The sequence below is a fragment of the Leucopleurus acutus genome (assembly GCF_964270905.1).
Source record: "Leucopleurus acutus genome assembly, chromosome: 15".
NCBI classification, from domain to species: domain Eukaryota; kingdom Metazoa; phylum Chordata; class Mammalia; order Artiodactyla; family Delphinidae; genus Leucopleurus; species Leucopleurus acutus.
The window spans coordinates 77,410,581-77,554,759 of NC_139157.1; the positions used below are offsets into that span (position 1 = coordinate 77,410,581).

The 144,179-nt window shown below is 36.0% G+C and overlaps 1 protein-coding gene across 5 annotated transcripts; it reads right to left on the reverse strand.

Moving 5' to 3' along the window:
• Positions 1–13,809: 13,809 nt before the first annotated feature.
• SENP6 (SUMO specific peptidase 6) lies at positions 13,810–116,528 on the reverse strand. Of its 5 annotated transcripts, none has more exons than XM_082855309.1 (24): positions 115,847–116,445; positions 98,766–98,859; positions 96,356–96,416; positions 87,154–87,296; positions 86,064–86,159; positions 81,305–81,325; positions 71,548–71,618; positions 56,410–56,558; positions 52,024–52,408; positions 47,568–47,800; positions 44,056–44,226; positions 43,062–43,095; positions 42,458–42,652; positions 40,926–41,152; positions 39,475–39,581; positions 39,241–39,357; positions 33,219–33,341; positions 32,129–32,221; positions 28,333–28,763; positions 23,012–23,115; positions 21,120–21,208; positions 19,358–19,426; positions 19,105–19,255; positions 13,810–15,451 (listed from the first exon to the last, which is right to left on the reverse strand). In XM_082855309.1, exons 1-24 carry the CDS (start codon positions 115,896–115,898, stop codon positions 15,245–15,247), a joined length of 3,423 nt encoding a protein of 1,140 aa, XP_082711435.1. In that variant the 5' UTR covers positions 115,899–116,445; the 3' UTR covers positions 13,810–15,244. The 5 variants fall into 5 exon arrangements, with proteins under 5 accessions (XP_082711435.1, XP_082711439.1, XP_082711438.1 ...); XM_082855312.1 differs by lacking the exon at positions 115,847–116,445 and adding an exon at positions 116,464–116,528 and having other exon boundaries at positions 13,811–15,451; XM_082855310.1 differs by having other exon boundaries at positions 13,811–15,451; positions 81,305–81,322.
• Positions 116,529–144,179: the final 27,651 nt, after the last annotated feature.

A 144,179-nucleotide genomic window follows, 5' to 3' on the forward strand; every position in this document is an offset into this window, starting at 1 on the left:
CATGTGGGATCCTCCCAGACCAGGGCTCGAACCCGTGTCCCCTGCATTGGCTGGCCGATTCTCTTCACTGAGCCACTAGGGAAGCCCACAATGTTTGTTAAACAAATGAAAAGATTGGTAGTGGCTGGTTTTCTTGCCTTAAAAATAGTAGTATCTTGAAACAGATCAAAGAAGTATCAAGTAATCTCTGACCAGGAAGTATCTAATTAAATATGTGTCAGAGTTAAATATTATCCTACAGTTAATAATAAACGTACGTTTGAAGTGAACACAGCCTTAAATGGATTCACAGAGTAATAACCTGTGTTCATTCACTTATGCTTTTTTGAGTTTAACAAATGATTATTATATCAGTCAGCCTTTGCTGTGTAACCAATAAAATCCTAATGGCATATAACAAAAAGCATTCATTTTTCTCTCTGGCAAGTATGTAGGTCCCCTGGGACAATTCTAATTCAGGCTGCTAGTATATTCAGGTCTGTTCTATGTGTCTCACTCTGGGGGTCAAGATGAAAGGACAGTGGCTACCTGGAGGGACGTTCTCCTTGTGTCAGAAGTCAGAAACCTGCTATATTTCCTAAAGCCTAGGTTCAGAATTGGCACACTGCTACTTCTGCCCCCGTTCCATTAGATGAAGAAGATCAGATGGCCAAGTCTAGCATCAGTGGGGTAGGATGAATGGTCTTAACATGGATGTGTAGGTAGTGAATGTTTGCTGAACAATAATCTAATAATCTAAATAACCTAATCTATTGTACTTATTAGTTATTCAAAATGATACATTAAAAAGGGTTGGTAGTTTAAGAAGAGGCGTGTGGAATGCTTCTGCGATGCTGGTAATGTTCTGTTTTTTACCTGGGTGGGTGGTGGTTGCACAGGTGGGTTCACTGGGTGATAATTCTTTGAGTTATACATTCATTCATTCATTCATTCATGATCTGTGTACTTTTTCTGTCAGTTTGTAATATTTAAAATAGAGCTTATATCTTTTAAAAAAGAAAAAATACTCTGAGACATTTTCAGTATTATTTTAGTTTTCTGAATTTTTACTTTCTCTTAGAAGAGTCAGATTGAAACAAATGGCATGATTCTTGAATAGGAGTCTTTTTTAAAAAATTGCTGTGAGAAAACTTATGTCTTTCCAAAGAAATAATATGTATTCCTGAGATGAAATATATATTATATTTGCATATTTATTAATAATGTGAAGATAACCAGGCTAAGTTAATTAACTCAAGCAAATTCATGAAAAATGTCTAAGGTCGTTTCTGGGTACAATCAAAATTTTAAATTTTGCTTTCAGATATTTTAAAATAAACGTCTGTACCTTGTGTATCCCTCTGCAATCACAACTTCCACTTTCCCCCCGAGAGGCTTCTACTAACCTGGATTTCTAGTTTAGTGTTTTCTGACTTCTGTGATTTTTTATGTTTTCATATGGATGCATCCCTACACAATATAATTTTTAGCTTGAATGTTCTTGAACATGAACTCAATAGTATCTTACACTATAAATTCTTCTGATACTTGTTTTCAGCTCACAATATTGTTTTCAAGATTCACCCATGTTGTTACATGTGGATGGAATTCATTTTCACTGTTGTGTAAAATAACTTTGTATGAATGAACCATAATTTATTTATCCATTCCACTCTCAATGGACATTTGGGCTTTTCCCTGTCTATGCTATTATGAATATTGCTGTTACAAATATTGTTTACATGTTTCCAAGTCCATTTTTATATAAAATTTTTTCTAGAGTGTAAATCTGGGAGCAGAATTGCTGCTTCCTAGATTACATAAATATTCAGGTTTCCTAGAAAATGCAAAATTGTTTACCCAAGTGGTTGTTTTAATATATACTCATACAAGAAAGACATAAGGATTCCTTTTTTCTGTATTACTGCCAGAAATATGTCAGACTGATCTGCCAATACCATTGTGGTTTAAATTTGTATTCTCTGATTACTAATAAGGTTGAAAATCTTTTCATGTTTGTCATTCACATTTTTTTTAAAGATTCATTCATTTATTTGTTTGTTTATTTATTTTGGCTGCGTTGGGTTTTCCTTGCTGCACGCGGGCTTTCTCTAGTTGTGGTGAGCGGGGGCTACTCTTCATTGCAGTGTGAGGACTTCTCACTGCAGTGGCTTCTCTTGTTGTGGAGCACGGGCTCTAGGCACATGGGCTTCAGTAGTTGCAGCACACGGGCTCAGTAGTTGTGGCGCACAGGCTTAGTTGCTCTGCGGCATGTGGGATCAAACCCGTGTCCCCTGCATTGACAGGCGGACTCCTAACCACTGCACCACCAGAGAAGTCCCTGTCATTCACATTTTATTAAGTTCCTTGCATATTTTGCCCATTCAAAAAATAAAAAGTCTGTAGAGAAATGTATTGGTCAGACCAAAATAATATGATCATGACAATAACAATTATAATAAAAAGAATTAGAAAACAGTCTGCCTCAATATATACCCCCCAAATTCCAAAGTTCAATTTCATCTTCAAATAAGTGATACATTTATTAAACTAATATTTGAGAATTTAAAATTAGTTTTCATAAATTATGCAACGAGCATATATCTAGTTGTCACTAGACAAAATTTTACTCTTGTGTATTTAAATCTTTTGAAGCACATAAGGTTAAAACCTTGGTGTTATTCAAACTGTTGATGATAATATCAATGTAGTGGCTTTTAAGGAGCCTTTTTTAAAAGAATAAAACAGGGCTTCCCTGGTGGCACAGTGGTTGAGAGTCCGCCTGCTGATGCAGGGGACACGGGTTCGTGCCCCGGTCCGGGAGGATCCCACATGCCGCAGAGCGGCTGGGTCCTTGAGCCATGGCCGCTGAGCCTGCGCGTCCAGAGCCTGTGCTCCGCAACGGGAGAGGCCCGCGTACTGCAAAAAAAAAAAAAAAAAGAATAAAACAGAAAATATCAGAATGCATCTCTTTACAAAGTATAAGAATTGTTTCTAGGACTTTCCTGGTGGCGCAGTGGTTAAGAATCCGCCTGCCAATGCAGGGCACACGGGTTTGATCCCTGGTCCGGGAAGATCCCACATGCCGCGGAGCAACTAAGCCCGTGCGCCACAACTGCTGAGCCTTCTCTCTAGAGCCTGCGAGCCACAGCTACTGAGCCCACGTGCCTAGAGCCTGTGCTCCATAATAAGGGAAGCCACCGCAATGAGAAGCCCGTGCACCACAACTAGAGAAAGCCCGCGCATAGCAACGAAGACCCAACGCAGCCAAAAATAAATAAATAAATAAATAAATAAATAAATAAATAAATAAAAAGAAAGAATGATTTCCTCCTGAAACTTTTCAGTTGTGTATGTGTGAGAAAGGCAGGTGGCAGGCAAAGGGGAGAGCAGAGGGAGTGTATACGGAACTGGGCAAAATCTAGAATACATTTATCAGTGATGTCACTGCACTGTCAAAAAGCCTGGCAAAGAAAGGAAAAGTCTGACAGCCGTTGCCTGTCGCATAAGGGATGGAGTCTCTAGTTCATGAATCTAGTCTTACCCTGGGCTTTGTAGGTTACTTGGCAACTGGAAGAAATCATGAGTAGTGCTGTGTCTAGAGAACAATTTCTCCCAGGAGTCCTGTGGTTATCCTATTTATAGACAAGCCTCTATTCATTTAAGGGTAAAAACAACTAAAGGACTGTTATTATAATATGCTAATTAGCACTTCAAACACTGCTGATGACAGCAGCAGGCCACAACCTAAATGAACAGCAGGTGGAGGGGTGACAGCAATGAACAATTGGATGACTGGCTCACTTCAGTACTTGCAACGTTCTTTTCACCCTTCGTGTATTGTTGGTGTTTCTCTCTTCTTTTTTTTTTTTTTTTAACATTGTGTAAGTTTAAAGTGTACAAGGCGATGATTTGAAACACATATATGTATTTTTAAAATTTTTATTGGAGTATAGTTGATTTACAACGTTGTGTTACTTTCAGGTGGGTACAGCAAAGTGAATCAGTTATATTACATATACATAGGTCCACCTTCTCTTTAGATTCTTTGCCCATATAGACCATTACAGAGTATGGAGTAGAGTTCCCTGTGCTGTACAGTAGGCCCTTATTACTTACTTATTTTATATATTGCAGTGTGTATATGTCAATCCCAATCTCCCAATTTGTCCCTTCCCTCTTTCCCCACTGGTAACCATAAGTTTGTTTCCTATATCTGTGAGCCTATTTCTGTTTTACAGGTAAGTTCATTTGTACCCTTATTTTAGATTCTACATATAAGCAATATCATAAGATATTTGTCTTTCTCTGTCTGACTTACTTCACTCAGTATGACAATCTGTTTTGCAGGTAGTCTCTTCTGTCTTCCTCTGCTTCAGTCTGTTTCTCTGAACACAACTCATTTTATTCTATCTTCCTCCCCAGATTCCATGTTAAATTTTTTTATAGTGATATTGTCATACATTCTGAAACCTCTTTTCCTGGCTTCTCTCAGGCATTTTTCTTTTTATATAAGCTTTGAGATTTTAAGTCTAAAACAACACTACTGGTATTATATAAAATTGAATTATAGTTATACACTATTAGGAGAGAACTGACTTTTTTACGGTATTATGCCTTCCCGTCTGAGAACATGATTATCTGTGTTTTCCATTCCTGCAGCTCTTATTCGATGGCCATTGATGGAATTGTGTAGTTTTCTCATTCAGGTCATATGCTTTTCTTCTTAAATTTATTCCTAAGTATTTTATAGTTCTTGGTCATAACTGTGAATAATTTCCCCCCAAATTTCTTTTCTAGGTTCTCATTGTGTATTTATCCAGGCAAGGTACCAGATTTTCTTTTTTTAAATAGGTTTCCTAAATTTCCCAGTTATATAATCACCTACTCAACAAAAAATATTCGTCTCTTATCTCCAAGATTTATACCGTTTATTTCATTTTCTTGTCTTCGTATATCTGTTTTAAGTGCAAAAATAACATTGAAAAGTATAAGAGCCTATCTAGGTCTCAATATCAATTTAATTGGTTTTAAGTGTTTCACCATTTAATATATCATTTGTTACTAGGAATTTATAGCCTATATTTTAACAGATTTCTCCATTCTCATGTAAAGATTGTGTTACGAATGACTGAATTTTTAATATAATCATATAAATTTCCCCCTTTAATCTTTGACATAACAATTAAGTTGGGGCTTCCCTGGTGGCGCAGGGGTTGGGAGTCCGCCTGCCGATGCAGGGGACACGGGTTCGTGCCTCGGTCCGGGAGGATCCCACATGTCGCGGAGCGGCTGGGCCCATGAGCCATGGCCGCTGAGCCTGCACATCCGGAGCCTGTGCTCCGCAATGGGAGAGGCCACAGCAGTGAGAGGCCCGCGTACCGAAAAAAAAAAAAAGATATATTTTCTAATATTGAACATCCTTGAACTTGGTCACAGGGCATCGTTTGTTATTAATGGATTCTGATGACCAATATTTTATTCAGATTTTGTCAGCCTTGAACCACAAATTACATACTTCCTTAGTTTTCCTTTTTAACACTATCTTCACTAGAATTTTTTATTAAAGGTATGCTGGCTTCATAAATGAGTTGGGAGATTTTCACCCATTGTAATGGCCTGGAATAGTTTAAATAACCCAGGTTTACTGTTTAAATGTTCAAATCCAAGAATTGGTAAGGTATTTTGCATTATAACGGTAGCTCTGTAATGCCTTGCCGATGTCTTCTATGTGTACATAATATAATCAAGTTGTCTATTTCTTTCTTTCTTTCTTTTTTTTTTTTACGGTACGCGGGCCTCTCACTGTTGTGGCCTCTCCTGTTGCGGAGCACAGGCTCCAGACGCGCAGGCTCAGCGGCCATGACTTACGGGCCCAGCCGCTCTGCGGCACGTGAGATCCTCCCGGACCGGGGCACGAACCCGCGTCCCCTGCATCAGCAGGTGGACTCTCAACCACTGCGCCACCAGGGAAGCCCCAAGTTGTCTATTTCTTGAACCCGTTCTGATATCTTCTAACTCTTCAAGATTTCACCCGTTTCCTTCAAGCTTTCAAATTGTGGTCATAGAATTACACGTTAAAGTCTCTTTCTGTATCTGCGACATGGCTCCTTTTTCCTTTTTATTTTTCCTTTTTTCATTTTCTCCTTTTACCTTGATCAGGCTCAGAGTTTACCTAATTTATTATCTTTTCAAAAAACCCAGATCCGTGTGCCAGGGTACAGTAGTGTGATGGAGGAAGTTCTAGTTCATTAATTTTCATTTTCCTTAATTTCCTCTTCCTTAGTTTTTTGAAAAAATGTTATTTTATTGTTCGGTTCCTAATTTCTAACATGTTTTAATATCCTTATTTTTCATTGTTTGTTTCATAATGAAAGTGTTTAAGTCTATAAACTTTCTTTGGGTACAGCTTTCACTGTGTCTTATAGTTATTAGGTATTAATGAAGTAATGAGACCACTTAAAGAATTGAAATTTCAGAAATAAATATTAGTGTTATAGCAATTTAATATATGACAAAGATGGAAATTCATTTTAATGCCAAAAAAGATTAATAAATGATGTTGGCACAAATGGCTATTTTGAAGAATATGAATTTAAGAATATAACATTCATATCTTTTGCCATACACAGAAATAAGTTTCACAGTTTCATTACTTAAATTTTCAAAAAATCTTGCGAGAAACATGTGACTGTATGTACTATCATGAGTCGAGAAGGAGCTTCTTAACCAAGATTGAAAACTCAGAAAATACATACAAATGTTGATATGAAAAATATGTAAGCAAGGTCTACAAATAATAGATTATGAAAAGATACACTTATAACACAGATGACAATGTAATATGCAGAAGGTTTAAACATTAATAGAAAAAAGACAACTACTAATCCAATGGAAAAATGGACAAATGATAATAAGCACAGCTTTCATGAAAATAAATGCTCACATTTAAACTAGAGCTCAGGGAAATGCAAATCAAAGTAATAATGAAAGCAGATTTATATGCACAAGACTTGCAAAATTAAAAAGAGCGATAATACCTATTGCTGCTGGGGATGCAGGAAAAAAATTGTATTTTAATAAATTGCTGGAGGAAATATAAATTCTTACATTCTTTTAGGAAATAAGTAGATAATATTTATAAAAATACCTGGGCTCTTTGATCCAGCAATCCCTGGGAATCTATTCCAAAGAGCTAAAACTACCAGTGTATTAAAAAGAAAAACAGGGAAATATATTACATGCTCATGGTTGCATGCTCATGGAAACAAAGGGAATGCCCATTAGTAGTGTGGTAGTCACATAAGCTGCTAAAAATATTCCTTTCTAGAAATATGGTTAAGAGTGAACTTTGTTCCTATTGAAACTAGAAGTGTCACCTAGCTAGTCTGAGCCAGGGCAGTGTGAGTGGAAGTGATGTGCCCCTTCTTGGTGGAAGTTTTGGGTCCACGTGCTGCTCACCAGGCTTCCTTCCTACCCTGTAGCGCCTGTGGAAGTTTGTATCAACCTAGAGCTTTATCAGTCTGGCCAGCTGAGTAACTGGGGAACAGAACTCACTTGCCCTCCTCTTTTGGACATGTAGCATAACCAAAGAAAGAAAACTTTTGGAGAGGGTAAGCCACTGAGATTTTGTAACTGTTACTACAGCATAACCAAGCCTGTCAGGACTCCTAGAGTAAGGCGATGGCTAAATTATGGTCCATCATATAATTAACCTTGATTCTACCAGGTGACTTGGGTTGATTTTCACAAGATATTGCTGAAAGACAAAAGAAAGATGCTTAGAAACATTTATATTATCCCAGTTTTTATAAGAAAAACGATTAATACATCTTTATACATATATTACTATATAGAGAGATTATATGAATACGGAGAATAATATGAAGAAATACAAAGTTGTTCAACGAGGCTATAAAGGAAAGATAAATCTAGACTGTAACAGTTTAAAAAAAGCGCTAAGATGTGTGGTGTGATCACATGCCTCAGTTATTCATATTTAATTGTAAGTACAAATAAAGTATTATTGAGCTGGTATCATCAAATAATTTCATACAGTATTTCATTGAATCTAGGATGCTTTATGCTTGGTGCTCTCTTGGTCTTACCTGCATCAGGTTTTCACGTACCTGGCTGGAAATGCTACTAAGAAATACATCAGGGCTTCTCAAGGTGTGCTCTTGCCTGCGTTGTTAGAAATGAAAATTTGCAGGCCCCACTGAAGACAATCCAGCATCAGGAATTGGGAGTGGGGCCCAGTAATATGTGTCTTGTCAACCCTTGCACGTGATTCCAATGCAAACTCGTTCTTAATAAGATGTAGCCTTAATTTAGAGGTCAAAATGTGATTTAAAAAAAGTCCGCCTTAGAAATAAGGTAACTTTTTAGACTGTCATTTTAACACACGGTTCTCTGTGCTACTTTCGATTTGCAAATTTTTTCTTACTTACAATATAAATTCCCAATGACTGGATTTGATTGGCTTTATTTTGTTTGTTTTTTATCTGCTAGGTCACATCACTACAAATAAACATCCTTGAGATCAGGTGTTGACCCTAAATCCAATTAGCTGTGACCGAAGTGAGACTGGGATAAGAGAGCAAGTGGTACAAAACGTAACTAGCTGTTACAGGTGCTTTGGGCAGTTTTCCAACGAAGTGTGTTTGGAAATGTCAGGCAATTGACCTACTATAATTGTTTTAATTTTATGTTGATAAAGTATTTCTCCTGTGAAGACCATGGAATGTTGATATTTTATGCTAACTTTATACTTTGTTTTTATTATGTTTATATTTTTAAAATACAACACTTTAAAAAATTTTTAATGCTTTTCCTTTGGTAGTTTCACATGCTTTATAAATAATTCTTTTTAAAATCAATTTTCTGTCAACAATATCTTCAGTTAATCATCTTCTGTTCGTTTTTCAGCTGTATGTTTCATTTATATTTAAGTATCTTTTTTTTTGCGGTACGCGGGCCTCTCACTGCTGTGGCCTCTCCCGTTGCGGAGCACAGGCTCCGGATGCGCAGGCTCAGCGGCCATGGCTCACGGGCCCAGCCGCTCCGCGGCATGTAGGGATCTTCCCGGACAGGGGCACGAACCCACGTCTCCTGAATCGGCAGGCGGACTCTCAACCACTGCGCCACCAGGGAAGTCCTACATTTAAGTATCTTTGATAACCATTTGTTCGTAGAGAAAAAAGCAAAGCTCTGACTGGGACAAAGGAACTCTCTTTCCTCCTGTTTTTGTTACCTGTTTCTAAGAAGGACACTTCAAATGAAATATGCAAATTATGTCTTATTATTTTGGCATTCCTGTGATCACAGGTATAACTGTATGCTTTACCCTAGCTATGGTAATTCATCATTAGTTACTTATAGCACAGGCTTGCACTCATTCTTGCCCCCCTCTAATGCTTTCATTACTGCCATCGTGATCTTTTCAACATTCCTAGTGCATCATGTTCTTCCTCTGTTTGAAATGCTTCAGTAACGTTTTAGGATAATGACCAAAATCTTGAACATAGCTTCAAGGCCCTGCATGATCAGGTCCCAGCCTACCTTTCCATCTTACTCTGAGCTCCAGTTACACAGGCCTACTATAATTTTGTATTTTAAATTATGAAAATGTTTAAACATACTAAAACATAACATAGTTCAAAAAAACCCCTATACAACCAGTTTCCATGATAACCAAGACTTAGCCACATTGCATCTCTAAAAAAATATGGACATTGATTAATTTTCGTCTTCTTTTTTCTAGCCAGGTTGACCTAGCTTATAGGGTAAGACGGTGCCCAGCTTTGCTGGGGAAACTATTTCTTTGGACCTCAGTTCTATAAATTGGGAGTACATATCTCATAAAGTCATTATAAATAAATGAATTCATACATTTTAGAATTTTAGAACATGTTTGGCATATAGTACACAGTTAATAAATGAGGCCATTACCATTTAGGACAGGTTACACATCCCCCTACCACAGGGCCTTTGCACAGTCTACAAGCACTATTCTTCTTTTGCCCTCTCAGACTTTATGTCTACCAATAGTTCAAATGTCACATCTTTAGGGAAGATGTCCCCAACCTCCCTAGATTAGCCTATATTTTCTTCATACATTTTATGCTTTTCCTGCATGGTACTTATTTAAAATTATTAATCTGTGAGGCTGTAACAGTTGTCTTTCCATTATAAGGAAGCTCCATGAGCGGAGAAGATGGTATGTTTGGCTCCCTGTTTTAAATCCCTAATACCTAGCACAAAGTAGGTACTCAGAACATCTATTCAATATTTAAGGATCAATTTCTTTTCAACTAATTTGTTTTGGATCAAATCCTCTGCTGTCAACATGTATAAAGCTAATTATAATAAATGTAGTAAGTCTTATAACAGGCTTAAACAACGAATTTTCAGTTATTTGAGGGATTAAACATATTGAAAGCATATTAAGTTAATAAAGAGTACTTCTTTGCACAGGAGGAAAAAAATGCTTCTAGGTATAAAGTTTGTGTGTGTCAACTGAACTCTAAAGTAAAAGGCTGATGGAGTGGAAGTCAGGGGAGGTTTAAGCTAGCAGTTAAGTGGTTCAGATATAAACAGAAGGAAGAGCCTCTAGATAATCTTTCAGCTGCCTTTCATATTTATACACAATTTCTACCTGTGTATGAGTTTAGGGCATTTGATTACCTTACAAATATTAGTATCATCAAATCTGTTTTCCTCCTAGAAGAATCCACTTGTATATAAGAATTAGGTTTGTAATTTTTTCATTACAATAATTATAAAAGAATGATTCTCATGAAACTTCATTTCCCCAAGACACTAGTCATTTATTTTCAAGTTTCCAAATCATATACCCAACTATTAATAAAAAAAAATGTAAAAAAATAACTGACCTCAGGTAAGTTTCAAAAGCACCTTCTCATAAAGTTCAGTTCACAAACACCCCAAATAGTTGACTCTGTCCTCTGATGGCTAGTATTTATAAGGTAGTTTAGAGAATCAGTGCAGGAGAGGAGAAGGATATGGCCAAATTCTGTATTTAGGATACTGTGTTCTGTATTTTCCTCTTGTTTAATCATTCTGCATATTAGTTCTAAATTTGTTCTAAATTTTCCCCAACTTATTTGACACAGAACTTATAACTATCTCGCAAAACTAGAGTTAGCAAACATACTTTGAGAACTGCTAGTCTGGCTGCACTCTACAGATTGACAGGTTCAGAATCCTAGTGAAAATATAAAACCACCTTGGTTATAGTGATCCCATAACTCCTGGTGACCATTAAGAGTTCACAAATCATCCATTTATTAATCCATTTTAGAATCTCATCAAGAGTTGATGTTCTATCTTACAATTTGCAGAATCTACTTTTTGCCTTTTGATTAACAAGGTATCTGCCAGTCTCTAACCTTTGAGTACCTTAATAATTTCTTTATAATTCTGCAAGGCTTAGTAACAGCAATTTATTAAGTTTACCCATCAAGTTCTTAATGAGAATTTGGGAGTTGGGGGTAAAGGGCTATCTTACAGCATTTGAGAGAAGAAAATGCAGACAAGCCTCATTACCTTTGGGACCAGCAACTTGAAAGTTGTCAGGGACAAATATTGATCCTTTTACATCAGTGGGAGGTGCATAATAGAATTACTTGAGGAATTATTTGAAAATTCATGGCATCACTGGGGTTAAGACCCTAGGTATGCATGCATATTCTGAAAAGCTCCCCAGGTGATTCTGATAAACATTTCTAGAAAATCCTTGTTTTGGATAATATGTTCCTCACTGTAATCTTTTACAATAAGCACAACGTAACTGTTATTTGTGATAAAGACAGTGAAGACCTCCAAGCTTTTTAGCTGTTTTCATTCTGTTTCAGGCCATAGGTCTGTGGTATCTTCCTCTGCGTACACTGCACTCTGATTTCCTGAATAGCACTTTAGGGCTCTCTACCATTATTCCTCGATCTGGCTTATCAGAATTAAGATGGGAGGCCTATTTCCCCCCAAGGTACACATTTCTTCCACTTGATCAACCAATACTTCCTCTGTGGTTAAATTTAAGTTTCAAAGAGCAGTTCTCTTAACTTTTTTTCTTCTTCTCGGGACTAGGGAAACAACAAATGCACCAGAAAGTCTTGCTGGAGTATTTTAGGACATTCTTCAGTAGATTACATTTCCTAATAGGGTCTGGTGTTGGCCTCTGTGAGTTCGGTTGCCTTATTGGTTGCCTTAAACTATCCATTGATAGTCCCCTGGCTAGACAGGCTGTAGTATCCTCCCCCAAATATCTCTCCCTTCTCCTTCTGTCCTCAGAGCAATCTACTACAGAGCCACCTCGTTGTCTGTACCTCTTCTAGATATGCAGCACTACACTACCTCATCTCTTACAGATTTTGTTTCTTCTAACTATATTATCCTTTCTGTCACTATATCCCAGTAGCTTTTTTCCCACCAACTCTTGATCATATATATTAAAATACATTCTTTATTATTCCTCTTCAGTGAATTTTCTGAGACTTTAAGTATAATTTTTAATCTCTGGGAAATTAAAAGTGTTATTTTGTTTTTGTTTCTTGCGGTACGCGGGCCTCTCACTGTTGTGGCCTCTCCCGTTGCGGAGCACAGGCTCTGGACGCGCAGGCTCAGCGGCCATGGCTCACGGGCCCAGCCGCTCCGCGGCACGCGGGATCTTCCCGGACCGGGGCACGACCCCGCGTCTCCTGCATCGGCAGGCGGACTCTCAACCACTGCGCCACCAGGGAAGCCCTGTTATTCTTTTTATATCTTACAGTTTTCGGAGATCATAGTTTTTTAAAGAAAAAAATACAGAATTCATTTTGGTGACTTAAAGCAAGATATAATTTAGATAATTATTTTATCCTTTCAAATAAGACCTCCTACATTTAATTGACTAATAGTTTAAGCACAGGTTACTATGCTTAACTTATTTAGGTTTATGTGAATCTGAAATAATACCATTAAGTTTTCAGCTGTCTTAGCAACATCAAAGGAAAAGGACTAGTTAAATGCCACCTTTGCTCCTAAACTACCAAGAGCTAAGACACATACAAATTTTATGGCAAGTAATCTAAAACTCTTCTAAAAATGATTAACTGTTATTCTATCCAACAAGAAAACAAATACAACAAATCTAATTAGTTAAGACACCAGATACTCGCCATGCAGTTTCAGCATCTAGTAACAAACCTCTAAGCTTTAAAACTGTTTCACAACTTCTAAGCACTAATAATACATTTTAAAAGGTTGATACCCACTTTAAACCACATATAGAAGTACCAGAGTACACAATTAACAAGTAAATGCGCATAAACAACGAAGAAAGAGTCTCAAGTCTAATTCTGGAGCTCAACCTGGCAGTCTCCAAAGATTTATCTCCAAAGCAAAGCCATTAGCATAACTTTTAAAAAATAGAATTTTTCATGTGTCAAAACGTGATTGACTGAATTGGCCCAAGGAACAGGTTATCTTTTTATCTTTTCAAAAATAAGAGTGCAAAATGTAACCATTAGAAATTGAAACAAAAACAAGCATTTCAGAATAGTTCTTTCAGTACCTTCAAATTCTGACAAAATACAGGACAGTAAAAAAATTAAATATGGCAATTTTGCTTACTGCTATCAGGTTTTAAAAAATTTCCATTTTTTGGTCCATATTCAGTAAATAATAAAATTAAACTTTTCATATCTGAGTTAAGAGCTCTAGGGTATTCCTTAAAAAGAAATAATATAATAATAAATAAAAATGTTAAGACAGTTCAAAGTAACAAATCCATAATCAATACCACTAATGGTGATGTTCCTTAAACTTACATTTTAATGTTTCCCTTAATGAGTGTGTCTAAATATAAATATATACATATTTTTTGGTTGTTGTTAACAATACTCACAATCCGCCCCAAACACATCCATGGACTTTATTAAATCCAAGTAAGTAGCCTAAAATGTTGGTTTCAATGCCAGAAATGGCCAGATTAAAAATAAAGTGATTGCTGATGAAAAACGGTCTTCCTTTTATTCTCAACTATGTTTGTTATATGTGCTTTTTAAATTATTTAACAAGAAAATGACCTTTAAAATATATAATTTCACATCTCAAAGTTAATTCAAAAGAACTGTGTAACATTTCATTTGAAAATAACAGTTTCAGCAGATATATGCAAGATTCCTACATGAGTTGTAAATCTGTCACCAAAACCATCACATTTTAGTATTTTTAAAGGGGAATTCAATATAGGAGATTTTTTCTGCATTATGCAACTGATTAAAGACAGCACTTTTACATGTAAAAATAATTTACACTAAAAAACTCAGGTGCAAAAAGTCTGATACTCTGTTTATCAAAATAACAAGAACAAAATGAGCAATGATAAAATAGCAAAAGTCATTACAAAAAATAGTAAATTCCTATTTAAATTCCTGTGTTCACAGGTTAAAAATGTTTATCAATTAACTATATCACAGATCGTAGATACTTTAAGCTATAATATAGAAAGGTAACATGAGATATTTGAAATTCAAGTTGTACTTACCAAAATAGTTTTAACCTGAGTCTCTGACATCTTCAGAAATGTACTTGACAATAATGTATGATAAAGTATAGTTAATATTTAGTAGTATAATTCAAAGTTATTTTTCTTTGACGTGCTCTAAATACTGCTTCTTCTTAAATGTTTGAGTAAAACTATAAATATTTATTACACTTTTGGGGCCAAGTTCTCTAAACACAAGGGAGTGTCTGAATTAAAAGCTGTTACTTTTTCCTGCTATACAAACATATGAGGATGTCTTTCATGTTCAAAATGCCTTTGATTTAATCTTATTTTCACATTTCAAGTTATTTTAAAACAAATGCAAAGGTCAAAAGATTATCACAGATACACACCCACTGAAGAATTTAATACAATCTCACTAAAGGATATCAACTTAATCATCTCCTCCTATAAATATTTTCTTTTTATTTATTTTGTGTTTAGAAGTTGCAGTTTTAAGTACTATTAACAGAAAATACATAACAACAGCTTCCTAACAAGTGAAAAAAAATAATTATAAATGCTGGAAAAATTGGCCTCATTGACATATTTACAGACTTTTATTTCATACAGACTCCATTGGAAATTATATGACATTTATTATACAAGCATTAACATTTCCAAATCACTGCATAGTGAGCACTTCAGTTCTTTATTGTCTATACCCTTGAAAGTCACTCAGTTGCTGAAGGCAATACTGACAAGCATCAAAAATGGTCAAACTGAGATGCTACTGATATATCGTTCTGCTCCTTTGCCTAAAGATGTTTCTGTCGTGTCCTTATGCTTTTTTTTCTCCTTGCTCCTCTGATCCTCCTGCAACTTCAGAATGATGTTTCGGATTTCTTCTCTTTTTGTTCTCATTCTTGGGGGAGGAAACCAGTTTTCCAAATTCATAGGCAGTTCAAAATTGAGAATTGGATTCTGAAAATAAAAACATTAAATGCACCTTAGAAAACTATAATAAAAAGTATCTTGGTTTCAATCACAAAAGCATTCCAGAGAAGAAATGAAAAAAATCAGTACTTACTCATTATCTATTCCATGCAGGCACTGTGCTGGGCACTGGAGATGTAAGACAAGACAGTTTCTGCCTACAGATCTTATAGTCTAGATCAAGGGTCAGCAAACTACAGCTAGTGGGCCACATTCTGCCTATTGCCTGTTCTTGTAAATAAAGCCTTATTGGAACACACCCACAGTAACTCATCTACATGCTCCCTGTGGATGCTTTCTTTCATGCCGCAATAGCAGAACCGAGTGTAGAGACCGTATGGCCGCAGAGCCTGAAATATTTCCTACCTGACTACCTGGTGCCCTATGAAAGTGATTGCTAACTCCAGTCGAGATAGATAACTCAACAATTAAAACAATGAATATGACAAGTATTAAGGCAGGAGAAGCAGAGAGTCCTATGCGAATACATATCTAAGGGCTTAGCACAATTTCAAGAAGTGATGTTTATGCTAAGACCTGAAGAATGAGTAGGAGTTAGCCAAATAAGGAATGACGGAAGCAACAGGGAAGAGTATTCCAGGTAATGAAATATGTACCAACGCCTGGAGGCAAGAGACAATATGACACAACACGAGAGGCTGAATGACATCCAGGGGGATGGTGTGTAGAATGCTGGAGTGAGAATGGTAGAAATGAGGCTAGAAGCTTGAACAGGAGTTGGATGATGCAGGCCACTGAAGGATTCTGGTCTTTAACTCAAGAATAACAGGAAGCCATTATAAGATTTAAAGCAGAAAAGCAACACAATTAGATTTGGGTTTTGGGAAAACAACTGTGAAAAATACAAGGCAAGAGGCCACGTCAGAGGTTGGTGCAGCAGTTTGGAATAGTGAGGCTAATGAAATGGACTTAGTGGTAGCAGGGGTAAATAACTGAACATAAGTGACACTAAGTGACAGAATTCACAGGGCTTATGGCACCATGGGTGGTGGATGAAGAAGAGGAAGAAGTCAAGATAACTGTAAAGAATATCCAAGAGAGCCCAGAGATAAACCCACACACATATGGTTACCTTATTTTTGATAAAGGAGGCAAAAATATATAATGGAGAAAAGACAGCCTCTTCAATAAGTGGTGCTGGGAAAACTGGACAGCTACATGTAAAAGTATGAGATTAGAACACTCTCTAACACCATACACAAAAATAAACTCAAAATGGATTAAAGACCTAAATGTGGGCTTCCCTGGTGGCGCAGTGGTTGAGAGTCCACCTGCTGATGCAGGGGACACGGGTTCGTGCCCCGATCCAGGAAGATCCCACATGCCGCGGAGCGGCTGGGTCCGTAAGCCATGGCCGCTGAGCCGGCGCGTCCAGAGCCTGTGCTCTGCAACGGGAGAGGCCACGCCACAACAGTGAGAGGCCCGCGTACCGCAACAACAACAACAAAAAAGACCTAAATGTAAGGCCAGGCACTATCAAACTCTTAGAGGAAAACATAGTAAGAACACTCTTTGACATAAATCACAGCAAGATCTTTTTTGACCCACCTCCTAGAGTAATGGAAATAAAAACAAAAATAAACAAATGGGCTTAAAAGCTTTTGCACAGCAAAGGAAACCATAAACAAGACGAAAAGACAACCCTCAGAAGGGGAGAAAATATTTGCAAATGAAGCAACTGACAAAGGATTAATCTCCAAAATTTACAAGCAGCTCAATATCAAAAAAACAAACCCAATCCAAAAATGGGCAGGAGACCTAAATAGACATTTCTCCAAAGAAGATATACAGATTGCCAACAAACACATGAAAGGACACGCTCAACATCACTAATCATCAGAGAAATGCAAATCAAAACTACAATGAGGTATCACCTCACACCAGTTAGAATGGGCATCATCAGAAAATCTACAAACAATAAATGCTGGAGGGCTTCCCTGGTGGTGCAGTGGTTAAGAATCCGCCTGCCAATACAGGGGACACGGGTTCGAACCCTGGTCTGGGAAGATCCCACATGCCGCGGAGCAACTAAGCCTGTGCGCCACAACTACTGAGCCTGCGCTCTAGAGCCCGCGAGCCACAGCTACTGAGCCTACGTGCTACAAACTACTGAAGCCCGCGTGCCTAGAGCCTGTGCTCCACACAAGAGAAGTCACTGCAATGAGAAGCCCGCACACCACAATGAAGAATAGCCCCTGCTCGCTGCAACCAGGGAAAGTCCGTACGCAGCAACGAAGACCCAATGCAGCCAAAAATAAATAAATTAAATAAATAAATTAAAAAAAAATGCTGGAGAGGGTGTGGAGAATAGGGAACCCTCTTGCACTGTTGGTGGTAATGTAAATTGATACAGCCACTATGGAGAAGAGTACGGAGGTTCCTTAAAAAACTAAAAATAGAACTGCCATATGACCCAGCAATCCCACTGCTGGGCATATACCCTGAGAAAACTATGATTCAAAAAGTCATGTACCACAATGTTCACTGTAGCTCTATTTACAATAGCCAGGACATGGAAGCAATCTAAGTGTCCATCGACAGATGAATGGATAAAGAAGATGTGGCACATATATACAATGGAATATTACTCAGCCATAAAAAGAAATGAAATTGAGTTATTTGTAGTGAGGTGGATGGACCTAGCGTCTGTCATACAGAGTGAAGTAAGTTAGAAAGAGAAAAAAAAATACTGTATGTTAACACATATATATGGAATCTAAAAAAAAAAGGTTCTGCAGAACCTAGGGGCAAGGACAGGAATAAAGACGCAGATGCAGAGAATGGACTTGAGGACACAAGGAGGGGGAAGGGTAAGCTGGGACGAAGTGAGAGAGTGGCATGGACATATATACACTACCAAACGTAAAACAGATAGCTAGTGGGAAGCAGCCGCATAGCACAGGGAGATCAGCTCAGTGCTTTGTGACCACTTAGAGGGGTGGGATAGGGAGGGTGGGAGGGAAATGCAAGAGGGAGGAGATATGGGGATATATGTATATGTATAGCTGATTCACCTTGTTATTAAGCAGAAACTAACACAACAATGTAAAGCAATTATACTCCAATAAAGATGTTAAAAAAAAAAAGAATATCCAAGGGAGGTGTGCATGGTATTGTACCTCTGAAGTCAAAGGAAGAACGTGTTATGTGGAAGGAATATAACAGTGGCAAATGGTGCTGCGAGGTCAGGAACAATTTCAATATAAGGGTGAGGGTCAAGCCGGATTATAGAGATTTGAGAAGCAAATAGGATTCGTGGAAATGAAGACAATGAATATAAACACTTGTCCAGAAATATATCTGTGAAGGGGAGAAAAGAAGGTAAAAGATATAGCCCGAATCATGGGAGAGATTTCTTAAGGCAGAAAGAGCCAGTGGAGAGGAACTGATTAGTGATGAGTAATGAGGTCAACAAGCCTTGGATTTGATGGAGTACGGTCATTTTTATTTTATGCCTTAAAAATTCTCCAATTTAAGAGTCTTTGCTCTTTGGAATAATTTTTGAAACAACAGTTTTCAATCTCTTCAAAATATTTGCTTACTGTGTTTTTTACACTAACATGAGATCAAACACACCATTTTATTATTTATTAAATCAGATCCAACAAACTGAAACCCACCTCAAAAAAGCTCTCTACATACTGCAATACGTATACACCACAATCACTGAAGTTGTTTTGCTGGGGTACTTTTGGATTAGAGCCTTTCATAACATCTTTGGAAAAACTTCTTTTGCATCCTTTTTTAACTTCCCACTCCACTTCTAAATACCTGCAATGATGTGTATATAGTAAGAATATATACATACATATAAATATACATAGTTCCTCATTCCCACCAGAATACAAAGTACAGGTAGAGTTTTGAACTTACTCTCTTAGAATTTTTACAACGTTTGACCGAGAAGGCCCTCTGAGTGAGTCCATCAGTAGGATACAAGGTCTATACGGTAGAAATGACCAAATATTAATACTTTATAATGTTTAAAAGGCATAAAAAGATGTACATTAACAATAAAATTTCAAACCTTAAAAATTCACTTTGTATGACTCAGTAAAACTTGCTGGGGGGGGCGGATAACACCCTAATAATACTTAACTATCCATGGTTATATTAAATACTGAATTAAAGAGTAATAATTTAATCATATCTAAGTTATGAATATAGTTCACCAAAGTTCCTAAAAACCACTTAAAAATTTAGTAGAAAGTCAAAACAATTCTGAAAATTTGAACATCTGCATATTCCAAATTACCAAAAGTGAGACCATGCAAAAGTAGAAGAAAAATAATCCCATTTTTAACTAAAATCTATTTTAGATAAAAAAAGCAGGTAATCTTCACATAAAAGAATTAGTTTAGAATCCAGTGTTTTGGGCGAGGTTCCACTTCAGAACACTCAGTATAAATAATACTCAACTTTTAAAATTTTGTTGTTAAACCCAAGTAAGTGAGGAAGTCTAATGTAGTGCAAAAAGTCCTGAAATGATTAAAGATCTAGGTTCTTCCTGGCTAACATTTTATGGGATTTGGAAAAAATCTCTCAACTGCTCTAGGTCTCTATGTTTTCCTTTATAAATGAAGTTTGCTTTTCAAATGCTATTAATGGAGTTTCAGACAAGATTTCCTACAAAAAGTCAAAAGAGATGAAGTCTAGAAATAGGTACTACTTCATCGCCTAAGAAGTCTGCAGACCCTGGCAAGATCTCAGAACATGTACTTCTGAGAACCAAAATAGACTCACTCTCAATTTGGGGTTTCCATCTGTTTCTTTTTTTGTTTTTTTTTTGCTGCACCACGGCTTGCGGGATCTTAGTTCCCCAACCAGGGATTGAACCCACGCCCTCAGCAGTGAGAGCACAGAATCCTAACCACTGGACTGCCAGGGAATTCCCTGGGTTTCCCACCTGGAACATGTCCCTTAGGACTGCCTTAAGTCACTCCACAGCCTTCACACAGTAGCTATGGAACCAGTGTAAACTCCAATTCCCATGTTACTGATGTGAATTTGAATGACATTCTTTGTCCTTTCCTGCTCCAAATCACTATATATCCAAAAGGAGTAGTGGTTTTCTATGCACATGCACAGACATGGAAAATGGGCAAATGGAGAACTGAAATAATTTCCATTCTCCTCAACTCAAACCTTGGACATTGGGCAAGACCTAGTTTTCCTCACTGACTCTGAAAGCTTCTGTGATTTTTGCTTAAATACCTGTTTTAATTAAAACAGTATGGTTAATGTTTTATTCTAACAGGGTACGTGAATAAAAATTATCATTTAGGGTCTTCCCTGGTGGCGCGGTGGTTTAAGAATCTGCCTGCCAATGCAGGGGACATGGGTTTAAGCCCTGGTCTGGGAAGATCCCACATGCCACGGGGCAACTAAGCCCGTGCGCCACAACTACTGAGCCCACACGTCTAGAGCCTGTGCTCCGCAACAAGAGAAGCCACTGCAATGAGAAGCCTGCGAACCGCAACGAAGAGCAGCCCCCGCTCTCCGCAACTAAAGAAAGCACACGCACAGCAATGAAGACCCAATGCAGCCAAAAATAAGTAAAATTAAAAAAAAAAAAAGAGTAACAGTTAAAAAAAAAACTATCATGTAGTTTGCAAGATGTACGGTTAATGCTTACTGTTTACAGATAGTAGGCTTTAAATGCCACTGTCCTATTTCAGAATTGCAGTTGTCATCGGCAAGGAATCCATCATCACTGCTGTCATCCTGTAAAAGAGAGCCTACTGTTAGTATTGAAAATATACAATCTAAATGACTAATAATGTAACAAAATAGCACTATTGAGGATAAAAATCCTTGTAGCAAATATGTAAAAAAATATTTTTCTGTTTAGGTGATCAGACATTAGAAAATGTGTTACGTCACTCGATTCCAATGATGTAACACTACAACACAGGCATCTTAATGAAAGAAACCATCAATCAGAGGTCTAAGAAAACTTGTTACATCTATTTACTCAATCTAAATTTTTAAAGACGAAGTATACCATGACTGATTCTTCTCTAGTCAAACATTATGGCTCTGATTTTAGGTATTTTTACAAAAATTTAATTTGTTGGCTAAAACAACTGTTTTCACAATAGGACATGAATGACTGATATTTATCATCTTTTCACACAAAAATTTTTTTCATATCAGAAACATTTAAAGGGTTTTTGGAAACACTGTTTTACTTGACAAAACCCTTTACCCACTTCACGTGAGAGAAGACAGCTTTATGATAGTGTGTCTTATTCTACTTATTACCTTGAATGTAAAACAAACAAAGCTTTTTTTGTCCTGTGGGAAAGCTTCTGGCAACCTTTTGAATGAAACAGTCAACAGTAGGAATGATAACAGTAGTAATATACAGTTAGATTAACTAGTTCACGTAACTGCTATGACCAAAAAGGAGCATATGAAGTGCTCATTATAAACCTTGAATGTAATCCAGATATGTGTCTGTGTATATTAGAAAGAAAAACTGTATCTCATAGCCACGCACTGTAGACCAAGGGACATCACAAAAATGTTTTTTGTTCACAAGAGGATTGAGCAAAAAGGAAAAATGGTGCACTACAAAGTTATCTTTACTACTAGATAAACTCAAAGTTTGTCTTAACAACTAAGGAAGAGGCAGAAAAAGGAAATGGAATAAGCTTTTCTCTCAGTAGAAAATGCCTGTTTAACTGAAGTTATAAAATATTTTCAAAAATATACTTTATTCTTGGTGTTAATAAAGCTTATTAGGGCAAACAAGACTCTAAGGAAATATGTTAATTTTAACTAAATATGATCTGCTCCTGCCATGATGCATATACAGCAGATTAGATGAAAGAAAAAATCATTAGACAGGTGGTAAAAATAGTGTAATTCTGCTGTGTTCGTGCACCACACACCACATAATCGAAAATGTGAACACTTGCCTCCTGAGTGTTAAGTAAGACCGAAGGTTAAGCACGGCGCACAAATGCTTTAAAAGAGCAACGGAAAGGGGTGCGGTAGGGGTGGTGGGCGGTCGCTGGGTCGCGGCGGGAGGATCCATTTCACATGGAAACTTTCCACGGTGGGTGATATTAGTTTAGTCCTCAATGGCAAACTAAACAAACAAACAAAAACCCCAAAACAAAAAATGAAACAACGTTCATACATCTATCCCGGCAACTTCTGAACTGAAAACCAAATTTGTGTTGTGAGATGAGATCCAAGTACAGAAGGCATGAGTTAACCGTTTGAAGTAATCGCCTATAAAAATGTAAAGAAAAATTTTTTTTTTTTTTTCCTGTACGCGGGCCTCTCACTGTTGTGGCCTCTCCCGTTGTGGAGCACAGGCTCCGGACGCGCAGGTTCAGCAGCCATGGCTCACGGGCCCAGCCGCTCCGCGGCATGTGGGATCTTCCCAGACCAGGGCACGAACCTGCGTCCCCTGCATCGGTAGGCAGACTCTCAACCACTGCGCCACCAGGGAAGCCCAGAGAAACTTTTAATTATATAAAATACTAGAACTTTTTGCCAAGCATTAGGTTTCACCTGGTTATCCTGATCTTCTGAGAAGTCGATGAGTTCATCTTCGAGCATTTTACTACCTTCAGCTGATTCATCGCTGTAGTTTAGTCTGATTTTGCTTAAGCCATCTGTATCAATAAGAAACATAACATAATTTTTAAAAAGAACACACACATAACTTATAGTACATGATGTTAAAATTAATGCTAGTAATTAATTGCATAGTAATTACGAATACAAAATCTGTCTTAGCATGTAAATATCACAAGTATAAAATAAGTTACTTTTAAGTAAAAAACCTGGATTATGTCATCTACAGAGTTGTTTCTACTACTCAGACCCTAAAATTTATTAAACTTTAAACACTAGGTATCAATTATGTTATTAAATATTTATGTATATTTAAATACATGTATATATATATATATAAAGATTTTGTGCTAGGTATGCTAGGTATCTTTAATAACAGAAGCTACAATAGTTTGAAAACAACTCAATTGTTCAATAACAGGAATGGTTAGCAAACGTAGAACATAAAATGAAATACTGTGTACACTAGAGAAATTAAAATTGTGAAAATATGGAAAATTATACAAGTTAAAAAAACATGATTAAAACAAAGTAAAACAGGCTTGCTTTTGCACAAATAATTTAAAAAAATACAAAAATGAAAATAATTATGCTAGGATAGTAGTTATGGATGAGTTCCTCAACTCTGTATATTTTTCCTTCATGTTTGGTTATATTCATAGACTTTTCAACAAAATAAAATGACACAAGCCAACGTAGGTGCTGGGCAGTATGAAAATAAATGACTCATAGGTAGAAATATTTGAAATGAATTCTTTTAAAGGTCTGTTTCAAGAATCTAAATCCTTAAAAATCAATGATTTTCTTAAAGAGACAGAAGATTTACCAGAAAATAATGAAAACTGAGCAGGAACTTTGATGCCAAATATACAAATATTGTTTATTATAGAGCATACCATTTCCAAGTTTTTAAAAGCATGACTTCAAGGTATTTTAAACAGGATTTAACTTATTTTGGTACAAGTTATTAAAAGGGCAAAAGAATACTAATATAAGCAAGATAGGATGGGAAAACAGCAAGATAAAAGTGCTCCTGGAAAAATACATTTAACATATATAAAAGTCCAAACGTTGTGATCGAAAACATACTATTTGAAATAATAAGGCATGCAAAGAATAACCTTTACAATTTATCTTTCAAAAGTCTGTATTTTTATGCTTTCTTGAAGCAAAAACACCTATATTTAAATAAAACTTGTCCAAATCCTCAGGCAGTTAAGAGCTAGTCACTACAATCAAGTTATTTTTGCAGCGAAGTATTCCTGTCTATACCTATCTATTACACAGAAATTGTGTCATATAAACATGAACCTTATACAAATGAAATACGTGTGCACTGCAAAAAAGGAGAAAAGTAATTTAAATAGTGTAGTCAATTTCTTCAACTATTTCGTTCAGTAAACAAATGCCCTAGTATAAATTGAGAGACAATGACTCAATCAGCTGTTCTCCCAATCAGTCCCATTTCCTGAGCTTTTCTCACATAGTGAGATCACCTGAAGATGCCAAACCAAGCGTGATTCTAGAGTTTAAAAATACGCATTTTTCATGTACCATACAGAGCAAGACAACTACTTCAAATGGTGCCCAACTGAAAAAACACCAAATCAAAGTAGTGATAACAGACATTATTCTCCTACAGTTGACCTTAAAAACCTAATCCCCGTGGCAAGATACAACTCCACTTATTTACTGCAGCATGTCAACCGGCATCAGTCAACACTCTGTACATGTTCAACGGTTAAAATTATGTTAAATGTTTTACTTAAGTCCTGTCAACGATACTCCCAGACCAAAGAGAAGCACATCACTAAGATACTAATCATAATCACAAAAATTTTTACAAGCTCTCCTTATCCTCATTTCTGATACGTCATCATTTTATCTAGGATAGATGGCTTAGCCATCCTCTCCAAGGCAGTAAAGGCTCCTCTAGAGAGCACTCTAATTCAATGTACTTTTGGGTGAGTGATGCCTTGGAAGCATCTGATGAAAGATATGAGAGCTCGTTCCTGAAAAATACAGACCCATTCTAGAGAACCATTTTTCAAACTGTGGGACACTATGGTCATTGGATTAAGATAAGCATTGAAAAAGAATAGAAAAATGCCAGTGGATCACACACAATAAAGGTAAATTAATTTCCTTTAAGGAAGATATAGTCGATAAAGTTACACACATACTAAAAACAAAACAAAACAAATGCACAAACTATAATTTTTAATAGAAGAATAAACAGATATTATAAAAGGGCAAACTACATACAACAGATATTCTTTACTTTGGTCTCCATTAGGATTTATGGGTATATTTACTCAAATTTAACAGGTTATTTCTCAACTAGAACATTAACTTGTAGAGAGAGCCACCAGGAATTTCTGGGGTTTGTGTATATGAAGGAAGTCCTAAGGCTTTGTTTGTCCCATTGCTCTAAGACATGCACTTTAATTCATTTTTTAAACTTGAATTCACATTAAACTGTATGAAATTATTGATCAAAAAGGAACTTAAAAAATGTTCTGTGGAGATATAATTCACATACAATTCACCCATTTAAAGTGTACATGTAAGTAGTTTTTGGTATATTTACAAATACTACGTGCAACCATCCCTGGAGTCAACTTTAAAACATTTTCAAAATGTTTTAAATCTCAAAAAACCCCACAAAAAACAAACAAACAAACAAAAACTCTGTACACTTCAGCTATCACTCCCTTCTCCCCATACTCCTGTCCCATACCCGCAACCAGCCCTAAGCAGCCATTAACCCACTCTACAGATTTTCCTGGGAGATTTCATACAAATGGAATCACATAATATGAGGTCTTCTATGACTACTTAGCATGCTTTCAAGTTTCATCTATGTAGCATGTATCACTCCTTCATTTCTTTTTATGGTCTAATAATATTCCATTGGATGGATGTATCATGTTTTGATTATCCATTTGTCAGCAGATGAATATCTGGATTGTGTCTACCATTTGGCTATTATGAATAATGCTGCTATAAATGTTCATGCCCAAGTTTTTGTGCGGACATGTTTTTATTTCTCTTGGGTAATTATCTAGGCGTGGAACTGCTGGATCACATGATAACTCTATGTTTAACGTTTTGAGGAACTGTCAAAACTGTCTCCCAAAGCAAGCTGTACCATTTTACATTCCCACTAATGATATATGAAGGCCTCAATTTCCGCACATCCTCACCAACACCTGTTAGTATCTGACTTTCTGATTCTAGCCATGCTGTCACGGCTATGAAGAGGCATCTCTTTGTGGTTTTGACTTACATTTCCTTCATGACTAATGATGTCCAGCATCTTCTCATGTACTAACTGGCAGGATTTTGTTGTTTTCTTTTTTTATTTTTAATGGGGTATAATTGATTTACAATGTTGTGTTAGTTTCAGGTTTACAGCAAAGTGAATCTGTTATATAAATACATATATCCACTCTTTATTAGATTCTTTTCCCATATAGGCCATAACAGAGTATTGTGTAGAGTTCCCTGTGCTGTACAGTAGGTCCTTATTAGTTACCTATTTTATATATAGTAGTGTGTATGTGTCCCAAATAAATCCCAATTTATCCCACCTCCAGGACTTTGTTTTAAAGGCAATGAGAAACAGTGCACACTGCCTTGAAGGCTTAATCTTCAGAGTGCCCATCTACACAATGCTTTCTGTTTAGCAAAATGGTAATTAATCTCTAACGTGGCTATTCACTGCCTTTTTTTTTTCTATTCAAGTATTAAAATACTAAAACTGAAAAAATTAGTCAGAACTTGGTGATTACGTACTTCGCTTAATCTTCATTCCATTTCCTGCCTGCTGAAACAGACTTGAAAGTCAGCTAGAAAAGGAAGCGCAGTTGACCCTTGAACAACACAGGTTTGAACTGCACTGGCCCACCCACACGTGGATTTCTTTTCAATAAATACGTAGTACAGTACTACACAATCTGAGGTTGGTTGAATCCAGGGATGCGAATCTGTGGATGTGAAACTGTGGTATGACACGAATGGCTGACTATAAAGTTAGAGGTGGATTTTTGATTGTCAGAGGGTCAGCAACCCTAAACCCCATGTTGTTCAAGCGTCAACTGTATTTATCTGCTTGGCTTTTGATATACTTTTTTGCTTTATCTGCTAAATTTCCCCCTTCTGCCTTTTATCTTATACCCCCTAAAGGGCACAAAGACCAACACATATGGCTAATGTCAGCTTTATGCAGCTGAGTATGTCAGACAAAAAATATTTTTGTAAGAGCGTAGCCAACACCTTTCTGACTTCCTAAAATAATACAGGCTGGTAGAAGTACAGAGTATGTTGAGCATTCACAACTTTTTCTTGAACTTTTGAGTTCAACTTTTCAAAGTTGGGACTCAACTTTCTTACTGAGTTCACATAATTTCTTCTATGCCTCATACTGAGTTTTTTCCTCCCAAGAAAATGTGTTAGATATACTCATAGTTTAATAAGTTTGCTATCCTATATACATAGCATATTATGGGTTTATGAAGTAGACTTTGGGGTTGAAGTGGAAATTATGCAGTTGACTTGATATATAATTTAAGTATTTGAAGAGAAACCTTAGATTTCTATAACAAGTGCTAGAAATATGGACCTGATTCAAGGAATAAAACAATTTATTAGAAGTGAAGGGAAATAAAAAAGCAGAGGTTGGACCAGTGCCCTTTCTCCCACTGAAAATCATACAGGAGAGAGAGTGAGGAACAGAAACTAGCTTTTAATTTGAATGTCAACAGCTATTTGGAGGAGAAAGCTTTAATTTCTGCCTCTTGCCCCTTGATCTCAATTGCCCATCTGTAAACTGAGAAGATTGAACTAATTTGCCTTAACAGATCTAAAACTGTGCAACTACTGTTTATGCTGAATAATTTCCTACAAAATAAATATAAGTCCAAGTTCCTATAAATGGAAAATGCAGGCCTTGTACTATAATTTTAAAACTTCATTCTCTGTAAGGGTGAGGGGAGGAGACTCACTATAAAGGGGGCACAAGGGAATTTTTCTGAGTAACGGAAAGGTTCTAAATCTTGATTGTTGTAGTGACTACATGACTATACATTTATCAAAGCTCACTGAGCTATACTTATGAGTGAACGTTACTGTAAGTAAATTATACCTCAATAAACCTGACTTAAAAAAAAAGTGTGCCCTGAAATCTTAATCCTATTTCTAAAAATTCCAACTTATTCTAATTCTTTGATTTTTTAAAACATTTAGAAACATACCTGTATGGTGCATAGAACTTAAATATTCATTCTGTAGGTCACTCTCACTTTTAGTCCTATCAACAACTTTCTGGCATGCAGATTCTCCTTTATTCGATTCTTCATTTTCACTTGCAGTATGATTTATTTTTTTCAGACTACACTTCACACTGCTAAGGTTTCTCCGATAACGAGGGTCACTTTCTTCCTGTTCATTATTTGAATCAATTACAGCTACGCAATGCTTTCTGTTTAGCATCTTCTTAATTACAGGCTTGGCAGCAGAGTTTTGAGAATAACTGTCCATTTCACTGGCTGAAGCTGAAGAAATACAACTGTCCTCTACAGTTGAACATTTTTGCGTGACTGTATTTTCATGGTAATGAGGATTAGGTTCATACTTTGGTTTTTCCAAACCAGGGAAACAAACAACAGCCAAAAACCAGTGTGCACTGTAAAAAACAAATGAAACTACTGAATATATTATTAGAAAAATTTATTATATTTGGCAATAAATATTAAATCTTTTTTCTAAAGGTTTTATAAACAAATTTATTAAGAATGCCCAATTTTTTCAATTCTCAAATTAATCCACTTGTTTATAGGATCATTGATTCATTAACAGAATACAATGTCTATTCAAAAATAACATAATTTTTGTAATAACATAATTTTTGTCAGAATTACATAGCCTGCGTTCACTTTTGCAAACAATCCTTTGAACATTTTCTTGCTTTTGGAATGAAAACTTCATTGTTTTCCAGGCAATTTAACAAAATGTAAATTACATCACTGCAATTCATCATTCCCATTTACCTTTCCTTTGCCCTATTTATGCCAAGGACAAATACTATCTAGCCTCAAGATTAAAATGTCTTCAGAAGTCTAATTAGACTTTACAATTTTGAACATTTTCTAAATATTGTAAGTAATAGCTTTTAAAAAATTTTATGTCTGTGTCTTTCTTATTAATGAGGTAGGAACTTCTTAATATTGAAAACATTAAATAATTCTTGTCTCATGCTATACTAAAATAAAATACACTAAATTGAGATAATACATCTAATCTAATCATCATCACAGAATTCCAAGTATTAGTAGAATTCCAGCTATCAAGTGGGTACTCATGATAGAGCTGAATTCAGGTAATACAGGTTCCAGCAGTAGGATATAAGCCATGAGTAAGATGCTGTACAGCTAAAAGTGGGTAATATTCATTAATCTAATTAATTTTATTAAGGGCTTACAATTAGCTAGGCACAGTGTTATATGCTGAGATACAATGAACAGGCTATAGATGTCAGATAATTTATTAGCTGAGCTCAATATATGTCACAGAGTAGGGTGTTCAGTAGATATTTGCTGAATGAAAAATGAATGTTGACATAGATAAAAGTTATTCTATATTCTGTTTCTGTAAAATATTAAATTCCCCCAAGGTACTACTAAGCAACAGCACTGTCTGTCTCTTCATCAGACAGTATGAGTAGAAAAGGTCACAGATGCTGGATTCATTCTCAGTATTGAAAAGGTCAGATAGAGGAATGCCTCTCTCCTCTTCTTAATTATTAATCTTCAGGATCCCAAGGACTTAGGTCAGGTGAGGCTAGGAGAAGAGCAGCACACCATCTTTCTCACTTCATCAGTTCTAAGACACAGCTGATTGTAAGTCACATCTCAACTTCATAAAGGTTATAATGTGAAAATATGTGTTTTGAAAATTGATTAAATATGGTATAATACAGTGACTCTCAACCTATAGCTGAAACCTACATCTATCACAGTTTTAAACATTTTTCAGCTATGACAATATGGATAAGCCATAGTTTTTCTGTTACCTCGCCTAAAAACTTGGAAAAAAATCTTCCTTCACCTAGCTGAAAAGAGAAAGCTGAATCAGATACATCTGAGGTCACTTTCAACCTCTAAGAGCCAGGGTTTTGCTTTTATGATCCCTTTTAATATCAGCTACCTTGACCTTAAGCCATCAGTGGGAGAAGAGGCTAAAACAGGTAATTTCACTTATCTTAAGATGAATTAGATCCAAACATCTAATTTCTGCTCCTTGTCAATTGCTACAATTTTGAACAAACAGCTTATAAACTTTTAGCTTAAAGAAATTACCGCCACAAGGAAAATTAAAAATAAAATAGATGACAAATATATAGCAGCCTAACTAATCTAATTAGCTTTATCGCTTAAAAAAAAACCCCCATGATCTGGAAGCTATTCTTTCACCTACAAACAGCACAGTTCTCTTGGTGAACACTTTACTAATTCTGTACCTTTGTTCATCCTCTACTTTTCACCAAGACGACTAAAAGCACTGAACGTAGCTTCTATCCACATCAGATGCTGTGACTAAGAGGGATATACCTCTATTGCTAAATTGTGTGTACCTAAAATTATACTTTTATTTTAAATTTTTATAATTAATTTCTGACAAATGGCTTCCTATGTATATCTTCCCTTTGGCCTAGTGGGCAGCTCACTTGCTACTTTATATGACAAATTAATGTCAAAAAACTTTACTTTGAGGAAAATGAAGAAATTAAAGATTAGTTTTAAACTTAGTTTTAAATTTTTTTATGATACTATGTTTGACTCAAATATATATCTTTGAAGAAGGTGGGCTTTACAGCTATAACCAATGTTTTAACCTAGCCTACCTATCTTTGGCCGGGCTAATTAGAGGGCACAGGTTTTATGATTAAAGCATGATTATAAATAAATAGGATTTGATTATACTATAGAGTGAATTTGTTTTTTATAGTGGGGAAAAAAGAGCACATTCAGAAAATAGCTTGGCACAAACAGGCTTATTAGAAATAAACAATCTTACAGAATACCAACCTCAGATAAAGTTACTCTGCAACCATGATAAAATGAGACAAAGTAAGGCCATTTCATAATTTGTCTCAGCAGAGACAAATATAAGATCACAATGCAACCCCTCAAAATACCAAATATACTTTTTTTTGCTAAATGAGCGAATGCAACTTCTTTATCCAAACAAACCACTGCTTCCTTAGACCTTCCACCAAACCAAAGCCCAAATTCTTTTACTGCCTCTTTCAAACACACTTTTACTGAGAGGATCCATAGTCGCCCATGTTGTGTGTTCTCCCTTGAGGCAAGTACTAAACCCAAGTTGTCCAACTACAGGGGTATTCCTGGAGGTCTTTGGCTGGAGGACACAGGAAAATTAAAAAATGAAATACAAAAACTCTCAAGTTTAAGTTGTATAATAAGACTATCCTATACATCTATGCCTCTCTAGTCACTGGGGGAGAATAGACTATCCTATACATCTATGCCTCTCTAGTCACTGGGGGAGAAAAACACAAAATGTTTACCACCCCCATTTACTTAGAAAATAGCTTTAAGTGGTAAACATGGTTCTCAGTGAGCAAATGACATAAATCCAGCCACCTTTTCTTCTTTTCGATTAAGAGCCAAAGTGTATCTTAAACTAAAGATTCAAATTATTCTATGTGACCTAATCACCATTCTGTACATAGCAGTCTTTTCTATATAGGATGTCTGCTAGACCACAAGCACCATTTTTAAAAGATGACATTATTCTACACTGATGAATAAAATGAAATTAGAAAGATCTCTTATCTAGTGTCTGTAAAATTCAGTATCTTATATGATTCACTGGAAAAGTATATTAATTTCCATAAAGTAAAGAATATAAGTGTCAATATATACAACAAATTTCAGAAAGAAGTTAAAAAATGGATGAATTATTCACCTCAAAAACACATCTGCTAAAAACTGCCATCATATTAACATAAAGGAAATTGTTACTCACGCTTCATTAAGGGGTACAAAAATAAAATCCTTTTCAAAAATATCTACATGCCGGGTCCATGTTTTTACTCTTCCATGTCGCTTCTGCTGTATTCTGTAAGACAAGAGAGAAACTATCAAGCTTTTGAAGTGTTTCTAGTGTTTCTGCCTCTATGCAGCAATTTATACACTACGAAGATTGAGATGTTAATAGATCAGTTGTATGATTTAACAAGTTGTGAGAAGAAAGCAGAACATCTGAGATGGAGCTGGGAAGATGGGAAACTGTCCGTCCCTGAATCTGGAAGAAAGAGATTATTTAATTCATCCTACTACTTACTAGGGTGGATCAGAGCTACTATTTTTATTGTTGCAGAACTGGTTTTAGCAATGATATCGAGAAGCATATCAGACCATGACGTATAAGAACTGAGGAGAAGAGAGCAGGAAAAGTGAGCACTATCTTACAGCTGGTGAAACAGGACAGAACCAGCACTGGTCAAAACCAACCACTACCATCAACTCTAAGAAGCAAAATCAGGGATCACTGGAATAGTAGAAATATTATTAATATTATGCACAGCAGCCATCAATTCAAGACATTTAACAGTACTTATGACAAAAAATGTTCCAACTCTTTGTGTGTATCTTGTGACCAATTGCCAGCAAGTATTAGAGCTGGATGCAGTCACTATATGGAGAGGCATTATAAATAACTCAGGCCTCATATGTAGAATGTTGTTTCCTTAACTTGTCTGAGAAGAATTATCCAAAGAACTTATTAAAATTACAGATTCACAGGTTCCTCTGTTAGCTATTATGGATGGAACATCTAGGGTAAAACAGAGCAATCGGTATTTAATAAGTATTCAAGTAATTTTTCTTTTTTAAACTATCAGATATATTTGGGAAATACTGATGTAGATATCAGACCTAAAACCTTTATGAATTCCAGGTATTCTTGGAGTTTTAGAACATTATAAATTATATTAATTTTGCTAATTGAGAATGGAAGTAAAAAATGTTGCTTTAATACAAATAAGCGATTTTTTCTAAGTTAAACTTAAGTGACTTACTACATCTGTTAAATATTTTCAAAAAGCTTGACTTACGACAGATTAGTTGTTTCATGAAGATTTCTCCTCTCTCTCTGATTAAGGCGTTTATAGAAGAAAGAACTGAATACATGAATTCGGTCAGCTTCTTCTTTCTTCAATTTTTCAAGCACCAAATACCTGTTTTATAAAAAGTAATTCCAAATAGAATGAATTTAACAGTGTATACTAAAAACGGTGATCAAATATCTATTTAGCCACCATCAATCTCTATTCCTTTAAACTGAAAAACTCATAAACAAAATTTATTTCATATTCTAGACAATGATTACTATCAGATTATATGTAGGTAATAAGTGGCGTTTGAGAGTAAAACTAGGATTTGAAAGATCTAATCTTCTAAAACAAGGGCACATTTATGAACATTCATAGAAACATTATTTATCATACCCTAAAACTAGAAATGACAGAAATGCTCATCACCGATGAATGGAAAATGTGATATATCCATACAATGGAATATTATTTGGCAATAAAAAGAAATGAAGGACTTCCCTGGTGGCGCAGTGGTTAAGAATCCGCCTGCCAATGCAGGGGACACGGGTTTGAGCCCTGGTCTGGGAAGATCCCACACGCCACGGAGCAACTAAGCCCACGTGCCACAACTACTGAGCCTTTGCTTTAGAGCCTGCAAGCCACAGCTACTGAGCCCGCGTGCCACAATTACTGAGCCCACATGCCGCAACTACTGAAGCCCGTGCACCTAGAGCTTGTGCTCTGCAACAAGAGAAGCCACTGCAATGAGAAGCCCGTGCACCGCGAGGAGTGGCCCCCGTTCGCCGCAACTAGAGAAAGCCCACGTGCAGCAACGAAGACCCAATGCAGCAAAAAATATATTAAAAAAAATGAAGTTCTGATACATGCTGTAACATAGAAGAACCGTGAAAACGTTATGCTAAGTGAAAGAAGCTAGTCACAAAAGTCCACATATTGTATGATTCCATGTATATGAAATGTTCAGAGTATGCAAATCCAGAGATAGCAAGGAGACTGGTGGTTGCTTAGAGCTGGGGTGGGCTGGGGAAATGGGGAGCCACTGCTAATGGGTATTGAGGGTCTGTAGGGGGTGAAAATGTTCTAATATCGATGATGGTTGCACAACTGTCTGAACACACTAAAAACCACTGAATTATACACTTTAAATGGGTGAATTGTATGGTATGTGCTCTGTACGTCAATAAAGCTGCTATTTTTATGTTTTATGTTTATTTTGTTTTCAACAGTTAATAAACCATGACTAGCCATAAACTGCTTTTTATAAAAACAGAAAGAATCTGTACAGTGGTGAGGTTATAACAATGACTCTTTAAAGTAATCTTACATCAGTTCTAATTTTTCCTTGCCTTAGTTGTTTTTTTCTATAGGTCTATATCAAGACAAATAGAAATGGTTTATATTACAAAGAGAAATTATGATATATTAAATTTAATTATTTATGCTCCAAACTCCCTCAAAGGAGCTATGCAAATTCAAGCTTATGAGCATATTCATCTTATTAAAATGAGGAGAGTATGAAAGCCTTGTGAAACCTTACACAGACAGAGCCAAGTACCCAGAAGGCACATCTTTGAGACCTGTCACTTCTGTCATAATATTTGATAATTCTAAAGCTCAAGTTCTGATGAAAAGGACCTAACTTACAGATTGCTTGCTTTAGGGCAACTCAGTGTGCCCCGACAAAAGATATAAGACGGTGAATCACCTCATGACACAGTTTAAATGAATCGATGAATTCTACATCTATATTCAAAACAGAGAATGTAGTGAACTGGACTTGAATTTAGGGACTACACCATAATGGGTGAACCATGCTGCTTTTACCATTACAAACTACAATAGCTATTTTGTAAACTGAATTGAATAAAAAAAGGGATAGTTCAACTTAAAAATGAAAATGGGCTCTACTTCATATATAAACAAATCCATGCTTTATTTTTGTAAATGAAAGAAATAAATTTATTTGAAGATGAAAGGATTTTCATACAGAAAACTTAAAAAGATCTACAGACATACTAGAAATAAAAGAGTTTTAGCAAGATGTCTGGCTATACGGGCAAAATATATTTCTTGTTGAAATCCTCAAAAATGTTACGTATCAGTTGTCTCCAAATTGCATAAATTTCGCGGAGGGTTCCTCAAGCTGGCGCCGCTGACATTTTAAGCCAGATAATGCTTTGCTGTGGGGGGGGGTGTCCTGTGCAGCATAGGGTGCTTGGCCTTACCTCTGGCCTCTACCCACAGATGGTATCAGCACGCATCCCTTCCTTTTGTGAGGACCAAAATGCCCAAAGTGCCCCCAGTGCAGAATCACTGATCCTGTGCAATTACAATCAAAATCTCAAAAGGACTTTAAAAATGGAATCTGGGACTTCCCTGGTGGCGCAGTGGTTGAGAGTCCGCCTGCCGATGCAGGGTTCGTGCCCTGGTCCGGGAAGATCCCACAATGACGCAGAGTGGCTGGGCCCATGGGCCATGGCCGCTGAGCCTGTGCGTCCGGAGCCTGTGCTCCGCAACGGGAGAGGCCACAGCAGTGAGAGGGCTGCGTACCACAAAAAAAAAAAAAAAAAAGGAGTCTGATGGGCTGATTCCAAAGTTTATCTGAAAGAATCAAAAGGTCAAGCATATCCAAAACATTTGTGAAGAAGAATATGGCGGAGAGCTTGCCTTTCTATTACAGATAACAAGAATAAAGTAACACTAATCATGGCAGTGTGGTACTGATGCAGGGATAGGTGCACGGCCAACGGAACAAACTATACAGCCCCGAAAACAGACCTGTGCAACTATGTTATCTTAGCGTAACAAATCCTAGAGGAATTAAGGACTTAAAAGTGAAAAAACAAAACTTCAAAAAGCCTTTTAATTTAAAAAAACTAGTTTTGTCTTTCTAATATAGATCCATAAGCATTTCTGTGACTATATATAGTTCTGGGTCTTTTTATGTACATCTACTAGAATTATTAATTTTAATTAAAACAACTAAGTCTCTTATTTTAGAATTAAAGGGGAAATCCAAGTTTATTACAAAAAAACTTTTGGGAATTTCTTTCATTTTGGGATTTCTTTCCATTTCTTTCATTTGTTTTTTTCTTTCTGTATAAATCATTTAAATATTGGATGTCATGGTGAAGCTGTTCACCTGCTATTTTATAAAGCAGACAATCTAACAATTCAATCATGACATTTAGTTACAGGATGAAGTTAAAAGATGATTTTAAGGTTTTGAAAATAATTTTTATTAAAATTATTCTTTTTCCCTGCATTTTATTAACATTCCCTAGATGCAATGCCTTTCTACTTTTTATAATTCTGGCAAACTGTTTAAAGGTTTGTTTCTAACTTGTAGAGTTAGAAATAGAAAAGAATGAGCAGCTCTGGTAGCAACTGAATTACTTATTTTTAATAGTGAAGTTTTAAAAAGTTTCCTCTTTTCGGGACTTCCCTGGTGGCCCAGTGGTAAAGAATCTGCCTTACAATGCAGGGGACACGGGTTCGATCCCTGGTCAGGGAACTAAGATCCCACATGCCGCAGGGCAACTAAGACTGTGTGCCACAACTACTGAGCTTGTGCACCTCAACTAGAGAGCCCGTGTGCCGCAAACTACAGAGCCCACGTGCTCTGGAGCCTGCATGTCACAACTAGAGAGAGAAAACCCACGAGCCACAACTAGAGAGAAACCCGTGAGCCGCAATGAAAAGCCTGCATGCTGTAACAAAAGATCCTGCATGCCTTGATGAAGATCCCATGTGCCGCAACTAAGACCTGACACAACCAAAAATAAATAATAAATCTTTAAAAAGAAGTTTCCTCTTTTTAATTCACTTCTAAGGAATGTCATGAGATGAATATAAACAAAGATTTTTTAAAAATCATGGATTTTGGGCTTCCCTGGTGGCGCAGTGGTTGAGAGTCCGCCTGCCGATGCAGGGGACATGGGTTCGTGCCCCGGTCCGGGAAGATCCCACATACCGCGGAGCGGCTGGGCCCGTGAGCCACGGCCGCTGAGCCTGCGCGTCCGGAGCCTGTGCTCCGCAACGGGAGACACCACAGCCGTGAGAGGCCAGCGAGCCGCAAAATAAAAAAAAAAAAAAAAAAATCATGGATTTTGTTAGATTTTCTATCTTATTTGGAATAGATCTGCATCAGAAAGGCAGAACCTGTAGATAATGTAAGTTTACTGTATAAAATTTGCTCTAAAGTTTAACTATGATGTCAAGGGGCCTCCTGAAAATATATAAAGAATTTCAAAAGAATAAAAAAAGACTATAAAATCTCTATTGTAATGTAAAAAATACAGATTTAAGTATGAAATAGAATAAACTAAAATATAAACAAAACACAGGAGTTCAATTTATTTTTTAGATCCAACTATGTGCTTTCAAAAACAAAAAGACATTTTAAACATAAAGACTTAAACAGGTTAAAAGTAAAAGGGTGAAGAAACATACATCATGCATCAGCAAACACAAACCAAAAGAAAGCTGGAGTAGCTATATTAATTTTGAACAAAGTAGGATTAAAAACAAGGAGATTATCAAGAATAAACAGGAACATTATGTAATGATAAAGGGGTTGATTCTCCAAGAAGACATAAACATGTATGTACCTAACAAGAGAGCTTCAAAATACATAAGGAGAAATAGACAAATCAATAACTGTAGTTGGAGATCAACGACTTTCTCAATAATTACAGAACAAAGTAGGTGGAACATCAGTAAGGACAAAGACCATTTGAATAGCACTAGCACAACATGACCTAGCTGACATTCACAGAACACCACTTTATCCAATAACAGCAGCACTGTTCTACACAATCACTTAAGATTTTTCAGTAGCTTGGTTTGTTAAGGTAGTATACATTAGGATTAAGAGAACACATCTTTTTTTAATTAATTAATTTTTGGCTGCATTGGGTCTTCGTTGCTGCACGTGGGCTTTCTCTAGTTACGGTGCGAGGGCTTCTCGTTGCGGTGGCTTCTCTTGCTGTGGAGCACAGGCTCTAGGCACCCGGGCTTCAGTAGTTGTGGCACACAGGCTCAGTAGCTGTGGTTCGTGGGCTCTAGACCACAGGCTCAGTAGTTGTGGTGCATGCGCTTAGTTGCTCCATGCCATGTGGGATCTTCCCGGACCAGGGCTTGAACCCGTGTCCCCTGCATTGGCAGGTGGATTCTTAACCACTGCGCCACCAGGGGAGTCCCTCCAGCAGCTTTTAACAACCAGTTTTTTAAAAAAAATATTGTCTTCTGATATACATTTGAATAAACTAGAAAATACTGGAGAGCACTAAACACACTGATAGTTAAGTTCTGTTTTGTTTCATACACACATCCATCTTATATCACAAAGCAGTAAACACATACAAATTTATACATGTATAAACACATTACACATACATGTATTCATGTATATGTATATGTTATGTGTATTCTGGGTCATGACATAAGCCCTTCTAGGAGAGCTTCTTGATTCCTCATATTTCCCAACCCCCAGAGAGAATGAAGCTTTCTTTTTCTGCTATGTTTGTACCATGTTAATGCTTCTGCCAATACTTTAATCCCACATTCGTGTTCCCTATAAAATCATAAACTTTTAACACAGTACCTGCCACAAAGTTGGCACTTGGTGAACATTTATTGAAGGAAACGAGTGAAATCATACTTTTGTCCTTGCTCAACAAATTATTACCTAACCTAGGGTAGTAACAATTTTAGACGCTTTAAATACTACAACACTGATAATATAATAAGCTATCATTTATGATCACTTTGCATGTACCAGGTATTTTTCCTAGCACTTGAAATGTATATCTTATTTAATTCTCATGATCCTTTTAGATATTATTTTTCCCATTTTTAAAATGAAGAAACATTCACAGAGACATTAAATAACTTTTCAGATGTCATACAGTAAGTGGCAGTGATGGAATTCAAAATCCAAACAATTCTGACTCTAGAAAATACATGTATACATTATAAAATGTTAAAAATTTGCTAAAGGTCTAGGAGAAAATTAACTTACTTCAAATAAAAGTCTATAATAACATCATTTAAAAATTCTCCTTCACTTAGACAATGCAGGTCCTCATTAGTAACGGAGATGCCTCCCTTAGCTGGAGGTGGTGGATATACTATCAATCTGTAACAAAATTTTAAAAAATAAGCCAACAAATAAAAATAGGTATGCATATAACCAAAATGTAATAAAACAGAGAAGAAACTTAAGAGTGTTGCAAATGTAAAGGAATCCTCTCACTTTTCTACAGGGCCCATGAAGATGGTGTGGCTCTCTCCAGTTTCCTCATCATCAAAAAACTGGAATTCATGTTTGTTTTTAAGTTGTATTTTAGATTCAAGGGACACCTGGTAAAGAAAATTAAATTATCAATTCACAAAATCAATTTGAAACATTTTCAATAAAAAAAGTACAAGGCAAGAATGCTTTTCAATTTAAAAAGATTAAAAATAAGAAACAGGCAAAACTAGGGTCAACTTTCTTTTTATCTGTAGCTTCCAGAACAGTGATACTCTTCCAATTTTTGTAACTGGTTTTCCAGTATCCTAAGATCTCAACCATCCATATTAAATTAGATTATGTTAGTAAAATCCAAAGAACAGATAGTGTTTTTTTCTTCTAGGAGTGTAGGCCTACCTAAGCTCAGGCAATCCATGGAATATGGGAGCAGAGGCTCAGGGAACAGAGTCTACTGAGCTTCAGTTCTCCAGAATCAAGGAATCCTTAAAGAAAGAGCCTTCCATTGAAATATGAGTCCATCACAGCTGCCTTAGGGCTCCAGCTGCTCTTTTCTTCCTCTGGCATTATCTCCTGTAGCCAATTCTGCAAAAGAAGGGGAATGGTTCCCCTTCCTCCCTCTATTCTTTTCTTCAACCCACTAACTGTGTGAATAGCTCTTTTCTGGTGAAGCCTTGCTCAACTTCACCAATAATATGCCTTGGATAGCCAGCCCTATTTCCAAATTTGTAGGCAGATGAAAGATTTAATATTTCTAATAAATTGTCAGCATTTCTAATAAATTGTCAGCAAACTTCAGTTGCTGTGATAGGTAAGTCATATTGATTAACATTATGTGTTATAGTAGTACTTCGGCCTTCGATTCAGGTAGCTTCAGAGTCACCTACTACATAATCCGTTATTCTAGAATTAGTTGAGAGTCAGAATCAAACGGTATACATTCTTCCTTTCCAAGTTTTCAACCATGTAGGCACACGTTACACATAAATGGACAATACATCAGGGACCAAAATTCCTTTATTTGTACTGAAGCCAATGTCACCACTGGGAACCAACAGCAAATTTAAGAAACAGAGTAACAATCGATTTGAATGTAGCACTGTACGTATATGTATGTTGAGAGTGAGGGAAAAAGAAAACAGGATGAGAGAAAAAAAGGAGACAAAAAGTAAAGATAAGAACAGAATGTGGAAAGGAACTAAAATAAAAATGCTCCTGAGACTTGTACCGATAAAATGCTCCTGAGACTTGTACCAATTACAATTTGTGTCACAAATAATCCACCACCATTAATATTTCGACACAAGGTAGTTTACAAATCACATATAAAAGCAAATAATTCTGAAATGGAATTAAAAGGATCTAACTCCAAATGAGCAATATGATAATGAACCACATTTCCCTTTAAAGGTACCATTTAAAATTACATTAAAAACATTAAAAAATGTAATTACATTTTTAATTTTGTTTTCTTTCTGCACACAACTTCCTTTGCTGCTCTCTTCACACGTTCTTGTACAGGCAACAAGTCTGCTATTGGCTTCATCAAAGGGAATTTTCGCAAAAAAATTTGACACATTATTCTTTATACCAATGTCAGTAATGATATTTTCAAATACCATATTTGTCTGAGGATCAAGGCCATTTTGAAAAATTAGAATTATGTATTGTTCTTCCAAATCTGAAAAGAAATCAATATAACTGTAAGTATAAAGGAAAAAAAATAAGTAAACAGATACCAGAAAAAAAGTAACAACTAGTTATTTCCAAGAGTATCACCAGAAATCCTGGTATAAATGTTCAAAACACTGTTTGGCATACAGTGGATATACAATACTAGAATAAAGACCAATGACAGTGTCACCTAACAATGTCACCTAAGTTACTAAAAGAAAGGAACCAGAACACATTACTCTAGCAGCAGCTCAAGAACAAATCTATCCATAGATGTAACTAATTTATTTCATCTAATAGAATCCAAATATATTAGTTTTAAATATATAATCAGTTAATATTTTTGTCAAACACAAATAAGAAATTGCCAAGTGAATTGGTATCTCTAGATTTAACTGTAAAAACTGCTATTCAGGGCTTCCCTGGTGGCGCAGTGGTTGAGAATCTGCCTGCCAATGCAGGGGACACAGGTTTGAGCCCTGGTCTGGGAAGATCCCACATGCCGCGGAGCAACTAGTCCCGTGAGCCACAATTACTGAGCCTGCGAGTCTGGAGCCTGTGCTCCGCAACAAGAGAGGCCACGATAGTGAGAGGTCGGTGCACCGCGATGAAGAGTGGCCCCCGCTTGCCGCAACTAGAGAAAGCCCTCGCACAGAAACGAAGAACCAACATGGCCATAAATAAATAAATAAATAAATAAAATTAAAAAAAAAAAACAAAACTGCTATTCACTAATGTGCCAACTCTTGCAACTTTAATAGTAGCTATCACTTACTCATCATTAAGCTGAAGCAGCAATTACTGAGGAAAAATATTTTACAACTAATCATGCTATAACCACAAACGTTAGAGGGGAAGGGAAACAAAATGGAGAACCACACTGATTTATTGTAGAGGATTGAAGACCTGTTCGATGAACGTTCAAACTTCCTAATCAGGCTAAGTTTCAAGGTTTCCAGATTGATCGCTGATTTACTGTTAGAACTCCCATCAGTACATTTAAACAAAACAAAACAAACAAACAAAAAACTCATTTTATTCAGATCATACAGTGTTAAAATAAAGAGTATATATCTTTTGAATTTTAACCCATTTTGAAAACTTTCTACATGGGTAAACCCGGGTTTTATCTTCAGAACTTCCACTTTCTGTGGACTTTTCCTCACCTATAAAATGAGAGAAGTAATATCTATCTTACAAGGTCACTGTAAGGATTGTAATTAAGATACATCTAAGGTATCTATCAAAGTCGACTCACGTTCTGCTAAACAATGTATTGTATGTATTACTATATTTGCTCTACATAACTTACTTGTTAACTTATTTATTCCTTTACAGTCATTCCGAACTTTATCCTCCATGTTCATCTGCAGTTGCATGCTCAGTTTCTGATAAACTGCTGCAGTCGTCTGAAGAAACACTACTGGTAATTTTCGGACATTACACCACTCACATTTTGTTAGATCAGAGGTATTTAAAGTAATCCCTACAGGTTCCTTTTCTGGTTCTGGAGAAAAACAAATGGAAATGGAAAATAAATCAATTCTTAAGAGGGCAAAATCATGAATGGAGGAAACTGTAAGGAAGTACAATTTTAAAGTTAAGTACATATTTATTATACTCTGTAAACAGTAACTCTAGTGGGAAATGAAGGAAAATCTTTGATCTTAAAGAAGATCTACATTTTTTCCCAGATGGAAAGAGGATTCTAATGAAGCATACTTAAAAAATTAAACATAGCTTTTGTGATGTTACAGTATGAAATTACACCATTAAGGTATAATGCCTTTTGTTAAGATGTATGTAATAACTAACCATCTTAATGAATTCTAAGAATATCATTTAATTTTTTATTCCATTGAAGTGTTTTAGTGTAAACAAAGCTTTAGTGAGCAGTAGGATATAAAATAGCTTACCTTCTAGCTGTATCTTGATAAAATCTAAACAAAACTAAAAAAATAAGATACGTTAGTAACAATCATAGATTTCTGAAGATTTTGCTACAAACACCCTAAATGACATGTTATTTGGGACTTAGCCCACATAAGGCAGAAAAACTGATCCATGTACTGCATTCCTCTATCTGGCCTTTACAATACTGAGAATGAAGTCAGCCTTTGTTGAAAACATAGTTGGAAATAGATAGTTAGGGACACCAAGTTAAGACATTTAAAATAAAGGCTTTTACAAAATAAGTACAGTGCTGTAGGAAGATTAACCTACCAACAATGTATAGGATACATTAGAAAGAAGAAAAATTATGACTTAGAAGGCAGGTTAAGGAGATTATGTTAAAATTTTAATAGAAAATATACATTTGAATTGGATTGGTGGTAGTAGAGTAATAAGGAGACAGGTATGACAGGTAAGATAAAGGGACTATAGAAAGTCCTTTGGGCTTTATGGACACTGAACTAGTTCAAAACCACAATGCCTCTTGAGTGGCCACTGTAGTCCACTAATCTATTTCTAGGAGTTGCTATGTTACAAGACATTTTTCTGCAGACCACAAAGCTTTTGGATTCTTCTTTCTCTCATACAGTTCTTTAAAATACTCTTTTCATGCATCGAGCTAGCATGAGAATAAAATGATAACACACTGGAGGGTAATTCTAACTCAGTGAGAACAAGCATCTTCCTATGATGAATACGTACTACCTTGAATATTACATCATGATTAAAAAAAATTTTTTATTGGAGTATATATAATAAATTTTTTACCCAGTAATTTTTATGGTGAGTAGCAATTTACAATTGTTTATATATTCCTAAGCAATTTGAAATCTTGAAATAATTTTAATATTCTATTAAATATTTTAACTTATAAATTTTAAAATATTACATATTAGCCTCAGCCATGAAATTTTGAATCTTATAATTGGTACAGTAAAGAGCTTAGAAGGTACTTACAATTACAGGCTCTATTAATAGTCGGCAGAGTGTTCCTACTCGTATACTTCGACAGTTTAAAATTACGCTATCAAAGGAACTTTGGCAGCTTAAAGATACAGGATCAACTAAAGTTTCTTGAGAAATCACTTTGCGACGTTTTAGAGGTATGTTGATAATAGAATTACCAAACTGAAAAAGGAAAAAAATTTTTCACTTAATAAGTTACTAAAACAAAGCTGCAAACTAAGTAGACATATGCAAAGAAGACCCAACATAAGAAATATAATTATTGGGACTTCCCTGGTGGCACAGTGGTTAAGAATCCTCCTGCCAATGCAGGGAACATGGGTTCAAACCCTGGTCCGGGAATATCCCACATGCTGCAGAGCAACTAAGCCAATGCGTCAAAAGTACTGAGCCTGCGCTCTAGAGCCCACGAGGCACAACTACTGAGCCCGTGTGCTGCAACTACTGAAGCCTGTGCGCCTAGAGCCCATGCTCCACAACAAGAGAAGCCAGTGCAATGAGACGCCCACACACTCTAACAAAGGGTAGCCCACACTCGCTGCAACTAGAGAAAGCCCACGCACAGCAACAAAGACCCAACACAGCCAAAAATAAACAAATAAATATATTTTTAAAAAGAAATATAATTATCAAGACATAAGACTGATTTTATTTCAACAGTGTTAGATGAAGTAAATATTTATTGATTCTATAACAATAACAGTAAACCCTTCTATTTTATCTTGCTATATTTTATCTGGCTATTAATTGAAATGCCAGTAATAGCACAGCAGTGAGAAATGGTACTCTAGGAATCAGACAGCCTGGGTTCAAAGCACAACTATGCTACCTTTTAATGATCTGATCTTGTAAAACGTAATAACTCCTACTAAAGTTTTGGTTTCCTAAGCTAAAATGTAAGAGTATTTACTCGAATTAATGCATATAAGCAGCTTAGCACTGTGCTTCATGCACAGTAAAATGCTGGATAAAAGTTAGCTAGTAATAGTGGTAGTGGTTGTAGTATTTGGATTAAATTAGCAGCTCTTTAGAAAACATATAATTTAGGAAAATGGTTATTTATTATAAAATGATGCTTCTTTATATATTAAAAAGTGTTAAATGACTTGATCTGTTAAGATTTCACAGTCACTCTCAAATGCAAATTAATCATAATATAAAAATGTATTTTATATAAATATACTTTAAATTAAATGTAATTGAACGTAAAGTTATTATGTTAAAAACCTTATTATCATCACAAGAATAAAACATGATCTTGATTAAAAACCAAGAGGAAAAAAAAATGTCCACTGCACAAAATAGTCACTACTCCCATTATCCCTCTAGAGACATTTCTGTGATCTATGTCACAGGAAAAAATATGTATTAAAACAAAATGTGATACACACACACATATTTATTTCTGTAAATTGCTTTCTCAGGCTTATTAACAGATTTATCATGAATATTTTCCCAGGTTATTAACAGAAACCTATTAGAGCAGTTTAAAAACTTTTTTTAGCTTTAGAATTATTTCTTCAAATGAGACGTTATTTAGCTCAATAATAAGTTAGATAATTTAAGAGCTGCTCCAGCTGAATCCATAGTGGAGAGACTGAGTCTAGAACTTGGGCGGTCCACATCCTCCCAAGGGGCCTGTAAACTGGCACAGAGGAACCCGTACTATTCAGTGTGTCAGTGTAAAAACTGCTCACAAATTCGTGGATATCCACGTTTATTTAACTGAGCCCTCCTATGCTGGACATCTGAGTTCTTTCTGACCTTTCCCCATGACACAATATTCTCTGGCAAGCATTTTTGCAGCTAAATCCTCGAATATACAATTATCACCAAATTGCACACCAGCATAATTATACCAATTTACACAGCCAATATTCCATTCCTCCAAACACTAGCCAAGAAGAAATACTACTATAGTTTAAATTTTTTAGCCATCTAACACTTAAAATATATTTTACTTTAATTTATTTTTTAGTACTTTACTTAAAAAAAAACACCTCTATTCATACCCTTTACTCATTTTTCTATGGTTTGCTTCTATTTCTTGATTTTTAAGAAATTAAAAAATATATAAAGGACCAACTCATACTTTGTCACATACTTCACTATTTTTTCTCATTTGCATTACCTATCAAATTCTGTGGATGGTGTTTTGGTTCACTGTTCTGTATCTTCCATTTAATCAAATATATTCATTTCTTCATTTATTATTCTTGCTTGTACTGAAATGTTTGGAAAGGTATTCCCCAAGATTATATTAAAAATATCAATCTATATTTTTTCTATAATTTTAACTATATTTTATTATAGCTATTTTGTTTTTCATTTCTTACAGTTCCTATCTTCATCAAACATGTATGGTTCCATATTTTTATCTATAACTTCTAGAATTCCTGACATATGTACATACACATATAACTTTTTAACATACAAGTTTTTTAAAGTTCTTTTTACAAAAATAAGAAAATATGCATATTTCTGCATCTTGGTATTCTCACTACGCAGGGCCATGTAGAAATCCTAAAAGTCATTGATATAGCTCTGATTTTTATTGTCAGTGGCTGCATAACAGTCCATGGTATAGATATAGTTTCTTCAGCCATTTCTATATTAATGGGCAATGATTATGTTTGCTAATAATCATATTTATACATACAGTCTAAGCACTGGAGATAGAGGATTCCTTTGAGATTGAGTCTAGGGAATGAATTACTTGGTCATTCAGTATACCTTTTAAATATTTTAGTAGATGTTTTACATTGCTTTCCCAAAAGGCCATAACAACTTAATTTTTTTTTCATCAGCATATAAGAAAAGTACCCTTTGCCTTGGATTGTTGCCAGTAGTACATATTAATCGATTTTGCATTAATTTTGAAAGTCTGTTAAGTACATGGTTATATTTCATTTTCTTTAATATGTACTTTTTCTATAAAAGTTTATTACCTGAATTTTCTCTTCTTATCTATTCCTATCTTCTTTTATTTTTTTTCCTCTAATTTTTAAAAGAGGACTAAATTCTGTCCCTTGGTCTATTATAGATATTAGTGTATGTTATCTGCATTATTACAAATATCCCTTTCTAGATCTATTGTCTATAGACATAATTTCTGTTATCCTTTGCCATCTGAGTATTTTAAAAATTTTATACAGTAAAATATAAAATATAGTAAAACCACAATATTATGGTAAAATACACCCAAGTTAAAATGACCTTTTCCTGCCCACTAGATTATACAAGTATATTTACACTTACATTTCACTTACTATAAGGTTATTGTTGTTTCTTGCTGAACTTTTTACACTTTAAGCCTTTAATTTAAATTTATTTTTGTATGTGTTTTAATGTTCTTTCAAATAATCTTCCAAGTGTTATTTTAAGTCCTACTTCATGACTAATTCATTCTTCTCCTAAGATACTGCCAAATTGTCCTCCCCCCCAAATATTTACATACCAAAGGAGACTTAATCTGAATAAATGTCAATAAATATGAAAAGTACCTGGTCTTTCATTCTTGCTTTTCTTGGCAAGGTAACTGTATTTAATTCTGAATCTGCTGGAATGCTTCTTAGTTCATGCTCTACTCTACAGGTGTTTTCATTTAGTGCTGCTTCTACTTTTCCCGTGGATGGTGCTGGGGATGAACATGCTGAATCAGCAGGTTGAGGAGAGATGCTTTCTCTTCTGTTAGTCCTATCACTGTCATCATCATCATCATCACTGGACAAAATGACTACAAAGAAAATGTTAAATACTTCAGATATTTCATTCCTGTCAGTTAAAAATGTAAACACATGAACAAAGTGGGAAATATATTTGCTTTCAATCTCCTCCAGATCTGAGATTAATAAAAATTAAGATATAATTCATTCTATCTGATGCAAAGTTAAATTTGGAGAACAATTAGAACTGACATTTTTTTAAACATACAAATGTAAAATTGATTCTACAGTCCACCACAATCACCCACACAGAAACATACACAAGTTACAGCAAAAATTAAATGTTTATCAGTAGGTTTATTTCAGAGTTCCAGAAAGTCTTAGGTATGAAGATAATCTGCATATCAATTATTCACAAAACAGCACGCATTTTAAATGTGTGTAAAATTGCATGTGACCAAATAATTTTATCTCACACAAGGAATCACTAACATCACAACTGGTCTTTGGGAGAACTTGGACCAGTGCTTAATGCTTAATAAATCTTGTTTAGTAAATGAACGTGGGCAAGACATTATATTAAGGTAATTTGCTCTTCTACCACGTACTCATTATTGAATCTTATCAAACTCATCTCTATATTGTAATTGCACAGAGCCAGCATACTGCACTTGAGTCAAATACTAACTCCTTACCCTGGTTCATAAATTTACGTAATCTGGCCCCACTCTACTTTCTCATACTACTCCATTTTTCCCTCTTTATGTTCCAGGTATACCAGCTTTTTTCTGTTCCTCAAACACCACCACCAGGTATACCGGCATTTTTTCCAGGTATACTGGCATTTTTTCTGTTCCTGTCTGACTGTAATTCCCCTAACACTTTTTTGCATTTTGGTCATCAAATATTAGCTTAAATACCACTTTTTGATTGACCACCCAATCTAAAGTAGCACACAGGTACTTATTCACATCAACTAATTTAAATTTCTGTTGTCTTTTGTTGTGGATGTTTACTTGCTCATTTGTCTCTCCCCACTAATATAAACTGTAAAAGAGCAAAAATACTGCCTTGCTTACTGCTATGTTCCCAGCATCTAAAACTGCTTGGCAAAGAAAGTCATGTATTGAACAATGTATAAACTTGTACGAGCAATTTTCTTTTTCCGTATCATACACATAAATGCTTAGTTAATATTTTTTGAGTCAGATACAAGTCCCAGAGAGGCATCACCCCTAGCATCACACCATTCATCTTTTTTATTTTGCTATCCAGTCTCAGGAGCAAATGCTAAAGTTGATCTTTTTCAGAACTGGTATTTTATTAACACAAAATCTAACAGGCCAGATTAGAAGGTCCAAGCTGATTTACACACACTTGAAAATTAGGGTCTTGCCACTTACTAGCTATTTGCCTCAGTTCTCCTCTGGATACTGGGGACAATAAAGTCCTATTTCAAAGGACTGTCTTAAGAACAAATGAGTTAATATGTAAAAGGTTTATAGCATAGTGTCTGTCATACGTAAGCTTTAAAAAAGTCCATGAACTGCTTATATTGTTTATGAAAAGCTAAGCAGAAATACATATTAAATGGTAAGCCTAGTGTTCAACCTACCGTAATTTTTATTGTGCTTCAGAAACATTAAAACTTCTATAGCTACTCTATCAAAAACTTATTTTAACTAGAGCATGGACTTGAGGATATGGGGAGGGAGAGGGGTAAGCTGTGACAAAGTGAGAGAGTGGCATGGACATATATACACTACCAAATGTAAAACAGAGAGCTAGTGGGAAGCAGTCGCATAGCACAGGGAGATGAGCTCAGTGCTTTGTGACCACCGAGAGGGGTGGGATAGGGAGGGTGGGAGGGAGGGAGATGCAGAGGGAGGAGATGTGGGGATATATGTATACGAATAGCTGATTCACTTTGTTATAAAGCAGAAACTAACACACCACTGTAAAGCAATTATACGCCAATAAAGATGTTAAATAAAAAAAAAAACTTATTTTAAAGCCCCAATACTGCAACAGATAGAATTGTACTACACAGCTCTTGTTTTATTAACTTAAAATAGAGGTTGTGCTCAATGGCACCATAACTGTAAAGTAAATGGGGAGAGAGTATGCAAAGATGACGACAGTTAAAGAGCTGTTTTCATAGCTGCTTTGATTCTATATAAAACATGGAATATATTCTATATGAATATACGTAAGATTCTGTATCAGGGTCTGCTATGGACTAAATTCTGTCCCTTCAAAATTCATATGTTGAAGCCCTAATGCCCAATGCAACTACATTTGGAGACAGGGCCTATAAAGAGGTAATAAAGGTTAAATGAGGTCATAAAGGTGAGGCCTTAATTTGAAAGGACTGGTGAAATAGGAAAAAGAGATGACAGAAATCTCCCTCTCCCTCTCTGTGCAAGCACAAAAGAAAGGCCATGTAAATACACAGAAAGAAGGTGGCTATCTGCAAGCCTGGAAGAGAGGCCTCACCTGATGGCACCTTAATCTTGGAGTTGCAGCATCCAGAACTGTGAGACAATAATCTCTGTTGTTTAAGCCCACTCAGTCTATAGTATTCTGTTATGGCAACCCAAGCTGACTAATATATGGTCTTTGCATTTACATTACAAACTTGTTCCATAGAAATCAGCCTATCTTCCTCCTCACTTCATTCTAGGCAATGTTCAAAAGTTACTCTATCAAGTAACTTTTTCACCTACCTATCTCAAATTCCACCACTTATCTAAAATTGCAAGCTTCTTCACTGTGACACTTGTCACTCTCTATTTCCTGGACCTGCTTCACTTTTCCACATAGAGTTTATCACTACTTGAGACATTGTACATTTTATTATTTGACCACCAAGGACAGAATAAAAGCTTCATAATAATAAAATATTTTAATAGGAATACAAATTTAAGAATGATAAAGTATATAGAGACTTTGCAACTAGAAAAATCTGTTTTTTTAAAATCTACACTTTGGGGCTTCCCTGGTGGCCCAGTGGTTGAGAGTCCGCCTGCCGATGCAGGGGACACGGGTTCGTGCCCCGGTCCAGGAAGATCCCACATGCCGCGGAGCGGCTGGGCCCGTGAGCCATGGCCGCTGGGCCTGCGCGTCCGGAGCCTGTGCTCCACAACGGGAGAGACCACAGCAGTGAGAGGCCCGCGTACCGCAAAAAAAAAAAAAAAAAAACCAATAGTAATATTATTAATAATAATGTTACTGAATACAGTCAGGATGTCTTTGGAGTTCTGTTTGAACATCAGGGATGTATAGCCACAATATTAATTTAATGTAAATTAATTTGAAATAATTCTGTGTGTTCAAGACACCAACTAGATATATAAGTTCACTGGTTTCATTTTGTTTTTGATTTTATTGTTGTTTTAAATCTCCGAGTTAATTTTGTTTTATAACCATGTAAAACATTTACATGGTTCCAAAGTCAAATCTATAAAACAAGGTATATTTGGAGAAATCTAGCATCTATCCCTAACTCCTACACTGTTTCCTACACTTCCAACTAACTTCTTTTTAAAATTAGCTTTTGATATATCTTTTCATTAAAAAAAAAAAACCTATATCCTCCCACCCTTCATAAATAAAGAGTAGCATACTATAAGCTCTGATCTGCACCTTGCTTTATTTACTTGATTACAGATCTTGGAAATCACTCTACACAATATTAAATAAGATCTTTCTTCCCCCCTGTACAGCTACGTACACTATAGTTGATTCAACCAGTTCATGACTGTTTCCAATCTTGTGCCATTTGTTACAAAAAGGACTGCATTTCATATACATGCATATATGTACATGTGACTAAAGATAGGAAAAAAGATTTAGGAGATGAACAAAAGTAGTACGGGAACGAATTTTCAGCTCTACTGAGCTATGCTAGGCACTTCATGTTATTTTTAAATTTACTCCCTCAAGAACCCTATCAGGAAGGAAATATATCCACTTATAGATCAGAGAGATTAAATTAACCGGGTCAAAGTTACAAAATGGGGCATAACTGGCACTTGACCTAAGACTAGGGCCAAGGTCTGTGCCTTTCTTTTTTTTTTAACTATTTAAGATGGATGGAACAAGAACAAAGTCAGTCATATTTTCCAACTACATGGACAGTTTTAATAATCTACCTCAAAACCATGTCACATAATTGACACAAGAAGATACCTTTTAAAATTACAGTTCTGAAATATGCTCATGCTCACATTAAAAATATATGTGAAAAATAACGGATTGATATCAGCAATACTAAAGGGAGTAAAATACTTACTTGGATCATTTAGGTCTGACAGGCTTGTTTTCCTCTCTTTCAGGCTTGTGATTTTGGCTACTTTTGCCCTAGGTAAAATGACTTTCCCATTAGTCTGTAAATTATTCTGTCCACTATCATCACAACTCACAATAATATCAACTGGAACCTTTCCCACACTGTTGCCATAAAACTTCTTGGCTGGTACTGTTGTGTTTTGTGACTTCTGTCCTCCAGAATTCTGATGAATTGATGTTCTTAATAATCCAGTAGATTCATTCAAAGTTACAGCTTGTCTGCAATTTCTTTGCAAATCCTTAGGAAAAGGAATACCACAACTTTGGCATTTGGTCTGGTTTTCTTTTTCTTTTCCACATTTTGGACAATATCCACACTGTTTAGAAACCTTAAATTCCAAAAAATAAAAAATAAGGAAAGAAACAAAAGACTTTGGCATTTTATTTCAACATCATGGAACAACAACAACCGTAATCTCAAAATTAAATCTCCTACTTCCCATCATCATCACTATGGCTACCACAAAACCCTGAATGTTATTTGAGATTTAGCATCAGAATGCTGGAAGGAATGTTCAAACCATCTAGTCCAGCAGTCTTCAAATTGGACTATGTATATTCCTCAAGGGTTACATAAAGATTTTCTAAGGCATACAGGACATATATAATCTCAAGGGAATCAACATCTAGATCCTCAATTCACACATGTAACCTTTCCAAAAACTGAGTTGATTATGCTTCTCATGTCAAAGCACCACCTGCCACAATTGTTCTTCTCATACTTAAAAGCAAAAAAAAAAAAAAAGAACACTAAACCCATCTTCCATTTGAAATATTACAAGGGTGCACTGCCTTGCAGTATAAAAATCACCAAACCAAGCAGGATAATTTTAAATGTTGGAAAAATGAAATCAATTCTAAGTTCTGATTAACAAAAACTTTTACAAGATATTTATTTCTAAGACAGTACTTCAAAAATATTTTAAGGAAGGCCTAATCTAGGCCTCTTACAATTGTTATATCATTAAAAAATGTTTTTTGACAGTAGAGTGTCATGTAATTTTGAAGCATATAACATAGAAGGAGTTCAAGGTACTTGGTGATATTACTGTAATAAAACTCTTTCCATACTCATGTACCTATTTATGTGAACAAGGTTCTGTAGCACTTATGTCTATAAGAAGGAAAATAAATATACAAATAATGCAAATGGTTGACCATGTCCTACTGTACCAGAAAGGGAAACCCATAAACAACAGAGCAGTCCCTATCTACATACTACACTCTAATCCTCTAAAAAATTATCTAAACCCCATTATTTTCATGATGAGCATAGACATATTTCCACCTCTAGCTAGGTTTAAAAAATATCATGGTATACTCAAAAAAGTTTAAATACGTTCATTTATGTGGGAGCTAGACCCCCATTTGCCACAGTGGGGATCAGCTATGTATGAGCTAACTCTGCCTTTTAAGAATCGAGGATATGATCAAGCTGGGTTCAGCCTGTCTCCAATACTTTATTGTCTATAATAAAGGACATATTTCAGTAAAAAGAACCCCATGGAAAAGCAATACTTTCACATATTTTCTTTTATAAAATTGATACAGAAACAGAAAAAACACTTCTCTACTATTAAAATTTTTAATATTAAAATATAGAAGGAAATATATCATGAGCTATTATCATATGCCTTCCATCAGCTAAGAAACATGTATCTTAGAACTGTTTGCAACAATTAGGAGTAAAATGCAGATCAGCTGAACCAAACATGATATTAAATTTTTCATGATAAAAACTAGAGATTAAGAATTTTATCAACCTAGTGACCTAAAAACTAGAATCTCAATAATGCTCAATTACTTTTAGTAAAGTAGTAAATTTTCCTAACAATTGTATGTTAAGTATAATTTCTTTTGGGAAACAAAGATTAATTAAAGTGTCATTTCCTCCCTTTTGGTCAGTGGAAGACTTACAAAATAAAATAAATCCAAATTACATATCACATAGTTATCTGCCAGTCTCTACACAATAATAACCAACTATACTTAATAAGAAAGAGCCTGCCTTTGATGAGACACCACTGAGATAATGTCATACTGTGTAAATATTCTGAACTTTTTATAGTCTCATTAAATACCAAAGACCTTGTTTTCTTACAAGCAGTACATAGTGTGAAATTTCACAGACTACACATGGAAAGAAAAACCACTAATCTTATTCAAGAATTTAAAGTTACGTACAGGATGGCACCAATCTATTCTTTATCTCCACTAAGAAAAGCATAAGTAGCATGGGAGTAAACATAAAAAGGAAGAAAATATATATTAGATGTTAAAAAAAAAATTCTGAGGTTTTTAGCTTGCATGCCTAATGGAGAAAGGATGATGTGTCTGGGAAGGAGCTTTCTTCCTCTCTCCTCCTTTCCCTGGGTCAAGCAGTGGGCCAAGCACTGTGGGGAAGGCCAGTATGTCCCAAGCCGACCTTAGGCTGGCATGTCAGAGGACTGGGCACGTAAAAAGCACCAGAGCAGATAAGTAAATACACTGGAGACGATGGGAGACAGGTTTCTCACTGTCAGAGAAGGCAGTTACAAACATGCAACATACAAAAGGCTAAAGTAAACACTGTGGTGTTAGACTAGAAATGGAATTGTCAATGTAAACTCGTAGATTTTAATAAGTACTGAATATTAACACATACGCACACAAATATTTCCTAGTTCAGTCGCTGAGAGGGCCTATAAATGTGACACCCAGTAGCAATGAGCACAACTATTGCCCAAATATCTTCCCTCCACTTATAGAAACAATGGCTCCTTGGGAGAAATGCATGACTAGGGCTGATGCAGAGAAAATACAAAGAAGTCTAGACCATCTGGTTATACCATAAAGTAAGTACTCAAATAATGATGGCAATATGTCAAAAAGAAACAGTAGCCAGCTTGAAGAACTTTCCATGGGCCAAGTCTGGGACAGTTTGAGCATCAAAACGAACAATGATAGTTATGGAGTATAACCGTTTTGTGTAAAATAAGAATCTATGTGTCTAAGCTGATAAAAACAGAAAAATATATAAGTAAACGTGGGATAAGAAAAAACTCTTATTAATAAATGAGTATAGGGACTTTCCTGGTGGCGCAGTGGTTAAGAATCTGCCTGCCAATGCAGGAGACCCAGGTTCAAGCTCTGGTCTGGGAAGATCCCACATGCCGTGGAGCAACTAAGCCCGTGTGCCACAACTACTGAACCCATGATCTAGAGCTGGCAAGCCACAACTACTGAGCCTGTGCTGCAACTACTGAAGCCCACATGCTGCAACTACTGAAGCCCGTTGTGCCTAGAGCCCGTGCTCCACAACAGGAGAAGCCACGGCAATGAGAAGCCCACTCGCCACAACTAGAGAAAGCCCATCCACAGCAACAAAGTCCCAACGCAGCCAGAAATAAATAAGTAAAATAAATAAATGAGTATAGAAATATCTATTAAAAATACCTACTAAAATACCGGGAAAAATCTAGAAGAGTACATCTTAAAAGTGAGTAATGTGAAAATCAACATTATATACTTCCCGATATGATGCAATAAGATCATAGCATCACTTCTGAGGATTCTTGAAAAATGTATAAATCATGATGAACCATTAGACAAACCCAACTTGAGGTACAAAGTAAGAGGCCTATATTCCTTACAAATATCAAGGTTATTAACGAGAAGGGAATATCAAGGAATTATTCCAGATTAAAGAAGACTGAAGATCATGACAACTAAATGTACATGATCCTGAACTGGATCCTGTTCCCATAAAGGACACTGGTTAGGGAAAATCTGAGTGAAGTTTGTGGATTAGATGATAATTTTGGATCCATGTTAATTAAAAATATTTGACAGTTGTACTCTGGTTATATAGGAGAATTTTTTTTTTTTTTAAGGAAACACACACTAAAGTATTATATAGTAAATGGGCATTCTGCCTTACTTATACTCAAATGGTACAGAAAAATACACACACACACACACACACAAAGGAAGGCAGAGTGAGGGAGAACAATAAAGCAAATGTGGAAAACTGGGGAATTAAATGGAATAATATGTGGATACTTATCATTTTTTCTATAAATTTAAACTTATTTCTAAAAACTTCTGATTGAGAGCAATCATTTGAAGTATGCTGCAGGGAGGTACTTACAAATTCTTTTCAGAAAGATATACATTCTGGATTTTTGATAATTGAAAAATGATCTAGTGAAGGCAGAAAAGTTTGCCTAAATAACTTTTCTAGTTCTCTTCCAGTCCTATTCAAAAGGTCACCTAGAATTTAATAAATACTAAAAATAATATTAATAAAAATACCAATTGATTAGCAACAAAGAATAATTTCTCTACCCACCTCTAAATCAGTTAAACATTTTTTGGAAGCAGGAGACAGAGAATGTGGGGTAGACTGACATGTACTACTGTGACGTTTCTGTGCAACTTTCCTTTTAATTTCAGAATCCAGGTGTGATTCAGACTCTTCTGTTTTTTTCATTATACGATCTAAAGGAAGGGGGAAAAAAAAGTACTGCAATTAAACTTTATAAATTCCTCATGATCTTTTGCTATGAAAAAATACTAACTTATATTATCAAATTATGTTTTAGTTAAAATAAACTAATGTTTAAATATGTACAATAAAGAAAAACAGAACTTTAGGTCAGAGCCAGTGGCCATCTCCTGGTTGCTCCTGCCTTTTCTTTACCAGGATCTCTCTGCCAGCCCCCAAACTGTGGACCATTTTCATCAAGTGTACCAATATTCTCTTCAGCTTATTCTGTGTAACTAAGGCAGAAGAGCACTTCCTGCACTGAATCTCTCTCTCTCTCTCTCACACACACATACACACACATTTTTTTCTCCCCTAAGTTGGTTACTCTTCTTAGATTGGTAATGAGAAAAATTTGAATTCAAACATTGGGTACAACTGTTTAGATAAAGGAAACTAAACTAATTCTCGATTTAATGGTTTTTTAAATTTAAGACACACACAAGAGAATTTTCTTCATTATTTTTCAATGTAAATTCAATCATTTTCATTTCTAATTAATTCATAATTCGAATTTTTAAATGATTTAACGAACGCCAAACAGAACAATTTAAACTTTATTACAATCTGACTTCATCAGCAAAGAAAACTGAACACGTTTCTAAAACAAAAGTTAATGAATCTACAAACTAAAATACTCTACCTGCAAAATTCCAAGTTTGTTAAATACTTCCGTTTTCCTATCTTTTACATCCTCTTATCTTCTGATTTTTTTTAAATAAGGAGATCATCTACACATAAAAATTAGCATTATCTTTCTGAGCTTGGTATACAATACTGTCTTAAGAAACCCATGCAATTACTCTGGTTTAGTGCAATCACAGAGTCCCACTGAGTGACTCCACCTTCCCATCCATCGTCCAGTCTGAACACCTTTATTTTCCTGGACACCAAAGCTAGAAATCTGAGTAAGCGTTGACTTGTCCTTGTGTCTCCTTTCTCACAGTCAAGTGAATTCTACTAACAGCTCTTGAACTCATTCCTTCCTCTCCAACTCCACTGCCACTATATTTCAGATGCTTAACTCCTACCTAAAATGATCTCCCTCACTCCAATTTTGCTTGCTTCAAATCCTTCTCCCCTACTGCCAAGGTCATCTTTCAAATATGATTCTACCATTCTAATGCTTAAAATCTTTCAATGATTCCATTAGCTAAGGAAAAAAGTCTAAACCCCGTATCCTGCCAAGCAGAAGGCTGCACTGATGTTCCAGTCTTAATTCCAAAAATACTATACCTCAAATACGTGCATTTCTCCAGGATGTTTTCTTTCACCCTCTTATATATATGCTGTTCTCTTCACAAGCAAAGCCCTCCCTACTTATCTAGTAAATTCAAACTATTCTTTGTTACGAAGCTACCTCTATCCCACATGAAGCATGATGAAGCAAATAACTCAGAGCTTCCACAGCACTTTACCCATACTTCTGTTAGTACTCATTTTATTTTAAGCTAATTATTTGCACTGATCTGTTTCCTCTCATTATACTGTCAGCTCTGGAAGAGCAGAAATCATGTTTTAGTCACCTGTTTTCTCAGAGTTTAGAAACTGTACAAGGCAGGGGCTGAAAAAGTGTTTACTGGATTAATGAATCACATCAGAAAAGACTATATGACACATTCAAAAAAGATGAAATCACATGGTTGAAAGGAAGGGATGTTAGTACTATGTCACCTCGGAAAATGTCTTAACTCTGTCACACAGAGAAACTGATACAGTCGCAGATCTAGAAACATAAGGATTCAGCTAGGGAGAGGAAAGGAAAGCTGCTCCCAAGAATACCTGAGGTTACAGACCAGCTGCTCCAGTCAAAGCACCTAGCTGTTAGCTATATTCCTATGAAGGCTAACTTACTTTGTTAGATGGACTGGATATAAAAAGCAGTTTCCATACAAATGAGTATTAAAGAACTAGAATGTGGCACTAAGTAAAAAAGGAGGCAGACAAGATTTGGAATTCAGAAAATACACATTGGTTGTGTGTGGAATACACAACCAATTATTGGCATAATTTAATTTACAGAGACAGCTGTCTTAAAACATGGGTTTTTTTTTTTTCTCCTCCAACTTTTCTTGGTCTTGCTAATTAAATTTTTGTACGTACACAAGAGAGCTTTTTCCTTTTAAACGTATTTTAGGAATCTTTGTAATCCCCACAATATCACTGCAAATCATTTTGCTCAAGTATGTCTCTATATCATTTTCCTGCCAGGCCCTACTCAGAGACTGACATTTTAAAAACTATTATCATTTCAATCCTGATCATATACTCACACTCTTCTCTCCACTACAGCTATCTCATCATGTCTATGTCACATTTCTCTCTATCTCTTAACACAATTAACAAGGCGGGAAACAAGGGGTCCAAGCCCTGAGAGAAACTGAAAATTTTTATTGATAATAGAGAAAAAATATGTACCACATCTTCTTTATCTATTCCTCTCTCAATGGACATTTAGGTTGCTTCCACGTCCTGGCTATTGTAAATAGCGCTGCAATGAACATTAGGGTACACGTATCTTTTCGAATTGTGGTTTTCTGAGGGTATATGCCCAGGAGTGGGATTGCTGGATCACGTGGTAGCTCTATTTTTAGTTTTTTAAGGAATCTCCATACTGTTCTCCACAGTGGCTATACTAATTTACATTCCCACCAACAGTGTAGAAAGGTTTCTTTTTCTTCACACCCTCTCCAGCATTTATTGTTCGTAGATTTTTTTTGATGATGGCCACCTCATTGTACTTCTCTAATAATTAGTGATGTTAGCATCTTTTCATGTGCTTTTTGGCCATCTGTATGTTTTGGTCTTCTTTGGAGAAATGTCTATTTAGATATTCTGCCCATTTTCTGATTGGGTTGTTTGTTTTTTTGTTACTGAGCTTCATGAGCTGTTTGTATATTTTGGAGATTAATCCCTTGTCGGTCGCTTCATTGGCAAATATTTTCTCCCATTCTGTGGGTTGTTTTTTCGTTTTGTTTATTGTTTCCTTTGCTGTGCAAAAGCTTTTAAGTTTAATTAAGTCCCATTTGTTTTTGTTTTTGTTTTCATTACTTTAGGAGGTGGATCGAAAAAGATCTTGCTGCGATTTATGTCAAAGAATGTTCTCCCTATGTTTTCCTCAAAGAGTCTTATAGTACCGAGCCTTACATTTAGGTCTTTAATGCATTTTGAGTTTATTTTTGTGTATGGTGTTAAAGAATGTTCCAATTTCATTTTTTTACATGTAGCTGTCCAGTTTTCCTAGCACCATTTATTGAAAGAGACTTGTCTTTCCTCCATTGTATAGTCTTGCCTCCTTCGTTGTAGATTAGTTGACTGTAGGTGTGTGGGTTTATCTCTGGGCTTTCTATCCTGTTCCATTGATCTATATATCTGTTTTTGTGCCAGTACGATACTGCTTTGATGACTGCAGCTTTGTAGTATAGTCTGAAGTCAAGGAGCCTGATTCCTCCAGCTCCATTTTTCTTTCTCAAGATTGCTTTGACCATTCAGGGTCTTTTGTGTTTCCATACAAATTTTAAGATTTTTTTGTTCTAGTTTTGTGAAAAATGCCACTGGTAATTTGACAGGGATTGCATGAATCTGTAGTTTGCCTTGGGTAGTATAGTCTTTTTTTTTTTTTTTTGCGGTATGTGGGCCTCTCACTGTTGTGGCCTCTCCTGTTGCGGAGAACAGGCTCCGGACGCACAGGCTCAGCGGCCATGGCTCACGGGCCTAGCCGCTCCGTGGCATGTGGGACCTTCCCAGACCGGGGCGCGAACCCGTGTCCCCTGCATCGGGCAGGTGGACTCTCAACGACTGCGCCACCAGGGAAGCCCATGTATAGTCATTTTTGACAACAATGATTCTTCCAATCCAAGAACATGGTATATCTTTCCATCTGTTTGTGTCATCTTCGATTTCTTTCATCAACGTCTTATAGTTTTTGGAGTACAGGCCTTTTGTCTCCTTAGGCAGGTTTATTCCTAGGTGTTTTATTCTTTTTGTTGCAATGGTAAATGAGATTGTTTCTTTACTTTCTCTTTCTTATATTTCATTGTTAGTGTACAGAAATGCAACAGATTTCTGTGTGTTAATTTTGTATCCTGCAACTTAACCAAATTCATTAATGAGCTCTAGTAGTTTTTTGTAGCATCTTTAGGATTTTCTATGTATAGATACATGCACTTCAATGTGGATAGCAGCACTATTTACAATAGCCAAGACATGGAAGCAACCTAAGTGTCTACTGACAGATGAACGGATAAAGGAGATGTGGTACATATATACAATGGAATATTACTCAGACATAAAAAGGAATGAAATAATGTTATTTGCAGCAACACGGATGGACCTAGAGATTGTCATATTGAATGAAGTAAGTCAGACACAGAAAGACAAATATCATATGATAACGCTTATATGTGGAATCTAAAAAGATGGTACAGATGAAATTATTTACAAAACAGAAATAGAGTCACAGATATAGAAAACAATCTTATGGTTACTAGAGGGGCAGGGGGAGGGTTAAATTGGGAGATTGGGACTGACAAATATACCCTACTATACACAAAATAGATAACAAAAAACAAACAAAAAACCAAAAAAACCACAGAACCAATATATAAAGTACCCAAAGAGCTAATGTTAAATAAGCTAATGCTATGAATTGGCTCACTAATTACTTCGAGAAAATTAATTTTGGAGAAATTAATTTTGAGAAATCAGGTAAAAAGGAAATTGCTTTCCCAACTTAAAGGTTTATACCCCCTAAGATGGCATTTTAAATATTGCCTTCAACGTTGTACTTAATCCTCATTTATGGCCTAAAAATCCCAACCCTGTAATCATTTCGTGGGCTCAATTAAATAATGTTCTAGCAATCAGTAATCTCAGATTTCTGCACCTGCACCTCACCTGAAAATATAAAATGTTCATACTGAACACCTAATGTTCATATGTTCCCCCAAAGCTTATTTTACAACAGTTTATATATACCAGTATACCCTTCTTCATTGAATTTACATCTGTAATATGGAAGCTCTTCTGTATCACTGTGTTATTACAAAATGATTTTAAGAGGTTTTTAGATTTTTAAGAAAATAAATTTTGGCACCAAAAACGGGAAAAAAAAAAAAGATAATAGAGAAAAACGATTTTAAAATCTTGACCTCCTAAATCAAGATTATCTATAAGGAACTAAAGGAAAGAGACAAAAAATGCAAAGAATATTATAAGCATGCACAGAGTGAGTAAACAGGAGGTCAATCTGTAGAGAGGAGAGGATAACCAAAGAGAAACAAAAGATTTTTCTCCTGTATGGACTCTCTGATGAATGAGAAGATGTGAATGCTGACTGAAGCCCTTCCCACACTGTTCACATTTATAGGGTTTCTCTGCAGTATGTACTCTTTGGTGAGTGTGAAGTTTGGAACTCTTGCTGAAGCCCTTCCCACATTCATGACAAGTATAGGGCTCCCCCCTCCGCCCCCGTATGGACCCTCTGATGAATGCGAAGATCTGAGCTGTGACTAAAGTCCTTCCCACAGTCGTCACATTTGTAAGGCTTCTCTCCTGTGTGCACCCTCTAACGGATTTGAAGATTTGAGTGCTGGGTAAAGCCCTTACCACAGTCATCACATTTATAGGACTTTTCTTCCGTGTGGACTAACTGATGAATTCGAAGATCTGAACTCTGACTGAAGCCCTTACCACACTCATCACACTTACATGGTTCTTCTCCTGTGTGGACTCTCTGATGAACGTTAAGTACTGAACTCCGACTAAAACTCTTACCACGCTGATCACACTTAAAAGGCTTCCCTCCTATATGAAGCCTCTGGTGAATGTGAAGTAATGAATTTCTACTGAGGTCCTTATCAAAAAAAGAAAATGCAAAGAATGACATTAATTAGACGTTTTAAGATGAAACTTCTGAAACCAACGTGATGTGGAAGTATGGCAAATGACTGACAGTGTATGGGAAACTAGAGTAGATCTACAAAGAGACAATAAGCATAAATAAGTTAATGTCAATGTCAGGATTAAGAAATTCCTTTGGGATTCTATCTTCCATGGAAAGAGAAAAACACCTGAGAAGATTATGACAATTCATGTGAAAATTAACTAGCTTCAAATTATAGCCAGAAACATAATATGGCAAAAGATTTAAAACCTGACTGGTCCAGGAATGGCAAATGCCTAACAACAAGAGGCTCATGGAAGTTTTAGCAGCTAACTGATCATGGAAGTCATTTTTGCTAAACTGTGCCAAACCCTCAACAAAGTACTCCAGGGAGGTACTTGAGATGAAACCTATGTGACACTCTTGCTTTCACTGAATGCCCCTTTCTGGGGATGAGAAGGTGAATACTGAGTGTTTACCCAAGACCACACAAAACAAACACCAAGATTAACACGAGACACCATAAAGCTCCTGGCAGAGAACACAGGCAAAGCATTCTCCGACATAAATAGTACCAATGTTTTCTTAGGTCAGTCTCCCAAGGCAATAGAAGTAAAAGCAAAAAGAAACAAATGGGACCTAATCAAACTTAGAAGCTTTTGCACAGCAAAGGAAACCATCAACAAAATAAAAAGACAACCTATGGACGGGGAGAAAATATTTTCAAATGATGCAACCAACAAGGGCTTAATTTCCAAAATATACAAACAGCACATATGACTCAATAACGAAAAAAACCAAACAATCCAATCAAAAACCAGGCAGAGGACAAAGACATTTCTCCAAAGAAGTTATACAGATGGCCAATAGGCACATGAAAAGATGCTCAACATCACGAATTATCAGAGAAATGCAAATCAAAACTACAATGAGGAATCACTGTTCACCAGTCAGAATGGCCATCATTAAGAAGTCCACAAACAAGAAATGATGGAGAGGGTGTGGAGAAAAGGGAACCCTCCTTCACTGTTGGTGGAAATATAAATTGGTGCAGCCACTATGGAGAACAGTATGGAGGTTCCTTAAAAAACTAAAAATAGAATTACCATATGACCCAGCAATCCCATTCCTGGGCATATATCCAGAGGAAACTCTCATTCAAAAAGATACATGCACCCCAATGTTCACAGCACCACTATTTACAACAGCCAAGACACGGAAGCAACCTAAATGTCCATCAACAGATGAATGTATAAAGAAGATTGATATGTGTGTATACACACACACACACACACACACACACACACACTGGAATACTACTTCCCCATAAAAAAAGAATGAAATAACCTCATTTGCAGTAACATGGATGGACCTAGAGATTATCATACTAAGACAAAACAAATATCATATGATATCACTTATATATGTGGAATCTAAAATATAATACAAATGCACTTATTAAAAAAACAAAACAAAAAACAGAAACAGATTCACAGACAGAGAAAACAGATTTATGGTTACCAAAGAGGAAAGTGGGGAAGGGATAAATTAGGAGTTTGGGATTAGCAGATACAAAGTACTATATATAAAATAGATAAACAACAAGACAAGGCCCTATTACAGGGCACAGAGAACTATATTCAATATCTTATAATAACTTATAATGGAAAAAATATGAAAAAGAATATATATTTATAACTGAATCACTTTGCTGTACACCAGACACTAACACAACAGTTGTAAATCAACTATATACGTCAATGAAAAAAAAAAAAAGATTGGGATATTTCCTGCTGGATTTTCTAGCTCAATGTCTTTTTAATATACCACACTATTTCCAGATACGCAGCAAAGGTAAGAATATGGAAGATATTATGAGACAAGTAAAAGTGATTAATAGGTTGGATCTTTAGAATAAATTTTAAAACCTAAACTTAAAAAAAAATGTCCTCCATAAAAAGAACATTTATAGTAGCTTTACTCATAATCTTAAAACAAACAAACAAACAAAAAACCCCTGGATGGGCTTCCCTGGTGGCGCAGCGGTTGAGAGTCCGCCTGCCGATGCAGGGGACATGGGTTTGTGTCCCGGTCCGGGAAGACCCCACATGCCGCGGAGCAGCTGGGCCCGTGAGCCATGGCCGCTGAGCCTGCGCGTCCGGAGCCTGTGCTCCGCAACGGGAGAGGCCACAGCAGTGAGAGGCCCCCGTACTGCAAAAACAAAAAAACCCTGGAAACAACTCAGGTGTCCATCATCAGGAGAATGATAAGCAAACTGATACAGCCATACAATGGAACACTAAAGTAACAAATTACTAATGCATGCAACAACATGGGTGAATCTCAAAAAAACTATCCAGAGTGAAAAGACTTACAACAAAGAGTACACATTGTATTATTCCACTTATATGAAAATAGTTACCTTTGAAGGGGCAGGGATGAGGAGTAACTGAAAGGAACATGAGGGAACTTTCTGTAGTGATGATATCATTTGTACTATGTCTTCCCAGGGCTTTGGGTTAGTAAGGTATGTGTACTTGTCAAAATGTACTTAACTGTACACTTATGACTTGTGCATTTCATTGTATGTAAATTTTATTTCAAAAGAGAAAAAGAAAACTAAAACATATATTGAACTCTAGATAATGATATGCCTGCTGAAGTGTTTAGGAGTAAACTGTACTGGTGTCTGTAACTTACTTAAAATACATTGGAAAAAAATAAGATGTTTATATATAAATGGATGATTAGATACACGGATATGTGATAAAGTTAAGTATAGAAAAGTGTTAACTGTAGAATCTATGTAGTAGATATATGTGTATTCACTGTGAAAGTCTTTCAACTTTTTGGTATCTTTGAAAATTTTCATAATAGAAGTCGGAGGTGGGGTGGGGCAAGGACAGCCCTTAACTTTTTTGTTTGAAAATTTAGTCGTGATATTACTAATCTGCCGGAAACTATATACCTCAAGGATAGTTAGAACACAAACAACTATCTTTATTATGGTTATTTATTTGCTTTTAAGTTATTTCTATCATCTGTCAAAAGAGAAAGACTAATTAGAAAAACAGCTGGTTTTCTCCATCGTGTAGCTGTTACTATGACTGGTTTTCAGTATAGAATAAAATGGCAGTCATATATCACATTCTCATTACAACCTCCTTAAAAATCACTTTTGTCTATGCGAAATATGTGATAAACAGGCAAAGGAGACAACAGGCAGACATGAATAAAAGAAGAAATCCAAATGGCCACTGAACACATAAAATGCTTCGTCAGTAATGAGGAAATTTTTAAAAAACCAAATACTACCTCCCTGTCAGCCTGGCAAAGCCTGAAGGATAGTAATATCTACTGTCACTGAAGAGCATGTGAGAAAACAGGCATACTCAGATCCTGCTTGCTGGGAGCTGACACCCTTTACAGAAAGCATTTTGGCAGTAATATATCAGAAGTCTTTAAAATGTGCATAAACTTTGTCCTTATAATTTTATTTCTAGGGATTTGACCTAAGTAAATAATAGATAAAATACATAATATGAGCTAAATTATTAATAATATATATAATATCAAAACATTAAAAACCTAAATTATGGTACAGAAATATAGTGGGTCACTATGCATTCATGAAAAAAATGACCACAGAGACTTGGCTATATTAACTTGTCAAGTCCACTATATATAAATTCATCTATTTGATTCTTAAACTTCCCTTAATTGTGTTTTTCATTCTGGTTTTCTTCTGATATTCCAATATCTTTTAATGAGAGTATAGAAACCGGATAATAATGTAACAAAGTAAGAAGCAAGTTACAGAACAGTAAACATAGTATAAACGCATTTAAAAAAAAAAAAAGGGTATATATGCATAGAAGTCTAGCAAGTTATATGTTAAAGTACCAGGAGAAGATACCCTGACTGGTTAAGAGTGAGCGGATATTTTTCTTCTGCACGAGTTAAATAGTGCTAAGTCAGGTGATTTAGGTTGAAATCATAATGTAATTACATTAAGAATATAATTAAATGTTCACTCAGAGACAGTATATAACGTCTATTAATTCTCTGACAAGAACACAAAGAACAGACTGGAAAACAAAAAGGAAGTTTAAGAAATGAATGAATAGAGAAAAAAATAAGAGATCTTAATTTATAGTTATATGTTGTTATTTTACATACTTAGAAAAAATATAAAAAGAACACCAAACAAAAAAGCAATAGGATATCTGATCTATCCAAAAATTATACTTAATAGTTTACAAGCTTTAATTTAATCCTAGAGAACTGCTTATCAATGCTCGTTAGCTTAGTGCTAATAAATGGCTATAATTCATATTAAGCGCCTCTTAAATGCAAAATAAAGGAGAAAAACAATAATAAAGGAAGTTACTTTAAGTGTTAAGAACTATAAAAAGACAGTGATTTCTTTTTAGGAGAAAATTATTCCAGGTGCTATGCCAGTAACTATTGATCCTGGGGTTTGAAATCTCACCATTTTAAAAACTAACTCTGGGCTTCCCTGGTGGTGCAGTGGTTGAGAATCTGCCTGCCGATGCAGGGGACACGGGTTTGAGCCCTGGTCTGGGAAGATCCCACATGCCGCGGAGCAACTGGGCCCGTGAGCCACAGCTACTGAGCCCGAGCGTCTGGAGCTTGTGCTCCGCAGCAAGAGAGGCCGCCACAGTGAGAGGCCCGCGCACCGCGATTAACAGTGGCCCCCGCTCGCCACAACTAGAGAAAGCCCTCGCACAGAAACGAAGACCCAACACAGCCAAAAATAAATAACTATCTCCAAAGGAAATCCTAAAATAAAATGCAATCTTTATGCAACAATATATGCAATATTGTTATAGCACTGTCATTCATACTATACCCAAGTATACGTGTACCTACCTAACACAAAGCAGCTGTAGTTTACAAGCTAAATATACCAATATCCCTTTCCCAAAGTTTACAAATATTACCTGTCCACATGATTGTGTGTGTGTGTATATATATTTTGGGTTGGCCAAAAAGTTCATTCGTTTTTTCCATAGGATGCCTCTAGTAGCTTAGTTGTCTTTAAATTCATTTGAAACAATATTGTTAGACTGTGTTGTGACAGCTGTCATATCAGTGTGCGTTTAAAAAAAACATCAAAATTGGTGAATTTTTGTGTGGCCATTTTAATATTGAAGATGGAAGAAAAATGCAACATTTTTGGCACATTATGCTTTATTATTTCAAGAAAGGTTAAAAACGCAAATGAAACGAAAAAAAGATTTGTGCAATGTATGGGGAAGGTGCTGCGATTGAGCGAATGTGTCAAAAGTGGTTTGTGAAGTTTCGTGCTGGAGATTTCTTGCTGGACGATGCTCCACAGTCAGGTAGACCACTTGAGGTTGATAGCAATCAAATCGAGACATTAATTGAGATCAATCAACATTATACCATGCGAGAGATAGCCAACATACTCAAAATATCCAAATCAAGAGTTGAAAATCATTGGCACCAGCCTGGTTATGTTAATTGCTTTGATGTTTGGGATCCACAGAAGTTAAGCGGAAGAAACCTTGAGCGTATTTCTCCATATGATTCTTGTAACGAAAACGTTCCATTTTTAAAACAAATCGTGACGGGCTATGAAAAGTGGGTACTGTACACTAATGTGGAATGGAAGAGATCATGGGGCAAGTGAAATGACGCACCACCAACCACACCAAAGGCAAGTCTTCATCCAAAGAAGGTGATGTTCTGTATATGGCGGGATTGGAAGGGAGTCCCCTATTATGGGCTCCTTCTGGAAAACCAAACGATTAATTCTAACAAGTACTGCTCCCAATTAGACCAACTGAAAGCAGCACTCAACGACAAGCATCCGGAATTAGTCAACAGAAAACGCATGATCTTCCATCAGGATAACGCAAGACCGCATGTTCCTCTGATGACCAGGCAAAAGCTGTTACAGCTTGGCTGGAAAGTTCTGATTCATCCGCCACATTCACCAGACATTGCACCTTTGTATTTACATTTATTTTGGCCTTTACAAAATTCTCTTAATGGAAAAAATTTCCATTCTCCGGAAGACTGTAAAAGGCAACTGGTACAGTTCTTTGTTCGAAAAGATAAAAAGTTTTGGGAACATGGAATTATGAAGTTGCCTGAAAAATGGCAGAAGGTAGTGGAACAAAAGGGTGAATACATTGTTCAATAAAGTTCTTGGTGAAAATGAAAAATGTGTCTTTTATTTTTGCTTAAAAACCAAAGAAACTTTTTGGCCAACCCTATATATATATATAGATATAGATAGATAGATAGATACACATATATACACACACACACACATATATATAACATATATATGTTATATGTATATGTATATGTGTGTATATATATGTATGTGTATATATATATATGTATGTAAGTATGTATTTACACACACACTTTATTATGAGTCCACAGGCATAAACTGAATAGGTAAGTAAAGGAGACGGTACAGCTCTTTCCTACAAAAGAATTTCAATTAATAAATGTAAAAGAAATGAAGAAAACAGAAAATTACCATTAGATAAACACCAAGTAATAATTGTTGCCAGCAAGATCCACCAATAGATGCAAAATCAGTGGGTGCAATTTTGAGGAAAAAGAGGGTATCTGCATAGTGTCAGAGTATCTCTCCCAAGATCTTTATTAAGTACAAAGGGAAAAAAAATAATTCTACAGTGGAGAAACCCAGCAGAAACCACCTAACCAAGGTATCATGTTTAACATCACCAGCAGTAAGACAAATCAACATCATACAACCCCTGATATAATGTGTAGAAAAAGACACAACATCACTTTCATGAAAGTCTTGCCAAAAATGCATAGCCTCAATCTAATCATAAGATAACATCATATAAACTTCCAAACAGAAAGGCATTCTATGAAGTAACTGTCCATTACTCTTCAAAATTGTCAAGGAAACTTAGGAGATGTGACAAACAAATGCAATGTAAGATCCCAAACTAGATCTTAGAACAGAAAAAAGTTACCAGTGAAAAACTGGTGAAATGAGACCAAGGTCTGTTGCTTAGTTAAGAATGTTATACCAATGCCAATTTCTTAGTTTTGTAAATGTACCATGATTGTAACATGTTAACATTAGGAGCAGCTGGGTAAAGGGTAAATGAGTCCTATTTTAATAACTTTTCAGTAGTCTAAAATGATTTTAAAATAAAAAGTTTTTCTTAAAAAAAGGTTATTCTTATCTACTTAATGAATATTATTGAATAAACAAAAAATTTTTCAAAAAAGTCTGGGGCTGATTGGTATCTAAAACCATATAATGGGCCAAATCACTTAACTTACTGAAATGCATCTGTGTAAAGGGAATGATAATAGTACTTATTGTGCAGTTCTTCCCTGAGGATTAGGAGTAAGTTTCTTTCTGATCTAAGGAGAAAACAGTAAAGCACAGTGGTTAAGAGAATGCATGGCCTTTAGCATTAAACAGACCTGGATTCCAATACTAGTCTGTGTCCTTGAGCAAGTTGTGTAATCCCTCCGAGCCTCAATTTCCTCCTCTGTACAAAATGTAGGTAAAGTTGAATTTAGCTTATTGAGATCTTGGGTAGGGAGCCACGATAAAAACAAATAATGAATGTAAAGCAACTGACTCAGCATCTAGGGCAGATTAAGAATTCAATAAAGGTTTAAGGTATGAATGTTAAAGAGGCTAATCATTATTACTACACTTAATAAACTTAGTGAACAGAACTATGCATTGTGAAGTATAATAATTCACATTCATAACTGCAAAGTTGTTAAGAAAGGATGAAGCTAAGCTTGGAATATACTCTTTATAAAATAGGATATGTTCAATATATGCATAAAAGATTTTCACCCAAACTAAAAGAAAACTATAGGTGCTTCAAAAAAAAAAAAAAAAAACAGAAACAACAAACTGCTGGCAGTCAGGAAAACCTAGCTGCTATCTATCTATTTATGCTGCGCCGGGTCTTAGTTGCAGCATGCAGGATCTTTAGTTGTGGCATGCAGACTTCTTAGTTGCGGCACGTGGACTCTTAGTTGCGGCATGTGAGCTCTTTAGTTGTGGCATGCATGCGGGATCTAGTTCCCCAACCAGGGATTGAACCTGGGCCCCTGCACTGGGAGCACGGAGTCTTACCCACTGGAGCTGCTTAAAATCACTAGACTTTGGATAATAAGAGCCCCTAGTGCTATTTAAATAAGCAAAGTCCTATGGGATTAAGAGATACAAACTACTATTCGTAAAATATACAAGCAACAAGGATATATTCCATAGCACAGGGAATTACAGCCATTATCTTGTAATAACTTAATAAAGAATAACCTGTAAAAATACTGAATCACAATGCTGTACATCTGAAACTAATATAATATTGTAAATCAACTATAATATTTTTAAAAAGTCAAAAAATAAATAAATAAACAAGCAAAGGTCTGGGACAAACAAGATGGACACACAGATTAAGAATCTGTATTCTAGATAATGAACATCAATTTGATGGTGAAACATTTTTCATAAATGCTGTCTGCTCTTATTTTTGCTTAATATATCACTGTATTAAAAATTATTTCAATGCAAATATAAACTTCTACTTACAATAATTTTCCAACATCTACTATTAGCACAGTTTTATCAGGTATGGGCTCTTTTTAATTCAATGCCTAATGTATTCTAAATTTTAGGATCAAAACCATTTTAATCAAGAAAATCACATAATGTAAGATTATAACAAAGAGCAACAAAACACAATTTTGAAGCTATAACCCATCTAGAGTTAATATTTGGATCCTGAGTTTAACAACAATGCTAATATAATCAAAAAAATTTCCAACTATAATCACCTGAATGTGCACTCCTTGAATCATTCCCCAATGATTTCAGGTCACAATTATAATAAATAAATTCTCAAATCAATTATAAAAAAATGGGTCTATATATTCCTATTATACCTGGTAATATTCTAAAACTGGTACCATATTCCTATTCTACCTTCCTTACAACTACTCAAAACCCTTCACAGGTGTAACAAAAAAAACTGCACACTTACCAACACCTTGGGGCCGACTTAACCTTACAGGATTACTTTCAAATTTTTGGACATGAGGTGGATATTCTTTCCTAGAAAAGGAAATTTATATAGTTTCAGTCTAAAAGAAAAATATATTTTTAAAATGAAAAAGTAGAGGGAATACTTAAAAAATGTTTACCAAAAGCAAATCATAGCTTGTCATATAAAAAGTGGTACTATAAAATAGTAACACTATATTACCCAAATATAGTAAACCTTAATGCACTATAAGATCCTTAAGGGCAGTGACTATATTTTATTTAAACTGTCAATCTATGAAAGCTGACAGCAGGCAGTCTTTCAAACAAATATTTAATAAATAAATACAAGTATTTTGTCCTTTCAAAGTACTCACTTTGGAAAGTTATATATTTATTCCCCCAATACACAAAACTTTAGAATTTTTCTTTTGGAACTGCCTTCATAATCTGTTTAAAAAAACTTAAAAAAAAACTCCTAATATTTCATTGTCACATGCATTTTTGGAATAAAAAAAGTTAGTCAGCTTATAATAAATACTCAACTTGCCCAATTTTGCTGTAAATGTTTCTAGTTTAAAGATCAATGAATAAAGAATAAAGAGTGAATAAGATCTTGTCCTTGAGGATAATTCCAAAAGCAGTACAAAAAATGTTGTGTACAAAACTAGAAATCATGAAATAAATATTTTAGTCTTATAATATGACTACATTATGGGGGTATAATTATACTTTAAAAAATATATTACATTGTCAGACTTCACACCTAACCAATTTTCAGAATTCTGAACAGGAATCCTTAGTAAATAAGGATCCTAAAATAGTATAGAAGTCCAAATATACAATAGTTTGGGAGAAAAGCAAGAATCCTATAGCTAATTGTGGGATAAAAGCATTAAAGGAGGAGGTTTGCAAAAAATGCAATAAACCAGGGAGCTACAATAGCTACCTTCCCATCCTAAACAAAAGCTTCTAAAAATATTTCCATTTTATTTAACGGGGGAATTAAAGGAGGTTATTCTGTTATTTGTAAATGCATTCACCCGAGTGATCAATACTTATCACAGGGCAATATAATTAATTAATTAAACAAAAATCCTAAAGGAATTTTCCTGTAAGGATTTCATATTCTTATATTGTAAAAGTCAGAGCACCTAAATTGAAAACAAAATATGAAAATGACACAAGAAGAAAATAATAAGAGTAGTGATAGTAGTGTATATGTGACAGTAGTTAGCAAATAGTGAGCATCATGTGCCAGGTACTGTTCTAAGTGCTTTGTATCTAATAATTACTTTAATCTTCACAATAACCTTATAAAGTATATACTATTGTTAGTACTTTACAGATGAGGAAACTGAGGCACAATGAGGTTAATTAACTTGCCCATGGTCACACAACTATTAAATACCAACATCAGAATCTGAATCTTGGCAAACTGCACCAATATTGATGAGTAATGGTGTTTTCACCATTTCAATTATTATTACTGAGCAGCATTTGGTACAACTGGGTAATTTCCACACTGTCAAAATTTTAAGATTCGTGAGGATACGAGTTGTGAAGATGAGAATTTGCCTTAGAGATAGTGGTACTAGTGTTATTAAAAATAAGGTAGGTTTTCAGCTCCTAACTACATTTAGCTTTGAATAAAATGCATGTTTTTATATACTACACATGCTCACACTAAAAATGATATGAGTCTTATCTTTAAAACAAACAATTTTTTAATCTCTAATTTTTATAACTCTACACTGGAAAAGTAAAGATACCAACTATAAAAGGCAACCGAGTCAATAAATCTGAAGCAAAATACGATGATACAATTATATTAAACTACAAAACCTCTATGCATTATATATTTTTAAAACAGTGGACAACAGAAACAGTAGGTATTCTTAAATACTAAGGATTATCAACAAGCAAAATAATTTGACAGAGTGGTCACAAAATCTGAAATACATGTTTTGGATTTTTGTCTGCTTAATTACTTATTCTGGGGTATGCTATAAACACAGGTTTATTCAGTAATAACTGGCATAAATCACTGGAGGCAACATATCATAGATGTGCAGGGATTTCTGAAAATGCTGCACTAATTCACACTGCTCTTTGCTGTTTGACACAGTGCACTGAACCATGCACTGCTGATGAGGAACAAACAATGCACTGAATATATCATGTAACATCCATGACCTATCATTATCGTAATGTAATGCTAAAAATTATGCATATCTGCCAACATTTCCAAACCTTATGGCCATTCTGTATCTAATATTTACTACATCTTTCCCTATACAGACAGAGCAGATTGTTTTAAAAAATGTATTATAATGAGTAAATTACAGAAATAAAAGCATACCTTAAGTTTAATACAAGAATACAAGAATTTCAGAATAAAAGTAGTATTTGTTTAATAAGGGAATTAAAAGAACTTTCTAGCTATAATCTTGTGTTCTTTAAAACTTAGTTTTTAAAAGAAACTTTGTTAGGTAATCAAAAATGAAATTTCATGTTAATTTCTTAATTTGAGAGTTCCATCACTCTACAGACACTAAAATTTCAAACTCCAAACTACTATGATGCTTAAGGCTAGAATTTAATTTCCTGGTGGATTTTCTTTCCTACCTCAAACCAAGCAGAAACAGAGAAGTGTCCCTATCTTCTGTCTTCTACCAAGCGGGAGCATTTTTTTTGCTTCTGAGGGCTTGTGTTCTGCATAGAAGTTTTAGAGAAAACCTCACTTCATGGACCCAGCGTTTTTACAAGCTGCATAAAGTGAACTGGAGAGTTTTTTCCTTCTGTGCAGAACTCTTTAAATAACATGAGACTCCTTATTAAAGGTTAGACAGGCTTCAGACCTTTTTTTTTAAATAAACTTTATTTTAGAATAATTTGATTTGCTGAAGACTTGAAAAGACAATTCAGAATTCTCTTATATCCCTTATCCAGTTTTTCTTAACGTTAACACCTTCATTACCCTCATACATATGTCAAAAAAAGAAATCAACATTTGTACACTGCTATTAACTAAATGCCAGGCTTTATTTGAACTTCGCCAGCTATTCCACTAATATCCTTTGTTTGTTCCAGAATCCAATCTAGGATCCACCGCATTTAGTCATCATGTCTCCTTAGTCTCTTTTTTGTTTCCCAGACTGTTTTGTTTCCCACTGTTTTTCATGACCTTGACACTTTGGAAGAGACTGGTTAGTTATTTTGTAGAATGCCCCACAATGTGGGTTTGTCTGATGTTTTTCTCATGATTATACTGAAGTTGTAGGTTTGGTGGACAGTGCCCATCTCATCACATCATATCAGGGGTTACATGGTATCGATGATTTACATCACTAGTGAGGTTATCCTTGATCATCTGGCTAAAGTAGTGTTTGCCAGGTTTCTCCACTCCAAAGTTATTTTCCCTTTCAACATTCTATTTGGAAGCAAGTCCAATCAGTCCAGCCCACAAAAGGGGCAGGGGTAGTTAAATTCTACTTCCTGAAGAGGAAACTATCTACACATATTATTTGGAATTCTTCTGTATAAACACCTGTTTCCCCCAATTCATTTTATGCAGCTTATAAAAACCCCAGGATAGTTCAATAAATAAATCACTTATTCAATCATTTATACCAGTATGACTCATGAATATTTATTTTATACTTTAGGTTATAATCCAATTGTTTCAGTTTTGGCCCTTGGGAGCTCTTTCAGTTGGCTCCTGTGTTCCTTTCATGTGACCTCATTCTTTTTTTTTTTTTAATTCTGATAAAACATACATAAAATTTACAGAAATATGGAATGCTTTGCCAATCTGCATGTCGTCCTCATACAAGGGCCATGAAAATCTCTGTATCGTTCCAATTTTAGTATATGTGCTGCTGAAGCAAGTACCCCTTTGTTTTTTGAATGCCTGTTTGGATTCTGATACTACAAGATACTCTATGATCATTTTGTGTTTTCCCTAACCCATCCCTAGAATCAGCCGTTTCTCCATGTTCCTTTTATTAGAGTGGTATTAGAAACCAGGATCTGAGTGCTGCTTTTTTTTTTTAAGTTGGTTTTGAAACTCATTTTATAAATCGTTCCATTGCTCGAACTGATCTCAAAAGATGTAAATTCCTATAAAATAAATTAAATGTGTTCATTTTTCATGAAAATGCATTATCCAAATTCATGTTTAAACTGTAACCTAATTTTTGAAGAGATGTATTAAAATCTCCCGAAGTAGTACTCTAACCAAGAACGCCTTGCATTTTAGATATTTTAGGGGAGCTTTACACAGCTCGTTGTTACTTACACTCTCACGAGTGTCTCCATTATAAAATGTGCTCCGTTATACTATTTAGTGCTTCTAATCCTTAATTCTATTTCATTTTTTGCTAAAATTCTACTCATGCTTTCCTTTTGTTCGCATTTCTTTTGAGTCTAAGACTCAAGAGACCCCTTTACTTACAAATTGTTATTTTATAAGTATCTGATTCTGGTAAACAACATGATATAGCTGGGTTTAATTCAACCAGTTTTCTCTTATTAAATATATTCGACCTGCTCACAATCATTATTGCATCTGATAAACTTCATGTTTTCCTTTCATCTTACTGTATTAGTTGTTTCTTATATTTGTTTATTGTCACTCTTTTCCCCTATTTTTACTGATTTGCACAATTACCTTTCATTTGTTTTTCCTCCCCTGGTTAATTTAACAAATAGTTACCTTCCCTCTCTCAACCCTTATTTCAACTGCATATTTTGTTCATCAACATGTTCTCAAGATTCCAACTATTTCCTCAAACAAGATATTCTACTGCATCATCTCTAAGGGGATAAGATCTTTAAAATCCTTTTACTTCCCCATCCTACCCCATTCAGTCCCCCTTCCAAAAAAAAAAAGGCCTTAAGATACCTTTTACTTCTGCCCTTCTACCTCTCCAATTCCTAGATTTTGCTGAGATGGTTTTGAATAGTCAAAGATTATTACTGATTTTCTTTTGTAGCATATCTCTATTTGGTAAGTAAATCACGCTTAGCCTTAACTGAATGCCACTGACTTAAGTTTTTAATTGTGCCAAATTATAAATCATATACAAAAGATTATTTTTTTAAATCTCAAAGATTTATCAGGTAATAATAACACTTCCCTACCTAAAATGACCTGAAAGCTTCTAGTGAGTGCACCACATAAAACCCAAACTCTTCAGATCATCTTACAGAAAGCCTTTTATGATCTAGGGGCCCTAGCTGACCTTAACCAAACCCACCCCGCAGTCCTTCTTTCTGTTCTTTGAACATGCCAAACTCACTCCAGCATTAATATCTTAGCACCACCTCTTCCCTATGTGGAAAAGCCATCTCTATGATCACTGTATGGCTGACTGCTGCTCATTCAGTCCTTGCTTAAATGTTAGCTTCATAGTTGAGTGTCTCTCTGAACATCTAAAGAAACCATACTGTCACTCTATACCACATCATCCAATTATACTTTTTTACACAGAACTTATTTTTTGGTGTTTTACTTGTTCATTATCAGTTTTTGCCCATCAAAATGTAAACTACACGAGAGCAGAGATCTTGCTTTGTTCATCACTGTATCCTTATACCTATAACACAGCAGGCACTTGATAAATATTTGGAAGTAATAAATGTGTATAACTAAGAGGCAGTACGTAAGTAGAAGTGTATTTACCAGGTCAAATAATTGTACAATCATGCTGAACAAGGGTGGTAATGTCAAAACTGAACCACTGGCCACCATGCAGAGCCACCATAAAGTAATTCAAAATATTAGCCTATGTGCAAATACCATAATTCAGGCACTGTAAACTAAACATTTATTGATTAGACAGGGTAGCTGGAAATTGAATATACTTGGAATCTCTAGTCTGTTTACTGCTCTACTTTCTAGGCTTTTTTCCAATGTTTCCATATCCAATCACTGTTTTCTTCACAGTATGCTTTATTATGTGGTAAGGCATGTCATTCTTCTCTTCCCCCACTCATTCTTCTTTTTATAAAGTAAGTCTCATCTCTTACTCTTCTCAAATATTTACTCTCCTAAATAAACTTTAGAATCAATTGGCCAAATTTCCTAAAATAACAAAGTCAGCAAGATTTCTGACTAAAATTGCATTAAGTTTATTTTAAGGAGCACTGATATCAAACAACCAACCAGGAACCTAATATATGCCTCAGATCAGGTTCTTTAGATATATTTATAAAGGATCTACACATCATTAATTTTATTACTGAATATTTAATTTTAGTTGCTACTGTGAAGGAAATTTTGGTCTTTCCAATATATACCACAATTGATCAGAGTGAATAAAAAATTATTAACATTATTAGTCTTGTACTCTATCATCTTGCTATACTCTTATTATATCTAAGGTTTCAGTTGACTCTCATAATTCTAAGGGAGGCAGTACCATCTGAATATAATTTTATTTTCAGGTACCTTGAGACACCAATTTATAATGCTAATATAAATTGGTACGACCTGTCTGCAAAACAATTTCGCAATACCTATCAAGAGCATTAAAAACATCTGTAACCTAGCCCAAAGAATCCTTTCCCAGAGATTTATCTTAGGAGATGCACTTAGAGATTTACATGCAAAGTTGTTCATCAATGTGTCATATACCAGGGGTCCCCAAGCCCCGGGCCTCGGCTGGTCCGCGGCCTGTTAGGAACCGGGCCGCACAGCAGGAGGGGAGAGGTGGGTGAGAGAGCGAGGCTTCGTCTGCCGCTGCCCATCGTGCTCGCATTACTGCCTGAACCATCCGCTGCCCCCGCTTCCATGGAAAAATTGTCTTCCATGAAACCGGTCCCTGGTACCAAAAAGGTTGGGGACCGCTGTCATATACAACAGTGAAAAACAACAAGAAATGGACTAATGGGTAAATAAATTATGTATATCTGCCGGACAAGCTATTACGTAATCATTACAAATCATTTTTAGAAGCCAACTTAACAGGGAAAAAGGCTAGGACATACTGTTAGGTGAAAACTCAAAATATGCAGCTGTACTTTTATTATGACTGCATGTATTAGGTATATTTAAAAGTACACAGGAAAAAGAAAATTGGAAAGAAATGCATGAAGATACTAATGTAATTTTCGATGAGCTTTTTAAAAATTATAAAATCTTTCATTGTAATACTTGTCTTTTCAATACCCCCTTTTAAGTTAAATTTCTAGTGTTTCATATATGTCTTTTATTGTATTCTTTTCCCTTTGTATCTTTTTGTTTCAAAATTCTCTACGATACGCACATATTTATAATAAAAATATTAAAAAAATTTTTTAATTTGAAAATTACTATGTGCTTCAGTTTCATAATAGTTCAACTGTCTTTATCTAAGGAGAAAAAAAAAAGTTCTAATACCAGATTAAATATTCTAGGTTGCTGGTGCTACCACGTACACGATATTCACAAGCCAACTGTCCAAGAGTCAGAAAAGAATTCAAGTCATTCAAGTTGTCAAAGTCACCCACAACAAAGAAAAATGGCAGCAAATTTTTTAAGTTTGCAAGCTCTGGACCTTAATATCGTTGTTTAATTTTTATTCCAGCTTGGTTTTAAACCTAAAATATACCTCATTGTGCCCAGTATACAGTACAAAGGGAAAAAACCTGGAAAAGATTAACCTTCCACAACTACCTAACTTTTGTTTATTAGATAAACCATCCTCTTTTAAAGAAATCATTTAGTTCAGAGATTTACAGTCCTTCATGTGTTAAGGGATAAAGATAAAAGATTTTCTATTACTTTTCAAAGGTCAGAAAAAAAGATGTGGCTTTGTTCATAAGGGAGGAAAAATGGCTTACGTAAAAAAATTTACAAAGTAAAATCTACTGACACAAAAGTTCTTCTCAGTTTATCTCTGACAAAGATAAAATAATTTTAGGTGAGATTCCAAAGGATTAATGGGCTAAATTGAACCTAAGCTGAATAAAGCACTCCAGTGTATTCATCATAACATATATTATAAATAGATGCTGCTTCACGCCTAGCCCCTGGCGGTAATGTTGGTACAAAAAGACAAAGAATTTCAGCACCTTTTATTACAGAAATTTCAAACTTTACAGTGTATATGTCAGTTTCAAATAATTATCTCATAACAGAACAAATCTCTGTTCTTCACAAATCTCCTTTAAAACTGGACAAATATCATTATTCCCATTTTAGAGTAAGTTATGTGCCTACTGGTAATGCTGGTTACTTAATTCTACATCTCTGACTTCTATTCCAGTATTATTCCAACAGGAATATAAGCTCCAAGAGAGTAGGGATTTTTGTCTGCTCCTAGAAGAGTGCCTGGCACATAGAGTCATTGAAATATTTGCTGAATGTATCAATGAATAAATTTCCACAACAGAAATATGCATAAGAAGCCAAAACAGTAGAAAAAAATCAGTATAAACCCACCAAGGCTATTATAAGAGAATATTCTAAGATCTTTATACTATTCTGATAAATATAATAGTACCTATATTTTATCTACTATAACATAAAGGAAAGAATTTGTTTATTTCTATAAAACAACAGTCTGGTTCATGTGTGACTGTATAGTTACTTAAAAACATCTTATTAATGATCTTCTCCCCAAAATATAGTCACTTATGAATTAAAAATTCGAAAGATATAAAATGACTCATCTATGTCTGACAAGAAATAATAATTTACTCAGAGAGAAAAACAGACACAATAGAAAAATAATTTTTCTTTCCCAGGAGGAAGGTAGTAAAATACTTGCACAACGCATTCATTTAAACCATGTAAGAACTGTGAAGTATTTCAGAATTATAAAATATGCCTAAATCTTTTGCTGACAGGATCATCCTTAGTTCAGAAACCTGGTGTTCATGAAGTAAGATGGAATATATAGCATTCTATAAAATATTGCAGGTTGTCCTCTTTGCCTCCTCTATACCTTTAAACAAAATTATAGAGTCAAAGTTACATAATTAAATAAAATTATAGAATGTCCCTTCTTTTGACCATCACCAATGATATTAAAGTATTGGTTTAAAACAAGGGCTGTTTACCTGTTTTGGGAGGGGAGAATTCATAAAAGGTTCTTGAAACTCATGGAAGCAAGAAAAAAAGATACACACATGCACAAAAATTTCCACATACATACATTGAGGAGAGGAGCTATTATTACGGGCATTTGATTTAGAAAACTACAATCATTTCACTATTCTAAGAAATGTGTGTTCTTAAAAACTTGTTTCCATGTTATTTACATTATTCAACATTTCTGCTAAAGGATGATGTGTTTGCCAGTGTTATTACAAAGGGAACAAAGAGTGATCATAAAATTCTGTCACAAATTTTTGATGTTTAGAGTTTTAACTCCAAGCTTAAGGTATTCTACTTCTATTTTTCCCCTCACTCTACTAAAGTATAAACCAAAAATATTACCACTGAAATACAAGAAATATTTAAATTAAGTAACTGAAAACAATTTTACTACTAAGATCCTGAAATATTCTATTTTTAAAACAAAAGTAGCTACATATCAGTGTAAATATATAATAATCATTCATGGAAAATATATATATATAGAGAGAATTATGGTGAAATATTACCCACATAAGTCAAATATCATGTTGTGCTATTAGTTTCCTTTTTATTAAAATAATTAATAAACTTAATGATGAACTCTAATTCAATGGACATTTTTCAAAGCATATAAATAATCTGGTATTTTACTGCTGTATCCATGCTCTAATTTCATCAATATTGAGCTTACCTTTCCTTTTGGTCCAGACTGCTTAAAACATGAAAAAGAAAAAAAATGTAAGAGGCAAGACCTCATTTTTGATATATCATTGTAGTTTTAGTAACTGCAGTCAATAAGGCAAAACTCTGTGATTAATTTGTTTTAAACACATTATATATATGTTATATACTAGTGTTTTGAATCTTGTCAGATATGTAAATTGGCTTTCAATTTTTGTCAGTACAGAAAATAATTTATATCTAAACATATTTAAAGAATAAAAAAGTATGTACAAAGATTGAAAAATTCTTGAAAGAGCTTTATTTAACCATCCAACACTTGAGGATATACGTTATTTTAGAGTGGTTAAAGAAATTGTCTTCAAGGAACAATACAACTTCCTAAAAGTTATAAAATTTTTAGAGGTCCCAATCCCACTATCAAGCGTGATTAAAGTCATCCCTCTGTTATCTGCACAGGATTGGTTCTAGGACCCAAGGCAGATAACAAAATAGTGGGTGCTCAAGTCCCTTATATAAAAGGGTATAGTATTTGCATATAACCTAAGCACATCCTCCCATATACTGCAAATCATCTCTAGACTACTTATAATACCTAATGCAATGTAAATGCTATGTAAACAGTTGTTGAGTACCAGAAAATGCAAGTTTTGCTTTGTGGAACTTTCTGGAATTTTTCCCTTGGATTTTTTTTTTTTTTTATCTGTGCTTGGTTGAATCCACAGATGTGGAACCCCCAGATACAGAAGTCCAACTGTATTTGTTTCTGAGTAAGAAAAAAAAATTTTTTTAAGGCTGAAACTTTTGCACAAAAGCCTTAGATTAAATACAAATACAGTACACGGTTTGGGACACAAGAAAAGTCCTGGGACTTAAAATCATGGCCTCTAACCAAAAGTCCAATGTATAAAATGTCCACCCTTCTCCACAATTCATGGAAAATCTAAAAAGCTATCAATATCAAGTACTCAAGGGTAAAATTATAAAACCCTCAATTTAGAATAAGATTCACATCCTAGAATTATTCCTATTACAAAAGAAACTAAATATTCAGAACTGTAAGCAAAACATAGTTCACAAAAATCCCTGAGTCCCCATATTAACTCTTATATTCCCATCATGTGAAGCACACAGTAAAATATCAATTTAATCCTAGCAAATTAAGAAAAAATAATAAGGGTAAGTTGGTTTTACATAAACAACATTGAAAAGAAACACATTTTAAAAAAAAGTTTTAATAGTAAGGAAAAGAATTATTATAAACTTACACAAATACCACATTTGAACTTTTACTTCTGCTATTTAGAAAATGGGATAATCTGTATAAAATAAATTTATGTTGGACAAATGACAGAAAAATGAAGGAAAATTATCATGCCCCTATTAAAGTGAAACAAAATACAAACATAAAAGTTTAAATATAGTCTGTCTACTCTTATATACTTATTTCTTATGGTGTAATATTTCCAGGAAAAGTAAAATAAAAACGAAAAGTTAGACGTTAATACCTAATCTAGCCATTTCCAACCCTACACTGTTGTGCTCAAGAAGTGAGAAGAGTTTAGTACTCTCTTGCTTTTATTCTTTAAACTCACCTGTTGAGAGTAAAAGAGGTAGAAGACAGAGTAAAAGTAGAAGAAACAGGTTTGGTTCTTTCCAATAAACCAAGGGAGTTAGGAAGAAAACAAAACCAAAAAATATATACACCATCCTCATTTCTCTTATCCTTGAGAAAAATGCACTTACTGTATCTAATTTATACATTATGGTAATTCTCCAAAACTCCTCAATATGTGTTTATTACCAAAGCCCTGCCCTAGAAGAGTTTATATATATTAAAAAAAAAAAAAAGAAGAAGAAGAAAGAAAAAAGCTTTTAAAAAATGAGACGGGAAGCCATTATCAGTAACATAGGGCTTTGTAAAAATGTCGACGTACATTCTTTTTGGACTATTTCTGCTCTTAAAATTTAAAAAAAGGAAAGAAAAAAGACAGACTGACTGATTCTGGTATCCATGACCTGATTTTGGACTTCAAAAATTCTTTCAAAGTGGTGCTTTTCATTAATAATTAAATCTTGCTTATTCCAGGAGCCCATTTTCCCATTTATGGATTATATATGCTTTTGTAGACATTCATTTCCCCCTATGGTCCTTTTTAAGGCTTTCTACCTATCCTTAATAAAAAACAAAACAAAACAGTGAAAATGTAAATAAAACATAAACCAGTAAATGTGCTCTTTTTCCAAGTGTGGTTAAAGTTAGGAGTGGAGATGGTATAGTTATAAAGATTTTTAATTTTCTGCATTTCATTTCTTCCATACTAATACTATCCTCCTCCATCACTGCTAGTATATAAACAATCTATCTTTTAAATATGAATTAAATTAACATTTGGAATAGCAGTAAGAAAACTGACTGCAATCATAATATTCTCCAAATAGCAGCTTATCTGATCTGATACTTTAACAATCTTCATTCATTTCTTTTAGACTAAAAACGTGTGCTATACCTGTTCCCATATCTTACAAATTATTCAAAATGCAGGTCTGATTTACTTAAAAGACAAGTTATACCACTCACCCCAGGAGTAATGGATTATGTGTGTGAATTACCAACTGATGGCATTTCCTTTAATAATTTCAAATTAAGAGTTGAGAAAATAAGAAAAGTTAGGAGAAACTGTAAAAGCCAGTGTGCTCATCCTCATCTGAGGCCTGACAATTGTGCCAACACTACACTAATTACAACCAAAAGTTTGGTAGCAATCGTTTCAGGTGAAGGCTTTTTTTCATGCCTTTGAAGATGTGGTTCCTAATGCATGGAGTGTTCTCTTTTAGCTAAAACACTCAAAAGCTTCTTTAATACTTCCTTTGTGAACTCCTCACTGCTCCCTTCTCTGTAAACAGTACTACACATACTTTGTATATCTCTACACTGCACTCACCAGGTAATCATCTGTTTACTTGTCTTTCTGTCCTTTACCCTAACCACACTTGAGCTTCAAGGCAAATACTGTCATATTCATCTTTGACTACTTTGTACCTATACCTGGTATGTAGCATAAAATCACTCAATATTTTTGAAGGAAGAAAACTGGAAAAACTCTCCATGACTGGTATTTGAACTTCAAAATCTTTTTAACAACAGTCACACTGCAGTAGGACTAAGAAATGTTTATTTTATGAGACAAACATAAGTAGAATCTGTTTTCCTTAATGGATTGTTTCTTTAAATACAAATTAAATTAGGGGTGTGTGTGTGTGTGTGTGTGTGTGTGTGTGTGTGTGTGTGTGTGTGTGTAAGAAACAGTATTTTACTAGTAAATACCACTTCCTATTAACAGAATCTAATCTTTTATACAGATGAGCAATGATACACATGGCAAGGTATAAGATGTGCCAGGACCTAGAATAAAACAAAACACATACCAATTCCCAAACTGGAATCAATTTTTTAACATTACCAATGAAGAAAGGAGGGATGGGGAGAATAAGGCATAGTGTAAATAATTCTAAACTGGTAGATAACTTCTAAACCAATAATAATTTTGGTTGTAGAATATATCACTTGATTATAAATCAGTACTTCAACTTAGACCACATTTCAGAATAGCAAGTAGACAGATCTTTCTTAGCGATGAATTCTATCAATGTGATCAGTGTGTGAGAAACAGTGTGTCTATCCTTCTTCCCTCCCGCTAATTACTCTCTTTTTATTGTTTGTTCTCATATTTGTGCCACATGTAGGCCAGAAAGCTTGATTTGTAAGGCAAGCCAATTTTGTGGTATGTATAGTAATTTCTCCATCTTTTTAGTTGATTTTCTGAAATATCTTATGTCAAAACTACGAAAAATAATATATTTAAGCAAAGGAAAGGTTTTCTTATTGTCCTAAAGTATGAGAATGATATAAGGTATTTAAGTTGAAAATCTCTGTTATAGCAAATCTACATAAATAGCAAATACAGCAAGGGTAAGAGTCAGGACACATTTTCTGAATGAGTAGCAGTCTAGATCAACATTTTAAAAAATGAAGAACAACATCTAGCATATATTAAAAAAATCTTTAAATTTTACTAGTTATAAAAATTTTATGCAACTATTCAAAATGCAAGAAATAAAGAGATAAATTATTTTTCTAATTGTTGGAGCCTAAGAATTTCTTGGTCAACTGAAACTGACGAAGAACTGAAATTCAACTGAAATTTCATAACCATCCAAAAATGGTTATGAAAAACCTCAAAAGCATTTAAAAACACCAAGCATTACACTGTTACGTTCATTATTTCAAGATTCAAGTAATACTTTCATGATCAATGAGAACGCTCAAATTTATGAAAACACAAAAATTTCTCAAACATTTAAAACTAATAATGTGATTTACTTTGATGCTATGAAATCTCATAAACCTTACAAAGAAAGGTAATAACTGTAGTTTTACTCATCAGAACTAAACTACCAGCTGAAGATTTCTCTGTCAAATGTTGTAAAAATCAGCTTAATTTAACAGAAACATAATGCAATAGAATAGCTTTTACTTAAAATGTCTCTATTTACAGAATATGATTTACTCAAAAGCAGATATAAAATAAAAAAATTCTAGGACATGAATTATTTCAGAAACATGAATATCTCTTTAGAGACAATGGAAACATAATAAAGTTCCACAAATTAAGGAAAAAAAAGGTTTAAAAAAAAAAAGGCAGTGAAAAACTCCTATTAAAGAGGATGGTGTATATATACTAAACAAAGGCAATCAGAATCCTTACCTTTGGGCTGCTGTTTTTACTATTGCTATCTGTGCATTAGTATGAGGAAAACGTCTTACAGTTCCAGAACATAATGATGCATTTTGTGTATTTGCACTGCGGAGTCAAGAAACAAAGAATAATTTAAACAGGGAAAAATTATGCACTTATGCAAAATAAACCCTTTAAAATCTAAGCATACACACACACAAACCTGTAACACTTAAAGAAAATTTTTTATACATAAACCCATTGACCATGTTAAACTGTCCATTAGTTTTCTACTTTCTGAATTTGTCTCTGAAATGTTTCCAATCCAGTTCATGAAAGAAGATAAAGAGTAGAACACTAGAACAGAAATCAGGAATCCTAAATGAATGTTTCATACTGTAAGAATTCCTGTAAATTAATCCCGATATATTTCTTCTTATTATTCTCTATTTAAGACTATCTATGTACTATGAGTATACGAACTATGTACTATGAGTATACAAAAGTTTTCTTATATGCCAAAATAATACTAAATGTTAATTATAAAAAAAAATTAAAAGTGCTAAATTCTACTTTCGATTCTACCACTGACTTGAAAATTATTTAGCCTTTATGTACCTCAATTGTCTATAAACTGACAAAGTAGAAATAAAATAGTGACTTCAACCCTATTTCTGGGATATGTAACAGTCCAATTGTATCAGTAATAGTGGTTCACTATGACAACCACTAGGAAAGATGAGTTATATCTAGAAGAGAAGGGGAATTAAGAAATCTTAAAAAAAAAAGAGTCCCTCATTGAGATAATCCTGGTAAGTATCCCCTAAAGGAGACGTGACCTACCTCTAATATTATAACCAAGATTTTGCTAACTTCATAAAAGCAAGCTCATCTTATGGAATATTAGTCTACTGAAATTTTTCTTTCAATATTTTAACTCCAAACCAAGAAATCACTGCAATCAAGCCTATTCCCAAGATTCAAAGCAAAGATGCCCAGTGTGTAGGATTAGACCTACTGACAAAGTGAAAAGAAAAGGTGTTAAGTTGGAGTAGCCAATTAGTTTTTGGTGTCAAACTCTTTATCTTTTCTGTAGGAATGTGTGGTGAAGTGCCTATACCTCAATTTCTTAGTGCTGCTCAACATGTTAAGTCCAAGTGGGTTGCCTTTCAAAGGTTTTAAGCTTTCAGTCCTGTTTCGTTTTGTACATGTCTTCCAGGGATCACCAGAACTAGTAGCAACAATTTCAGATTGACGATTTAACTGTAAAAACCATAAATGTTAAAGTCAATAAACAACATAATAAGATAACTTATCAACAATTATTTGAAAACCCATTTATTAAAAAAGCAATAAAAATGTACCAGATATTGGGGATGGGGGAGAAGGATGGCAGCGGCACAGATCTAAGAGTAATTCAACTGTAATACTTTTTTTTTTCCCTTAAGGACAACATAAATATGTAGGAACATGGGAGTTTATCATATTATTTCCTTTTCATTTCAATATCACCCAAGATATTTGAGAAAATTAAAAGAGAAAAACAGAAGGGATAAGGTAGAGGATCTTAAGATAGCTCTTTCCCGAAAGCGAAAAATAAACATTTCCCCTGCTTAACAGGCCTTGATGCTACCCATAGGACAGTACAACCAAATATGGCAGTAAATTGTCATTGTACAAGTACTTGGGCTTTAGCATCAAAATTTCTATATAAACACAGAAACCGAGATAATGTCTTCATATTTTCATACTTGAAAATAATAATACAAACATATCAATAACAATCACTTTGCAGAGATTACAGTATGACAACAGGATGGCTCATTCCTTGGGAAGCTCTTCTCAACAAAGAAACCTAGCTTTATTACATTCTTTGCACAAGACATTTAAAAGCTGTTTTCAGACTCTTTAAGACAAAAGTCCTCAGTTCTTAGTGGTAATTTACCCAAAACAACATTTTAAAAATCATTCTTACCTACTTTTAGTTTTGAAACAGCAGTCTAATATTTTATTTTTTACTCTTTTACAAGAAAATGTAGTCATAAGAAGATAACAACTTGGCTTTTAGCCCCACCAATTATCTCCACAGAAACCTAACAGTTCCCTAAAAACACATATCTCCCACAAAAAAAATGTCTTCTGGAGAAGAGCTCACTGTGCCAGCACCATTCTTGTTTTGAGGCATGTCTGTATCCCAAAACTCCAAAAAGCTGTATTTTGAAAACACTGTTTATCATTTTGAGACATTTTTTTACTTCTAAATCTTTTACAGCCATGTACTTCGGACTCCTTCATTTATGGTGATGGCAGATTAGATAATGCAGCTCAATCGTCCCTCTACTCTCTGAAAACCAGAAAAGCTGGACAAAATAGAAATTTTCTTAAAAAAAGAAAATCTGTTTGAAGCACCTGAGGGCTACCAAGGCAGTGAAGAATTAAGAATTAAGATCAGGGACAAGAAACTCAGAGATCTGAGCCCAGATTCATATTTTTCTCTGAGACACCTGTTGTCTCCAGAAGATGCAACTTCTGGAGTTACAGAAGATGAGAGGCTGAGACGCTAAGCTGAACTCCCAGAAGACTCAGAGAACTGGGGAGACAAAAGCAGAGTTCAACATCCACCAAGTATGGACTGCCTCATAAACACCTCAAAATCTGAATGAGGATATAGCCTATGAATAAGGGTGAATTACAACTATAAATCCAGCTTCCATTCATCTCAACCTCCAACTCAATTAAGTCAGTTCTCCAATTTTAGAGTAAATCCAGAATTACCTGGATGGTTTGTTAAAACAAATTGCTGTGTCCAACCCTTACAGTTTACTCTGATTGAGGAGGTTTGGGATGAGCCTGAGAATATGCATTTCTAACAGGTCCCCGGGTGATGCAGATACTGCTAAAAAGGGAACTACGTTTGGAGAGCCACTGGATCGAGGTGATGTGAGACTGCTAAGGCTCCTCCTGGTCACTAGCCAAAAGTAAACGTGTATCCCTACAGGAAGGGAATATTATCCTAGGCCTCAAATTATCTCTGTGATTTTTCATATGCAATATCTACCAATCATAAGCAAGCTCATAAAGATGACAATGATCAAAACCAAGAGAAACAATTGATAACAGGAACAGAACTATAGGGGATAAAGATAAGAGGGGTTATCACACTATTTCATTTCCATTAGAAAAAGAAAATACAATCACTTCTGCATTTGGTGACCCTTTTTCACAGAAACATAGTGCTATTGTAGAAAGATAACTCAGGAATCAAATAGAATTGTCTCCTAGCCAGGTAACTTTCCTTATAATCACGAGGTTATTTTATGCATCAACAAAGCTATATACAAACTGCCTAGCTCTGGAATGGACAAATAGGTAGGAATTTAGTAATTATTAATTCCCACTCAAGCAGAAACACAGATATCCTCAATTAGAAAGTCCATAAATTATTTTATCATAAACAATTGGTCATTAAGCTACATTCATCTGAAATTTCAGGACATCCAGTCACTGTGACTTTGGCCTATTCCTTTGTTATTTTGCAAAAATGCCCTAAGTCAATGGTTCTCAAGATCAGCATTACCTAGAACACTTTAAAATGCAAATTATCAGGTCCCACTCCAGAATTCCTAAATCAGAGACTGTGGGAGTAAGGTCCAGCAATCTGTTTTATCAAACCTTCCAGGTGATTCTGATGTACACTAACACTGGAGAGCCAGTGCTGCACATGATTTTGATACATGTCCTGTTAAGAATCTGGGAAGCGGGACTTCCCTGGTGGCCGCAGTGGTTAGGAATCCATCTGCCAATGCAGGGGACATGGGGTTCGAGCCCTGGTCCGGGAAGATCCCACGTGCCGCGGAGCAACTAGGCCCGTGCGCCACAACTACTGAGCCTGAGCTCTACAGCCCGAGCCACAACTACTGAAGTCCGCGCGCCTAGAGTCCATGCTCTGCAACAAGAGAAGCCACCGCAATGAGAAGCCCACGCTCCACAACAAAGACCCAACGCGGCCAAAAATAAATAAAATTTTTAAAAAAAAGAATCTGGGAAGCAAAAGTTTCCATTAAAGACTAACCATATAATTTCATTCCTCCGTATATAGATAATTACAACTAATATTTGAGTGCTTACTATGGATAGGCATTATGCTAACTACTTTATATTCAATATCTCATTTAATCTCCATATTTTATACATTTCAGTAGTTCTTCAGATTGGGATTCAGAAACTGCACCTAAAGTATCAGGTCAATTACTTGATGCTACTGAGTGATAGGATTAACATGCTCAAATTTCCCACTTTAAGTCTCTTTCTCCAACAAAATCTCTCCACCATATACCGCCTTAAACTTTACTGAAACTCTACCCCTATGCTATTAGATCCTTGAGCTTAAAAAAGCAAAGTAACTTGTCTGAACTAGTTAAAAGGATTTGAACAAAGTACTGACCTGACTCCAAAGCCTATGCTTTCCTATACCACACTGTATAAGGAATTTTTATAGTATTATTTGTAGACATATAAATTCTTAACAAGAGGCAAAACCAAGCTATGTTATTCCAGATAACACTCAAAATCATTAGGATACAGAAAATCTCAAAATCAAAGGAACGGCACTAAAAATTCCTTTATATAAATGTAGAAAGCTAATCCTTCCTTTAAGAACTGGTTAAGCCAAAATTATCTCACCCAATATATAGGCATATAATTCAGCTAATTCAACATATTTCTGATCAAGTGCTTAAACATTTCCAAATTTTCTTTTTAAGAAAGCATTTAGGCATAGCAATAGACAACCCAAAGTCCATCAATAGAGCAAGATTTGCATAAGGCAAATTCTTAAATTTCCCAATTCTGCTGCCCTAAGGTACTATCAAAAGCTACACGCACTTCAGTCAGCAATAAGACAACCAGTACTTCTGGTTTTGCAGATATCTCATGAAAACCTTTTCCTGTATTGTCAAATTCCCTTAGGAAAGGTTCCTTACTATTTGTTATACTTAGAAAGTAGCTGGGGTGGTGGGGGAGGATATCACTCCACAGCAGAATCACAGGATGTACATTTGTAAAAGATTCTCCTCTCACACAGTCATAAACCTATAGGACATAATTCCAGGTGCAAGAAAATTTAGAGATACCTGTTGAATTAAAATACAACATATAAATTATATTAGATGCGTGGCACATCTACATCTCTTTACGTAATTAATAATTTTTATTTTCTCTCATTTTATTTGTGCTCTTGGTAATCTACATCAAATTATTGGGAGAAATAAGGTGTAAACAAGTAAAAATTGAACGCTTTATGGCTAAATCACAGATTAGAGCACTACTACTACTAAAGAGAAGATGATATATTCAGTCTAAAGGCCCCTGAAAAACTTTAATTCTCCTTCCCCTCCAACCCCTTATTTAGCAGCCTAACAGAGCTTTCTAGCTAATGCAAGCACAACATCAGGAGAACTCCTGTGGACAAATGGATTAGCACAAAAAAATCACATGATTATAAAACTACAAACATGGGCCGTAACTGATGTCAGAAAAGCAACTATAAACACATCGTTATTTGAAAAGGAAAACCAGCTTACAAAGGTTCAATAACACTGCTATTTATGGAAGATTTGCTAGTGCCAAGTACTAGGTGGATTACATGTTCTCATAATTCTCACAACCATCCTATAGAGTAGATAGTTGCAAGCAGACCTAAAATCTGATATTCTGCCTAACTACTCTAATATACCAGCCATCCAAAAAAGCTATGTTGCCCTCAACTGGATATCAATCTGTACAGAAAATATTTACACAGTATAAACAATGATACAGGGGTCAGCAAACTTTCTCTGTAAAGGGTCAGACAGCAAATATTTTAGTCTTTGAGGGTCACAGAGTCTCTGCTGAAACAAATCTGTTCTTATAGTACAAAAGCAGTCACAGACAATACATGAACAAATAAGCACAGTTGTTTTCCGATAAATATTTATGGATACAGATTTGAACTTCATCTTCACATGTCACAAAACAGTATTCTTTTGATTTTTTTCAACCATTTAAAAAATGTAAAAACTATTCTAGTTCATAGACCATAGGTTGTGGGCCAGATTTGGCCTGTGAGCATTGGTTTGCCAACCCTTATGTTTTAACATTAATCATTAATAACTAATAAATAACTAATAAACAGCCAGTTACCAAAATATAAGCTCCATAGGAATAAGAAACTTGTCTGTTTTGCTCTCTATCATCTAGAACACTGTGCTCAATACATATTTGCTGTATGAATGTGTATCTCATTGGGACTGCTAAATGTGCAAAAGTTATCAACATGTGGTACCTTCCACCCAAACTTATCACACATGACGAAGCCAATTTAACTAAAACAAAAAAGTAGTCAGGAAATTTAGCACCTAAAATAAGAAAATAAGATAACCTAAAAGAATCTATTAAATGATTAGACACATTAAAAACATATATTAAAGGCACTGAAATTCTTAAAAACAAAATGGAAACTGAGAATCTATTAAATGATTAGACACATTAAAAACATATATTAAAGGCACTGAAATTCTTAAAAACAAAATGGAAACTGAAACAGTACAGAAAGAACTAGACACTATGAAAAACAAAATTTTGAAAGAGAACCAACAGAAGTTCTACAAATGATGTCACTGAAATTTAAAAAAGAAAGAATGGATAGATTAAATTGCATATTAGATATAGCTGAAGATAAGTTAGTGAACTGGAAGACAAAGCTGAGGAAACCATGTAGGATATGGTACAGGGATGATTTCTTTCTTTGCCCTTTATCCTTTCTTTTTTTTCTTTTTCATATAAAATATATGTAGGACATGGAAAAAAATGATGGCCTTATCATATCTAATAAAAGTTAGTTCCAGAAAAAATGAGGAAAGGCAATATTCAGAGATAATAACTAAAATTTTTTCAGAATTAATAAAAGATACGCATCCTTTATATAAAGAGGTATAATGAAACTGCAGAAATCCAAAGGCAAAGAGATTATTCTGTGGAAGAGAAAGGGAACACTAAGACACTCTGAACCAAAATAAAGGCTTTCTCCTAATTCCATGCTCATTTTTGAATGCAAAAAAGGGACTATATTAGTTTAAACCAATGTTCCATATGGAACTACATATTACTCACAAGCCATTAAAAATCCAGGGATACTTAAAACCCTGGGACACACAAAGACTTTCTAAAGGACAACTGGGCATGGATAATTTTAAGAAAATCAACTCCTAAATCCTCAATCTCCACTTTAACACTTTCTTAAATTGATTTACTTTAAAACCCATCTGTAGGAAAGGTACATATAATATCTCCTTTCCTATCTCCACTTTCACACCAAACCTTTTTCCACTTTACAAAAGACATAATTCTCATTTATTGTACTAGAGTCTAAAATACTCCTGAAAGGAACAACTTGACATAATAGTATCTGGAATCTCTTTTGGCACATGAAACAGTAGTAGGGCTTCGTATCTTTCCCCGTTTTATATATATTTCTGTTAAAAGTGAACCACAGGTTAGAAACTGGGTGTTCTGGACCAAATTAAGATTTTCTTAATACAACAATAATGCAAAATGGAAAAGCAAAAGTAATAAAAATTTGCATTCAATGACTTTGTATCTTCTACTCCAGTTATTATCAAGAAAAGCACTTCCCCAAGGAACAAATCATGTGAAAACAACTCAAAGAAAGCATTAAAAAAACAAAAACAAAACCAACAAACCCTTAAATTTGCATGCCTTTATTACAACCAGGTAAAAAAACTTAGGTCAAAACCAAGGCTGCAGGGCTTCCCTGGTGGCGCAGTGGTTGAGAGTCCGCCTGCCGATGCAGGGGATGCGGGTTTGTGCCCCGGTCCAGGAAGATCCCACATGCCGCGGAGCAGCTGGGCCCGTGAGCCATGGCCGCTGAGCCTGTGCGTCTGGAGCCTGTGCTCCACAACGGGAGAGGCCACAACAGTGAGAGGCCCGCGTACCGCGAAAAAAAAAAAAAAAAAAAAAAAAACAAAAAACCAAGGCTACATTTTTCTGCCTAGAATTCTAAAGTGAAATGTCATCATGAAGATGCAGATTAACATGTATATATGAAATGAAAACAGAAAAAAAACACTATTTATTATAGATAAATAATACATTTGATTTAATTGACTGGCTGTACTATGAATTGGCCTTGACAAGTAAGTTATATGTAGACATTTTCCATAGATCAAGAGAGTTAAATATGCAGTTCTTTTAAAGAAAAAACCCACAATATTTTACAAAACTATTTTTACGAAAAAAATTGGCAAAAGCCAATTAGAAATTAACAAGATTTCAATTTTTCCAATTATTTCTGAGATTATCTGGTTAAAAAATAGGAATCTAAAAGGAACTTAAAAGTAACAAGTGTAACTACTAGCCAATCATTAAGTCTTGATAAAGCCTTTTTAGTATATTTCCCCCAAATTCAGAAAGACAATAAATCCAGAGGCTGGATTACAAATTATTTTTAACTTTTAAACTTTTATTACATTGCTAGGTGATTTTCCTGCCATTTAATTCAAAAGGAAAGAACTGAATGATAATGCTATAGCAAAACTCTTTCTATATCCATCTATTTATTATATGACCAAGATTTCTCAGCACTTATATCTAAAAAAAGTTTAAAAAGAAAATCACTGTTGAAAGTTTTATTAGACCAATAAATAACATTTATTTATGGACACATGAACTAAATGAATAAGGAAGGAAAACATCAACACCATCACTTTAAGAAATACATTTCCAATATAATTCTATACTATAGGTTTAATAATTATAAATTACATGTTTATTAGTAATTATAAAGATAACTCAATCCAGCAAAAAAAAATTAATACTTGCAATTTTTAGTGAAAAGATCATTTAATATTAAATTTCAGTGAATGTATATCTTTTTATTCAGTGAATATATATCTATACAGTATGATAGAGTAATTAAAAGATTTTCAATTGCATAAAAATACATCATGTGAAGTTAAAATACACATATAATGTTAAAATTTTGTGGGAAAACTGAACAGAAATATGAATTTAAGGAGAAGGAGGAAAAATATAAATTTCCACCTGTTAAAGAGGAAATGGTACCTGTATTTCTTTAAGTTTTTTTATGGAAATATAGTTGATTTACAATGTTGTTGTACATGTACTGTTAAGACAGATGATGCTGAGTATCAATTCTGAATTATCTTTAGAGATCACAGGATACATAAGTGTCATATAAGTTTTATTTTACTTTAAAAGTATCAACATTAAAAAAAAAAAGGGCATCTGCAAGCAACCCCCCCTCAAGTTAAAGACCAATGTCACAGAAGATCATGATGAAAAACACCTTTTACTTTTACCTACAAAGCTCACTATATTTGTGTCCACCTGAAGAACACCTAAATAGCCCCACTCTAAGGAATCAAAATGTTAAAATAAAAGCTAGAGAAAACTGCAATGTAAAAAACCTTATAGTTTTTCAGTGTGAGTAGCCTTATAGAGAAAAACTTTAAATTCTATAAACTCCCGAAATTATGTCAAAATAGAGATGTGGGGAAAAAAAACCCCACAAAGACGGGGAGAAAAAAGTAACTTTAAAAGTCTCTAAAATACTATTCAACTGTAAGTACAGGAAATATGTAAAGAGGGTACTATGTCAGATTGGCAAAAATTCAAGTTTGACCACATACTTCCCAAAGTTAGAAGAGAAACTCTCATACAGTGCTAGCAGTTATGGCTAATGCTAATTCCTATGAATGGGGCATTTGGCAATATTTAGCAAAATCACATGTAAATCTACCTCCTGAAATAGCAACTGCAATTTTAGAAATCTATCCTACAAATACACTGTAAAGATGTGAAAAGGTATAAGCACAAGGCTTTATTAAAGCACTTCTTGGGCTTCCCTGGCAGCGCAGTGGTTGAGAGTCCGCCTGCCGTTGCAGGGGACACAGGTTCGTGCCCCAGTCCGCGAAGATCTCACATGCCGCGGAGCGGCTAGGCCCGTGAGCCATGGCCGCTGAGCCTGCGCGTCCGGAGCCTGTGCTCCGCAGCGGGAGAGGCCACAACAGTGAGAGGCCCGCGTACCGCAAAAACAAAAAAAAAAGGTGGGGCGAGAATATATATTTTCTTTGTGATAAATAAAATACTTCTGATGGGATAAACAAGAAACTGGGAATACCATTTGCCTTTGGGGTAGGAAAGTGGGTGGTTGGGACTTACAATCAAAAATACAAATCTTCTTTTGAAGCTTTAGTTTTTAGTATATAACCTAAAAAAATAAATAAATAGAAAGTAACACTTGCCTTTTTTCCTTTTGAGGTTTCAGAATCCTCATCTTCATCTACACTGAGTAGATTTGCCTCACTACACAGAAAATAAAGGGGAAAAAGCCTTAAGTGACAATTACAACCCATACATTAAATTCAGAAGTTTTAGCCTCTGTGCTCACCTAATATAGAGATCAGCAAACTTTTTCTGTAAAGGGCCAGAGAGTAAATATTTTAGACTTTGCAGGCCATACAGTCTTGGCAGCAACTACTCCGCTTTGCTTTGCCACTGTAGTATGAGAGTAGCCACAGACTATCTGTGTGGCTGTGTTCCAACAAAACTATAACAAAAATCCAGGGGTGGGCCAGCCTGGGCCCATGAGCCACTGTTTCCTGACCTCTGCCATTAATGAACACATAATTTTGCTTTTCTTAACTATGGATTTCATAAATAGTCACTCATTTTTCCTTTCTGTCTTGGATTTTAAATTAGGGGAAAGGGGCTGAAAAACAAAGTAGAGGGAAAGAAACATACTGGTAAGAAAACTTTAGTTAATGAAAAGAAAGTAACTGCAATGGTATTAACCCAATAAAATAGTTATACCTCTACCATTGTGGGAAATACCAACCCTTTACTGAGAATCATTGACCTGATTCTAAAAAACCGATATATCTATTAACAGTTCATGTTAATCTGAACATAGTGATAAACCAAGGAGTAAAGTTCATAAGTGAAACATACAGGACAGGTAGCACCTTAAAAGACACATTTTTTTTTATATAATCATGACAAATCTTCTAACAAAGTCAAAATACACCCTTCTGAAGACAATTCTGCTAAGCTATTTTTAGTAAAATCTTAGCTATTTATAACAAAAATGTAAAATGTTTGTTTCATTATTGTTTGTATACATCCCAACTTTTTTAATGCTAAAAATTCTCTCCTGCAAACATTTTACAAAAATGCTTAAAAGGTGGGATACTGGGCTTCCCTGGTGGCGCAGTGGTTGAGAGTCCGCCTGCCGATGCAGGGGACATGGGTTCGTGCCCCGGTTCGGGAGGATCCCGCATGCCACGGAGCGGCTGGGCCCGTGAGCCATGGCCGCTGAGCCTGCGCGTCCAGAGCCTGTGCTCCTCACGGGAGAGGCCACAACAGTGAGAGGCCCGCGTACCGCAAAAAAAAAAAAGGTGGTATACTTTTTAACGTTTACAAGTGGTCTACTCAATTTCAGATTTAATTCCAATTTTTCAAAACTACATAAATAACAAATGTCTGTTATAAAATATAATCAGAAATAAAAAGAAATGAAAGAAAGAAAACCATAAAATACAAATTTTGAGTGAGAAACATACCAGTTCAAAGCTCTCCCTCAAATAAAACTTCACTTCAGTTCAACATCTCATAGGTGAAGGCACATAAAGTGGTAATGATGAACGGAGCTGTTGCCCAGACAGAAGTGAAGCACCTACAATATTTAGCCAATATACTCTGAATGACTTCTTGTGTAAAATTTCTAAAAAATATTTGCAGTTTTGGTAGAACTTTAGTGTATATATTTGTGTGTCTCTTAATTTGCTGTTTGTTCTGGCCAGTGGAAAACCAGATCAGTAAACTAAGAAACTAATAGCCATACTAAATTTGTAATACAAATCTCATAACATGCAAAAGGCTCTATTAAAACTATTTAAAAAGTTACAGCAGTCATTCCAAGTACATTAACAAAGTGTAATGAACGCTTTGCTTAACGTCTGTCTGGGTCAACACCTGTGTTTATCATTTACAGGGTTTCTGCTTTCTCTGTTAGCAATCTAAGATGAATGTGGTGGGGGGCAGGGTGAGTCACAACTGGAAAGAAAGACACTAAACTTTCTTACAAATTTCAGGAATCGTAATGTGGGTTCATTTACTCCTAATAAATGGTGGCTTCTCAAATCACTACGTGAACAGAATGCCGTATTTTTTTATTTTTTATTTTTAAAGAACAATTTCTTTAATAGGAATCCTGTAGTATGGTCGCCTTTTTTTTTTTCTTTACTGTACGCCTCTCACTGTTGTGGTCTCTCCCGTTGCGGAGCACGGGCTCCGGATGCGCAGGCTCCGCGGCATGTGGGATCTTCCCGGACCGGGGCACGAACCCGTGTCCCCTGCATCGGCAGGCGGACTCTCAACCACTGCACCACCAGGGAAGCCCAGGTCAACTTTTAATTATAAGGTTACATGTACTATATGCACATATTTATACATTTCAAAAGATGAAGAAATATAACCACAAAATTATATACCAATAAAAGAACTGCTTTTTCTTTCCTTAATGCTACTGTAAAAGAGTTCAATGTTTTCTTAAGAATACCATACTCTTAAAAATATTTCCATGGAATAAAATTGTTTATCTAATGAAAAGTTTCATTCTTATAAAACATCTGAGGGGGAAAAAAACATTCTTACTCTTTATCTGTATCTCCTTCACTTTCTTCTCCATGATCAAAGCTCCAATTCCTTTTAAAACCTCTATCTCTTTTAGATTCTGATCTAGCCAACGCTGAAATAAAAACAAACTCAGATAAGTATTCATTAATAGAGCCATTCAATACAAAATAAAATTGAGCATTTCCCAAACTCTTTGCTTAGTCAGGATTTTCTTTTAATTTGCTTGCCTTTTGATTATTTCCTCTAAAGAGAAAAAGAACACATTAAAATCTGTTTTTGCTAATTTACACTCATCCATATGTGTGAGCTTGCTACAGAAAAAAAGCTCAAATCAGTAAAATATAATAAAAATGTGGATGGGGATACATGAATATGAAATACATAAAAATCAACCCTGCATCTCCACCGTATTTGATCACTGGTTCTAGAAACTAGTACCTGTTAATTTGCTTGCCTTATTTATGAGAACTAAATCCAGACCACCAGCCTTTTCTTTACCTCAGCCAATCATCTCTGCCTTTTAGCAGAAAAGAGACAAACCAAGGTTTTCTGTGTTAGCATCAGGGTGAACTCAATGTTAGAAATAACTCTCCAGATCAGAACACCAAACACGCTCACGATGAGTTTAAGAAAAATTTTAAGTGCATGCCTGAAACACCCCGAAGCCATAAACAGCTATGAAGTGGGAACCTGAGAAATAAATGAAGTTCTGAAGCTGGCATTTGTTTTTGAGCCATATGACAAAAACCTGAGGCCCAGAGGCTGGGAAGACCAGGTTTGGAGCCTCAGTAAAATGAAAGGTCAGATCATAGACCAGAAGACCTGAAGGGTGACAATCCAATTGGGTGAACTGGGTTGGGGGGGGGGCGGGGGGGAGAAAAAAGAATCTCACTGAAGAAAGAGACAGTAGGGATAATTATGACATCTTGCCGTTGGCTCTGGGTTTGGGGGTGAACTAATAATGACAAATAAAGTGTATCTCTCCACCCCATGTTTAGGGAATTCCTAAACATCAGCTCACAATCACTCAAGTTTGGTACCAGAATCTTCATAACCTATGTGGCCCAGAAAAGTCCATAATTAAAAGTGTCTCATGGAAATGATGCCCAATATCACCAGATGTTAAGGAAATGCAAAGCAAAACTATAATGAGATACTATTTCACACCCGTCAGGATGGCTGTTTTTTTTAATGGAAAATAACAAGTGTTGGTGAGGATGAGGAGAAATCGGAACTCTTACGCATTGCTTGTGGGAATATAAAATGGTGCAGCCACTGTGGAAAATGTTTGGCAGCTCCTCAAAAAGTTAAACACAGAATTACCCTATGACCCAGTGATCCTAGTTCTAGATATATACCCCAAAATAACTGAGAGCATGGACTCTGACACTTGTACACCAATGTTCACAGCAGCATTATTCACAAGAGCCAGAAGGTGAAACCACCCAAATATCCATCAACAGATGAATGGATAAACAAAATGTGCTGTGTTCACACACACATACAGAGGAGTGTTATTTAGCCATAAAGAAGTGAAACTCTGACACATGCTACAATATGGATGAACTCTGAAAACATTACAATGAGTGCAATAGTGGCACAGAAGGACAAATATTGTATGATTCCACTTATATGAGGTAACTAGAATAGGGAAATGCAGAGAGCAAGCAGAACAGAGGTCACCAGGGACTGGAGGGAGAGGAGAATGTAGAGTTACTTTTTAATGGGTACAGAGCTTTTGTCTGGGATGATGAAAAAGTTCTGGAAATGGATAGTGGTGATGGCTGCACAACATTATGGATGTATTTAATGCCAATCTACGCTTGTACATTTATAAACAGTTAAAACAATAAATCTTACGTTACGTATATTTTTCCACAGTAAAAAACTGTTTGTAAAGGCAAAAAAAACAATCACCAAAACCTCTAAATGACTAGCAGAATCAAATATAAATCTTCTCTAAAAAAAAAAAAAATTTCAATGCCTCAAAAAGTTTCCCAAAAATTGAGTTCACAACCCAAAATATCATGAAACAGGAGGAAACAAGTCATCATGAGTAAATCTGAAACTTCTTTACATGTATAATGTAAATATAAGTAAGTAAATAGTAGATAACAGGAGCAAGGTGTCTCCCTTTCAGAAAAAGAAGTTATGAAGAAAATAGAGGAAAGCTAGAATGAACTGTTCATTCTAGTGGTGCTAGATTAGAGGAAGAGATATCAGTACCAACTTTTATTTGATACACATATAGATTAATAGATACAGACACGAATATAGATATGCTGTTCCATGGGTTAGTATACAGAGCTAAGGGTCTGTCCTCAGAAGGTGTAGAAGCAGTGATACCCCAGTAGCAACAAGCACACCTACAACCAGATCTTATTTTCTAAATACCATTCTCCAATACAAGGAGCCAGAGCTCCTAGGAAAAATGACTGATTCTAGAGATGACGCAGGAAAAATACAAGATAAGCCTGGAGTATTATGTAGGGCCAGAAAGGAAGAAGGCGTTTTTTTAAAAAAATGATGATATGAATTATAATTCTCCTTAATAAAATAAATATTCATGAATCCACATGGATATAAATAATTGAATAAATAAATAAATGGTGAGAAGGGACACATCTTCCTTACAGAATTCCAAATGATACATGTACAAACTCTCCTCTAAGAGATGGAACTGAATTCCCTTTCCCTTCAGTATATGCTGAACTTTGTAACTCACTTCCAAAGAGTCAACTATAGAAAAAGGAAAAAAGTAAACTGACAGAAACCTACCAATCACTATCTCAGCTAAGTGATCATCAAAGTTAACATGAGAAGTGATGTCTTATTCATAGCATACTTAACATGATGTGATGAAAATGCGACTTCAGCTCTGTGGCTTCTTCCCAAAAGCCCACAATGCCAGTTTAGTCAAAAGAACACATCAGATAAACCCAAATTGAGGAACATTTTACAAAATTCCTGACCAGAACTCTTTAAAACTGTCAAGGTTATGAAAAATAAGGGAAGATAAAGAAACTGTCATGATCAGAGGGGACTAAGGAGACATGACAACCAAATGCAATGTGGTGTCCTGGACTGGACTGTGCAAAAGGAAAAGGACATTAATGAAATAACTAGTGAAATCCAAGTCAAGTCTGTAGTTTAGGCTATAGTGTTATGCCCATGTTAATCTCCTAGTTTTTGACAAACATACTACAATTATCTAAGTTGGGAACTTTAGGGGAAGATGGGTAAATGGTATACAGAAACTCTCTCTAACATCTTTGAAACTTCTCTATAAATCTAAAATTATCCCCCACTCCAATTTTCAAAAATCAAATGTAAAATGAACCTGTGTTTTAAAAAAAGAAAGGGTTAAGTTTAAGTTATGCTACCAACACAGAAAAGGTAATAAACTATGATGATTACTAGTCTATAAAGACTCTATCCATCACTGAGAGTCAGGCAAGTTAACAAAAAAGGCCACTAAGCAGTGAAAAGTCAAGAGATTTTATATTGTGTACGCTCTAAAGAAGCAAGGTTCCGTACATACAGTTCTAACAAGTGTAATCACAGGATTTCCTAATTGACAGATTAGAAGCTATAAATTAACAGATGAAAGAAAAATAACCTCATGAAAGTAATAACTGCCAATGAGAAAAAATAAATTACAAAAAGCAAGCAAATTCTAAAAACATAAATTTTAGGGCAACTTGCACTAGGGACAAAAGCTCTGAACCCTCAAAAGTCCTTGAGAGTATCAACACACTTCAATATCCTGTTATGGTTGACACTCGTAAGAATCAGAATGGAAAATTATGTCCACTATACTGTACTTACAAAATTGAAAGTTAATACAAAGGTTAAAGAGAGATCCCAGTTAAGCATCGTAAATTAAATATATGCATTTTTCTCCATACCCCTCCAGTAAAATGACAGTAATGGAAAGAGGGGTAAAAAGCAGAAACCCATAAGAACAAAATGAACCCAGAAAGAAGATAATAGCAGATGAGAGACGTAACTAAACTGATGAAAGGTGAAAATTTGATGGATGGGTAGGAACTGACTTAGTTGACTAGAGAAAGCAAACTTAAACACCTATGAGGGCACAGATATTACCAAATTGACACAAGAAAAAAAATTTTTGAACACTGCTGTCAATAAAAGAAACTGAAGTATTATAAATCTTTCTGTAAAGAGAAACTCAGACCCAGAAGGCTTCTCCCATAATTTCTTTCAAACTTGTAAAATATAGCAACAAATTTACCTAAACTTTCCCAGAAAATAAAAAAAAAGGAACACTTTGCAGCTCATTTTATGAAGTCAGTATCCCTGATCCTAAACCTGATAACGACATTTAAGGAAGGATATTACCAAGCACTCTCTCATGAAGACAGATATAAAACCCTTAATATCAGTAAATCAAATCCAGTGATAGACAAAGAATAATATTACAATCAAGTAGGGTTTATTCTAAAAGCAAGAGTTAACATTTGAAAATTATGAATATAATTCACAAAACAAAACCGTTATAATAAAAAATGATTCAGGGATGCATCATCAAGGAATGCTGAAACTAATAAATAAATGGAAAGAAGCTAAAACTAATGGATGAAATCTGAAGAGAAATATGTCATTTATATTGCTTCAAAGTAGTTTCCCACAAAATATTTATTACAAAGGGGAAAATGATAGTACCTTTCAGTGGAGAAATCTGGCAAACACTAAATGATCAAAGTTAATTTCACCAGTAATAGGACAAAAGATCACTACCAAGGCATTCCTTATAAAAACTCATAACCTAAATCTAATCATGAGGAAACGTCAGACAAACCCAAACTACAAAATAACTGTCCAGTATACTTTAAACATGTCAAGGTAAAGAAAGACAAAGAAAGACTGAAATAACTATGATCGTCTAGGTAGAAAATCCGAAAGAATCACTCAAAAAAACCCTACTGGAACTAGTAAGCAATTATAGTAAGGCTGCAGTATACAAGGTTAATACAAAACAATTAAATGCTTTCCTATATACCAGTAATGAGCAAGGTAAATGTGAAATTAAAAACACAGTAACACATTAGCACCCCCAAGAATGAAATACTTAGCTATAAAGCTAACAGAGTATGTACAAAATCTTTATGATGGAACCTACAAAACTGATAAATGAAATGAAAGAAAAACTAAAAAAATGGAGAGATATTTCATGTTCATGAATGGGAAGACTCAATACTGTCCAGATGTCAGTTCTTTCCAACTTTATCAATAAATTCAGTGCAATCGCAATCAAAATCTTAGCAAGTTATTTAATTCAAAATGGATCACAGACCTAAATACAAAACTATAAAACTCCTAGAAGATAACATAGGAGAAAATCTAGATGACTCTTAGGTATGGTGATGACTCTTTAGATGAAACACCAAAGGTATAATCCATGAAAGAAAGAACTGATAAACTGGACTTCATTAAAATTAAAACCTTTTGCTCTGCCAAGAAAATTAGAAAACAAGCCAAAGATCAGGAGAAAATATTTGCAAAAAAAACACATCTGATAAAGGACTTTATCCAAAATATACCAAGAACTCACTTAGTAATAGCCACGGAAAAAAAAAAAAATCCACGGAAGAACCTTAAATGCCTATTACTAAGTGAAAGAAACCAACCTGAAAAGGCGATCTACTATATGATTTCAACTAGATGACATTCTGGGCAAGGCAAAACTATGGAGATAGTAAAAAGATCAGTAGTTGCCAAGGTGAGGTGAGGGTGGAGGGGCTGAGGGATGAATAGGTAGAACAATGAAGATTCTTATGGCAATGAAAATACTCCGTATGACATGATAATGATGGATACATGTCATTACACACTTATCCAAACCCACAGACTATACCACACAATGAGTGAGCCAAAACGTAAACTACGGGCTATGATTTGTCGGTGGAGGGTTATCAGTTGTACCACTCTGGTGGGAGATGTTGATACTGGTGAAGGCTATGCAGATGTGGGGGTGAGAGGTGTATGGCAAATCTCTGTACCTTCCGCTTTGCTGTGAAACTAAAACTGCTCTTAAAAAATAATAAGTAATTCTTTTGCATGGCTAGAAAAAAGAAAAATAAAAAACAAAAACAAGTCTTCCCTGCCCAGTTTTACTGATATATAACTGAGCAGCACTGTATAAGTTCAAGGTGTACAACATAATGACTTCACTTACATATATTGTGAAATGATTACCATAATATGTTCAGTTATCATCTATCATCTCATATAGATGAAAGAAAGAAAGAAAGAAAGAAAGAAAGAAAAGAAGGAAGGAGAAAGAGAAAGAGGGAAAGAGAGAAAAGCAAGCAAGCTAGGGAAAGAAATAAAGAAAAGGGAAGAGAGGGAAGGGAAGGAAGGAAATGAAGGAAGAAAGTTTCTTTCCTTGTGATGAGAACTCTTAGGATTTACTCTAACACCTTCCAAATAAGCCCTACAGAAGTATTAACTATAGCCACCCATCATTTTATACATTACAACCCCAGTACTTATTTATCCTGTAACTGGAAGTTTGTACCTTCTGACCACTTTCATCCAAGTCCCCTACCTCCCGTGCCCTGCCTCTGGTAACCACAAATCTGTTCTCTTTTTCTATGAGCTTGGGATTTTTTTTTTTTTTTAAGATTCCACACATAAGTGGGATCACACAGCATTCTTATTTCACTTAGCATAATGCTCTCAGGGTCCACCCGTGTTGTCACAAATGGCAGGATTTCTCTCCCTTTTATGTCTGAATAATAGTCCATTGTATATACACACAACATCTTTATCCGTTCTTCCACTCATGGACAGTTAGATTGTATCCATGTCTCAGCTACAGAACAGGGGGGCACAGATATCTCTTCAACATAGTGTTTTTGTTTCCTTCAGATATATTCACATAAGTAGAATTGCTGGATCATATGGTAGTTCTACTTTTAATCTCCTGAGGAACCTCCATACTGTTTTCCATAGTGGCTGCACCAATCTATACTCCCACCAACAGCGCATGGTCACCATGGTTTCATAATAACCATTGTAACAGGCATGAGGTTATATCTCATGGTAGTTTCGATTGGCATTTCCCTAATAATTAGTGATGCTGAGCACCTTTTCAGGTATCTGTTGGCCATCTGTAGGTCTGCTTTGGAAAAAATGTCTATTCAAGTCCTTTGCCTATTTTTAATTGGATTATTTGGGTTTTTTGCTATTGAGTTATATGAGTTCTTTATATATTTTGGATATTAACCCCTTATCAGATATATGGTTTGCAAGTATTTAATAGTCTTTTTTTTTTCCTTGGCCATGCTGCGCAGCATGCGGGATCTTAAGTTTCCTGACCAGGGACCGAGCCCGTGCCCCCTGCAGTGGAAGAGCAGAGTCTTAACCACTGGACCGCCAAGGAAGTCCCATTAATAGTCTTTTTAAAAAACTTTTTTAAATGTAAAGAAAACATAAGAAGTAGATACACTACAAATAGATTTTCAGATTCTGTTACCCCAACCTGAACAGCCGACTGGCACTCTCCTGCTATCGTAAAAACTAAAGAAATGAACAGTGATTAGTAAAACCAAAAAAAGTAAAGTTATAAGGGACCAATAAGATCAAAGAATTTCTTCTATCACAAAAAGCACAAGACATTAAGAAAAAAACAATAAATGACTACATTTAAAAAATTTGCTCATAAAATTATTCCATGAGTTTAAAAATAAGACAAGTAATAATTCTGTAAGATGTATGTTCAATACACGTAATTCAACCAAGGTTTCCTATCCAGACTATATAAAGAACCCCAACATTCCAACAGAACAAAATGTGCAGAAAACATGAGCAACTAAGAACTGAGGAAACACACAAAATAACCCAAAAAACAAAAAGAAACTCATAGAGTATTTTGTTTAGTTTACTCACGCACCACAGGCACATAGAATAGGGGTTACCTCTAGGTTGCCACTCAATATTTTTTGAATATTCAATGAACAATGAACAATTTTTAAAAACACAGTAATAAAGATACTCAACCTCACTATAAACCAGAGTATTACAAATTCAAACCACCATCTGATAACCACATCAGACTGGCAAAAACTAAAACATCAGACATTATTAAGTAGGTAATGATGTGTATAAACAGAAAACTTAAAAAGTGCTAGTGAAAGCACTTTGGAGATCAATTTGGCAATACTTAGGTGAAGCTGAAATTGCACATGACCCGATAATTCCATTGCTAAGAAATACCCTAGATCAGATGTTAGTAAAGTATGGCCCAGCCAAATCTGGCCTGCTGCTTGATTTTATAAGGCCCACAAGCTAAGAATACGGCTTTTACATTTTTAAATGGCTAGGGGGGAAAACAAAAAATCAAACAAGACTAATGTTTCATGTTACAAGAAAATTATATAAAATTCAAATTTCATTGTTCAAAAAGGTTTACTGGCACACAGCCACACTCATTTGCTTATGTATGATCTGTAACTGCCTTCTTGCTAAACTGGCAGCACTGAGTAATTGTGACAGACTGTTTGGAATGCAAAGGGTAAGATATTCACTAGCCCTTTACAGAAAAAGTTTGCTGACCCCTGCTCTAGAGAAACACACACATGTGCACAAGGAAATGTACTTTAAAAAAAGGTTCACAGTAGCAATATGAGACATACTAAAATATTCATAGTAGCAATGTATGTAATAGTAAAAAATTAGATACAACCTAATTCCCACAAAAAAGGAAATGCATAAATAAAAGGTAGTATATTCATACTATGACAAAGCACTAGACCTATTCTTATCAACATAATTTAATTTCTCAAACAATGCTGCAAGAATGAAAAGCAAATTACAGAAGAATACAGTATGACATGATTTATAAAATATTCTAAACATTCAAAACAATTTGTACACATACACAGGTTCAGAGATAAGAACATAAAGTACAAAGAAATGTATGGGAATGATAACTACCAAATTAACGATGGTGGTTACCCCTGGAAAGCAGGCAGAAAGATGCAAAAAAGAAAGGGTTCGGGACTTCCCTTGTGGCGCAGTGGTTAAGAATCTGCCTGCCAATGCAGGGGACACGGGTTCAAGCCCTAGTCCAGGAAGATTCACGTGCTGTGGAGCAACTAAGCCCGTGCGCCACAACTACTGAGCCTGCACTCTAGAGCCCGGGAGCCACAACTACTGAAGCCCGCACACGTAGAGCCCGTGCTCCGCAACAAGAGAAGCACCACAATGAGAAGCCCGCGCACCACAATGAAGAGTAGCCCCCGCTCGCCGCAACTAGAGAAAGCCCGCGTGCAGCAACGAAGACCCAACGCGGCCAAAAATAAATAAATTTCTTTAAAAAATTTTTTTAAATTAAAAAAAAAAGAAAGGGTTCAGCCCAACTTCAACTGTATTAGTAATGTTTTCTTCAGGCTAGGAAGTAGAACATGAGCTTTTGCTATATTATGCTTTATATTCCACAGATACGAAATATTTCCTAATAATTTTTTATTGATAAGATTTTACAATAATAAAAAATAGAATTTTTTAAAAAGGATCACGGAGACAGAAGTTAACTTCTGCAACTTAGAAATATAAAAGCAGTAAAAGAAAACATAAAGAGCGAATTAAATGCAAACGTCAGGAAATCTCAATAAAGCAATTTTAGGTGGCTCTGTAGTGCTTTAGCCCCAGTCTTTCTCAAGAACCTGTAAAGATTCTCCACAGGCAGTCTCGTGGAGCCCTAAGCCACCATGTTACAAGTACGGGTATCCCACTGCAGAGACCACATGAAGAGGCCTTTCGACCACATGGAGAAGGAAGGGCCCAACTTTCCATACCGGCCAGAGTCAGACATTTGAATAAAACTGTCTTGGAGCCTCCAGGCCAGCCAAGCTACCACTGAATAACCCCCACAGGCGCTTCATGAAGCAGAAAAATCACCCAGCTGAGGCGAGTTTTCTTAAATTCCTAATCTATACAACCTTTATTTTTTGATACAGGAGACAGACCAATAGACTGTCCAATACTATCTGAAGATGAAGTCTGAATATATTATATCCTTGGGAATAATATTAGACTTCTCTGTGAACCACCAAAAGCACAATATTCTTTGCCTCAGGATCCAGCTATTGTTCAGTGTTCCCTCAGTTTATCTACCTCTTCATTCCATTCAGTGGGTTTCTATGGATCTTTCGGCAGGATGCTGGCATAAGTTAGTTCTGTCCAAGGCCAACATCAGGCAGCAGTTTGATGCTGTTGGTGTTGCTGGAAGCATCTTGATCTTCTATGGAATGGAAATACCAAGCAGTGGGTACCTTGCCCCAAAGTAATGCAGTTGGTTCTATCTTCACACACAATACACAATCTCTAAAATATAGTTATCACAAGCACACAAAGTTCCAAAGAGAGAAAACGAATAACCTAAGAAATGATCGCGAGAGACAAGTGGCTCCAAATGCTCCTTCTGCTCCAAGAAAAGGGGAGAACACCATCAAGATGGCAGGGGAACAGTATTCAATGAGATGGACCAATGAAACACTTTAATTCTGAAAGTGCAAATGCATCATTCAACAAGGAGAAAATTGACAGTGTCATAATAAACTTAAATTAAAAGAAGATAAACTTGAAAAACAGGTAAAGCCTATGAACAGTGAAGACAAGGAGACTCAGGAGTTGGTACTCAAACTTGTAAAGGAAACGCTGATGAAGATTTGCAGACTTAATTGCTATACTGACAAAATTAAATCAGTGTTTTTTATTTCCTGTGATAATAGAGAATGGAGACAAACCTGAAGAAAGAAGTTTAAATGCCAAAATATGGAATCCCTCCTCATCCAAACAGTGGCATAGGAATTTCAGAGGCAGAGAAGATATTGGTTTCCATGAAGATAGAGTCACCAGAGGTCATGGTGGTAAAAGGCAGTATTTTCACCATGTCTCCAAGATTTAGTGGCAGATTCATACACAGGAGGTTGTGGAGGCAGAAAGTTTGCAGATTTTTTTTTTAATATAGGAAAGACAACAAAGTTATTACATAGTATACAAACAAGTCTTGGGAAATTTCTAGCTCTTAATGTCCTTAAAAATGGCTTCAGTCTTTGCAAAAAAGAAAAAAGTACATTTGTTATACACTGTACACCAGCACTGTTTGGTTTTTTTCTCCCTGCTATATTTCATAGATTGTAACGCAGCTAATGTGGGAGAAAAAAACCCTCATATTCAAAACCAAGCATGAAATGTATTTGAAATAACAAAAAAAAACTCTCTGAGGGCTTCCCTGGTGGCACAGTGGTTGAGAGTCCCGCCTGCCGATGCAGCGGACATGGGTTCGTGCCCTGGTCCGGGAGGATCCCACATGCCGCAGAGCGGCTGGGCCCGTGAGCCATGGCCACTGAGCCTGCGCGTCCGGAGCCTGTGCTCCGCAACGGGAAAGGCCACAACAGTGAGAGGCCCGCGTACCGCAAAAAAACCCAAAAAAAACCAAAACTCTCCCAAAACAAGGTCAGAATATGGCTTGCTGTCTTACTTTTCAAGCCTATAGTTTCAGACAGCCTCAAAGTAGTTGCTGTTAACGTGGGACAAGGCAGAGTGTCCACATGTCCCAATTTGCCTAGGACTGTTCCAATTTTAGCCAGGAGACAAGAGGTCCTAATTGCTGGTGATGGATGCAGAAGGCTCTGAGAAGTACAAGACCCTAAGTTTTTTTAAGGTAGCCCAAAAAACGGGCTAAAAGTAACACTGTTTTTAGGGTCAAATGGATACTACATATCTACTTTCTGTTTTTTAGGTGATGTAGGCAACCATAATTTGCAGCTCACAATAATGCATCATCCATTGTTGCATCACTGCAAGTAATGTGACCTAAGTGTACAAATGAAGTGGGTTGTAATTGTGATCAACAGTCTGCCTCTGACTTTGTGGATTAACTGTTGTGTTTTGTATCAAGATAACGTTTAATTTTTAATACTGTAAATAGTGGTGACGATGTTTCTAAGAGTTTAGGTAATGAAAATGAGAAAGATAACAATAACAACTCCACCATGACCCAGACATCACTGAATGAAAGAAAAAAAGGAAGGAAAAGTTCCTAACATTCTTCCTCTTTTCTTCTTACTTATGCTTGCTTGGTTTCAGAAATTCTTGAATCAGTCCCTAATCAAAGGAAAGTTAACCAATGACTGTTTATGTTGCTATTTATACCTTTGAAACAAATTACAAATGTGTGGTCTACTTTGTTCTCTTCCTTTAGCTTCCTAAACTGTCCAGAAATTAGAAATTTTTGGATCTCAAAAGAACTGTCATTTTCAAGTTTAAGAAATACTATGACTTTGTTGAAAGTATTAAAAAAAACAAACAAACCCCAAAACAGGGAGGTTTGGGAGAGGAAAGATGGCTGCATGGATTAAAGATGGCTGCAAATTCTTTCCCACTGTTCCTGCCGAGTGATGGTTCTCCTTCCCCTTCTCTTGAATCTGGGCTGGCTCTGTGGCCTTCTGGCCAATCGAATGTGAAAGAAGTGACACTGTATAATTTCTGAAGTTGGGCCTTAAGAGACCTGTGGCTTCAGCTTTTGCCCTCTTAGAGCGCTGCTTCATCAGTAAATGGTAACTCCCCATAACTCTGTTATTTTCCCGTCTCTTGTCCACTCCCACCCCCAAGGTTAAACAGGTAAGAAGAATGGGAAAGCAAAGGGATAAAGAAGGGAAGGAGGGAGGAAAGAAGGAAGGAAATGCTGAAGGAGGTTAAGGCTATAGGACAGGTCTCAAGCTCCAGTTCTGACTGCCCCACTTACTTGCTCTAGGTCATATAACCCCTCTACACCACTTGATTTCAAACAGTCAACATACTTTTGTAATGGCAACAGGAACAATTAACTTACAGAAGTCTAGACATATGGAATACATAACTTCATTCTCTGTTACCTCTCTCACTACACTAGTCAATCTAGAATATCAAAACAATCAGCTAATACCTAGAAAAAGAAAGGTAGTAAGTGAAAGACAACAATAAAAACTAGAATTCAAATAAGAGAGAAGGCAAGCATTAAAAGAACAAAAACAAAGTAGGAAATACACACACCCACACATACATACATATGAAAGGGAAAGCAGAAAAAATGGGAGAAAATATTGGTGAAGCAATTAGTTGGTAGAAGAAAAAAGGCAAAGGGAAAGCTAGAATGAACAAGAACAGTATAATAAAGAAAAAGAAATGAGAGAGGAGGTAGACTTGCCAGAGGAGAAAAGAAGGGGGAGAACATCAAAAGAAAGGTTACAAGAACAAGCTAACTACGGTCACCTTTGCCCTATACTACAAGTCTCCTAACTGATCTCGACAACAATCTTCTGCCCCTCTCTAGAGCTATTTCCGTGTGGGAGCCAATGACCTTTTCTGAAACAAAGCTGATGATGTTAACCTCCGGTCTTATCTTGTACCACTCTCCTTACTAGCACCACACTGTCCTTTCAGTTCCCTAAACGTGCCATGCTTCCTCTATTGTATTCCCCCTGGCTGGAAAGCTCTCTCTCTCCACCTTTCCCTCTCCTATTCACCCTTCAAACTGCCCTGATTAGATCAAATTCTCATTATTACAAATAATCCCCTTTGGTTGCACTTGACAGTTGAAATTTTACACTTACAAGTACGCTTATTTGATTACTGACTCCCCTCACTGGACTGGAAACTCCAAGGGGAAACCGCCTTCCCTCCCCCACTGTGACTCTCAGCACAGTACCTACAATGTTACAGTTGCTCAATAAATATCCTTTGAATGAATAAACAAAAGAGAAATCTGCCAAACTAGCTATCACAAGTGGAAAAGGGGCAGAAGACAACCTTAAGTGAATAGAAGAGAAAGAAACAAATCAAAGAGGGGAAAGAAAAAATTCAATACAAGCTGTAGCCTAATTAAATTCACACAATTTCAGTGTGATACTATACCAACAAAAGAAAGTACAATAGTAACCAATAGGTCTCTTTTCCCTAAAGAAGCCAGAAAAGGAAATGGAATTAGTATTTTACTTAATATTTTATAAGAATGTAAAACATAATTTAGAAAATGGACAACAAGCACCTCAAACTTAAAGAGACCAAAGCAGAGCTATTAACTTACTTCTCATTCCTCTGCCAGTCTACTCCATCTCAGTGAATGGAATCCCGCACCCCCCTGCAACACCTCAAACCAAAACCCTAGGAGTCATCTTTGATTCCTCCCTTACTCTGATCCTCAATATGCAATGCATCAGGAAGTCCTGTAAGCTCTACATCCAAACGGATCTTCGATCTATCCACTCCTCTTCCCCAATTGCCACTGCTACCATCCTAATCCAAGCCCATCTATTTTTCAGACTGCTGCAATACTCTCCTAACTAATACCCCTGCTTTTACTCTTGCTCTCCTCTCACTCACTCCAGGAGCAAAGCAGTTTTTTTTAAAACAAAGATAAACCGTATCATTACACTCCTTTGTCCCAAACTCTTCAATGACTTCCTACTTCTCAGAATCAAATAAAAATTCATGATCTTGCATGATCTGCTACCTCTCTTTCATATCACTCACTTCTTTGCTTGCTATGTTTCAGCCATAATGGCCGCCTTTTTTTAAACAAATGGAACCTTTAGAGACATCTTGGAACCTTTAGAGACATCATCTATATCATCTTGGAACCTTTAGAGACATCATCTTGGAACCTTTAGAGACATCATGCCCTCTGTCATACTCTAGTCCCACAGTTAAAGTATGACCTTAATACACGTGTGACCTCAGTAAGGCCTTTCTTGACTTTAACACTGTAAAATGGCTTTCTCATTCATCCACTGCTCTGTATTTTTCTTCCATAGCCTTTATCACACTATTATCACCCTGTTTATTTCACTAACAACAAATAAATATGCTCCACATGCAAGAAATATGATGGTGAAAAGAGAAAGCCATTGCTTTCACGGAGCTTATATTTTAATAGGACTAAAAAACATGAAGACATAAATTTATCATGTGAAAAGTGCTACCATGAAAAATAAAACAGTTAAAGGGAATACCATGTGTTTGTACATGTGTGGCAGCATGACACTGTAAGTAGGTTGTCAGGTCTGAGCAGATCTAAATAAAGTGAAGAAGGAAACTATGTGGAAAAAATGGGGTAAGAGTGTTTTAAATGGGTTAACTTTTACTTATTTATAAAAAGTCCCTCCCACTAAAATGTAAGTCCCATAAAGGCAAGGACCCTGTCTTATGCACTGCTGTATTCACCTTGGTAAAGTGCCTAGTACAGAGTAGGCCACTATAAATATCTGATGAATGAATATCTGGCAAGCTATATTGGAGTATTTTATCATTAAAAGTGTAAAGAACCAAAAGAATTAAATACAAAATATTAAACACAAAAAATACAAGTAGTACTAAATATCCTTCCATTTATTTCAAAAGATTCAGTACAGTATATGAAAAACTGAAATGCCTGCTCTCCCTTATGCTCATATTCTAAACAAGGTACCATTCACTTGCTTTCTGAGAGCGCTGAAGGAGACATGGCGAAACTCAAGTTTAACCCCTAGAGCAATTCACAGACCCTTAAGTTAGAATAAACTAAAAGCAACAGTTTTAAATTTCACATTGGCCCTGTATCTATTGGCCTTATTTATGCTCTTTCTATTCTCCCTATGTTCATCACATAGCACCACCTGTAACACAAGCTGCACCACTCTCAGCCCCTGACAGGTAACCATTCTGCCCAAACAAGAATGGAGAGAATAAAAGAAATACGAAGTGAACCCAGAAAAACTTGCAAGTTTTCCACACCTTCTTACCACAAATCTCATATAAAACTCTCATCACTTTTAAATAAAGGCTGGTTTGCACACAAGGTAAAATTTTGTTTTTGGCTCTGCTACACTCCAAGGAAGATTAAGAAAATTAAGGTTTCTTTTCCCACTCAGCTCCATTAGTACCCATTTGTTCATTAGCCTAATACTGAGTACCTACTGTGTTCCAGGCCCTGTTCCAGGTGCAGTTAATAAAACTGTAAACTCGGCATACCCACCCTTCCACACCCTCTTAGAGGACCTTGTACCACAGTGAAGTTGTACTTTCTTAATTCAGAAATGTTTCCAACTAGCTATCTTTAAAGTACTCCTTTTACCCCATATGAAATTCATCTTTGCAACATTATCCGAAGAGGAGTTAAATCTTTTTTTAAGTCACCGCACAGCAGACAGACCCACACTCATAAACCCGCTCTCCCAAACATATTTATAAACCTAATTACCGGCACAAACGGTGAATCCACAGTCGAATTACGCAATAAAGGTTGAGAGTTCCAGGTCCACAACGACAACGAACTTAGCCGTATTTTAGGGATCCTTATATGTGGGCCAAGAGCCAATACTGTTACCCATTATCCCCAACAATAATAGATGGTTTTTCTTACTTACGACTAGCTTAGTCCGCCTGCAGCAAATGTTTAACTTTCCCTCCCAAATGAATTAAAATGTAACCACTCAAACTTCGTCTATCAGCTTGGGTGACTGTCCCAAAATTGACACTGAATCTCGTTCTCTTTTTTTCCGATAAATTGTTTTCTAAAATATCGTTAACAAAACACATTTCGTAAGATTACCTGACAGAGCCAGGCCTAATCTGAATGCTGGCTGCAAGAGGAAGCCTGAAGCTCCGCGAAAAAAGAAAGACGGGGACGGGCGTATAAAACAAGCTCAGGAAACTCCCTCTCCCCTCCCTACGTGGACTGGCCCCCGATTTCACCCAATCTTAGCGATTTGAAACTTTCCATGAACACCAAACGTGACCCGAGCGTAATCTGCTCTCATCCTTAGGCCACCACGGAGAAACCAAAAAAAGAAAAAACATGTCAAAGACACGCGTACACTCTCAAAGGACACGCATCAACTCCGGCTCCCGGCCGGCCCACCGACGCCCCCTCGGCCTCCCGGCTCCCGGCCGAGCCCCTAGCTCGCACGGACTCGGACCCAGCGCGCCCGCCAGCGCCCCGGAGCCCCCCAAACCCAGCCGGCGCCCACACCTGAACAGCCGGGAATCAGGGGCCCACATTTTCCTGTAGTTCCCCACCCCCAGCCCCTCGAGGGCAGAAACTGATGTACCTTCTAGAAAAGTAATCTCCCCGGCGCTGCCGTCGCTCTTGCCAGCCGCCATCTTCCTCCTCCCACGCCGCCGCCTCCCTAATCCATGGCCCACACCGCCGCCGCGTTCGCCGGGATGAGGGGCCGCGCCGCAGGAGGTTAGCCGCCGCAGGGTTGCGGGCCTAAGACTCGGCCGTCAGGCGGGCGGCGCTCCCCCGTCCGGACGGGCCTACACAAAAGCAGGCCGGCTCCCGGGCCTATCCGCGGGCGGGCGGCGAGACCCGCGGCCTGGGCTCCTCAGGCTCCGCCGGGCAAACGCGAGCGGCGACGACGGCGACGGCGCTTCCCGGGCCCGGTGCCTCTCGGCCCGCGACTCCCCATCCACCGCCCGCCCAGGCCGCCCGAGAAGCTTCCCCTAGCGGCGGGCCCGCAGGAAGAGAGTCTGAGGGCGAGCACACAAACACGCCTCCCTCAGTCCCGGGCCGTAAAATGGCCGCACCCCCCGCCCCGGGTTTGTGAGGTCTCCGCGACCGTCAGGCGCCCCCGGGCCCTCCGCTCCTTTCAGCAGCCGCAGTCACAGCCGCCGCCGCTAAGGCCGTCCGCCCACCCCGCCCAGACGCGAATGTATCAGCCGAGACCTCTGCGACTGTCCATGTGGACAGTGGTGGGTCTCCTCCGCCACCGCCTCGCGTCCGTCGCCACAGCAGCGCCAGCCGCCGCTCCTCCCCCACGGTTGCCGCTGACGCCACAACGCGCTCGCCCCCCTCCCCCCCGCCCCCCCCCCCCCCCCCCCCCCGCCGCCGACCCTGTCGCCCCCAGCGCGGCTCGCCCTCAGGAGCCCGAGCTCGCTCGCGGGCGGAGCGGGCTGCGGCGCCCGCCGCCTGGCCCTCTGTAGCACCGGCCCAGCACGGTGCCGGCTCGGCCCGCACACGTTTGGTCCGACCTCGGGAGCGCCCGCCGAGGTCCCCATGGCAGACCTGGGCTTCCGGGCTGGGCCGGCGATGCATTCGGCTTCTGTGGCACCACGATGGCCTGAGAAATGTTCCGAGTTCATATTCCTCTGAGGAGGCCTTCGGTTTAAACCGTAGCCAATTGAAGAGAAAAGGTAGAGTGAGGTAGCGCGATCACATGTGGGGAAAATGATTGTGGTCTTCATTCATTTTTAAAGAAGTTTTCAAAATAATTCATCAGGGAGGATTCTACAGTACCCTTTGGATGACAGTGTAAAAAAAAAAATCCTGGCCTTTAATGTGCCTGAGACTTCAAAGCCCGTCCCCCGTCTTACAAGTCAGGCCTTGTAATTGCAGGTGACTATGTCATGTACGTTTTTCTTTTCCTTCTTTGCTTTTCTTTTTACTTTCTTTTTTCCTTTTAATTACAAAGATGACACGTTCATTAATGAAAATTTGGAAAATACAGAAAAGGAAAGAGGTCTTGCATGGTCCCACCACGAAACTCAACTCCTTCCTGTGTAGTCCTCTAATTAAATACTTTTCTTAAATCCCTCACTATCCCTCCTTAAAAAACAAAAATTTATGCTCCATACCCATGAAAATTCAACAGCAATTAAAATGATACAGATAAACTATGATTTAGTGCAATCTTTGAGGAATGAACTAACTAGTTTAATTGTCCTGTTAACCAAGGCATAAGTTGAAAACCTTTTTGTTTAAAACTTCTTTTAAAATCTTTTCCTAAAATGAACTAATAACCTTTACTGATTTAGTAAGAGTAATATAATGAATATAATTTATCATTTGCTATTTTTGTTGCTTGAGGATATTGAGTGATACTGTTTCACTTTTTTTTTTTTTTTTTTTTTTTTTTTGCGGTACGTGGGCCTCTCACTGTCGTGGCCTCTCCTGTTGTGGAGCAACAGGCTCCGGACGCACAGGCTCAGCGGCCATGGTTCACGGGCCCAGCCACTCCGCGGCATATGGGATCTCCCCGGACCGGGGCTCGAACCCGAATCCCCTGCATCGGCAGGCAGACTCTCAACCACTGCGCCACCAGGGAAGCCCCTGTTTCGCTTTTAAGTGAAAAACAAACTAATATTTTTTTAAATTATAAATTAATATACCTTCAAAATAAATTTCTTGTAATAGTCAATTTCTACCAGGCACCTTCAGTGTCAACATTTATAAATTAACAGTCAAGTTTTCAGGTGACCAGGGTCGGATTTTTACTTTCCTGGGTCTTAGGCGCTTTTGTCTTCATAGGCCCTTCCTCTGTAAGAAATATATTAAAAAAATTTTTTTCACAGCCATCAATATTTATTTTTTATAAGTTCACATTCATAACCATGTTTCCCACTATGAAATTAACAAAAAAAAGTTAAAGATAATACTTAAAGTTGGTGAGGATGCTGTGAGGTGAACATTCTCATTCACTCATGCTATTAATTTAAAGGAGAACCAACTACCTGGAAAGCAATTTGGCAAAAATGTATCAAGTGTTTAAAAGTCCTATTCCATTGGTCTCTATTATATATGCATTTATAAGCAGAGCAAAAAGACAGTCTCCCAGCCCCACCTCATCCCCAAAAAGCCAAAGTGTTAACGGTGGTTATATCTTGCAGATAATAGGTAGTTTTAAATTTGGAATTATGTATATTTTTTATTTAATTTTTTAAATTGAGGTGTAGTTGATTTATAATATTAGTTCACAACACAGTGATGCAAAATTTTTGTCGATTATACTGTTTAAAGGTATTATAAAATATTGGCTATATTCCCTGTGCTGTACAATATATCCTTGTAGCTTATTTATTTTATACATAGAAGTTTTTACCTCTTGATTCCTAGACCTTATCTTGCCCCTCCTCCTTCCCTCTCCCTACTGGTAAACATTAGTTTGTTCTCTATATCAGGGGTCCCCAACCCCCCGGCCGTGGACCAGTACTGGTTCGTGGTCTGTTAGGAACCGGGCCTCACAGCAGGAGGTGAGCGGCCGGTGAGCGAGTGAAGCTTCATCTGCCGCTCCCCATTGCTCCCCATCACTTGGATTACCACCTGAACCTTGCCCCTCACCTCCCTGTCCATGGAAATATTGTCCTCCACGAAACAGGTCCCTAGTGCCCAAAAGGTTAGGGACCGCTGCTCTGTATCTGTGAATCTGTTTCTATTTTGTAATATTCATTCGTTACATTTTTTAGATTCTACATATAAGTGATACAATATTTCTCTTTCATTGTCTGACTTATTTCACTAAGCATAATGCCCTCCAAGTCCATCTGTGTTGTTGCAAATGGCAAAATTTCATTCTATTTATGGCTGAGTAGTATTCCATTGTGTGTACATATATATACACACATACAATGAAACACTATATATATGATATATATGTAGTATATGTATAGATGTCCATGTCCATTCATCATCTTTATCCATTCATCTGTTGAATCTGTTGATGGACACTTAGGTTGCTTCCATACTGTGGCCATTGTAGATAATGGTGCTATGAACATTGTGGTGCATGTATCTTTTTGAGTTAGTGTTTTTATTTTCTTCAGATGTACACCCAGGAGTGGAATTGCTGGATCATGTGGTAGTTTTATTTTTAGTTTCTTTGAGAAACGTCCATACTGTTTTCCATAGTGACTGCACCAATTTACATTCTCACCAATAATGTACAAAGATCACCTTTTCTCAGCATCCTTGCCAACATTTATTTGTGATCTTTTTGATGATAGCCATTCTGACTGGTATGAGGTGATATTGTGGTTTTGATTTGCATTTCTCTAAACTAGTGATTATTGAGCATGTTTTCATGTGCTTATTAGCCATCTGTATGTCATCTTTGGAAAAATGTCTATCAGGTCTTCTGCCCATTTTTTGATTGGATTGTTTGTTTTTTTGATATTGAGTTGTATGAGCTGTTCATATATTTTGGATATTAACCCCTTATTGGTCATATCATTTGCATATATGTTCACCCATTCAATAGGCTGTCTTTTCATTTTATTGATGGTTTCCTTTGCTGTGCAAAAGCTTTTAAGTTTAATTAGGTCCATTTGTTTATTTTTGCTTTGGGTTCCTTTGCCTTAGCAGAGATAGAACCAAAAAAATATTGCTACAATTTATATCAAAGAGTATTCTGCCGGTGTTTTCTTCCAGGTGTTTTATGGTTTCCAGTCTTACATTTCAGTCTTTAATCCATTTTGAGGTTTTTGGTTTTTGTATATGGTATGGATAATGTTCTAATTTCATTCTTTTACATTTAGCTGTTCAGTTTTCCCAGCACCACTTATTGAAGAGACTGTCTTTTCCACATTGTATATTCTTGCATCCTTCGTTGCCCATTAATTGACCATAAGTGCATGGGTTTATTTCTGGATTCTAGCCTGTTCCATTGATCTATGTGTCTGTTTTTGTGTCAGTACATATTGTTTTTGATTACTGTAGCTTTGTAGTATAGTCTGAAGACAGGGGAGCATGATACCTCCAGCTTTGTTCTTTCTCAAGATTGCTTTGGCTCAAGTTAATTTTAAAACTGCTTTGGTATAAAGGTACAATCCAGTCTGGATTCACAATTATATATTTATTATTGTCACTATGTTAATGTTTTTCTGACTTTAGGAGGAATAATATTAAAACATTTTTCATGAGTCTATATTTTTTCCTTATTTTGAGGAATTAGGATTTACTCTCTTAACTTTCATATATAACATACAGCAGTGTTAATTATATTTATCATGTTGTACATCCCTAATACTTATTTATCTTATAACTGGAATTTTCATAAGCCTTTAAAAGTATCACAGGCCTAAGACACTGTTCCTCCTGTGCCTGATGGATAACAGCCCTGTAGGTGATTGCTGGATCCCTTTATGTTCATTAATGGAAATGATCACATAAAAATCATGTCTAGCTTAACTCTAAGGCAAGTGCATAAGAATCATCTGGAGAGCTTATAAAAAAGTTTCCTGGGCCCCATCTCAGGCCATCTAATTCAGTAGGTTTAGGTAGGGCCCATGAATTTGCATTTCTAATAAGCTCAAAGGTGATGCTGCTGCTGCTGATTTGAGAACCAGTGCTTGGAGTAATTAAGTGTTTCATTCATGCCAAGGCATTGCTCCCTGTATGATTTTCGAGGTACGTTATCAAGATCTCATAACCAACATTTACTGAACATCTACTGTTTTGTTTATTTTATAAGTAGAAACTGAGACCCAATACACTAAATAACTTTTTGAGGTGACTCAGCTAGAAAAGTTTAGAGCTGAGATTTGAGCCCAGGTCCATCTAGACTCCAGAGTTCATACTCTCTTATCATTATCCTGTGGTAATGATCCCAGAGGTAGAATATAATCAGTGGTCTTAGAAGCAAACTTTGAAACATGAAATAATGCATAAAAATGGTAAAGAAATGTATTTCCTAGATCATCATTGTTGTATTTCCCCTGTTTATTGGAGTTTGCTTCTTTCTGGCTCTTTATGCCTCAGTTCTTACTTCCAGTTAATAATGGGCAAAACACTGTAGTAATGGCTTCCAACATAATTTCCTGAGAGTACTGTTCTGTAATGCTGACTCCCAACTAAAGCTGATTAGGGTTTTGCATTTTTCATTAACTTCACTTTGCAATTTGAACTACTTCATCTCTTCTGCAGGCCAACAAATTTAATCTTTACAGCACAAAGCAAGTATGGGTTAACTTGCACTCAGAGTTTCGGACTCTAAACATCTTCACCTTTTGAGGTTAAAAGTCTCATTTTATAACTAGCTTTCTCATCCATTTTTCTTAATATTGGCTTATTACAAATATAAACACACAAGATAATTACTTCCTCTTTCTCCATCCGTGTGCGTGTATATATGTGTATGTGTGTTTCTTATTCCTTTTCTTTCTCTGAATCTTTTTTTCCTCAAGAACATAGTCTAATACAAGTGTAAGCTATTTTCTAAAGTTGTGTTTTTCAAGAAGATGCTTTGGTGACCTCAAAGTTTACCAAATCTTTTCCCCCACCCCAGTGTAAAGGGACCACAGTGTTTTCACCAATCACACAGACATAATAAAATATGTACCAAAAGGTATATTACAAGGGTAGAGAAATGATCAAAAACATTATGCAGCATCCATGTAATGAAATGCTTTGCAGCTATTTAAACCAGTGAAGTAGATCTATTTGTACTGATTAGGAAAGTATCCATGATTAATTGAAAAGAAAAAGCAAATTCCAGGCCAGTTTGATTTCATTTTTAAAAAGTAAATTTATAAGTCTGTATAGCTAATCTGTGTAGCATAGGCTCTTCTGGAGGAAAGAGATTAGAGGGTTGAGGTGTGAAAACAAAAGAGTTCTATAATCTTGGAAGTGGGAAAACTATTTTATATATCAGTCAGAATTGAATTCTGGACAACTGCAGTTGATTCCTCTATTTTCTATTTCTTTATTATTATGAACATGAAAAAACCATTTATTAAAGGTGTAGAACTTATATGGTGACTATTAAGCCTATAATACAGGCATGTACTACAACCTTGCTTTTGATTATTAGAAAAAAAATAGGACTTCCCTGGTGGCGCAGTGGTTAAGAATCTGCCAGCCAATGCAGGGGATGTGGGTTCGATTCCTGGTCTGGGAAGATCCCATGTGCTACAGAGCAGCTAAGCCCATGCGCCACAATTACTGAGCCCACATGCCACAACTACTGAAGCCCACGTGCTCTAGGGCCCGTGTGCCACAACTACTGAGCCTGCGTGCTGCAACTACTGAAGCCCACGTACCTAGAGCCTGTGCTCTGCAACAAGAGAAGCCACCACAATGAGAAGCCCGCACACCACAACAAAGAGTAGCCCCTGCTCGCCACAACTAGAGAAAGCCCGCGTACAGCAACAAAGACCCAATGCAGCCAAAAAAAAAAAAGCAAATAGTATAATATTATTAAGAATAGATACCAGCCATTAGCCATAATGTGACAAATTGGAGATTACATTCTTATGAAATCATTTCATTTGGTTAGGAGGTTATGTCAGGCCTTTAATGAGGAATTACTTAAAGAATGTTTATGATTATCTCCTCTTGGGAAAAACTCATAATTTAGTTTGGAAAGGAATGCATTATATAGTAAATTAGAGAACATTTTATACCAGTCAGCACCTCATGTCCACGAAAGTATTTTATTTTCTACATATTACTGAACTTTGTAATCCTAAGCAAGATAGTTAGGTTTGGTTCTGTGAATGGGTCTTCATTATGCAAAGGCCGTTGCCTCTTATGTAACAAAGATGGCAGAGTAGGACAAGTTCCTGCTTCTGATAGACAGGAACAGGCTAGGATGCATTATGTAAACTCTGGACTATAGCTATAAACACCAGTGCTGAGACCCTACATTGCCTCTCTAGCCCCTTTCCCCAGAGAGGGCTTTGTGGATGACTTATGGACAAGGCATGGTCCTGAAGGAGCCATTAACACCATGGAAGTAGCCATTTCTGTCTACCCTGGGGTGACTGTGTGGACTGGGAAAGATGTCTACCCAGAGGCGGGGCATGAAAGAACAGCAGAACAGGAAGTTGGTGCCACTTCTTTCATACCTGCTGTTGTCACTAAATCAGCTCACCTGAGAAAAATATAAGTCCCTGATCTATTTCTTTTAAGTCATGTGGATAGGATAGTCTGCCTTTGGTGTCTTTAATAGATTTAGAATCTGTCTGGAAGATGTGGGTTTTAGAAATGAACTAGAAATATGTGGGCCCATATCCCTAAGAAATTTTTTAAATTGCTATAATTATGTAAAATCTTCTGCAGTAATACCATAATGAGAGAAAAAGAATACTGGCCCACAGTTCAACCTGCTGCTTGATAAAACAGTTACTCTAGTATTATTGAGATAGTTGACCCATTTCTATAAAACATCATAGGAATCTCTACCTTCCCTCAAAATGGCAGAAAAATTGAACCTAATATAAAACTAGATACAACATTTAATAGGTATTCAATAAATATTTGCTGAATTATCTTATAATTTGTCTCTTCATTTTCTGGAGTCTGGACCTATTATACGTTTGGTAGGTTGTAGCCAAGCTTACTGGACTGGAATTTCAGTAGGCTTAGTGGTGCACTAGGAGGTGAACATTTTTTCTCATACGGTAATAGGATCAGTCCTTGAGCACTGACTTGGCCTCTCCTTTGTGGCAGAACTTAGGACATACCTCTGTGAGGAAAAAGAGAAGAATCAGGGAACCCCATCCACTCATTTGTACCATTATATCTTGTTTAATCTTTGCATTTCTTTTTACTCTTTTAATAGTAAAATAAAGTGAAATCAAACTTAGTGAAGTCTAGGTCATCAGTCTCAGCAGTCTTCCAACCTAAGTGGCTTTGTGGGCATACACAAAACCAAGTATTCTTCTGAATACCTGCTATAATCATCAGGAGATTTCTCTAACCTAATAATAGATTTAAAACACTAGATTATAGGGAATTCCCTGGTGGTCCAGTGGTTAAGACTATGTGCTTCCACTGCAGGGGCCGTGGGTTCGATCCTTGGTCTGGGAAATAAGATCCCGCATGCCACACAAGGTGGCCAAACATAAAAAACGAAGAAGAAGAAGAAAAAAAAAAAAACCCACTAGAGTGTAATATGAAATAATTTTATCAATTAAATAATTTTCTATTAAGTTTATAGAAGAACTTTTCCTAATCCTGTATAGCTAAATATACTCACTTTATCCTCACAATTCCAGGCAAGTCATGTATTTTGTTTTGTTTTTCTAAATTAGAAATCAAATAAGTTGTGTCTTCTTCAAATTTGTGTCAATGTCACAAATAGATTTTAGGGTCCTAGACCCTGAGGGTGCCTCAACAAGGTCCATTTCCACCTTGTCTCAATGGCTTTGGGGATGACCCCCTCCAAGGTGTGCTTGATTTGTGTAACTCAGGCTAATTCCACTCACCCTGGCATAGTGATTACTTCAGATAAACCTATCTAGTTCTGAAAATACACGTTGATAAAGGTGAGAAGTTCTCTTTCATAATTAAGAAAAGGATCCAAAGACCATTAACATAATCTTGACAAGTTGGCCAACTTTAGCAGTTCATATTTATTATATTAGCCTGTTTCAGAGTGTGAACTTTGTAATATAGTCCTCTTTAAACACCGTGTAGAATAAGTGTATTGATTAAGGTTGGAGACAACAAAGTAGAAGTACAGAAAGAGTGAAAAGTTTTGGAGAAGAAAGATCATATAAATGATTGTTTTAGCTGCAAGCAACTGGTAGCGGTCATTTTCTTCTGAGAAGAGTACTAAGGTGGAAGGGAGATTTACCTTTTACCATATATCCTTTTCTACTTTTTGATTTTGTATCAAGAATTTTGTATCAGGATACATTTGTATCAAATGTATCTTGTGTATACATTATCTAATAAAAAGGAACTTTGAATTGATGGTGTTATAGTCATCTGAAAAGTTCTCTGGACACTTTTATAGTTCTCAACCTCCTAAATTGCTGCCTTGAGCACATGACAATAATGTTACCGAGCCAATGCCCCTGTGTGTTCGTTTATTTCAGTTGTCAGTCTGTAGTAGTAGGTTTGTAATTATTCATGCACATTGCCTTTCCTTCTTTAACAAGTACAACCATCATCAATTCTCACATTCAAAATTATACTCTTGCCTCTATTTTTTAAAGAAAACCTCATCTCAATCTGACCGTATTTAAACTCTCCAAGAATGCTTATGTTTAACATTTTTGAATGCCACCATGTCAAATTTTGACAAAAGCATAGCTGATGCTAAAATGATGACATTATATTTTATTTAAAACTTCAGCCTTTATTCTGAAAGTATAATAAATACAAAGGAGATATGATCAACTAACATCAAATAGCTACAGTTTGGAAGCAACTAATTTGTAAGTTAGTTAAGAGCAGGAAATATTTTTAAAGATTTCTTTATGCCTTCTACAGTATAGTATCTTGAACATAGAAGGTACTTAATTAATAGTTGTTCATTGGACTTGATGAACCAAAGATTCTAACATCAAAACACCAGAGGATTCTGAATACACGCTTATTTTAGGTAATCGTGCTGTTAATGGAGGTGAGGTGGTAACATTTAATGTGCAGCTGCTGAGATCAAGTTTCCTCTGCTACTCAATGTGCGCAAAACAACAAATGTTCTGTATTTTTCAGGTATTTCTAACACTTTTTGTTATGTTATTTTAACTTTCAGTCACCAAAATTAAACTCCTAGCCACAAAATTATTTTAAATATGTAGTGTGTCTGTGAAACAAACTCAGAAGAATCCTAAATCATGATGTAATACTATACTGATTTCAAGTACTAACCACCCTGCCTGCTTGCCTTCTTGTGTATGGTTTTATTTACATATTCTTATTGTATTTATTATAATTTAATCTTTGTTTTAAAAAAATTCAGCCATACTTCTTACTTAATGTGTGTTACCCATGAGCTTTAAATACACAAAGATGCTGGAATCCCTTATGAACTTCCCTATATCCGTGACAGATTATAAGAGATGACATAGTAGTATAGTAGGGTCTTTTAGTATTTTGCAAAACACACCCATTTAAATGGCTTGAAGTGAGAGCCTTTATGTGATTCAGTCCATGCTGTAACGTGTCCTGTTATAGGATGATTCGGAATACACATAGATATGTATAAACCAACACCAAATATCTTTCAGACTCAAGGCTGTTGGGGTTATTATTACTGGTACTGATGTGGTTTTTATTACTAATGTGATTAATGTGATCATTCTCTCAAATATTCATGGCTGAGTAGAACAATAGATGATCAGCTTTCAGTGCATGAAGAATGCGCTTTGGTTGGCAGACACCAGCATTACCTCACCCAACATATGAAATTTCTTCAAAGAAATAATCTTACTATTTGCTAACAAGTTAATGCGATTTGTTGTTATTATTATTGACTGGTATTCTACAGTACTTCTATGAATTTTAAATCAATACTCTATTAATAGTTTCTTAATGATCATAAATGCATCAGAGGTTTTTTCCTTTGTTTTAATACCTGTGGTGATGTTTGGCCCACACTGACCAGCACTAAATTCTGGTAAATTACCACTGGCCAGGATGTGATCTCTCTTCTTTAGAGTTCTGGAACTTTAATAATCACAGCTTTCAAATAACTGGTTTACTCTAGCCAAGCACTTAGTAGGTCAGTGTGTGTGTGTGTGTGTGTGTGTGTGTGTGTGTGTGTGTGTGTGTGTGTTAGAAGATCACTTTATTAATTTTTAAAATATCAGTGTTTCCATCGGCTGGATTACCTGTATCTGTTATCTGGCACCCATTCGCTGGTACCAAAGTAACCAAGAAATCATATAATGTTGCTTGGTAAATATGAAGCAGAGTTAGGGGAGTTTGGTACTTAAGAGAGATTTTCCCTTCCAGCTGTGGTAGGTCCAGATAAATGAGCCCTCCTTCATTATCAAACACACCTTTCCAGCCCCTGTCCTCTTATCTACCATATGCAGAATTTCTCTTTTCTTTTTATAAATTCTAGATGAAAATCCAGTTTTGCTTTTCAATTCTGTTTTCTATTTTCAATATGCATACTTAAAAAGAATCAGTGACACTCCTTTACTAATTCAGAGTTTAACATAAGAGTAATGAAGCAAAAGGAGGCTCTCGTGCTTCAGCGTGGGAGTGGTGTTACATTTCAAGTGCAGCTCCAAAAGAAATTCCAATCTTTTTTTTTTAAAAGATTTAATTTTTTATTTATTTTTGGCTGCTTTGGGTCTTTGTTGCTGCACGTGGTTTTTCTCTAATTGTGGGGAGCAGGGGCTACCCTTCCTTTCAGTGCCCGGGCTTCTCCTTGCGGTGGCTTCTCTTGTTGCAGAGCATGGGCTTTCGGCGTGCTGGCTCCAGTAGTTGTGGCACGTGGGCTCAGTAGTTGTGGTGCACAGGCTTAGTTGCTCCGCAGCATGTGGGATCTTCCCTGACCAGGGCTCAAACCCGTGTCCCCTGCATTGGCAGGCAGATTCTTAACCACTGTGTCACCAGGGAAGTCCCCCTAAAAGTCTCTTGATTGCCACTTTCCTCCTAGCTTCTGGAGCACAAGCCACGTGCTCCCAGAAGCATGCCGTCCCCTGAGAACTGTAGTTCTTTCCAGACCTTTCTTTTCCACTCCTAAGGGACGAAGGAAGAAGCTTAAGTAGGCAGTCCCTGAAAGTTTTGTGGAAGCAGTTTGGGGGAAAAGGAAAGAAAGAAGCTGTGCATCCCCTATGTTAATAATTTTAATCTTGTCACATATACAAGACAATAAGAGAGCCCCATTATTTGTGGGGATTATGGGAACCGCCTTGATTTTAGAAAATGTGATGCAATGATTATTTACACTCAAAGAAGTATACCTACCTGACCTAAATAGTCTGTCTTTTTCCTCAAATACCAGTTAGGGTCTCTCTTCACCAGCAGTCCTCTGACTAGTAACTTTCTAAAACTTTTATGGTTGAGGGTGCTTCAATAGCTGAAGAGCGAGCATTGTATGAATTATGTCCCTCTCACTTACATACCTTCATAGCCTTTGTACTCTGCATACAAATCTGGGAAAGAGCATTTCGTCCTATTTATTTTTAGCTAATATTGTTTAAAAATTACTTCCTAATCATTTTTTCAAAATACTTTATTATTAAATTGTTTTCATTCATGAAAATTTAAAAATAAAAAAAGCAGAAAAAACCCATTTATATTTCAACACTCAAAGGCAAGCAGGAACTGTTCTCATGCTCTCTTGTTCTCTCTCTCCTCTCCTTTTCTTCCTCTCTTTGTCTCGCCCTCCTTTCCTTTCTCTTAACATGCTTTTATGAACCCATAGATGGAACCATATTATAAATACAGTTTTGTTATATTTAACTTAATTTATTAATATAACCTAACCTTAATATAACCTAAGCATTTCCCATTTATTCCGCATTTGTCTATTTCTTCGAAATAATATACTACATTTTAGTAACTTTCCTTTAATTAGGCATTTAGAATGAATTTTTCCAGTCTTTTGCTCTCATACTGTGGGCACTGGCTCCCCTGGAACACCACCAACATAACCTGGTCATAAGGCAAAGCTGAATGTATTGCTTCCCTCTGTAAAGGAGACCATTCATTACCTTGACAGAACCTTAGGAGCATCTCAGAAGGATGAGGGCAAAGTTGGGATATTTATTAGTCTTTTTGGGGGATCTGATGTAAAGCGGGTCTTTGAATAAGAGAGCTTGACTAAGACAGGGTAAGAATCATATAATAGTTAAGGATTGATTGGAGGACAGGCCAGGCAAAGGCTTTGAGGCTAAGGTTTTGGAGACTGAAAGAGAAAACCAAGGTAAGAGTCTACCACAAATATTATCTTGGTTTTTGATGTAGAAGTGTTGCTTTTTAAATTACTGCATTTCTTTGACTAGTTGTAAGGACAGTTTTGTAACTTATTTTGGGGTAATTTTGTTTTTTCATTTGAGAATTACTGGCTGATATCATTTGCAATTTTCTTACTGATTTGTATGAACTTTTTGTAAAGTTAATGAAATAGCCCCTTTCTTGTCATTTTTGCTGTTAAAATACTTTTTCCAGTCTGCTACTTTCTTTTGTATCTCAGTTAATTTATCTAGGTGCATATATGTATAATATTTTTATATTTTCAATATTATGTTCCTTATGTATTTAATAAGCTTCATCAGATGTTTGACAAATCTTTACCTTTATTATCTAAGTTTTTTTCTTCTTTGGTTTTGATTTCTTAAGGTTTTAATATTTAATCTATTTTAATTTTATTTGCAAATAGAGGATGAGGTGAACACTTAAATTGGCTTCTTAAAAAAATTCACAAATTGCCATTATTTCCTTAATATTTTTCTCCTTTCTCATTGATTTGTAATTCCTCCTTTATCTTATATTAAATCCAATAACAAGGTCTATTTCTGTACTCTCCGTTTTCTTCCATCAATGGTCTTTTATTCCAATGTTACCACTATACCTTTAAGATTATTGTTATTCTGTTATATAAGACATTTGAATTATTGGTAACACTATTTTTCCCCATCATTGCTTTCTGTTCTCACCTAATCATAATATATGATTTTCAAGATCATATTTTTTTAAGTTCTGATATAAGTATCCCATTAGAATGTTGACTGGAATTATTAAATCTATGGGGAAAATGGAAAACATGAAGTTTCAAGTTAACAAAAAATGTTTTTTTAAGAAAATGGCGGGTTTTTTTGAGAACCTTCTAAAAAAACTACTAGGCTTTTAAAATATGTTTCCTTTTTATTCCCCAAATGGCACCTGCTGTGCAGTTTTACTGCCAGCTAGAATGTTGTTTTCAACTTCCACGGGAGGTTTTTTCTTTCACTCAATCTGCAGGCTCTTTTTTCTATTGTATTTGCCAGCATGACATGTACGGTGAAGTATATTTTATCACATATTGCGTATATACAGAATTATTGCATGTGTATTACATACACACTGAAGTAAACTGTATTTACATTGATTTTTATATTCTCTGGACAGTTTTACTGTAAATAAATACAACGTTTTATCACTTCGTTTACTTTTTCCTTTTTAAAAATTTTACTTATGGTATTCTTTTGGCCTTTGATTTTGGTCAGTGACCTTTAAGAAAAAACAAGAAGAAAAATATATTTTACCCCTTTTCTACTATAACTAAGGTCTCCACAGGCACTGTCTTAAGTGTGAACTGGGTCATTGCTCGCTGAGGAAAGAATAGTCTGAATATAGCTCCATCGAAGGAAATTTTAAAACATGCCTTTATACTGATACTTACAATTCTAATTCAGCACATCAAGGCTATTTCTGGTCTTCTCCCTTTCCATGTATGTAAGTACCTTCTCCAACAGTGAGAAATCTGGCTCTCATTATTTTCAAAGCTAACTGCTGATTGTTTCAATCGATTTATTTTCTCATTGTATCAATCTCCCAATCTCAATGTCGCCTTCACCTACCATGTCCACGCAACCACCCGCCATCCCAGTCCTGCATGTTTTGGTGCTGGTGTGCACACTGCGCACCGCTGAGAGCCTTCTGGTGGCTTCCCCTTCCCTGCTTCACACTCCGTCTCCTTGGGCGCTGGCGGGTACCTCCTCCTTCACCTCCTCGTCACCCTGAATGCAGAAGGGAAGGGGAAAATAGGCAAAGATTAGGAAGAGAAAGGAACAGGAAAGGAAGTGAGCAGGAAGGGAAAGGAGGGAAGAGAAAGGAGAGAGTCTAAGGTTTTCATTTGATTTTTAAGAGAAAGAGTGAGTAATTAGATCCTTAAATAAACAGGACTCCTGATGACTCCAAAGGCTCTGGCAATAAATGAAACTCCAGTACTTGCAGCTTACCCTGTGTAAAATTTTCTGTCTTACAACTTTATTATGTTGTTTGAGTGCAGCATTTGGGCAAGGAGCACACTTTTGGTTCTTCTTGGCTAGTGTTTCTCCTTGAGCTCTCATTTACTGAGGCTTGATTGTTAGGTGGACAAGGGAACAACAGCTGGGCTGCCATAGTATAGAGGCTTTCTTTTCTAATCTGCTCTGGAATGAACTGACCTACACTCAAGAATTTGTACTCCCTGAAACATTTTCCCTTCTTCCCTCCCTCCTTCCCTCCCTCCCTCCCATCCTTTATTCCTTTGTTTTTTAGGCAGAAAGACATTCATTACTTGACACAAATTATTTTTTTAGTACATCAAAATAAATCAAAGATTCTGTTATATCCAGTAAGATGAGCAAAAAGTGTGACTATTCCTAAATATTAGAATCTATATAATTTGACCTAGTATAAAAGTAATTTTTAAAAGGCAATAAATATTTGATGGTTTTTTAGTGAATTTTCATTTGAGAAGGAGTTTTTTAAAAAGCTTGAGGGGGACTTCCCTGGTGGAGCAGTGGTTAAGAATCCGCCTGCCCAGAAATAGAGACACAGATGTAGAGAACAAACGTATGGACACCAAGGGGGGAAAGTGGCGGGGGTGGGTGGTGGTGGAATGAATTGGGAGATTGGGATTGACATGTATACACTGATATGTATAAAATGGATAACTAATAAGAACCTGCTGTATAAAAAATAAACAAAATTCAAAAAAGAAAAAACGTCTGCCTGCCAATGCAGGGGACACGGCTTCAAGCCCTGGGCTGGGAAGATCCCACATGCCGCGGAGCAACTAAGCCCGTGTGCCTACAACTACTGAGCCTGCGCTCTAGAGCCTGCGAGCCACAACTACTGAAGCCCGCACTCCAGAATTACTGAAGCCCGTGCACCTAGAGCCCGTGCTCTGCAACAAGAGAAGCCACTGCAATGAGAAGCCCACGCACTGCAGCAAAGAGCAGCCCCCGCTCGCCGCAACTAGAGAAAGCCCGTGTGCAGCAGCAATGAAGACCCAAAGAAGCCAAAAATAAATAAATAAAATATAAATAAATTCATTAAAAAAAAAAAAGCTTGAGGGACTTCCCTGGTGGTCCAGTGGTTAAGAACACACCTTCCAATGCAGGGTACGTGGGTTCGATCCCTGGTCGGGGAACTAAGATCCCACATGCTTCAGGGCAACTAAGCCCGTGCGCCAAACTACAGAGCCCACTCACTCTGGAGCCCACGTGCCACAACTAGAGAGCCCCCGTGCCGCAACTGCTGAGCCCACGCACTCTGGAGCTGGCACACCACAACTAGAGAGAAGCCTATGCGCCACAACTAGAGAGAAGCCCGCGTGCTGTAATAAAGAACCTGCGCACCGCAATGAAAGATCCTGTATGCCACATCTAAGACCTGATGCCACCAAAAATAAAAATTAAAAAAAAATAACATTAAAAATATTAAGAAGCTTGAATTGCAATTTAATAATATAATGAATAATTTAGTTGACCTCTTTGGGGTCAACTAAATTCATGTTGCCTAAATATCTATATGAAAAACTATGGTAACATCCATTTTTGCTTGTTTTCTAATAGCGTTTTGAGGAATTGTCAGTTTTAAAGATAGTATCAATATATGCTATATAGTAAAGTTACATTTTAGACATTGCCATAAACAGTATAGTTCAGTTTCTAAAGATAATTTCCCATTTGTTACCATATTCTACAAGGTGTATAATTTTATCTTCAGAATATCTATGTATATAGTCTAATAAACTTATTTTACTGTGGGTGAACAGAAAAAAAAAACAATGTCTCTCTAACTTAGTGCTAAATTTAAAGTCGAATTGAACTTAAAATTAGGTTCAGTAAATAAAAATGTTATTTTAAATAGTCTAAGTTATAGATATACATGGTAGTTTTTCAAAAATAAATAAATTTATTTATTTATCTTTGGCTGAGTTGGGTCCTCGTTGCTGTGCACGGGCTTTCTCTAGTTGCAGCGAGCGGGGGCTACTCCTCGTTGCAGTCCATGGGCTTCTCATTGCAGTAGCTTCTCTTGTTGCGGAACACGGGCTCTAGGCACATGGGCTTCAGTAGTTGTGGCTCACGGGCTCTAGAGCGCAGGCTCAGTAGTTGTGGCGCACAGCCTTAGTTGCTCTGTGGCATGTGGGATCTTCCTGGACCAGGGCTTGAACCCTTTTCCCCTGCATTGGCAGGCAGATTCTTAACCACTGCACCACTAGGGAAGTCCTACTTGGTAGTTTTAAAGTATCAAATGGCTCTATAAGGTGAAAGAAAGGTCGTTATCTGCTGTTCCACCGATCCCACTCAGAATTTCCCTCCCCAAAGCCAAGTGCTTTCAAATCTTCTAGCTGTTTTTTTCTGATATTTGCCTCTATATATCTAAGAAACATACCTAACCTTTTTATTAATATTTAAGTTTATAATTTCTGTTGACTTGCAACTATATAAGATGACGATTAGCTCCTTTATCCGAATACACCCTCACACTGGCAGATAATTCCTGTCTTTTTATCCTCCTGCCATTTTTGGTCATATAATATTATTTGTTAACTCAATTTCTAGTGTTTAAATTACTATAACTTTATTCATGTGGTATACCAGGATTATACTTCTTTTCTTTTATAATTTATGTATTTAACTTAGAGTTTAAAATGGTTTTGGTTGCTTAGTTTTCAATACATTTTCCCCAAAGTTACCCCCAAATTTTGCTAGAAATAGAATTCTCAGCACAATATGTTCAGATTCCACCCCCACCCTCTGCCCCAATTTATTAGTTCTTGTTCTTCTTAGTGATAGACTTCCTGGAGACCTGTATCTTCCTGTTCTCATCTCCACTGGTTGTTTCTGGTCTTGGACTCAACTGTCAACCTGGGTTTTTTACTTCACTGCTTTCTTAGGGATTCACTTTCTCTTTCTCTTTTTTTTCTGGATCCCACTCTTTCTCATTCTTGATTTACTTCCTTGTTTGGTGGAATACATCCCTCAGTAGCTTCTAGGAAAGGGTGTAGTAGCCAGCCTCCAAAATGGCCCTCAGTGATCCCCACTTCCATGTATTCACAACCGTGTGCAGTCCTCTCCCAACAGTGTTTGAGAGAAGTGATGTTATCTCACTTCTGAGATTAGGTTATAAAAGATTATAGCTACTGTCTTGGGAAACTGGCCTCTGTGTCTCAGATTATTTGCTTTGTGGGAAGTAAACTGCCTTGTTTTGAGCAGCCGTATGGAGAAGCCCATGTACTGAGGAACTGAGATCTCCTACCAACAGCCAGAGAGGAACTGAAACCTGCCAACAAGCACATGAATAACCATGGAAGTACGTTCTTCAGCCCAAGTGCCACCTTCACATAACTGCACCCCTGGCTAACAGCTTGACCTGCAATCACACGAGAGGCCCTTAGCTAGAATGCCCAGCTAAGCCACCCCTGGATTGCTGGCCCACAGAAATTGGGAGAAAGTAAGTATTTGTTGCCTTAAACTGTGAAATTTTAGGGGAATTTATTATGTAGCAATAGATAACTAATACAAAGCGTGAATAGGAGATAAGATTTTTGAGATATTAAAGTCTAAAAGTGTATTAGTTCTATCCTTGTACTTGTTTGGAAGTTCGGCTGTGTATGTAATTCTAGGGTAGAAATGAATTTTCCTTAGAATTTTGAAAGCTTTGCAGCTGCAGTTGAACAGCTCTCAAACATCTTGAACTCCTGATTCTTTTCATATATCCTTCTTTCCCACCCAGAATCTCTGTTCTGAAATTTTCTGATGACATATCTTGGAATGGATCCATTTTTATTTATTATACTGGGGGATATATTAGTCTCTTTCAATTTAGAAAGTTGTGAGAAGTTTTCTTCAGTTATTTCTTTGAAAATTTTCTCTTTTTCTTGTTCTTTCTCTCTGGAACTCTTTTTTTAAACAATTTTTTATTTTTTTGTGGTACGCGGGTCTCTCACTACTGTGGCCTCTCCCGTTGAGGAGCACAGGCTCCGGACGCGCAGGCTCAGCGGCCATGGCTCACGGGCCCAGCCGCTCCGCGACATGTGGAAGCCTCCCGGACCGGGGCACGAACCCGTATCCCCTGCATCGGTAGGCGGACTCCCAACCACTGCGTCACCAGGGAAGCCCTGGAACTCTTATTTGTAGGCTGTTGAATCTTCTACACTGATCCTCTAATTTTCTTAATATTTTCTCTTCTACTTTTCATCTTTTTTGTTTTTTCTTCTATGCTCTGGATGATTTCCTCAACTTTCTATTGCAACTCTTTTATTGAATTTTAAAATTCTGCTGTCTTTTCCTTCCTCCTGATCTTTCAGATAATAAGAACTTTATTAGGTAGATCAGAATAGAATAAACTTCCAGGGGAAATATTATTCATTGGTTGCAGGCAAGGTGTTACAGCTACTCAGTTCATCTATTCTATGAACATTGTTCAAATTTGGAAATGCCCACCTCCCGGGATAGCACCAAAGATCAAACTTCTGCTGTTGAAGGATGTATATAAACTCTAATGCTCTAATTAGATAATTGATTTAGATTCTTTTTTTTTAAACAAGTCTAATTGTATATTGTTGAACAAAAGACTACCGTCATATGTGGGTTGATGAATTCAGTTAAGTCCTATAGGATTTTAGGCAGCTGGGAAAGTATCAGTTACTGTTCTACAATACATTTACTATTTTTCGTGCTTTTCATTTCTTCATGTAGGTCTGAGGTTCCATTTGGTATCATTTTCCTTCAGCCTGAAAAATTTCCTCTAACATTTCATGCTGACAAATTCTGTTGAGTTTTGTTTTATCTGAAAATATCTTTATTCCACCATCATTTCTGAAGGATATTTTCACTGGACATAGAAGTCTAGTTTTTTTCCTTTAGCAATTAAAATGATGTCATTTTATTCTCTTCTTGCTTGCATTGTCTTTTATGAGAACTCAGTGATAATTGTTATTTTCCCCTTGTATATAATGTATTTTTTTCTTCTGGCGGCTTGTAAAATTGTTTTTTGTCTTGAGTTTTCAACAATTTGACTATGATTTGCTGTGGTTCTCTTTTTTTTCTTATTATTGAGATTTTTTCCCAGTTTTACTGAGGTGTAATTGTGTAAGTTTAAGGTGTACAATATAATGGTTTGATACATGTATATAATGCAAAATGATTACCACAGTAAGGTTAGCTAACACTTCCATCACCTCACATAGTTATCTTTTTTCCCTTTTCTTTCTTTCTTTCTTTTTGTTTTTCCAGTGGTGAGAACATTTAAGATCTACTTTCTTAGAAACTTTCAAGTTTGTAATACAGGATTGGTACCTATAGTTAACATGCTGTATATTAGATCCCCAGAACTTATGCATCTTATAACTGAAGTTTGTATCCTTTGATCAACACCTCCCCATTTCCCCTACCTCTCAGCCCCTGGCAACCACCATTCTACTCTTTTGTTTCTATGAGTTTGGCTTTTTTTTTTTTTTTTTGCAAGTAGACTTATTCTTTTTTTATAATTGAAATATAGTTGCTGCACAATATTATATAAGTTACAGGTGTACAATATAGTGATTCACAATTTTTAAAGGTTATACTCCATTTATAGTTATTATAAAATATTGGCCATATTCTCTGTGCTGTACAATATATCCTTATAGCTTATTTTGTACCTAATAGTTTGTACCTCTTACTCCCGTACCCTTATCTTCTGCCTCCCCACTTCCCTCTCCCCACTGGCCACCACTAGTTTGTTCTCTATATCTTTTTTGTTATATTCACTGGTCTGTTGTATTTTATACATTCAACATATAGGTGATATCATACAGTATTTGTCTTTCTCTGTCTGTCTGACTTATTTCACTTAGCATAATACCCTCCAAGTCCATATATGTTGCTATAAATGGCAAAATTTTGTTCTTTTCTATGGCTGAGTAGTATTCCATTGTATATACATACGACATCTTCTTTATCCATTCATCTGTTGATGGACACTTAGGTTGCTTCCATGTCTTAGCAATTGTAAATAATGAGTTCAGCTTTATTAGATTCCACATATAAGTGAGACTGTACAGTATTTTTCTTTCCCTGTGTGACTTATCTTGCTTAGCATAATGCCCTCTAGGTCCATCCATGCTGTTGCAAATGACAGGATTTTCTTCTTTTTAATGGGGGAATAATATATATATATATATATATATAAGTGAATGTAAATATATGAAAAAATATATATATCACATTTTCTTTATTCATTTGTCAATGGGCACTTAGATTCTTTCCATGTCTAGGCTATTATGAGTAATGCTGCAATGAACATGAAGGGTAGATACCTCTTTGAGACAGTGATTTCACTTCCTTCGGATGTATAGCTGTTGTTCTCTTTATGCTTCTACTGCTCAGAGTGTATTGAGCTTCTAGGATTTATGAATTGATAGTTTTCATCAAATTTGGAAAAATTTTGGCCCTTATTTTTTCAAATATTTTTTTCTGCTTCAATCTCTCTTTTCTTTCTCTTCTTCTGGGATTTCAGTTACATTTTAGACCATTTAATTTTGTCCTGCAAGTCACAGAGGAACTCATAATTATATGCAACATTTTTTCTTTCTGTGCTTCAATCTGGATATTCGTACTGCCTCCTCCCGTTTTTAAGTTCACTGATTTTTTTTCTTCCACAATGTGTGATCTGCCATTAAACTTATGCAATGTAATTTTCTTTTCAGATATTGTATTTTTCAGTTCTAGAATTGTTTCTATTGTAAAGTTTCAATTTCTCTACTGGGATTTTCCCCATCTTTATACTCACAGCTTATGTTTTCTTTACATCTATTAATACATTTATGAAACCTGCTTTAAAATCCTTGTCTGCTAATTCCCCAATTTTGCCATTTGTGAGTCTATTTTTAGTCTCTGTTTTTTTCCTGCTTATGGGTAATATTTTCATGCTTCTGTGTATACCTAGGAATTTTTAATTTAATACTGGACATTGTGGCAGGTATATCATTTTGAGTCCAGATTTTATTTTCTTCCTTTTAAGAGAATTGCATTTTTAAATTCAATTTACTTGCAAAATTAACTTGATATTTTTGAGGCTTTTTAAAAACGTGGTTAGGGCAGGTACAGAGTAGCCCTTCCTTTACAGCTTAAGCAACCCTACTTCTAAGGTGTGGGCTTTCTGTGATCTCAGTCGAATGTCTAGTCTGTTCAGTGATGTTTCTCCCATCTGGCAGTTGGGACTCTATCTCTTGGACTATGCAACCTCCATTCAGCTCACAGGTCTCCAGTAGCTGGTCTTTGCCAGGTCTTGTATCGTCTCATCTTTAGTATTTACCCCAAATCTTAAGGAGTCTTTGATGCAGATTTCTGGAGCTCATTCTCTATATAACTTCTTCACCAGCACCCTACCCCACAAATTCCAGCCTCAGCAGACCTGAGCTCTGATCTTTGCTTCCTCACAAGCAGTGAGACCTGTGTATTTGACTTGGCCTCCACCTCTGTGTGCCACAGTCTAGGATGTGCTTCCAAGGGAAAGTTCAGTCAAATGTGTGTGGTGCACTCACCTATGTGTTTCCCTTTACTTAGGGATCACTCCTGTGCTCTAATTGTCTAAAATCTGATTTATATCAACAATGAATTCATATATTTTGTCTAGTTGTATAGTTTTTTGTTTGTTTATTTTTAATTTTCTGAGGGCTGGTCTGGAAGCAGTTACACTGTTGTGAATAGAAGAGGATGTTGCTTTTACATTTTTAACTTCCAAGGGTAAAAATAAATTCTGTAACGTTTTATTCTTTCTATATATTTTGTTATCTCAAGTTCTTTTTATTTCTTTTTTATCATTACTGTCTTCATGTTAGAGAATTTTCCTGAAATATCTGGTGATCCTTGGCCATCTGCTCATATTAAATGGTAAGGCAGTGCAAGACTATTTGAAGTTGTTTATAGAGAACTAGTCAAACGTAAACTTTATTGTAGGATCATTTGGCAGGGCCTGTTATCAGGACCTTTAAGTAATTTCTCTTGAGCTAGGGGAAATCCTCCTTCTCCTAGGAATAGGGGTCAGAGATCTAATTATTCAGCAAGTTAACTTTCACTTGATCATCTTGTTTCAGTATTTATCCCTGAGTTCAAAGTCTTTATGGTTCAATTTCCAGAGAGCAAAGCTTTAGCTGTCTTCCAGGGTTGGGAGGGGCTAGTAGCCTGGGTGTTGGGAGAGGTATTGGGGATGGAGGTTTAACTACACAGTGTTTCAATCAATCTTTTATTTTAAGATTCATCTGTGGATCTTATTTTAAAAAATCACCAACTTTGGCTTTTAAAGGTAGTTGGTGCCTCAATTTTCTGAGCATTGCTGGGATCCTGCAGTCTGTTTCTGTATTTCCCTTATGCTGGCTTACGTTTTAATATTCTCTCATTTGTTACATCAGTTACCACTCATCCATCTGCTTTCCAGCCTCTAAAATATTGTTGCTGTGATCTTTTTATCCTCTTTCTCTTTGTGGTTTTAAAAAAATCTGCCTACTGTCATTTTAATGGGGTTTCAGGGGGGAGAGACACTAAATTCTATATTTTCAATCTGCTGTGTTTAAATGGATGCCTGTGTTCAAGATTTTAAGTCTACAAACGTCAAATGATCAAGACTAAATGTTGCTGTGGCAGCTACAACTCAGTCCTTAGTTTATCTGCGTGATGGCAGGGTCTTTTTTTTTAACCTTAACTACAGCAATAATTTTTGAGTTTTCATCAAGTATGATATTGATTTCTTAAATCTGAGTTGATATTTTAAAAATAAGGAAAATGTTCTTGATACTAAAAAAGACAAAGAGGGCTTATGAATCCCCTTGAAGTCTGTCCAGAGAACCCCAGGTGCTAAGCATCAAGTATTTTGTATACACAGACATACTCTTTGGTGTCACAGAGCAATCACTTCAAGATATGGAACATTTTAATGGAGGAAATACGTGTTTCTGAATTCCTTGCTTTATCTGCTGTTAAATCTAATACTTCTTACATAGAACAGGTCAATTTTGATAATGATAATTATTATGATAGAATTAATACCTTACATATGCTTCTTTTGCACAATAAAAAATACTTTTATGCAAATAATTTCATTGGTATGTAAACATATAGACTTATGTTCAGTGTCTTTAAAAATGTTACTAATTTCTAATCATGGTTTAAATTACCTTCAGATCAGGATTATTAGCAAATTGTAAGCAAAATGTTAAGATCACACTTATTTTTCAAGTCAATAAAATTCTCCTTCTTTCTTCCCCCCACTCACCTTACTTCCTGCCACAGCTCTTTACTAGTACACAAGTATTTTCTTTAGGATTGGAGTAGGCATGGTAGGAGATTAAAAGCAAGAAGTTGAAACTATAGTCCAGTACTGATACAAGATTGATAAAGTGTATTTTTGGGTATAGTATTTGTGCTTATGGTTTGTCTTTATTTAATTTATGCTGATCTCTCAAATTAGATGAATTCTTTTAAAAGGATAGGTTGGTTTGCCATGCTTGGCCATTAACACAGAGATAGTCTGGGAAAACTATATCAGAAGAAAGTAGGCTTGAGAATGAGTACAGGGGTCAACATGATCAACATTTGGTTTAGAGTTTGTGATTTTAACTAAGGTTATGAACCCTTAACTACCAGACCACTCACTGTCCTGGAATCCCAGGAAAATGTACTTAATTTTAACATCTGCTGGTAGTTTTTCATTTCCATGTTTATTTATCCTTTGGATATATAACCAAACTAATTTCTTTGAATCAAAAGACCAGCATTGAAACATAGAATATTAATGGCATAGAAATCACAAAGGATTTCCTGAAACATACTTGGGGAGAACAAGCAGTGTGTGACTCCTGCCCAGTAGCCCAGAGATGCAGAAGTGAATTACTACTGCGCTCACCCAGGTCAGCAAGCATAAATGTGTTCTGGGGCTACTCAAGTGAAATATATTCATCAAAGTGCACATCTCTTCATTAATGGGTACAGCTGCAAAAGGTGGGGGAGGGCACTGGTGTTAACTTTGCTGATGTTTTGTCAGAGGACAATAAACAACTGGTGACTCAGGAATACATGGGGTTGCACAAGGCAGCAAGTAAAGACCAGATTCTTGTAGTCCTAAAAATTAACTAACATGTTACATTCTTGTAGTGTATTGTGATACATCCCACATTTTCCCAGCTGCCTGGCCTTACATTATATCATGCACCATCATCTATTACTTAGGTCCTATTGGTGGGCATTTAAGTTATTTTTAAACTTTTAATAGTATTAACAATACTGCTGTGATTAATCTTGGACAGCCATCATTTTGCAAATCAATGAATATACCTGCAGGATAAATTCCAACAGTGCAATTGCTGGGTCAGAGGATAGGTACAATTAGAATTGTGATAGATACTGAGCTGCCTTCCATACAGGGTGTGGCAATCTACCTTCTAGCAGTAGTGTGTCAAGCAAAGTGTATCAGTGATTTTGTCTTTGCCATTTTGATAGGTGAAAATTTAACTCAGAGTCATTTTTTTTTATTATCATGAGAGGGGTAGTCCACTTTTTCAGCAGAAAAGGAGCCATTTGTATTCACATTTTAGTGAACTGTCTCCTCATACAATTTGCCTGTTTTTCTATAGGGCTGTTGGGCTTCTTATTGATTTATAAAACGTAGATATAAATACAGATATATTAGTCATTTTTTAGTAATATGAAGTATAAACATTTTTCTGCAATGTATTTTTGTTTATGGTGGCTTTAATTTGCAATATTTTAGATATTTAAAAGGTGGTTGAATTTATAAAACTTTTATTTTCTGGTTTCTGGGTTTGCATCACATTTAGAAAGACTTTCTGAAATATTGTTTCATCTTTGCATTCCTAGAATAAACCACAATTGATCACGGTGTATTCTTCCTTTACTGTACTGATGGATTCTCTTTGCTAATAGTATGCTTAGGATTTTTTAATTAATATTTATAAATAATAGTGGCCTATAGTTTTCTTTTTTGTGCAATCTTTGTTAAGTTTTAGTATCAGTGTCCTGTTCGGTTCATAAAAAATCATGTTAAACTTTCCTTCTTTATGATCTGGAACAATTTAATGGTATCATAGTAATCTATTCTTTAAAGATGTGGTAACATTTCCTTGTGAATTCATCAGGGCTTTTTTGTTTTGTTTTGTTTTGTTTTTTTGAGTGTTCTCTTTAACAGTTTTCTTTTTTTTTCTATGATCCTTGGTTTATCTAGATTTTCTCTTTTTCTGGAGTCTATTTTGGTAAATTTTACTGTCATAGAAAATTATCCATTTTATTCAATTTTTAAAATGTATTTGATGTGGACAAATTAGTCTCAAGATTATTTCAATTTCTTTTTTTTAACCTATGATTATTTTCCACTTATTATACTTTCTATGTTTATGCTTTCTTCCAGCTCCTTTTTTTTCTTAGTTAAGTTGGCTAATGGTTTATTAGTTAATGGTTTATGGTTTATGATTGTCTCATTACCTCTTTCTTATCATTGTTTTGTATTCTTGCTTAATACAAGCATTATTTCATTATGTTTTAAAGCTTGTGGCAGAATGTTTTATTGTAATTTTCATATGCGCCCATGGCAGTAGTTTTTGGCGAATGCTCCTCATCTCCCCTATTTTTACTGTTCATCTCCTCACCCTCTTCCTGATATAATATCATGTGTATGAATTCTCTTCTGGTTCATTTTTGACTTTCCATCTGTGAAACAAGTGAATTTTTCTAGGTCCAGATTTTGCTGGAGGCCTATGTGGGAAAGGCATCAGGGCCTATTCCAGGTCTGAAAATTTTTCCTTAGAAGCCTAGTCTTTCTTCCCCTCCTTTATCCTCTCATTTCCTCTCTGTTTCCCTCCCCCCATTTCTTCCTACCTTCCTGCTTCCCTCCCTTCCTGTCCCACTGGCACAGGGACAGACTCTTTTCTACAAATTGGGTTCGTCTGTTTTATTTGTCATTTAGCCCTTCCTTTTCTGCTTTTTGGAGCAAAAGGAATGATTTTGTTACTAGTCTGTGTTTGCTGTGTCTCCTGTTTTTGACAAATGATCTCAGTTTTATACCTCAATGTGTGTCTGTCAATTTTATGTGTCAACTTGACTGGGCCATGAGGTGCCCAGGTATTTGGTCAAACATTATTTGGGGTGTTTCTGTGGATGTTTTTGGATGAGATTAACTTTTAAATCAGGAGACTGATTAAAATAGTTTGCCCTCCTAATGTGGATGGGCCTCTTTCCATCAGTGGGAGGCCTGAACAGAAGAAAAAGGCTGACCCCACCCCATGTAAGAATTCTTGCCTGACTGTCTTTGGACACATACAGTAACATCTTTTTGGGTCTGGAGCCTGCTGGCCTTTGGAAGGGAGCTATACCATCACCTCTCCTCGTTCTCAGGTCTTTAGACTCAGAATGAAACTAAGCCAGTGGCTCTTTGGTCTCCAGCTTGCTTACCGACCCAGCACATCTTAAGACTTGTCTGCCTCCATAAATCCATGAGCCAATTCCCTGCAATACAACTCTTTATACATATATAAGCATAATAATAATAATATGTTTATATATGTTATATTTATATACTTTTATATATGTAAAATATCCTACTGGTTCTGTTTCTCTGGAGAATTCTGACTAATAAATGTGGTGTCATTTACCTTTGAGTAATGTACATTGCTGGTTATTTCTGAGCTTTTAAACAACAGACGTCCTCTCTTTCCTTCTGACTTTATTTTATCTTCTCTGGTTCCTCTCCTGCAACTATACCGTGGTTTAAATATTGGCTGTCTCGATTCTCCTCAAAGATAAATTATACATTTTTTTTCTTGTTATCTTAACGGGATTTAAATGATTTCTGGGAGGAGAAGAGGGAGCTGCCTACTTTATTCTTTGTTTAAAAACCAGAAATTTAGATCCTGTTAAACTAGAGGTGTTATTATTCTGCTTATCACTTCTTAGGTTTGTTGACTAGCGCTCCATAATAGAGGAAGAAAAATTTGGAGCTCTTGGGGCAATTTG

Bases quoted from the DNA above. Each gene is read 5' to 3' on its own strand.
- SENP6 (XM_082855309.1), bottom strand. From the start codon at position 115,898: ATGGCGGCTGGCAAGAGCGACGGCAGCGCCGGGGAGATTACTTTTCTA. The intron at 28,764-32,128 runs GTGAGTAACAAT...TGTTTTTTACAG, and splicing joins TTTGTACCCCTTAATGAAGC to TGCACACTGGTTTTTGGCTG. The intron at 19,256-19,357 runs GTAAGTTCAAAA...ACATCATTGCAG, and splicing joins GTTGTAAAAATTCTAAGAGA to GTATTTAGAAGTGGAGTGGG.